Source organism: Adiantum capillus-veneris, chromosome 23 (genome assembly GCF_014529385.1).
Source record: "Adiantum capillus-veneris isolate H3 chromosome 23, ASM1452938v2, whole genome shotgun sequence".
Lineage (NCBI taxonomy): Eukaryota > Viridiplantae > Streptophyta > Polypodiopsida > Polypodiales > Pteridaceae > Adiantum > Adiantum capillus-veneris.
The window spans coordinates 141721122-141865300 of record NC_140953.1 but is presented as its reverse complement, the minus strand read 5'-3'; the positions used below and the strand labels follow the sequence as shown (position 1 = coordinate 141865300).

At 41.6% G+C, this 144179-nt stretch overlaps 2 protein-coding genes across 12 annotated transcripts; one reads left to right on the top strand and one right to left on the bottom strand.

Annotated features, from left to right (window-relative positions):
• The first annotated feature begins 53956 nt into the window (after positions 1-53956).
• LOC147428724 (protein CLAVATA3 INSENSITIVE RECEPTOR KINASE 3-like) lies at positions 53957-54340 on the top strand. The gene has a single exon (XM_086496888.1). It carries the CDS (start codon positions 53957-53959, stop codon positions 54338-54340), a length of 384 nt encoding a protein of 127 aa, XP_086353014.1.
• Positions 54341-72148: 17808 nt separating this feature from the next.
• Positions 72149-138048, bottom strand: LOC147428723 (uncharacterized). 11 transcript variants are annotated; one of them, XM_086496877.1, is made up of 15 exons: positions 137213-137409; positions 136934-137074; positions 90856-90930; positions 90643-90750; positions 90438-90470; positions 90273-90362; positions 89959-90084; positions 89741-89881; positions 89237-89668; positions 88739-88873; positions 88375-88596; positions 73807-74085; positions 73562-73711; positions 73164-73478; positions 72149-73070 (listed from the first exon to the last, which is right to left on the bottom strand). In XM_086496877.1, the coding sequence occupies exons 2-15, from the start codon at positions 137072-137074 to the stop codon at positions 72816-72818; spliced, it is 2502 nt and encodes an 833-aa protein (XP_086353003.1). In that variant the 5' UTR covers positions 137213-137409; the 3' UTR covers positions 72149-72815. The 11 variants fall into 11 exon arrangements, with proteins under 11 accessions (XP_086353003.1, XP_086352996.1, XP_086352997.1 ...); XM_086496870.1 differs by having other exon boundaries at positions 72149-73073; positions 89237-89881; positions 137170-138045; XM_086496871.1 differs by having other exon boundaries at positions 72149-73073; positions 89237-89881; positions 137180-138045.
• Between the last annotated feature and the right edge of the window lie 6131 nt (positions 138049-144179).

The following is a 144179-nucleotide window of genomic DNA, read 5'->3' as shown; positions in this document are numbered from 1 at the left end:
CAAAGGTCATAGGCCATTTCCATTACAGTCCAAGTCATCCTTAGTTGCATTTTGTGTCCTAGATTGTACTCAATCTTTATGAAATTAGGTATGGGTTGATCTTTGATCATCCAATAGAGAGCTAGTAAATTGCAAAATTCACTTCAATTAGCTCTCTCTCTCTCTCTCTCTCTCTCTCTCTCTCTCTCTCTCTCTCTCTCTCTCTCTCTCTCTCTCTCTCCCTCTCCACACACGCACACACATCTAGGTAACCGATGAGTTCTCTTGCTTTATGCCGATAAAATATACACATTGTTCACTTTCTCAGTTTGAATTTCTCCTCTATCTGTCATTATATTATGTATCTCTTTCCTCTCAATCATTTATTGCTTTGTCTCTGGAGACATTCCACGATTGAGTTAATGCTATATAAATCATGACTCTTTTAGGGCTTGGCATGCTTCAACCCTAACTACCAATAAGAGCTTGTGACTTTATCTCTAGTGCACTGCCTTTCTTTTAAAAAAAAATTTGAGAACATTTTGACCATTGTTTCTATCGAGCAGATGTAAAACTAAATTGTCATGAATAGCATGCAAGAATATATACAAAAGAGGAAATATTGATGTCAATTACAAGAGACCACAAAGATTATGTAAAGAGTAATTAATAATTTTTACGCTAAAAGCTAAGATGTTGAAATGCTTTTGCACCACAGAGATTATGTAAAGACTAGTTATCATTTTTTAACGCTAAAAAGCCTTATAAAATCTTATAATACCTTTGCTAATGAACAATCTTAAGAAGGGAGTTTGAATATTCTAGTTTGCTCATGTAGTCATGTTTTCGGCTCTTCGAAAATAACAACAAAACCAAAGATTGACAATTTTAGGAGGTATTAAATCAACATGGGCAAGAATACACTTTGAGCTGAAATAACAAATACATAGAGACATAGACAATGTGTAGCCCATTAGCCTATCCAAACATCAAGTAAGAGTGTATAATAAGGAAGTTAAGGTAATATAACAATTGAGACTTCCATGAGAACAAGAATATGTGACCAAAAACAACATTGGCTCTACCTACACATTCAAGACCAATCAAGGCAAAGATTGGGGCCAAATAAATTTCAAACATTAAAATTACTAAACATATGGTTTCAAAGAGTTCACTTAGTATTTAATCATGGGTCCAAGTAATTCTTAGTTGCATTTTCTATCCTAGATTCTACTCAATCTTTATGAAACTAGGTATGGGTTAATCTTTGATCGTCCACTTCAGTGAGCTCTCTCTCTCTCTCTCTCTCTCTCTCTCTCTCTCTCTCTCTCTCTCTCTCTCTCTATACACACACATCCAGGTAACCGATGAGTTTCTTGCTTTATGCCGATAAAATCTACACGTTGTTCACTTTCTCAGTTTGAATTTCTTCCTATCTCTCATCATATTATCTATATCTTTCCTCCAAACCATTGGTGAGTTAACGCTATATCAACCATGACTCTTTTAGGTCTTGGCGTGCTTCAATCCTAACTACCAATAAGAGCTCGTGACTTTATCTCTAGTGGCGTTCTCTTTTAAAAAAAATTCAGAACGTTTTGATCATTGTTTATATCGAGTACATTTAAAAGTTAATTGTCATGAATAGCATGCAATAATATATACAAAAGAGAAAATATTTATGTCAATTACAAGAGACCACAAAGATTATGTAAAGAGTAATTAATAGTTTTTACTCTAAAAGCTAAGATCTTGAAATGATTTTGCACCATAAAGATTGTGTAAAGATTAGTTACTATTTTTAACGCCAAAAGCCTTATAAGATCTTGTAATATTAGCCTTTGCTCATCTTCCTAAGAAGGGACTTTGAACATTCTAACTTTCGCATGTAGTCATTTCATCGACGTTTTCAAAATAAGAACAAAACCATGGCAATAGGCTATGGGTTACCCACTCCCTTCATGAGAAAGTCATATATGAATCCCATGGTCCTCCCTATGGAGGGCATAGAGGCATTCAACCTACTCTTAAAGAGAGTAAAGACGTACTTCTATTGGCCTACCATGAAAGTGAACATACAAGAGTATGTTTCAAAAAAAGTCATATATGAATCCCATGGTCCTCCCTATGGAGGGCATAGAGGCATTCAACCTACTCTTAAAGAGAGTAAAGATGTACTTCTATTGGCCTACCATGAAAGTGAACATACAAGAGTTTTTGAAACATACAAGAGTATGTTTCAAAAAAATGTCAAAAGGCTACGTATAATAGAGGGAAGCAACCAAGATTACTCCACCCATTGCCAATTCTGAATTTACCATGGGAGAATATATCCATGGATTTTATCTTTGGATTACCCAAGTCTATCCATGGGAATATGAGAATATGAACAATAGTCAACAAGTTTAGCAAGCAATCGCACTTCATTCTTGTAAAAAAAAACTATTAAGGCACACCAAATGGCAACTCTCTTCATATCTAAGATTTTCAAACATCATGGATTGCCAATATCCATCGTGTCAGATGGAGATCTTAGAATGACTAGTAATTTTTGGAAAGGTCTCTTTGAAAATCTAGATACAAGATTTAATTTCTCTTCGGCCTATCATCCACAAATGGATGGCCAAAGTGAGATAGCCAATCTTACCATTCTCGATCTACTAAAGACTTATGTTACAAAAGTAGATCAACACTCACAATGGAAAAAGTATCTACCCGTTGTAGAGTATGCGTACAATAATACTGTCCATACTTTTACAAAAAAATCACCTTTTGAAATCATTGAGAGAAGACATAAAAGTCCCTTACTACTTAAAGTACATGAGAAGATCTTCGCTTACGACGAGTATAGTCGTAACCTACAAGAATCTTTTCAAAAGATTAAGGAGTCTATATCCATCTCTCAACAAAGGCAAAAAGCTGTTGTCGACAAGCACTGAAAGGGCTTAACGTTTAAAGAAAATGATTGGGTATTACTTAAGTTTCCCAAGGCTCGATTGGGACAAACGATGGGCAAATGTCCAACATGCCATCAACAGTATTATGCTATACTAGCCGGGGGGGATGGTTTATGATTTCTACAAAGTCTACGTTATGCTCGTGATCCATAAAACTTTTTATCTTTATTGCATCACCTAGGTCACAAGGATACTACCAATAAGAGCTCGTGACTTTATCTCTAGTGCTTTGCCTTTCTTTTTAAAAAAAATTTGAGAACATTTTGTCATCGAGCAGATTTAAAACTAAATTGTCATGAATAGCATGCAAGAATATATACAAAAGAGGAAATATTGATGTCAATTACAAGAGACCACAAAGATTATGTAAAGAGTAATTAATAATTTTTACGCTAAACGCTAAGATGTTGAAATGCTTTTGCACCACAGAGATTATGTAAAGACTAGTTATCATTTTTTAACGCTAAAAGCCTTATAAAATCTTATAATACCTTTGCTAATCAACAATCTTAAGAAGGAACTTTGAATATTCTAGTTTGCTCATGTAGTCATGTTGTCGGCTCTTTGAAAATAATAACAAAAACAAATATTGACAATTTTAGGAGGTACTTAAATATACATGGGAAAGAATACACTTTGAGTTGAAATAACAAATACATATAGACATAGACAATGTGTAGCCCATTAGCCTATCCAAACATCATGTAAGAGTATATAATAAGGACGTTAAAGTAAAATAACAATTGAGACTTCCATGAGAACAAGAATATGTGACCAAAAACAACATTGGCTCTATCTCCATATTCAAGACCATTCAAGGCAAAGATTGGGGCCAAATAAATTTCAAACATTAAAATTACTAAACATATGGTTTCAAAGAGTTCACTTAGTATTTAATCATGGGTCCAAGTAATCCTTACTTGCATTTTTTGTCCTAGATTCTACTCAATCTTTATGAAACTAGGTATGGGTTAATCTTTGATCGTCCACTTCAGTGAGCTCTCTCTCTCTCTCTCTCTCTCTCTCCACACACACACACATCCAGCCAACCAATGAGTTTCATGCTTTATGCTGATAAAATTTACACATTTTTCACTTTCTCAGTTTGAATTTCTTCCTATCTCTTTAAAAAAAAAAAATCAGAATGTTGTGATCATTGTTTGTATCGAGCACATATAAAACGAAATTGTAATGAATAGCATGCAAGAATATATACAAAAGAGGAAATATTTATGTCAATTACAAGAGACCACAAAGATTATGTAAAGAGTTATTAACAATTTTTACGCTAAAGCTAAGATCTTGAAATGATTTTGCACCACCAGGATTATGTAATGAAAGCCTAATATCATCGATTGGGTTCATAGTATCTTTTTGCTAGTTTACCATAATATTGTTGATGGCACGTAGGACTTTTGTTTGTCTCAATCGAGTCCTGGGAAACTGAAGTAATACCCAATCATTTTCTTTGAACGTTAAGCCCCTTCAATGCTTGTTGGCAACAACTTTTTGCCTTTCTTGAGAGATAGTTATAGACTCCTTAATCTTTTGAAAAGATTCTTGTAGACTATAGTTGTCGTAAGCGAAGATCTTCCCATGTACTTTAAGTTGTAAGGGACTTTTACATCTTTTTTCAATGATTTCAAAAGGTGATTTCTTGGTAAAGTATGGACATTATTATTTTATGCATAATCTACAAGGGGTACATACTTTTTCCATTGTGAGCGTTGATCTACTTCTATAACATAGGTCTTTAGTAGATCGAGAATGGTAAGATTGGATATCTCACTTTGGCCATCCGTTTGTGGGTGATAGGCCGAAGAGAAATTCAATCTTGTATCTAGATTTTCAAAGAGACCTTTTAAAAAATTATTAGTCATTCTAAGATCTCTATCTGACACGATGGATGTTGGCAATCCATGATGTTTGAAAATCTTAGATATGAAGAGAGTTACCATTTGGTGTGCCTTAATATTTTTTTTTACAGGAATGAAGTGCGATTGCTTCCTAAACTTGTTGACTATTGTTCCTATTCTTGTATTCCCATGAATAGACTTGGGTAATCCAAAGATAAAATCCATGGATATATTTGAAGGAGTACGAGCGGAAGTGCGACGCGAGAGAGAGTGCGAGAAGAAGAGCATGACGATATGGTGAACTCGCTCTACTGTAATGTGTAGAGCATAGTGAGTTCTTATTAGGTTTTTACAAAAGAATATGTGTACATACCTGGCGGCCCGCCCACTTACCTGGGCGACCACATTGGGCTTTATACCCCAACAATATTCTCCCATGGTAATCCGGAATTGACAATGGGTGGAGTAATCTTGGTTGCTTCCCTCTATTATACTTAGTCTTTTGGCATTTTTTTGAAACATACTCTTGTATGTCCACTTTCATGGTAGGCCAATAGAAATACGTCTTTACTCTCTTTAAGAGAAGGTTGGATGCCTCTATGCCCTCCATAGGAAAGAGCATGGGATTCATATATGACTTTTTCATGAAGGGAGTGGATAACACATAGTCTATTGCCATGGCTTTGTTCTTATTTTGAAAACGTCGATGAAATGACTACATGCGGAAGTTAGAATATTCAAAGTACCTTTTTAGGAAGATTAGCAAAGGCTAATCAACTCAAGCTGCCCAACCATTGGCTAATACACAATGCTTTTCATGTGAGCTCACTTAAGCCCTGTAAAGGAGAGAGCCACCAAGTGAACCAATTATTGAAGACCCTTCAAAAATTGAAGACCAGGAAGAGGTGCTATTACCCGAAGCTATCATTCGGCATGAAGACAAGGTACTACGACATGGTAAGATTATCTGACGGTATCTTATTAAGTTCAAAAATTATCATTTTGAAGAAGCTAGATGTATACAAGGATAGTATGAACCTTGTAAATACTTACAATGCTACATCAGATTAAGCAAATGTACATTTTTTTTTAAAATGACCAATAGTTTTGTCTTATCAGACTAAATCTCTTTTTATTGTACACCAATTTAAGTAGTATGCATGCTTGTGATTACAACGTCTCTCAAACACCAAGTAGAATTTTTCACTCTACTTGGAAGAATTGAATGGACTAAAGAGCAGACATGCTTGCAACAGCTACGTCTCCCAAGCACCAAATGCATTTTTCATCCATCTAGAATGATGTGGTACGGTAAAAAGGGATACTCTATCCGCTAAGAAACATTGACTAATGACTAAGGCTTTAGCTCTTCTACCTCATAGTCAAGGACGAGTATGATATCAAGAGAGAGTTAATGTCATAAAAGCTAATATCTAGCCGGTCCAAATGATCTTTTTATATTAAACTAAACATTTAATGTGGGAGAATAAACGAGAACTAGGGTTAGAATATAGACATGTGCTTATGGACCTAATCTCAACACAAAGGGCCAAGGTTAAATGGGTCCAAATGAGAGATGATATGTCAAAGAGTAAGGCTAGCTAATGGAGCTTAAATACCTTAGGGTTAGCTTCACTAAAGACCTCCAATGGTTAGCGTTAAAAGTCTTTTGACCTTAGGTAAGCTAGGATTGTGCCTGATGTGGGAACCCGCTCCAAACTTGAGGTGCTTAATGACTAAGGTGATCCATCACTAAGGTGCTCCATCACTAAGGTGCTTGAGGGGTTAAGGTGCTCAAAAAGTCAAAGCACATCCCTACACAAGGGGGAGGGGCGAACCCTCATTGTAGGAGCTAGAGAGAACACACATACCCTCACACAAGGCACGTTTGGTCTAAAGAAAGCAACTAAGACACTTGTCAAGTTCCTCTTCATGTTGCCCTCATGGTGTACCTAAAGCCTATTGGTTGGCCTGTCAAGCGGTCCAATGATAATTTAGTTAATTAAATTTATTGTTTATACATTTATCAAGTCCACTCTCTCAAAGGCAAAATGGGGACACTTGTCCCAAGGCTAGCATGCTTGCTTGATATGCACTCTGCATGTGATTGGCAAGGCTTGAAGGGTCCAACGAGCTTCACCCATGAGCTAAGAGAGGGAGTCGACCAAAGGAAGGAGGGGACTAGCTTGGGGAGTATACTCTATCACATACACACACACACACTCATTGTGTTATGTGCAAATCCAACCAATAGTCGTGCTCCAATGCTTAAGTTGCCATCTTCTGCAACTTCTTTACTATGCTATTATGTATGCTAAGCAAGAAGGGTGATGATAAGTGAGGAACTAATTCTTTCTCTTATGAATGTTTCTTCTTCCTTTTCCCTACCCTCATTCTTTCCTAGCTCTCTCAACCTTTGAAGGTGTTTGAGGCCTTGGAACTGAGGCCGGGGGGGATGGTTAATGATTTCTACAAAGTCTATGTTATGCTCGTGATGCATAAAACTTTCCATCTTTGTTGCATCACGTAGGTAACAAGGAACACAAAAATTGTATTGTACCAAGCCTAGAGAGAGAACACACACACCCTCACACAACGCAAGTTTGGTCTAAAGAAAGCAACTAAGACACTTGTCAAGTTCCTCTTCATGTTGCCCTCATGGTGTACCTAAAGCCTATTGGTTGGCCTCTCAAGCGGTCCAATGATAATTTAGTTAATTAAATTTATTATTTATACATTTATCAAGTCCACTCTCTAAAAGGGAAAATGGAAACACTTGTCCCAAGGCTAGCATGCTTGCTTGATATGCACTCTGCATGTGATTGGCAAGGCTTGAAGGGTCCAATGAGCTTCACCCATGAGCTAAGAGAGGGAGTCGACCAAAGGAAGGAGGGGACTAGCATGGGGAGTATACTTTACGAGACACACACACACACACACACACACACACACACACTCATTGTGTTATGTGCAAATCCAACCAATAGCTGTGCTCCAATGCTTAAGCTTACCATCTTTTGCAACTTCTTTACTATGCTATTATGTATGCTAAGTAAGAAGGGTGATGATAAGTGAGGAACTAATTCTTTCTCTTATGAATGTTTCTTCTTCCTCTTCCCTACCCTCATTCTTCTCTAGCTCTCTCAACCTTTGAAGGTGTTTGAGGCTTTGGAACTGAGGCCAGGGGGATGGTTAATGATTTCTACAAAGTCTATGTTATGCTCGCAATGCATAAAACTTTCCATCTTTGTTGCATCACGTAGGTCACAAGGAACGCAAAAATTGTATTGTGAAGGAGTACGAGCGGAAGTGCGACGCGAGAGAGAGTGCGAGAAGAAGAGCACGACGATATGGTGAACTCGCTCTACTGTAATGTGTAGAGCATAGTGAGTTGTTATTAGGTTTTTACAAAAGAATATGTGTACATACCTGGCGGCCCGCCCACTTACCTGGGCGACCACATTGGGCTTTATACCCCAACAACCTCCCACTTAAAGTCCAATGTGGTACTTTAAGTGTGAGAGAAGCTACTATACAAGATAATATACAAGAGATGTAGAGAAGTGATGTACTACCCTACACCTAACTGCTTGAGAAAATGCGCAAAGCTCTCTGAGGGAAGTCCTTTTGTAAGTAGATCAGCAGGATTTTCTGTGGTGTGAACTTTGACAAGCTGAAGTTGCTTATCCTCGAGCATTTCCCTGATGAAATGATACTTCACATCCACATGCTTTGTCTTTGAGTGATAAACTGGATTGCGAGCCAATTGTATAAAACTTTAACTATCACAATATAACACATGCATCTCTTCTTTGATTCCCAAATCTGGTACTAGTCGATTAAGCCAAATTGATTCTTTGCATGCCTCTGATGCTGCAACATATTCAGCCTCTGTAGTAGACTGAGTAACACAATCTTGTAATCTAGAACGCCATGATACTGCTCCAGCAGCCAATGTAAAGACATACCCTGACGTAGACCTTCGGTTGTCTAAGTCACCTGCATAATCTGAGTCTGTAAAACCCTTTACACTTAGCTCCTGACTCCCATAGCATATACGCATACTCTTTGTAGCTTTCAGGTATCTCAATATTCCTTTCACTACCTCCCAATGTTTCTTGCCTGGGTTTGACATGTATCAACTAACTACTCCCACTGCAAATGTAATGTCTGGGCGAGTAGCAATCATTGCATACATCAAACTACCCACTGCAGACGCATATGGAATCTTATCCATTTCAGCCTGTTCTTCCTCAGACACAGGACAATCTTGTTTGCTAAGTTTCACATATGGTGGCAATGGAACACTCAATGCCTTTCCCTTCTCCATATTGAAACGTTGCAAAACCTTGTCAATATACTCTGTTTGAGATAACCAAATCAACTTCTTTGATCTGTCTCCCTCAATGCGCATACCAAGTATATGACTTCCCTCACCCATGTCTTTCATGTCAAACGATTTTGCCATCTTTGACATCAAAGCTGAAATTCCTTCCAAGTGCTTGCCAGCAATCAACATGTCATCCACATACAAAATAAGGATCAGCCAACTGCCATCCTTAGCCTTCTTTGTATATAGACAGTGATCGAACTCACTACGTTTGTAGACTTGAGAAAGCATAAACTTGTGGAATTTATGGTACCATGCCCTCGGTGATTGTTTTAAGCCATAAAGACTCTTTAACAACTGGCATACCCAATCTTCCTTGCCTTTCTCAACAAACCCTTCTGGCTGCTTCATGTAAATTTCCACATCTAAATCACCATGCAAGAACGCTGTCTTGACATCCATTTGGTGCAACACCAAATCTAATATGGCAACCAATGCAAGAAAGAATCTCAATGTAGTCATCTTGACCACCGGAGAGAAGACTTCCTCAAACTCAATGCCTTGTTCTTGCTTAAAGCCCTTGGCAACAAGCCTTGCTTTGTACTTTGGCTGACTATCATGAACGGTGATCTTATACATGTAAACCCATTTACAGGGTAGAGCCTTTTTGCCCCGTGGTAATTTAACTAGCTTCCATGTCTGGTTTTTATACAGAGCTGTCATCTCTGACTGCATGGCCAATTGCCATTCCCGGAGTCCTTCATTTGCACTGCTTCCTTGTAACATGAAGGCTCATTGCAATCAGTCAACATGACATAGTTCATAGATGGAACAAACCTATCAGGAGGTCGCGTGGCACGTCCAGATCTATGCACAATAGGTGGCTCAGGATCAGCCACAACCTGTGGTTCCACTCTATCCTGTCCTTGCTCCTCTTGAGCCCTGACATTTTGTCTTGCACGTGCAGGTCCATCTTCTTGGAAGACAAATCTTCTAATCTCCTCAACCCTCTCTGGTTTAGAATGATATTTGGATTCATTAAAGTGAACATCATTGCTGCGGACAACCTTTCTGGATTCGGGATCCCAATGTCTGTACCCCATCTCACTAGAATTACCATAGCCTAGAAAGATGCACTTTCTACTCTTTGGCTCAAGTTTGTTCCTAAATTCCTTTGGAACGTGAGTATATGCCTCACAGCCAAAGACTTTGAGATGCTTGTATGAGGGCATTTTGCCTGACCATACCATCTCTGGCACTGAATCCTTCTGCAAAACCTTGCTAGGAGATCTATTTACAAGATGAAAAGCTGTTGATACAGCTTCAGCCCAAAACCCATTTGGCAACTGTGCATTAGACAACATACTTCTGACCTTCTCTTTGTTAAGTATGGAGCCTGATTTACCCTTGTAATTCTCTGTGGTAAAAGCGCACATTTGTAAGGCCCCCATCATGAGGAGAAGCCATCGTGCGTAAAGGAAAATCACTCACCGGAAACCAAAATTTTCACGGACAAGAATCAGGGCCAACTTTAAAGGCCTCGGGGGCGGAGGCCCCTGAGACTTTTTTTTGCCGGAATATTCTTTTTCGCCGGAATATTATGGCCGGACGGCGGCCGGAAAGTGGTCAGAAAACAACCGGTCGGTTGGACGGTGGTCGGAAGTCAATGTCCTGTGGCCGGTGGCCGAATTCAAAAGCGGACTTGTCTTCTCAAGGGCGGCCACACATGGGCGGATTGGAGGGTCCGATTTGGACTTATTCGCACAAGGGCGGCTACACATGGCTATCTCTCATAAGAGAGGGCAGCCCTTTTGGCCTATAAAAGGAGGCCATTTCTACACACATTTCATAGTGTGAAGTTGATGCAACAAGGTGAGTGTGAGGTGGTGAGAGTGAAGCAAGGCGGAAGCTCCATTAAGGGTATAATCCCTTTGTAAACTACTTCTTGTTTTGAAGTACTAAAGCCATTGAGTGGCTGCTTTCCAGTGGACGTACCCCACATTGGGTGAACCACGTATATCGTGTGTACTCTCTCTCTCTCTCTACTCTATAATCTCGTGAATATAAATCTGTCTCTCTCCATTAAGTAATCTACTCAATTATCTATTTAGCTACGTCTTATTTCCTAACAACTGGTATTAGAGCAAGGTTTGCTCGTAGCTAAATTATCTCAAGGAAAGGATTCCTTGAATTGAGTGGGAGTTATGGCGGAGGAAGGGAAGCTCAAGATTGAGAAGTTCAACGGAAAAAACTACCAACATTGGAAGATGCAGATTGAAGACTATCTCTACCAGAAGGACCTCTATTTGCCACTAGGCGGTCTTGCAAAGAAGCCAGCAACAATGGCAGATGAAGCATGGATTGTCCTTGATCGAAAGGCACTGGGAACAATCCGGTTAAGCTTGGAGTCAACGGTGGCCTTCAATGTTTTGGAGATGAAGACCACGGAGGACTTGATGAAGTCACTTGACGACTTCTACGAGAAACCATCGGCATCCAATAAGGTATTTCTTATGAAGCGCTTGTTCAATCTAAAGATGGTAGAGAATGGTTCAGTTGCAGAACACCTAAATGACTTTAACACAAACATAAGTCAACTTCGATCAGTGAAAATCAATTTCGATGACGAAGTGCGAGCTCTCCTTATACTATCATCTCTACCGAATAGTTGGGACAGCCTTGTGATGGCTGTAAGTAATTCTATCTCTGGCACAAATACTCTTAAGTTTGATGATGTTGTGGGTGCTCTCCTAAGCGAGGAAATGCGAAGGAGAAGCACAGGAGAATCATCAAGTGCTGCACTATCAGTGGAAACAAGAGGAAGGCTTAAGGAGAGGTTCAAAAACCAAAAGGGTCGTGATCGCTCAAGGCGGAGCAAGTCACGCACAAAGTCAGTTCTTGAATGTTGGAACTGCGGCAAGAAGGGCCACGTCAAGAAGGATTGCTGGTCCAAGAAGAAGAAGGAGACAGAGTCTCAAGACAACAAGCCAACATCGGAGGCCAATGTGGCAGGTAAAGTAGAGCAAGATGCTCTAATTCTCTCATTAGACAATGTGTCTAATTCCTGGATAGTAGATTCCGGGGCTTCATTCCATGCGACACCACACAAGCAACATTTCCAAGACTACACCAAAGGTAATTTTGGGTATGTATACTTGGGAGATGATGAAGCTTGTGAGATTGTCGGCAAAGGTACAGTTTCTGTCAAAACTGCTAACGGAAATGAATGGAAGCTTAAAGATGTTAGGCATGTTCCTTCTCTTCGCAAAAATTTGATCTCTACAGGACAATTGGACGATGAAGGTCACAACATTGCATTTGGAAACAAACGGTGGAAGATCTCAAAGGGATCTTTGGTGGTTGCCAAGGGTGAAAAAGTCGGTACACTTTACTTGTGTACTGTTAGCACGCAACCTTCAGCTTGTGTAGCAACTACAGAAGTTGACAGTGTGGTGTGGCACTACCGACTTGGGCATATGAGTGCCAAAGGAATGCAAATCCTTCAAACAAAGAAGCTTCTACCAGGTTTGAAAGAAGTGGACTTAGAGTTCTGTGAAGATTGTGTTTATGGTAAACAAAAGAGGGTAAAATTTCAAAAATCAAGAAATGAAAGAAAAAATAAAAAACTTGAGTTGGTTCATTCTGATGTTTGGCGTCCTGCAAGTACACCATCACTTGGTGGCTCATTGTACTATGTAACATTCATAGACGATGCGACTAGAAAAACATGGGTTTATGTCATGAAGAATAAATCCGATGTATTTTCCATATTTCAAAGGTGGAAAGTCTTTGTGGAGAATGAAACAGGTACCAAGGTTAAATGCATCAGATCCGACAATGGAGGCGAATATTGCAGCCAAGCTTTTGAAAGCTTTTGTGCTAGCAATGGCATTCGGAGGCAAAGGACAACCCCAAGGACACCTCAACAAAATGGGATTTCGGAAGGGATGAACAGGACAATCATGGAACGAGCACGAAGCATGCGGCTACATGCAGGCCTATCGCTTGAGCTTTGGGCGGAAGCTGTAAGTACGTCTGTGTACTTAATCAATCGGTCACCCTCAACGACATTGGATGGGGGAGTTCCAGAAGAGGCATAGACAGGTAAACCGGTGAATTATGCATTTCTCAAAGTGTTTGGGTGTGAGGCTTTCATGCACATAGATAGAAGCCTAAGATCAAAGTTAGATGCAAAGTCCAAAAAGTGTTTCTTCATTGGCTATGGAGAAGGAGACTTTGGGTATCGCCTATGGAATCCTGAAGATGGTAAAATCTTAAGGAGTAGGGATGTAATTTTTAACGAACAAAATATGTACAAAGATTACTTGGAAAGAAAACAAACAAAAGAAACAGGTGATGAGTACATGGAGCTTGAGGACGGTGAAGACTCAAGGACTGCAAACGGTGACAATGTGCAACAACGTCAACCAAATGAGGAGCCTCAACCTATTCCCCGAAGATCTACAAGAGCAAGTAGACCTCCAGAAAGGTTTGTTCCTTCAACCATCTCTTGATCTCAGATTCTGGAGAGCTGGAATCATATGAAGAAGCTATGCAACATGAATCCAAAGAAGAATGGACGAAGAGCATACAAGTGGAGATGGACTCACTACATCGCAACCAAACATGGGAGTTGGTTGAGTTGCCTAAAGGTAAGCGGGCACTTCAAAACAAATGGGTGTACAAGCTAAAGGAAGAAGAAGGTGGGAAGAAAAGGTACAAGTCTAGGCTTGTGGTAAAAGGTTTTTCTCAAAAGAAAGGTATTGACTTCAATGAAATATTTTCTTCTGTTGTAAAAATGAACTCAATTAGGCTTGTCTTAAGCCTTGTGGCTGCTCATGATCTAAATCTCGAGCAAATGGATGTAAATACGGCATTCCCTCACGGTGACTTAGAGGAGGAAATCTACATGCTTCAACCAAAGGGGTATGAAGTAAAAGGTAAGGAGAAAATGGTTTGCAAATTAAAGAAGAGCTTGTATGGTTTAAAGCAAGCATCAAGACAATGGTACTTGAAGTTTGATCGATGGATGTTGGATCATGGATTCACAAGATGCAACTCGGATCACTGCGTCTACACGGAGAATTTGGGAGATGGGAAATTCATCATCCTAATGTTGTATGTTGATGACATGTTGATTGCAAGTGCTAACATGCAGGACATCAAAGACCTAAAAGAGGAGCTGTCCAAATCTTTTTCAATGAAAGATTTAGGTGCTGCAAAGAGGATACTTGGTATGAAAATATCAAAGGACAGGACGAAGAAGACAATAAAGCTATCTCAAGAAGATTACATCAAGAAGGTACTAGAAAGGTTTGCAATGCAAAATGCAAAACCAGTTTCTACACCTTTGGCTGGTTATTTTAAACTAACGAAGGATATGTGTCCAAAGACACAAGAGGAGATAGCCTATATGTCTAAAGTTCCATATGCTGCAGCGGTAGGTTCTCTAATGTATGCTATGGTCTGGACAAGGCCAGACATTGCACATGCAGTGGGAGTTGTGAGTAGGTTCATGGACAACCCAGGTAAAGAGCATTGGCAAGCTGTGAAGTGGATACTTAGGTATCTAAAAGGGACAACAACAAATGCTTTGTATTTTGGAGGAACTGATATTTTTCTAGAAGGGTATGCTGATGCAGATATGGCAGGTGACAAAGATACTCGGAGGAGCACTACTGGCTATGTGTTCACGGTTGGAGGCACAACAGTAAGCTGGGCTTCAAAGCTGCAGAAAGTGGTTTCACTTTCTACCACGGAAGCATAGTATGTAGCAATGACGGAGGCAAGCAAAGAAATTCTGTGGCTTCACAGATTCTCAGAAGAGCTTGGATTCAAACAAGACAATTGTGTCTTGTACAATGATAGCCAAAGCGCTATCCATCTTGCGAAGAACTCAGCTTTTCATTCAAGGACAAAGCACATTGAGGTGAGATATCACTTCATACGCACTCTTTTGGAAGAGGGACAGCTAAAGCTAGGAAAGGTGCATACAAGTGAAAATCCTGCAGACATGTTTACAAAGGTGGTCAACAATGAGAAGTTGAGCTTTTGCTCATCTTCAATCGGCAATCAAGGATAAGAAGCCAGAATGGAAAGCAGTCACAGGTTTGGTTTGGAGATCAGTCTCCAAGTGGGAGATTGTTAAGTATGGAGCCTGATTTACCCTTGTAATTTTCTGTGGTAAAAGCGCACATTTGTAAGGCCCCCATTATGAGGAGAAGCCATCGTGCGTAAAGGAAAATCACTCACCAGAAACCAAAATTTTCACGGACAAGAATCAGCGCCAACTTTAAAGGCCTCGGGGGCGGAGGCCCCCAAGACTTTTTTTTGCCGGAATATTCTTTTTCGCCGGAATATTATGGCCGGACGGCGGCCGGAAAGTGGTCAGAAAACAACCGGTCGGTTGGACGGTGGTCGGAAGTCAATGTCCAGTGGCCAAATTCAATGGCCAGTGGCCGAATTCAAAAGCGGACTTGTCTTCTCAAGGGCGGCCACACATGGGCGGATTGGAGGGTCTGATTTGGACTTATTCGCACAAGGGCGGCTACACATGGCTGTCTCTCATAAGAGAGGGCAGCCCTTTTGGCCTATAAAAGGAGGCCATTTCTACACACATTTCATAGTGTGAAGTTGATGCAACAAGGTGAGTGTGAGGTGGTGAGAGTGAAGCAAGGCGGGAGCTCCATTAAGGGTATAATCCCTTTGTAAACTACTTCTTGTTTTGAAGTACTAAAGCCATTGAGTGGCTGCTTTCCCGTGGACGTAGCCCACATTGGGTGAACCACGTATATCGTGTGTACTCTCTCTCTCTCTCTCTCTACTCTATAATCTCGTGTATATAAATCTGTCTCTCTCCATTAAGTAATCTACTCAATTATCTATTTAGCTACGTCTTATTTCCTAACACTCTTGTATGGTCCTATTCATCCTCTCAGCAACACCATTTTGAGGAGGATTGTAAGGAGCAGTAAGTTCACGTTTTATACCTTTTGACTCACAAAAGTCCTGAAAGGCCTTTGAAACATAGTCTCCACCATTGTCAGTGCGTAAGCATTTAAGCTTCTTGCCACTCTAATTCTCCACAAGTGTCACACACGTTTTGAAAACACTAAACGCTTCATCCTTGTGCTTGAGAAAGTAAACCCATACTTTCCTCGAGTAATCATCTATAAATGTCATAAAGTAAGAAGCTCCCCCTAGAGATAGGCTAGGCATAGGTCCACACAAATTACTATGAACAAGTGCCAATTGTGTATCTCTTCTACTGCTTCTATGCTTATGTGGCTGCTGTGTTTGCTTACCATACAGACAATGTTCACAGAATTCAAAATCATTAAATGAAAAGCCAGGCAAATAACCAGAACGAGACAAGATTTCCATTCCCTTCTTGGACATATGTCCTAACCGGCTATGCCACAAAGAAACGTTCGGCTGCTCGGTTACATTGATTACATTTTTAGAGACATTTGATACATAAATCATGTAAAGTCCTGCAGACTTTACTCCATGTGCTACTGTCATAGAACCCTTGGATATCTTCCACATGTTCTGTCCAAAAGTGGTGACGTAGCCAGCATCATCAAGTAAACCTGTGCTGATCAAGCTCTTTGTAATTGCGGGAACATGTCTCACATTCTTCAGCGTGAAAGAAGAGCCATTCTGAAACTTCAATTGAACATCTCCAACACCTAAGATCTCACATGTCTGCCCATTGCCTAGCCGAACATGATCTTTAGTGGTCACATAAGAGGTAAACCACTCCTTGTTTGGAGACACATGAAGTGATGCCCCTGAGTCTATAATCCAGTCACTCAGTGCATTTCCATCAGATGCTGTAAGAAGAGCTGAGTCCATTGTATTCTTCAAGAAGTAGATGTCTCCTGACATTAGACTGTCATCCTCTGCAACAGTGTTTGTCACATTTATTTCTTGAATCTTCACTGAGGACTTGTTCTTCTCACCCTGGTCTTCAGCTTTCTCTTTGCCTTTTTCTGGTTTCCATTCTCTGCAGTCTCTTTTCATGTGACCCTTCTTGCCACAATGGTAGCATTCTATGTCACTCTTGCCTTTAGCACTGCGGGACTTGCTACGAGACTGATTCCTCTTTCCACCTTTGCACTTTTCTTTGGTCCTTCCCCTGACAACTAAGGCTGTTCCTTTGCCTTTGTCCATTGTCTTTCTATTGGTTTCTTCAGTAAGCAGACTTCCTTCTACACCTGCTATGTTCAAACCATCTGGAGGTGCAGAATTACTCAAAGCTGTGCGAAAAGTGTCCCAACTTTCCGGCAATGTGATCAACAGGAACATAGCTCTAACAGGTTCATCAAACTTGACACCTTGAGCTGACAACTGACTATAGATTGTGTTGAATTCATTCAGATGATTGGACATAGGTGTCCCTTCTTTCATCTTCAAGTCAACAAGCTTCTTAAGCCAGTATACCTGTGAAGCTGCACTCTGCTTCTCATAAAGATCACTCAGCTTTAACCATGCTTGATAAGCCGACATCTCGTCTGCTACATTGAAGTAAAGCTTTCTGCCAAAGTCAGCATAATGGTAGAAAGTGCCAATTCATCCATTTCGCTCCATTCATCTTCGTCCATATCTTCTGGTTTTATCCCCTTGAGCTTTATAGGTTTTATCTGCTTCTTTTGTACCAACACGTGCCAAATCTACTGCTTCCACAATGGGAAATTGGTTCCATCCAGCTTCTTGATATTGTAAAGAGCAGTGTCCTGTGATCCAGCCATACGCTTCACAGTAGTTTACTTTTCTAGGAAAAATTCTGCAGAGTTTCCCCGGTAAACTGACCTCTGAACCAATATCAACCTGTCAAATGAACCAAGAAAGCTTCAGATTCTGCAGAAATTTTGGCAGAGTCTCCTTTGTAAAATGGCTCTGGTGTACTAAAAACAGACCAAAAAACAGCTCAAAAAACACTGTCACTCTAACAGTGTAAGCTGTGGGTAAATCTGTCCTGCACATGTACTGTCTCTGACTGTCTTGTCACTGTCCTATAAGCATAAACTGCGACAATGCCTCAACGGCAGTAAAGCAAAGATGCAATCCCAACTGTCTAATTCACAGTCAATACATCCTAGCTGCCTATCTAAGGGTGCTCGAGGGATCGCTCCAAGACCTGTATCACCGAAAGGATCTCAAAATTCGAGAATCCCCCAGCTCAATAAAACCTCACTCGACCCTCAACAAAGGCTGCAGTAAATCTGACAGTACATAGACTTCCCACAAAGTCATACATCCACAAATTTCCCACTGTATGCTGTAACTGCTGCGGCGGTTGTTTGCTGCGTGACTCACAGCCAGCAAACCCTCAACAGACATACATCATTTTTGACAATACATCCCATGTGGAAGTACCTGCAATGTCAGGATGAAATCTGGAATATCAAGCAGCAAACACAAGCTACCTGATGAACTAGTGGATGTCGCCTACAGTCTATGTGTAGATGCGGCCGTGTCGTATGTGACACGCCTCCAAGAACTGTGAGCCGTCCTTCGATGTGTAGACAGCCACAAATCAACACTCTGGGAGTGTCGATATCCTCAACACCTGCAGTCGTAGGCCGAAAACCCCAAATTTGCAGAGTCGGATCTGCACCCGCTGAGACCACGTAGTCGAAAATGGCATGCGCAGAACTTTGTCGAAGCCGAACGGTAACCGAGATGACCTCAGAATAAATGTCTTTGCCTGTCGAATTTCACTCCAATCTGAGCTAGTGACTCTAGCCTCCTGCAGTGCTGCCCCAAGCCTCGATCTGAGCTCTGATACTAGTTGAAGGAGTACGAGCGGAAGTGCGACGCGAGAGAGAGTGCGAGAAGAAGAGCACGACGATATGGTGAACTCGCTCTACCATAATGTGTAGAGCATAGTGAATTCTTATTAGGTTTTTACAAAAGAATATGTGTACATACCTGGCGGCCTGCCCACTTACCTGGGCGACCACATTGGGCTTTATACCCCAACATATTGTGCAAGTCTCTCTTGATGGGAGAATCTATAATACAAAAGCCTATTGGAGGGTGACTAGCTCCACATAAATCTGGTCCTCAATTTTTGTCGAGTTCTCTAAACTATCTCTCTTGAAAAAGTATTGTTCATGCCAAGTTATCTAAGTGCTATGTTTATGTTGCTACCGCTAATTAAGTTCACCCTCTATGTTCTCAAAGTAGTCTCACAAAATTATCACTTTGATTCTCTTAATTCCGCTATTCCAAAAGTTCATAGGCCATTTTCATTACACTCCAAGTAATCCTTAGTTGCATTTTGTGTCCTAGATTGTACTCAATATTTATGAATTAGGGATGGGTTAATGTTTGATCATCCAATAGAGAGCTAGTAAATTGCAAAATTCACTTCAATGAGCTCTCTCTCTCTCTCTCTCTCTCTCTCTCTCACACACACACACACACACACACACACACACACACACACACACACACATCCAGGTAACCGATGAGTTCTGTTGCTTTATTCCGATAAATATACACATTGTTCACTTTTTCAATTTGAATTTCTCCTCTATCTGTCATCATATTATCTATATCTTCCCTCTCAATCATTTATTGATTTGTTTCTGGAGACATTCCATTGTTGAGTTAATGCTATAGAAATCATGACTCTTTTAGGGCTTGGCATGCTTCAACCCTAAATAAATATACATTCCGATAAATATACACATAAATATTCTGTTGCTTTATTCCGATAAATATACACATTGTTCACTTTTTCAATTTGAATTTCTCCTCTATCTGTCATCATATTATCTATATCTTCCCTCTCAATCATTTATTGATTTGTTTCTGGAGACATTCCATTGTTGAGTTAATGCTATAGAAATCATGACTCTTTTAGGGCTTGGCATGCTAAATAAGTTGAGAATATTTTGACCATTGTTTCTATCGAGCAGATGTAAACTTAAATTGTCATGAATAGCTAGCATGCAAGAATATAAACAAAAGAGGAAACATTGATGTCAATTACAAGAGACCACAGAGGTTATGTAAAGAGTAGTTACCATTTTTTAATGCTAAAAGCCTTATAAGATCTGATAATACCTTTGCTAATCACCAGTCTGAAGAAGGAACTTTGAATATTCTAGTTTGCTCATGTAGTGATGTTGTCGGCTCTTCGAAAATAAGAACAAAACCAAAGATTGACAATTTTAGGGGGTAGTTAAACAAACATGGGAAAGAATACACTTTGAGATGAAATAACAAATACATAGAGACATTGGCTCTACCTCCACATTCAAAGTCTCTTTTTAGGAAGATTAGCAAAGGCTAATAGGCTTATCAACTCAAGCTGCCCAAACATTGGCTAATACATAGTGTTTCTCATGTAGTCATGTTGTCGGTTCTTCGAAAATAAGAACAAAACCAAAGATTGACAATTTTAGGAGGTAGTTAAATAAATGTGGATGAGAATACCGTTTGAGCTTAAATAACAAATACATAGAGACATAGACAATGTGTAGCCCATTAGCCCATTCAAACATCAAGTAAGAGTGTATAATAAGGAGGTTAAAGTAAAATAACAATTGAGACTTCCATGAGAACAAGAATATGTGACCAAAAACAATATTGGCTCTAACATTAAAATTACTAAACATATGGTTTCAAAGAGTTCACTTAGTATTTAATCATGGGTCCAAGTAATTCTTAGTTGCATTTTTTGTCCTAGATTCTACTCAATCTTTATGAAACTAGGTATGTGTTAATTTTTCATCGTCCACTTCAGTGAGCTCTCTCTCTCTCTCTCTCCATACACAGACACATCCAGGTAACCGATGAGTTTCTTGCTTTATGCCAATAAAATCTACACATTGTCCACTTTCTCAGTTTGAATTTCTTCCTATCTCTCATCATATTATCTATATCTTTCCTCCCAACCATTTGGTGAGTTAACGCTATATCAACCATGACTCTTTTAGGGCTTGGCGTCCTTCAACTCTAACTACCAATAAGAGCTCGTGACTTTATCTCTAGTGGCCTTCTCTTTAAAAAAAAATTTAGAACGTTTTGATTATTGTTTCTATCGAGCACATGTAAAACTAAATTGTCATGAATAGCATGCAAGAATATATACAAAAGAGGAAATATTTATGTCAATTACAAGAGACCACAAAGATTATGTAAAGAGTAGTTACCATTTTTTAACGCTAAAAGCCTTATAAAATCTTATAATACCTTTGCTAATCAACAATCTTTAAGAAGAGACTTTGAATATTCTAGTTTGCTCATGTAGTCATGTTGTCGGCTCTTCGAAAATAACAACAAAACCAACGATTGACAAATTTAGGAGGTAGTTAAATAAACATGGGTAAGAATACACTTTGAGCTGAAATAACAAATACATAGAGACATAGACAAGCCCATTAGCCTATCCAAACATCAAGTAAGAATATGTAATAAGGAAGTTAAAGTAATATAACAATTGAGACTTCCATGAGAACAAGAATATGTGACCAAAAACAACATTGGCTCTACCTACACATTCAAGACCAATCAAGGCAAATATTGGGGCCAAATAAATTTCAAACATTAAAATTACTGAACATATGGTTTTAAAGAGTTCACTTAGTATTTAATCATGGGTCCAAGTAATTCTTAGTTGCTTTTTTTGTCCTAGATTCTACTCAATCTTTATGAAACTAGGTATGGGTTAATCTTTGATCGTCCACTTCAGTGAGCTCTCTCTCTCTCTCTCTCTCTCTCTCTCTCTCTCTCTCTCTCCATAAACACACACAACCGGGTAACCGATGAGTTTCTTGCTTTATGCCGATAAAATCTACACGTTGTTCACTTTCTCAGTTTGAATTTCTTCCTATCTCTCATCATATTATCTATATCTTTCCTCTCAAACATTGGTGAGTTAATGCTATATCAAGCATGACTCTTTTAGGGCTTGGCGTGCTTCAACCCTAACTACCAATAAGAGCTCGTGACTTTATCTCTAGTGGCCTTCTCTTTAAAAAAAAAATTCAGAACGTTTTGATCATTGTTTCTATCGAGCACATGTAAAACTAAATTGTCATGAATAGCATGCAAGAATATATACAAAAGAGAAAATATTTATGTCAATTACGAGAGACCACAAAGATTATGTAAAGAGTAATTAATAAATTTTACGCTAAAAGCTAAGATCTTGAAATGATTTTGCACCACAAATATTATGTGAAGATTAGTTACCATTTTTAATGCCAAAAGCCTGATAGATCTTGTAATATTACCGTTGCTAATCTTCCTAAGAAGGGACTTTGAATCTTCTAACTTCCGCATGTAGTCATTTTATTGACGTTTTCAAAATAAGAACAAAACCATGGCAATAGGCTATGTGTTACCCAGTCCTTTCATGAGAAAGTCATGTATGAATCCTTTTCTCCTCCCTATGGAGGGCATAGGGGCCATCAACCTACTCTTAAAGAGAGTAAAGACGTACTTCTATTGGCCTACCATGAAAGTGGACATACAAGAGAATGTTGCAAAAAAATTCCAAAAGGATAAGTATAATAGAGGGAAGCAACCAAGATTACTCCACCCATTGCCAATTCCGAATTTACCATGGGAGAATATATCCATGGATTTTATCTTTGGATTACCCAAGTCTATCCATGGGAATACGAGAATACGAACAATAGTCAACAAGTTTAGGAAGCAATCGCCCTTCATTCTTGTAAAAAAAACTATTAAGGCACACTAAATGGAAACTCTCTCCATATTAAGATTTTCAAACATCATGGATTGCCAACATCCATCGTGTCAGATAGAGATCTTATGACTAGTAATTTTTGGAAAGATCTCTTTGAAAATCTAAATACAAGATTGAATTTCTCTTCGACCTATCACCCACAAACCGATAGCCAATCTTACCATTCTCGATCTACTAAAGACTTATGTTACAGAAGTAGATCAACAGTCACAATGGAAAAAGTATCTACCCCTTGTAGAGTATGCCTACAATAATATTGTCCATACTTCTAGGAAAAAATCACCTTTTGAAATCATTGAGAGAAGACCTAAAAGTCCCTTACTATTTAAAGTCCAGGAGAAGATCTTTGCTTACGACAAATATAGTCGTAACTTAGAAGAATATTTTCAAAAGATTAAGGAGTCTATATCCATCTCTCAACAAAGGCAAAAAGTTGTTGCCGACAAGCACTGAAGGGATTTAACGTTCAAAGACAATAATTGGGTATTACTTAAGTTTCCCAAGGCTCGATTGAGACAAACGATGGGCAAAATTCCTACATGCCATCAACAGTATTATGCTAAACTAGCAAAAAGATACTATGAAGCCAATCAATGAGATGGATTATCAACTCAAGTTGCCCAACTATTGGCTCATACGCAATGCTTTTCATGTGAGCTCACTTAAGCCCTACAAAGGAGAGCCACCAAGTGAACCAATTATTGAAAACCCTCCAAAAATCAAAGACCAAGAAGAGGTGCTACAACTCGAAGCTATCCTTCGGCATGAAGACAAGGTACTGCAAAATGGTATGTTATTAAGTTCAAAAATTATCATTTTGAAGAATCTAGACGGATACAAGGATAGTATGAACCTTGTAAATGCTTACAATGCTACATTAGATTAAGAAAATGTACCTATTTCTTTTAAATGACCAATGGTTTTGTCTCATAAGACTAATTCTCTTTTTATTGTACACAAATTTAAGTAGTTTGCATGCTTGTCTCTCAAACACCAAGTAGAATTTGTCACTCTACTTGGGAGAATGAAAAGGACTAAAGAGCAGACATGCTTGCAACAGCTACCTCTCCCAAGCACCAAATGGATTAGTCATCCATCTTGGAATGATGTCGTAGGGTAAAAACGATACTCTATCCCCGCTAAGAAATATTGACTAATGACTAAGGCTTTTAGCTCTTCTACCTCATAGTCAAGCACGAGTATGATTTCAAGAGAGAGTTAATGTCATAAAATCTAATAGTTTACCAATCCAAATGATCTTTTCATAATTAACTAATCATTTAATGTGGGAGAATAAATAGAGACTAGGGTTAGAATATAGACATGTGCTTATGGATCTAATCTCAACACACGGGGCCAAGGTTAAAGGGGTCCAAATGAGAGATGATATATCAAACGGTAAGGCTAGCTAATGGAGCTTAAATACCTTAGGGTTAGCTTTTCTAAATACCTTAGGGTTAGCTTTTCTAAATACCTTCAATGGTTAGTGTTAAAAGTCCTTTGACCTTAAGCAAGCTAGGGCTGTGCTTGATGTGGGAACCCGCTCCAAACTTGAGGTGCTTAATGACTAAGGTGCTAAGGTGCTCCATGATTAAGGTACTTGAGGGGTTAAGGTGTTCAAAAAGTCAAAGCACATCCCTACACAAGGGGAAGGGGCGAGCCCTCATTGTAGGATCTATAGAGAGAACACACACACACTCACACAAGGCAAGCTTGTCAAGTTCCTCTTCATGTTGCCCTCATGGAGTACCTAAAGCCTGTTGGTTGGCCTCTCAAGGGGTCGAATGATAATTTAGTTAATTCAATTAATTGTTTATGCATTGATCAAGTCCACTCTCTCAAAGGGAAAATGGGGACACTTGTCCCAAGGCTAGCATGCTTGCTTGATATGCACTCTGCATGTGATTGGCAAGTCTTGAAGGGTCCAACGAGCTTCAGCCATTAGCTAAGAGAGGGAGTCGACCAAAGGAAAGAGGGGACTAGCTTGTGGAGTATACTCTATCCCACACACACACACACACACACACACACACACACACACACACACACACACACACACACACACACACACACACACACACACACACACACACACACACACACACACACACACACACACACACACACACACACACACACACACACACTCATTGTGTTATGTGCAAACTGCAAGAGATTCATCTCTTGGCTATGAAAAGAAAATCCAACCAATAGTCGTGCTCCAATGCTTAAGCTTGCCATCTTCTGCAACTTATTTACTATGCTATTATGTATGTTAAGCAAGAAGGGTGATGATAAGTGATGAACTAATTCTTTCTCTTATGAATGTTTCTTCTTTCTCTTCCCTACCCTCATTCTTTGTTAGCTCTCTCAAACTTTGAAGGTGTTTGAGGCGTTGCAACTGAGGCCGAGGGGGATGGTTTATGATTTCTACAAAGTCTATGTTATGCTCGTGATGCCTAAAACTTTCCATCTTCGTTGCATCACCTAGGTCACAAGGATCACAAAAATTGTATTGTTCCAAGTCTCTCTTGACGGGAGAATCTATAATACAAAAGCCTATTGGAGGCTGACCGGCTCCACATAAATCCCCTAAACCCTAAACTAGTCCTCAAATGTTGTTGAGTTCTCTAAACTATCTCTCTTGAAAAAGTATTGTTCATGCCAAATTAATTAAGTCCTATGTTTATGTTGCTACCGCTAATTAAGTTCACCCTCTATGTTCTCAAAGAAGTCTCACAAAATGATCACTCTAATTCTCTTAATTCCGCTATTCTCAAAGTTCATTGGCTATTTCCATTACAGTCCAAGTAATCCTTAGTTGCATTTTGTGTCCTAGATTGTACTCAATCTTTATGAAATTAGGTATGAGTTAATCTTTGATCGTCGAATAGAGAGCTAGTAAAGTGCAAAATTCACTTCAATGAGCTCTCTCTCTCTCTCTCTCTCTCTCTCTTGCTTTATGCCGATAAAATATACACATTGTTCACTTTCTCAGTTTGAATTTCTTCTCTATCTGTCATCATATTATCTATATCTTACCTCTCAATCATTTATTGCTTTGTCTTTGGAGACATTCCACGGTTGAGTTAATGCAATATAAATCATGACTCTTTTAGGGCTTGGCATGCTTCAACCCTAACTACCAATAAGAGCTTGTGACTTTATCTCTAGTGCACTGCCTTTCTTTAAATAAAAAAAATTGAGAACATTTTGACCATTGTCTCTATCGAGCAGATGTAAAACTAAATTGTCATGAATAGCATCCAAGAATATATACAAAAGAAGAGATATTGATGTCAATTACAAGAGACCACAAAGATTATGTAAAGAGTAATTAATAATTTTTACGCTAAAAGCTAGGATGTTGAAATGATTTTGCACCACAGAGATTATGTAAAGACTAGTTATCATTTTTTAATGCTAAAAGCCTTATAAGATCTTATAATACCTTTGCTAATCAACAATCTTAAGAAGGGACTTTGAGTATTCTAGTTTGCTCATGTAGTCATGTTGTCGGCTCTTCGAACATAACAACAAAACCAAAGATTGACAATTTTAGGAGGTAGTTAAATAAACATGGGTAAAAATACACTTTGAGCTGAAATAACAAATACATAGAGACATAGACAATGTGTAGCCCATTAGCCTATCCAAACATCAAGTAAGAGTGTATAATAAGGAATTTAAAGTAATATAACAATTGAGACTTCCATGATAACAAGAATATGTGACCAAAAACAACATTGGCTCTACCTACACATTCAAGACCAATCAAGGCAAATATTGGGGCCAAATAAATTTCAAACATTAAAATTACTAAACATATGGTTTCAAAGAGTTCACTTAGTATTTGATCATGGGTCCAAGTATTTCTTAGTTGCATTTTTTGTCCTAGATTCTACTCAATCTTTATGAAACTAGGTATGGGTTAATCTGTGATCGTCCACTTCAGTGAGCTCTCTCTGTCTCTCTCTCTCTCTCTCCATACACACACACACTTGGGAGAATGAAAAGGACTAAAGGGTAGACATGCTTGCAACAGCTACCACTCCCAAGCACCAAATGGATTAGTCATCCATCTTGGAATGATGTCATAGGGTAAAAAAGGATACTCTATAAGCTAAGAAACATTGACTAATGACTAAGGCTTTAGCTCTTCTACCTCATAGTCAAGGATGAGTATGAGTTCAAGAGAGAATTAATGTCATAATGTGGAGCTGGTCCCCCTCCAATTGGCTTTTGTATTATAGATTATGCCATCAGGGGAGACTTGGTACAATACAATTTTTGTGTTCCTTGTGTCCTAGCTGGGAGACAGGTTTGCAGTAGTACCCTACTCTTTGTGTTGGGAGACATAGCTGTTGCAAGCCTGTCTACTCCTTAGTCCATTTCATTCTCCCAAGTAGAGTGACAAATTCTACTTGGTGTTTAATTCACAAACATAATTCTAAGCATGCATACTACTTACATTTGAGAATTAGTCTTATAAGACAAAAATATTGGTCATTTAAAAGAAATATGTACATTTGCTTACTCTAATGTAGCAGTGTAAGCATTCATAAGGTACATAAACTTAATACAATACCGTCGGATAATCTTACCATATCGTAGTACCTCTTCTTTGTCTTTGATTTTTTTAGGGTCTTCAATAATTGGTTCACTTGGTGGCTCTCCTTTGTAGGGCTTATGTGAGCTCACATGAAAAGCATTGTGCATGAGCCAATGGTTGGGCACCTTGAGTTAATAACCCATCTCATTGATTGGCTTCATATTATCTTTTTGCTAGTTTAGCATAATATTTTTGATGGCCCGTAGAATTTTTCCCATCATTTGTCTCAATCGAGCCTTGGAAAAATTAAGTAGCACCCAATCATTTTCTTTGAGCGTTAAGCCCCTTCAGCGCTTGTTGACAATAGCTTTTTGCCTTTGTTGAGAGATGGATATATACTACTTACTTTTTTTAAGAGATTCTTGTAGATCATGAGTAGCAAGGGACTTTTAGGTCTTCTCTCAATGATTTCAAAAGGTGATTTTTTGATAGAAGTATGGACAATATTATTGTACGCATACTCTACAAGGAGTAGATACTTTTTCTATTGTGAGTGTTGATCTACTTTTGTAACATAAGTCTTTAGTAGATCGAGAATGGTAAGAATGGCTAACTTACTTTGGTCATTCGTTTGTGGGTGATAGGCTGAAGAGAAATTCAATCTTGTACCTAGATTTTCAAAGAGAACTGTCCAAAAATTATTGGTCATTCTAAGATCTCTATCCGACACGATGGATGTTGGCAATCCATGATGTTTGAAAATCTAACATATGAATAGAGTTTCCATTTGGTGTGCTTTAATAGTATTTCTAACATGAATAAAGTGTGCTTGCTTGCTAAACTTGTTGACTATTGTTCACATTTTCTTATTATCATGGATAGACTTGGGTAATCCAAAGATAAAATCCATGGATATACTCTACCATGGTGAATTTGGAATTGGCAATGGGTGGAGTTATCTTGATCACTTTCCTCTATTATACTTAGCCTTTTGGCATTTTTTTGAAACATACTCTTGTATGTCCACTTTCATGGTAGGCCAATAGAAGTACGTCTCTACTCTCTTTAAGAGTAGGTTGAATGCCTCTAAGCCGTGCATAGGGAGGAGCATGGGATTTATACATTACTTTCTCACGAAGGGAGTGGGTAACACATAGCCTATTGCCATGGTGTTGTTCTTATTTTGGAAATGTCAACGAAATGACTACATGTGCAAGCTAGAATATTCGAGGTCCCTTCTTAAGATAATTAGCAAAGGCATTACAAGATCAGCATAAAGCAAGAGAACTCATCCGTTACTTGGATATGTGTGTGTGTGTGTGTGTGTGGGGGGGGGGGGGGGGGGGAGAGAGAGAGAGAGAGAGAGAGAGAGAGAGAGAGAGAGAGAGAGAGCTGAAGTGGATGAGCAAAGATTAACCCATACCTAGTTTCATAAAGATTGAGTAGAATCTAGGACAAAAAATGCAACTAAGGATTACTTGGACCCATGATTAAATACCAAATGAACTCTTTGAAACCATATTATTAGTAATTTTAATGTTTGAAATTGATTTGGCCCCAATCTTTACCTTAATTTGTTTTGAATGTGTAGGTCACATATTCTTCTTCTCATGGAAGTCTCAATTGTTATTTTAGTTTAATTTCCGTATTATATACTCTTACTTGATCTTTGGATAGGCCCATGGGCTACACATTGTCTATGTTTCTATGTATTTGTTATTTCAGCTCAAAGTGTTATTCTTGCCCATGTTTATTTAACTACCTCCTAAAATTGTCAATCTTTGGTTTTGTTCTTATTTTCCAAGAGCCAACACAATGACGACATGAGCAAATTAGAATATTTAAAGTCCCTTCTTAAGTTTGTTGATTAGCAAAGGCATTACAAGATCTTATAAGGCTTTTAGCGTAGAAAAATGGTAACTACTCTTTACATAATCTTTGTGGTGCAAAAGCATTTTTAAGGTGAAAATTGTTGATTACTTTTTACATAATCTTTGTGGTCTCTTGTAATTGAAATCAATATTTCCTCTTTTGTATATATTCTTGCATGCTATTCATGACAATTTAGTTTTACATCTGCTCGATAGAAACAATGGTCAAAATATTCTCAAATTTGTTTTTTTAAAGAAAGGCCACTAGAGATAAAGTCACAAGCTCTTATTGGTAGTTAGGGTTGAAGCATGCCAAGCCCTAAAAGAGTCATGGTTTATATAGTCTTAACTCAACCGTGGAAAGTCTCCAGAGACAAAGCAATAAATGATTGGGAGGGAAGATATAAATAATATGATGAGAGATAAAGGAGAAATTCAAATTGAGAAAGTGAACAATATGTATATTTTCTCGGATTAAAGCAAGAGAACTCAGCAGTTATGTAGATATATGTGTGTGTGTGTGTGTGTGAGAGAGAGAGAGAGAGAGAGAGAGAGAGAGAGAGAGAGAGAGAGAGAGAGAGAGAGAGAGAGAGAGAGAGAGAGAGCTCATTGAAGAGAATTTTGCAATTTACTATCTCTCTATTTGAGGATCAAAGATTGACCCATACCTAATTTCATAGAGATTGAGTACAATCTATGACACAAAATGTGACTAAGGATTATTTGGACTGTGATGGAAATGGCATATGAACTTTGAGAATAGCGGAATCAAGAGATTAGAGTGATCATCTTGTGAGACTACTTTGAGAACATAAGAGGGTGAACTTAATTAGCGGTAGCAACATAAACATAGTACTTAGTCAACTTGGCATGAACAATACTTTTTCAAGAGAGAGAGTTTAGAGAACTCGACAGCAGTTGAGGATCGGATTTATGTGGAGCCGATCCCCCTCCAATAGGCTTTTGTATTATAGATTCTCCTATCAGGAGAGACTTGGTACAATGCAATTTTTGTGTTCCTTGTGACCTAGGTGATCCAACGAAGATGGAAAGATTTATGCATCACAATGAGCATAACATAGACTTTGTAGAGATCATTAACCATCCCCGGTCTCAGTCCCAAGGCCTCAAACACGTTCAAAGGTGGGGAGAGCTAGTGGGGTATGAGGGTAGGGAAGATAAGGAAGAAACATTCATAAGATAAAGAAATATTTCCTCAATTATCATCACTCTTCTTGCGTAGCATAGTAATGAAGTTGCAGAAGATGGCAAACTTAAGCATTGGAGCATGACTCTTGGTTGGATTTGCATTCCATATCCAAGAGATGAATCTCTTGCACTTGGCACATAACACAATGAGTGTGTGTGTGTGTGTGTGTGTGTGTGTGGTAGAGTATACCCCCCAAGCTACTCCCCCCCCTTGCTTTGATCGACCCCCTCTCTTAGCTCATGGCTGAAGCTCATTGGACCTCTTCAAGCTTGGCCAATAACATGCATAGTGCATATCGAACAAGCATGCTAGCCTTGGGACAAGTTTCCCTCTTTCCCCTTTGAGAGAGTGGACTTGATAAATGCCTAAACAATTGATTTGATTAACTAAATTATCATTGGACCCCATTGAGAGGCCAACCAATAGGCTTTAGGTACACCATGAGGGCAACATGAAGAGGAACTTGACAAGTGTCCTAGCTGATTTCTGTAGACCAAGCTTTCCTTGTGTGAGGGCGTGTGTGTTCTCTCTCTAGCTACTATAATGAGGGCTCGCTCCCCCCCCCCCCCCCCCCCCCCCCCCCCCCCCCCCCCACCTTAGTCATGGAGCACCTTAGCACCTTAGTCATTAACAAGCACCTCAAGCTTGGACCGGGTTCTCACCTCAAGCACAGCCCTAGCTTGCCTAATCTCAAAGGACTTTTAGCACTAACCATTGGAGGTATTTAATAAAGCTAACCCTAAGGTCTTTAAGCTCCATTAGCTAGCCTTGCTCTTTGACATATCATCTCTCATTTGGACCCCTTTAACCTTGGCCATGTGTTGAGATAGGTCCATAAGCACATGTCTATATTCTAACTCTTGTTCTCGTTTATTCTCCAACATTAAATGATTATTTTAATATGAAAAAATCATTTGGATTGTTTAAATATTAGATTTTATGACATTAACTCTGTCTTGAAATCATAGACATCCTCGATGACATTAACTCTGTCTTGAAATCATAGACATCCTCGATTGTGAGGTAGAAGAGATAAAGCCTTAGTCGTCATTAGTCAATCATTCTTAGCGGGTAGAGGATCCCTTTTTACCATACGACATCATTCCAAGATGGATGACTGATCCGGTGCTTGGGAGACGTAGCTGCTGCAAGCATGTCTGCTCTTTAGTCCATTTCATTCTCCCAAGGAGAGTGACAAATACTTCTTTGTGTTTGAGAGACGTTGTAATCACAAACATGATTCTAAGCATGCATTCTACTTACATTTGTGCACAATAAAAAGAGAATTAGTCTTATAACACAAAAACATTGGTCATTTAAAAGAAATATGTACATTTGCTTACTCTAATGTAGCATTGTAAGCATTTACAAGGTTCATACTATCCTTGTATCCATCTGACATCTTCAAAAGGATAATTTTTAAACTTAATACGATACCATCGTATAATCTTACCATGTTGTAGTACCTTGTCTTCATGCCGAATGATAGCTTTGGGTTGTAGCACCTCTTCTTGGTCTTTGATTTTTTTAAGGATCTTTGATTTTTTTAGGGTCTTCAATAATTGGTTCACTTGGTGGCTCTCTTTTGTAGGGCTTAAGTGTGCTCACATGAAAAGCATTGTGCATCAGCCAATGGTTGGGCAGTTTGAGTTGATAAGACATCTCATTGATTGGCTTCATAGTATCTTTTTGCTAGTTTAGCATAATATTTTTGATGGCCCATAGAATTTTTGCCCATCGTTTGTCCTAATCAAGCTTTGGGAATCTTAAGTAGTACCCAATCATTTTCTTTGAACATTAAGCCCCTTCAGTGCTTGTTGGTAGCAGCTTTTTGCCTTTGCTAAGAGATGGATATATACTCCTTAATTTTTTGAAAAGATTCTTGTAAATCACAACTATACTCATCCTAAGCGAAGATCTTCCCATGTACTTTAAGTAGCAAGGGACTTTTAAGTCTCCTCTCAATGATTTCAAAAGGTGATTTTTTCATAGAAGTATGGACAGTATTATTGTATGCATACTCTACAAGGGGTAGGTACTTTTTTCATTGTGAACGTTGATCTACTTCTGTAACATAAGTCTTTAGTAGATCACGACTATACTCATCATAAGCGAAGATCTTCCCATGTACTTTAAGTATAGCAAGGGACTTCTAGGTCTTCTCTCAATGATTTCAAAAGGTGATTTTTCCATAGAGCTATGGATAGTATTATTGTACGCATACTCTACAAGGGGTAGGTGCTTTTTCTATTGTGAGTATTGATCTACTTCTGTAACATAAGTCTTTAGTAGATCAAGAATGGTAAGATTGGCTAACTTACTTTGGCCATTCCTTTGTGGGTGATAGGCTGAAGAGAAATTCAATCTTGTACCTAGATTTTCAAAGAGACCTTTGCAAAAATTACTGGTCATTCTAAGATCTCTATCCGACACGATGGATGTTGGCAATCCATGATGTTTGAAAATCTAAGATATGAATAGAGTTGCCATACGGTGTGCTTTACTAGTTTTTTTGACAGGAATAAAGTGTGCTTGCTTGCTAAACTTGTTGACTATTGTTCATATTTTTGTATTATCATGTCCACTTTCATGGTAGGCCAATAGAAGTACGTCTCTACTCTTTTTAAGAGTAGACTGAATGCTTCTATGCCGCGCATAGGGAGTAGCATGAGATTTATACATGAATTTCTCACGAAGGGAGTGGGTAACACATAGCCTATTGCCATGGTTTTGTTCTTATTTTGGAAACTTCAACGAAATGACTACATGTGAAAGGTAGAATATTCAACGTCCCTTCTTAAGATGATTACCAAAGGCATTACAAGATCTTATAAGGCTTTTGGCTTTAAAAATGGTAACTACTCTTTACATAATCTTTGTGGTGCAAAATCATTTCAAGATCTTAGCTTTTAGCATAAAAATTGTTAATTACTCCTTACATAATCTTTGTGGCCTCTTGTAATTGACATAGATATTTTCTCTTTTGTATATATTCCTACATGCTATTCATGACAATTTAGTTTTACATCTGCTCGATAGAAACAATGATCGAAATGTTCTGATTTTTTTGTTTAAAAGGGAAGGCCACTAGAGATAAAGTCACGAGCTATTATTGATAGTTAGTGTTGAAGCATGCCAAGCCCTAAAAGAGTCATGGTTGATATAGGGTTAACTCAACCTTGGAAAGTCTCCAGAGACAAAGCAATAAACGGTTGGGAGGGAAGATATAGCTAATATGATGAAAGATTGAGGAGAAATTCAAACTGAGAAAGTAAACAATGTGTATATTTTATCGTCATAAAGCAAGAGAACTCATCGGTTATTGGGATGTGTGTGTGTGTGTGTGTCAGAGGAGAGAGAGAGAGAGAGAGAGAGAGAGAGAGAGAGAGCTCACTAAAGTGGACAAGCAAAGATTAACCCATACCTAGTTTCATAAAGATTGAGTAGAATCTAGGACAAATAAATGCAACTAAGGATCAATTGGCCCCATGATTAAATACTAAGTGAACTCTTTAAAACCATAAATATCAATAATTTTAATGTTTGAAATTTATTTGGCCCCAATCTTTGCCTTAATTGGTCTTGAATGTGTAGGTAGAGTCAATGTTGTTTTTGGTTACATATTCTTGTTCTCATGGAGTCTCAGTTGTTATTTAAGTTTAGCTTCCTTATTATATACTCTTACTTGATGTTTGGATAGGGCCATGGGCTACACATTGTCCATTTCTCTATGTATTTGTCATTTCAGCTCAAAGAATATTCTTGCCCTTGTTTATTTAACTACCTCCTAAAATTGTCAATCTTTGGTTTTGTTCTTATTTTTGAAGAGCCGACAAAATGACTACATGAGCAAACTAGAATATTCAAAGTCCCTTCTTAAGATCGTTAATCAGCAAAGGAATTACAAGATCTTATAAGGCTTTTAGCATTAAAAAATGGTAACTACTCTTTACATAATCTTTGTGGTCTCTTGTAATTGACATCAATATTTCCTCTTTTATATATATTCTTGCATGCTATTCATGACAATGTACTTTTACATCTGCTCAATAGAAACAATGGTCAAAATGTTCTCAATTTTTTTTAAAAATAAAAGAAAGGCCATTAGAGATAAAGTCACAAGCTCTTATTGGTAGTTAGGGTTGAAGCATGCCAAGCCCTCAAAGATTCATGGTTAATATAGCGTTAACTCAACCGTGAAACGTCTCTAGAGATAAAACAATAAATGATTGGGAGGGAAGATATAGATGATATTATGACAGATAGAGAAGAAATTCAAACTGAGAAAGTGAACAATGTGTATATGTTCTTGGAATAAAGCAAGAGAACTCAGTGATTACGTAGATGTGTGTGTGTGTGGAGAGAGAGAGAGAGAGAGAGAGAGAGAGAGAGAGAGAGAGAGCTCATTGGAGAGAATTTTGCAATTAACTAGCTCTCTATTGGACGATCAAAGATTAACCCATACCTAATTTTATAAAGATTCAATATAATTTAGGACACAAAATGCAACTAAGGATTATTTGGACTGTAATTAAAATGGCCTATGAACTTTGAGAATAGCGGAATTAAGAGAATTAGAGTGATCATTTTGTGAGACTACTTTAATCATTTTGTGAGAACATAGAGGTTGAACTTAATTAGTAGTAGTACCATAAATATACTACTTAATCAACTTGGCATCAACAATACTTTTTCAAGAGAGAGAGATTCTAGAGAACATAACAACAATTGAGGACGAGATTTATGTGGAGCCGGTCCCCCTCCAATAGGCTTTTGTATTATAGATTCTCCCATCAGGGGAGACATGGTACAATACAATTTTTGTGTTCCTTGTGACCTAGGTGATGCAATGAAGATGGAAAGCTTTATGCATCATGCGCATAACATAGACTTTGTAGAAATCATTAACCATCCTCGGCCTCAGTTCCAAGGCCTCAAACGCCCTAAAAGGTTGAGAGAGCTAGCGGGGAATGAGGGTAGGAAAGAGGAAGAAGAAACATTCATAGGAGGAAGAATTAGTTCCTCACTTACCATCACTCTTCTTGCTTAGTATACATAATAGCATAGTAATGAAGTTGCAAAAGATGGCAAGCTTAAGCATTGGAGGATGACTCTTGGTTGGATTTTCATTCTATAGCCAAGAGATGAATCTCTTGCACTTTGCACATAACACAATGAGTGTTTCTGTGTGTGTGTGTGTGTGTTTGGGGCATAGTATACCCCCCAAGCTAGCCCCCTCCTTGCTTTGGTCGACCCCCTCTCTGAGCTCATGGTTGAAGCTCATTGGACCTCTTCAAGCCTGGCCAATAACATGCAGAGTGCATATTAAGAAAGTATGCTAGCCTTGGGACAAGTTTCCCCCTTTCCCCTTTGAGAGAGTGAACTTGATAAATGTAGAAACAATTAATTTAATTAACTAAATTATCATTGGACCCCATGGAGAGGCCAACCAATAGGCTTTAGGTACACCATGAGGGCAACATGAAGAGGAACTAGACAAGTGTCTGAGTTGCTTTCTTTAGAACAATTCTCTCTATAGCTCCTATAAATGACGGCTCATCCCCCCCCCCCCCCCCCCCCCCCCCCCCCCCCCCCCCCCCCCTTGTGTAGGGATATGCTTTGAATTTTGAAGCACCTTAACCCCTCAAGCATCTTAGTCATGGAGCACCTTAGTCTTTAGTAAACACCTCAAGCTTGGACCGGGTTCCCACCTCACTGAAGTGGACGAGCAAAGATTAATCCATACCTAGTTTCATAAAGATTGAGTAGAATCTAGGACAAAAAATGCAACTAAGGATTACTTGGACCCATGATTAAATACTAAGTGAACTCTTTGAAACCATAAATATCAATAATTTTAATGCTTGAAATTTATTTGGCCGCAATCTATGCCTTGATTAGTCTTGAATGTGTAGGTAGAGCCAATGTTGTTTTCGGTCACATATTGTTGTTCTCATGGAAGTCTCGATTGTTATTTTAGTTTAACTTCCTTATTAGATACTCTTACTTGATGTTTGGATAGGCCCATGGGCTACACATTGTCAATGTCTCTATGTATTTGTCATTTCAACTCAAAGTGCATTCTTGCCCATGTTTCTTTAACAAACTCCTAAAATTGTCAATCTTTGGTTTTGTTCTTATTTTTGAAGAGCCGACAAAATGACTACATGAGCAAACTAGAATCTTCAAAGTCCCTTGTTAAGGTTGTTGATTAGCAAAGGAATTACAAGATCTTATAAGGCTTTTAGCATAAAAGAATGGAAACTACTATTTACATAATCTTTGTGGTGCAAAATCATTTCAAGATCTTAGCTTTTAGCGTAAAAATTGTTAATTACTCTTTACATAATTTTTGTGGTCTCTTGTAATTGACATGAATATTTTCCTTTTGTATATATTCTTGAATGCTATTCATGACAATTTAGTTTTACATGTGATCGATAGAAACAATGGTAAAAATGTTTTCAATTTTTATGTTAAAAGAAAGGTCACTAAAGATAAAGTCACAAGCTCTTATTGGTAGTTAGGGTTGAAGCATGCCAAGCCCTAAAAGATTCATGGTTTATATAGCATTAACTCAACCGTGGAAACTCTCTAGAGACAAAGCAATAAATGATTGGGAGGGAAGATATAGATAATATGATAATAGATAGAGGAGAAATTCAAACTGAAAAAGTGAACAATGTGTATATTTTCTTAGAATAAAGCAAGAGAACTCAGTGGTTACATGGATGTGTGTGTGTGTGTGTGTGTGGAGAGAGAGAGAGAGAGAGAGAGAGAGAGAGAGAGAGAGAGAGAGAGAGAGAATTTTGCAATTTACTAGCTCTCTATTAGATGCTCAAAGATTAACCATACCTAATTTCTAGGACACAAAATGCAACTAAGGATTAGTTGGACTGTAATGGAAATGGCCTATGAACTTTGAGAATAGCAGAATTAAGAGAATTAGAGTGATCATTTTGTGAGACTACTTTGAGAACATAGAGGGTGAACTTACTTAGTGGTAGCAACATAAACATAGTACTTAGTCAACTTGGCATGAACAATACTTTTTCAAGAGAGAGAGTTTAGAGAACTCGACAACAGTTGAGGACCGGATTTATGTGGAGCCGGTCCCCCTCCAATAGTCTTTTGTATTATAGATTCTCCCATCAATAGAGACTTGGTACAATACAATTTTTGTGTTCCTTGTGACCTAGGTCATGCAATGATGATGGAAATCTTTATGCATCATGAGCATAACATAGACTTTGTAGAAATCATTCACCATCCTCGGCCTCAGTCCCAAGGCCTCAAACACCTTCAAAGGTGGAGAGAGCTAGCGACGAATGAGGTCAATAGAAGACGAAGAAGAAACATCCATAGGAGAAAAAATTAGTTCCTCACTTATCATCACTCTTCTCGCTTAGCATACATAATAACATAGTAATGAAGTTGCAGAAGATGGCAAGCTTAAGCATTGGAGCATGACTCTTGGTTGGATTTGCATTCCATAGCAAAGAGATTAATCTCTTGCACTTTGCACATAACACAATGAGTGTGTGTGTGTATGTGGCAAAGTATACCCCCCAAGCTAGCCCCCTCCTTGATTTGGTTGACCCCCTAGGCTAAGGTCATGGTGGCTGAAGCTCGTTGGACCTCTTCAAGCCTGGCCAATAAAATGCAGAGTGCATATCAAGCAAGCATGCTAGCCTTGGGACAAGTTTCCCCCTTTCCCCTTTGAGAGAGTGGAGTTGATAAATGCATAAACAATTAATTTAATCAACTAAATTATCATTAGACCCCTGGAGAGGCCAACCAATAGACTTAAGGTACACCATGAGGGCAAGATGAAGAGGAACTTGACAAGTGTCCTAGTTGCTTTATGTAAACCAAGCTTGCATTGTGTGAGGGCGTGTGTGTTCTCTCTCTAGCTCTTATAATGAGGGCTCATCCCCCCTTGTGTAGGGATGTGCTTTAACTTTCTGAACACCTTTACACCTCAAGCACCTTAGTCATGGAGCACCTTAGCACCTTAGTCATTAAAAAGCACCTCAAGCTTGGACCGAGTTCCCACCTCAAGCACAGTCTAGCTTGCCTAAGTTCAAAGGACTTTTAACACTAATTGGAGGTATTTAATAAAGCTAACCCTAAGGTCTTTAAGCTCCATTAGCTAGCCTTGCTCTTTGACATATCATCTCTCATTTGGAACCCCTTTAACCTTGGCCACGTGTTGAGATAGGTCCATAAGTACATGTCTATATTCTAACCCTTGTTCTCGTTTATTCTCCCACATTAAATGATTAATTTAATATGAAAAAATATCGATCAAGGATTACCCCGTCGAGTGCCTTCAGTCTCGCTGGCATTCCACTCATAGTGGGTGGGAGATACTGGGATCGTGCTCGTGAGCTTGTTTCGACATTGAGGCTTCCTTTTTCAACTTGATCTTGGAGGGCTAGGGATGTAGTATGGCACAATATCGTTGTAGAGATGCTAAGGTTGCATCTCTGCTTTGCTCTGCTCTGCCATGTAAGTTAGTTTAGTTAAGTATGGAATTATGCTGAGCTAAACCCGAACTCTTCCCGTGGTAAGCACCAATCTTAAGCCATACTTTGTGCATCGATCACCTAAAGATGCTTGAAAAAGGCTAAATGCAAGCTTTTATTTTTTCGCTTGCTTGGCAAGCATTAGTTGAGAGGGTGGGCATCAAAAAACTTGTTTCGGAATCCCTAAACTAATTCATACTGGTGCTAGGATCAAGCAATTTGCTTGCAAAAAAGTTATGGATATGAAGAAAATAGTGAGAGTAACTACATCAACACACTACCTGCGTAGCAAAAAGCAACCTTATATCATGAATAATGCACAAATCTGGGCCAGAATCAGAAAGGAATATCCTACGCTTCAAGATCTACATAATGACCAATTTGAGATGCTTGCGTATAAAGGAAAAACCCACTCTGCAACCATTTGAACAATATTGGTGCAAGGCAAGAGCTCATTGGAGCCAGTAGACCCGGCGAGAGAGAATGTATTCTTAACCTCTTTGGGTTTACCTGAAGGTTGGGGCGATTATTTGCTTTATTTAACCGCTCGTCTCGTTCAAGGACTACTGACTGTCAACTTGATCTCTCAGGTTATCTATGACCCGAGCCTGGTTTTGTTGTTTAAACAGCTAATTGCATATGGCACATTTTCCATAGAAGAAGAAGAGGGAGAGAATATTGTTGCAAATAATACCTACTTATGGTTTATCAGTTCGCAGATGCAAAACCTGTTTAACATTCTCAAACTGATGTCGTTGCTAAGGAACCGGGGGACCCCAGCTCTTTCCATGACTGCTTGCTTGCATTAACAATCCACGTCTTATTAAACGAAATGAATACCAGCCGAATAAGCTACAACTACTCTTTCGCTCCACTTGCTCTAGCTTTGCTTGATGCCTCTTTTTTAACCACTATATTATGGGATAGGTTTTGACTGAGTCCCTTTGGCTGATGAAGAAATCTTACAACATAGGTGTCTGTTGCAGTGTAGTGTATTTCATGAATTAAGTTATTGAATATATGTAGGGAGAGGGAACCTAGTCTTCCCCGGGGGTCCCATTTATGGCTTTATTTCATTTTGAAACGTGCAAAAAATGAATACAAGGATGGGGGCATAATGAATTTCATCCCACCTTTTCTGCCCATTCGGCCCCCTAGCTTCTGTCCTTTTCCCGCTCTTTGGACATATTCACCCCGTGTGGGCAGCCCTTTGGATTGGACACAACACTAATCGATTGTTTTTGGGCTTTCTTTCGTGGATTCATTTCAAATTTAAATTGTTGGGGTCCTGCGCAGGGCAGGCAACATCATTTCCCTTCTTTCCTTGCCACAATACAGACAGTACTGTGGGGTGATCCTTTATTACGTATTATAATAAACACTACAAAGGTAGTGATAAAGGTTAGAGGACATGAAGGCGGAGCAAGAACGGAAAGACGCGTGCGGAATAATTGTTACCTAGTCTCCCATGTAGGGGAACGAAAAAAGGTTAATCACCTGTCCAAAAGCTGTAAAAACAATAACGATCATTAATAAAGGAATAACCACTCTGAGACACCGAATGAATTCTCTGGGACTGGTATAGCTCTCGCAGAACTCCTCCAAAATTGGTTGTGTTAGACATAGAGAAAGCCTGAGTACAACATCCGATACCAATCTTGATTAGGGACCCTATGCTTTTATGGCAACGGTGATAGCGACGGCAATATATATTGTTTGCACACAAAAGAATTAAACCTCAAAAAGGAGGCAAGTATGCCCCATCCCCTCTGCTCTTCATCACATTATCTAAGCTGTTACTCTTATCTAAGCTGTTGCCTTCCACTACTCATACATTAGCAACCTCTCCCTTTCCTGGGAAGCCGTGCAATAGCCTAACAGAGGCACTAGGGGATGATGCTTGATCTTTTCAATGCAATGGTTTCCATCTATCTCTACCACTATTGCCCTAATCCCCAGCTAGGTTCTTGTAATAAATAGATAGCGCAGTTATGTAAGTTCTAATGCCTAGCTACTCTGGGATGATGCCGCTAAGCTTCATAAAATTATAGTTAATACATTCTAACCCTTGTTCTCATTTATTCTCCAACATTAAATGATTAGTTTAATATGAAAAAATCATTTGGATTGGTTTAATATTAGATTTTATGACATTAACTCTCTTTTCAAATCATAGGCGTCCTCGACTGTGAGGTAGAAGAGCTAAAGCCTTAGTCATTAGTCAATCATTCTAAGCGGGTAGAGGATCCCTTTTTACTCATGACATCATTCCAAGATGGATGAATAATCCGTTTGGTGCTTGGGAGACGTAGCTGCTGCAAGCATGGCTGCTCTTTAGTCCATTTCATTCTCCCAAGGAGAGTGACAACTACTTCTTGGTGTTTGAGAGACGTTGTAATCACAAACATGATTCTAAGCATGCATACTACTTACATTTGTGCACAATAAAAAGAGAATTAGTCTTATAAGACAAAAACATTGGTCATGTAAAAGAAATATGTACATTTGCTTACTCTAATGTAGCATTACAAGCATTTACAAGGTTCATACTATCCTTGTATCCATCTAGCATCTTCAAAAGGATAATTTTTAAACTTAATAAGATACCATCCGATAATCTTACCATGTCACAGTTCCTTGTCTTCATGCCAAAGGATAGCTTTGGGTTGTAGCACCTCTTCTTGGTCTTTGATTTTTGGAGGGTCTTCAATAATTGGTTCGCTTGGTGGCTCTCCTTTGTAGGGCTTAAGTGAGTTCACATAAAAAGCATTGTGCATGAGCCAATGGTTGGGCAACTTGAGTTGATAAGACATCTCATTGATTGGATTTATAGTATCTTTTTGCTAGTTTAGCATAATATTTTTGATGGCCCGTAGAATTTTTTTCCATCGTTTGTCTCAATCGAGCCTTTGGAAACTTAAGTAGTACCCAATCATTTTCTTTGAACGTTAAGCCCCTTCAATGTTTGACGGCAATAGCTTTTTTGTCTTTATTGAGAGATGGATATATACTCCTTAATTTTTTGAAAAGATTCTTGTAGATCACGACTATACTCATCGTAAGCGAAGATCTTCCCATGTACTTTAAGTATAGCAAGGGACTTTTAGGTCTTCTCTCAATGATTTCAAAAGGTGATTTTTCCGTAGAAGTATGGATAGTATTACTGTACGCATGCTCTACAAGGGGTAGGTACTTGTTGATCTAATCATGTAACATAAGTCTTTAGTAGATCGAGAATGGTAAGATTGGCTAACTTACTTTGGCCATTCGTTTTTGGGTGATAGGTTGAAGAGAAATTCAATCTTGTAAAAGAGACCTTTCCAAAAATTACTGGTCCTTCTAAGATCTCTATCCGACACGATGGATGTTGGCAATCCATGATGTTTGAAAATATGAGATATGAATAGAGTTCCCCTTTGGTGTGCTTGCTTGCTAAACTTGTTGACTATTGTTCAGATTTCCGTATTATCATGGATAGACTTGGGTAATTCAAAGATAAAATCCATGGATATAATCTTACATGGTGAATTTGGAATTGGCAATGGGTGGAGTAATCTAGGCCGCTTTCCTCTATTATACTTAGCCTTTTGGCATTTTTTTGAAACATACTCTTGTATGTCCACTTTCATGGTAGGCCAATAGAAGTACATCTCTACTCTCTTTAAGAGTAGGTTGAATGCTTGTATGCCGCGGATAGGGAGGAGCATGGGATTCATACATGACTTTCTCACGAAGGGAGTGGGTAACACATAGCCTATTGCCATGGTGTTGTTCTTATTTTGGAAACGTCAACGAAATGACTACATGCGCAAGCTAGAATATTCGAGGTCCCTTCTTAAGATAATTAGCAAAGGCATTACAAGATCAGCTTAAAGCAAGAGAACTCATCCGTTACTTGGATGTGTGTGTGTGTGGGGGGGGGGGGGGGGGGGAGAGAGAGAGAGAGAGAGAGAGAGAGAGAGAGAGAGAGCTCACTGAAGTGGACGAGCAAAGATTAACCCATACCTAGTTTCATAAAGATTGAGTAGAATCTAGGACAAAAAATGCAACTAAGGATTACTTGGACCCATGATTAAATACCAAGTGAACTCTTTGAAACCATATTATTAGTAATTTTAATGTTTGAAATTGATTTGGCCCCAATCTTTGCCTTAATTTGTTTTGAATGTGTAGGTCACATATTCTTGTTCTCATGGAAGTCTCAATTGTTATTTTAGTTTAACTTTCATATTATATACTCTTACTTGATGTTTAGATAGGCCCACACATTGTCTATGTCTCTATGTATTTGTTATTTCAGCTCAAAGTGTATTCTTGCCCATGTTTATGTAACTACCTCCTAAAATTGTCAATCTTTGGTTTTGTTCTTATTTTCGAAAAGGCCGATAAAATGACTACATGAGCAAACTAGAATATTCAAAGTCCCTTCTTAAGATTGTTGATTAGCAAAGGCATTACAAGATCTTATAAGGCTTTTAACGTAGAAAAATGATAACTACTCTTTACATAATCTTTGTGGTGAAAAAGCATTTCAAGATCTAAGCTTTTAAGGTAAAAATTGTTAATTACTCTTTACATAATCTTTGTGGTCTCTTGTAATTGACATCAATATTTCCTCTTTTGTATATATTCTTGCATGCTATTCATGACAATTTAGTTTTACATTTGCTCGATAGAAACAATGGTCAAAATGTTCTCAAATTTTTTTAAAAAAAGAAAGGCCACTAGAGATAAAGTCACAAGCTCTTATTGGTAGTTAGGGTTGAAGCATGCCAAGCCCTAAAAGAGTCATGGTTTATATAGCGTTAACTCAACCGTGAAAAGTCTCCAGAGACAAAGCAATAAATGATTTGGAGGGAAGATATAGATAATATGATGACAGAAAGAGGATAAATTCAAACTGAGAAAGTGAACAATATGTATATTTTCTCGGAATAAAGCAACAGAACTCAGTGGTTACGTGGATGTGTGTGTGTGTGTGTGTGGATGGGGGGAGAGAGAGAGAGAGAGAGAGAGAGAGAGAGAGAGAGAGAGAGAGAGAGAGAATTTTGCAATTTATTATCTCTCTATTGTACGATCAAAGATTAACCCATACATAATTTCATAAAGATTGAGTACAATCTAGGACACAAAATGCAACTAAGGATTACTTGGACTGTGATGGAAAGGGCCTATGAACTTTGAGAATAGCGGAATTAAGAGAATTAGATTGATAATTTTGTCAGACTACTTTGAGAACATAGAGAGTGAACTTAATTAGCAGTAGCAACATAAACATAGTACTTAGTCAACTTGGCAGGAACAATACTTTTTCAAGAGAGAGAGTTTAGAGAACTCGACAATAGTTGAGGTTTGGATTTATGTGGAGCCGCCCCCCCTCCAATAGGCTTTTGTATTATAGATTCTCCCATCAAGAGAGACTTGGTACAATACAATTTTTGTGTTCCTTGTGACCTAGGTGATTCAATGAAGATGGAAAGCTTTATGCATCACCACGAGCATAACATAGACTTTGTAGAAATCATTAACCATCCCCTGTCTCAGTCCCAAGGCCTCAAACACCTTCCAAGATGGAGAGAGCTAGCGGGGAATGAGGGTAGGGAATAGGAAGAAGAAACATTCCTAGGACAAAGAAATAGTTCCTCAGTCTTACAATCACTCTTCTTGCTTAGCATACATAATAGTATAGTAATGAAGTTGCAGAAGAGGGCAAGCTTAAGCATTGGAGCATGACTCTTGGTTGGATTTGCATTCCATATCCAAGAGATGAATCTCTTGCACTTTGCACATAACACAATGAGTGTGTGTGTGTGTGTGATAGAGTATACCCCCCAAGCTAGCCCCCTCCTTGTTTTGGTCGACCCCCTCTCTTAGCTCATGGCTGAAGCTCATTGGACCTCTTCAAGCCTGGCCAATAACAAGTAGAGTGCATATCAAGAAACCATGCTAGCCTTGGGACAAGTTTCCCCCTTTCCCCTTTGAGAGAGTGGACTTGATAAATGCATAAACAATTTATTTAATTAACTAAATTATCATTGGACCCCTTGAGAGGCCAATCAACAGGCTTTAGGTACACCATGAGGGCAACATGAAGAGGAACTAGACAAGTGTCCTAGTTGCTTTCTTTAGACCAAGCTTGCCTTGTGTGAGGGCGTATGTGTTCTCTCTCTAGCTCCTATAATGAGGGCTTCCCTCCCCCCCCCCTTCCTCCCCCCTTTTGTGTAAGGATGTGCTTTGACTTTTTGAACACCTCAAGCACCTTAGTCATGGAGTACCTTAGCACCTTAGTCAATAATAAGCACCTCAAGCTTGGACCGGGTTCCCACCTCAAGCACATCCCTAGCTTTCCTAAGGTCAAAGGACTTTTAGCACTAAACATTGGAGGTATTTAATAAAGCTAACCCTAAGGTCTTTCAGCTCCAATAGCTAGCCTTGCTCTTTGACATATCATCTCTCATTTGGACCCCTTTAACCTTGGCCACGTGTTGAGATAGGTCCATAAGCACATGTCTATATTCTAACCCTTGTTCTCATTTATTCTTCAACATTAAATGATTAGTTTAATATGAAAAAAATCATTTGGATTGGTCAAATATTGGATTTTATGACATTAACTCTCTTGAAATCATAGTCATCCTCGACTGTGAGGTAGAAGAGCTAAAGCCTTAGTGATTAGTCAATCATTCTTAGCGGGTAGAGGATTCCTTTTTAGTCCATTTCATTCTCCCAAGTAGAGAGAGAGAGAGAGAGAGAGAGAGAGAGAGAGAGAGAGAGAGAGAGAGAGAGAGAGCTCATTGGAGAGAATTCTGCAATTTACTAGTTCTCTATTGGACGATCAAAGATTAACCCATACCTAATTTCATAATGATTGAGTATAATTTAGGACACAAAATGAAACTAAGGATTATTTGTCAACTTGGCACGAACAATACTTTTTCAAGAGAGAGAGTTTAGAGAACTCGGCAACAGTTGAGGACAGGATTTATGTGGAGCCGGTCCCCCTCCAATAGGCTTTTGTATTATAGATTCTCCCATCCAAAGAGACTTAGTACAATACAATATTTGTGTTCCATGTGACCCAGGTGATGCAAGGAGATGGAAAGCTTTATGCATCATGAGCATAACATAGACTTTGTAGAAATCATTAACCATCCTCGGCCTCAATTCCAAGGCCTCAAACACCCTAAAAGGTTGAGAGAGCTAGTGGGGAATGAGGGTAGGGAAGAGGAAGAAGAAACATTCATAGGAGAAAGAATTAGTTCCTCACGTATCATCACTCTTCTTGCTTAGCATACATAATAACATAGTAATGAAGTTGCAGAAGATGGCAAGCTTAAGCATTGGAGCATGACTCTTGGTTGGATTTGCATTCTATAGCCAAGAGATGAATATCTTGCACTTTGCACATAACACAATGAGAGTTTGTGTGTGTGTGTGTGTGTGTGTGTGTGTGTGTGTGTGTGTGTGTGTGTGTGTGTGTGGTAGAGTATACGCCCCAAGTTAGCCCTCTCCTTGCTTTGGTCGACCCCCTCTCTGAGCTCATGGCTGAAGCTCATTGGACCTCTTCAAGCGTGGCCAGTAACATGCAGAGTGCATATTACGCAAGTATGCTATCCTTGGGACAAGTTTCCCCCTTTCCCCTTTGAGAGAGTGGACTTGATAAATGCATAAACAATTAATTTAATTAACTAAATTATCATTGGACCCCTTGAGAGGCCAACCGATAGGCTTTAGGTACACCATGAGGGCAACATGAAGAGGAACTAGACAAGTGTCCTAACCCACCTCACTGAAGTGGACGAGCAAAGATTAACCCATACCTGGTTTCATAAAGATTGAGTAGAATCTAGGACAAAAAATTCAACTAAGGATTACTTGGACCCATGATTAAATACTAAGTAAACTCTTTGAAACCATATTATCAGTAATTTTAAAGTTTGAAATTTATTTGACCCCAATGTTTGCCTTAATTGGTCTTGAATGTGCAGGTAGAGCCAATGTTGTTTTTGGTCACATATTGTTGTTCTCATGGAAGTCTCAATTGTTATTTTAGTTTAACTTCCTTATTAGATACTTTTACTTGATGTTTGGATAGGCCCATGGGCTACACATTGTCAATGTCTCTATGTATTTGTCATTTCAACTCAAAGTGTATTCTTGCCTATGTTTTTTAACTAACTCCTAAAATTGTCAATCTATGGTTTTGTTCTTATTTTTGAAGAGCCCACAAAATGGCTACATGAGCAAACTAGAATATTCAAAGTCCCTTGTTAAGATTGTTGATTAGAAAAAAAATGGCAACTACTCTTAGATTATGTGGTGCTAAATTATTTCAAGATCTTAGCTTTTAGCATAAAAATTATTAATTACTCTTTACATAATCTTTGTGGTCTCTTGTAATTGACATGAGTATTTCCCTTTTGTATATATTCTTGCATGCTATTCATGACAATTTAGTTTTACATCTGCTCGATAGAAACAATGGTCAAAATGTTTTCAATTTTTCTGTTAAAAGAAAGGTCACTAAAGCTAAAGTCACAAGCTCTTATTGGTAGTTAGGGTTGAAGCATTCCAAGCCCTAAAAGATTCATGGTTTATATAGCATTAACTCAACCGTGGAAACTCTCTAGAGACAAAGCAATAAATGATTGGGAGGAAAGATATAGATAATATGATGATAGATAGAGGAGGAATTCAAAACGCAAAAGTGAACAATGTGTATATTTTCTCATAATAAAACAAGAGAACTCAGTGGTTACGTAGATGTGTATGTGTGTGTGTGTGGGGGGGGGGGAGAGAGAGAGAGAGAGCTCATTGAATAGAATTTTGCAATTTACTAGCTCTCTATTAGACGCTCAAAGATTAACCATACCTAATTTCTAGGACACAAAATGCAACTAAGGATTAGTTGGACTGTAATGGAAATGGCCTATGAACTTTGAGAATAGCAAAATTAAGAGAATTAGAGTGATCATTTTGTGAGACTACTTTGAGAACATAGAGGGTGAAATTAATTAGTGGTAGCAGCATAAACATAGTACTGAATCAACTTGGCATGAACAATACTTTTTCAAGAGAGAGAGTTTAGAGAAATCGACAACAATTGAGGACCGGATTTATGTGGAGCCGGTCCCCCTCCAATAAGCTTTTGTATTATAGATTCTCCCATCAAGAGAGACTTGGTACAATACAATAACATAGTAATGAAGTTGCAGAAGATGGCAAGCTTAAGCATTGGAGCATGACTCTTGGTTGGATTTGCATTCCATAGCCAAGAGATGAATCTCTTGCACTTTGCACATAACACAACGAGTGTTTGTGTGTGTGTGTGTGTGTGGAAAAGTATACCCCCCAAGCTAGCCCCCTCCTTGATTTGGTCGACCCCCTCTCTTAGCTCATGGTGGCTGAAGCTCGTTGGACCTCTTCAAGCCTGGCCAATAAAATGCAGAGTGCATATCAAGCAAGCATGCTAGCCTTGGGACAAGTTTCCCCCTTTCCCCTTTGAGATAGTGGACTTGATAAATACATAAACAATTAATTTAATTAACTAAATTATCATTAGACCCCTTGAGAGGATAACCAATAGGCTTTAGGTATACCATGAGGAAAAAATGAAGAGGAACTTGACAAGTGTCCTAGTTGCCTTCTTTAGACCAAGCTTGCCTTGTGTGAGGGCTTGTGTGTTCTCTCTCTAGCTCTTACAATGAGGGCTCCCCCCCCCCCCCCCCCCCCCCCCCCTTGTGTAGGGATGTGCTTTCACTTTTTGAACACCTTAACACCTCAAGCACCTTAGTCATGGAGCACCTTAGCACCTTAGTCATTAATAAGCACCTCAAGCTTGGACCGGATTCCCACCTCAAGCACAGCCTAGCTTGCCTAAGGGCAAAGGACTTTTAACACTAATTGGAGGTATTTAATAAAGCTAACCCTAAGGTCTTTAAGCTCCATTAGCTAGCCTTGCTCTTTGACATATCATCTCTCATTTGGAACCCCTTTAACCTTAGCCACGTGTTGAGATAGGTCCATAAGTACATGTCTATATTCTAACCCTTGTTCTCATTTATTCTCCCACATTAAATGATTAATTTAATATGAAAAAATATCGATCACGGATTACCCCGTCGAGTGCCTTCAGTCTCGCTGGCATTCCACTCATAGTGGGTGGGAGATACTGGGATCGTGCTCCTGAGCTTGTTTCGACATTGAGGCTTCCGTTTTCAACTTGATCTTGGAGGGCTAGGGATGTAGTATGGCACAATATCGTTGTAGAGATGCTAAGGTTGCATCTCTGCTTTGCTCTTCTCTGCCATGTAAGTTAGTTTAGTTAAGTATGGAATTATGCTGAGCTAAACCCGAACTCTTCCCGTGGTAAGCACCAATCTTAAGCCATACTTTGTGCATCGATCACCTAAAGATGGTTGAAAAAGGCTAAATGCAAGCTTTTATTACCTTTTTCGCTTGCTTGGCAAGCATTATGTGGGCCCTTTATTGCTGCTGTAGTTTGCGAGGGTGAGCGGCAAAAAAACTTTTTTTGGAATCCCTAAACTAATTCGTGACTGGTGCCGGGATCAGGCAATTTGCTTGCAAAAAAGTTATGGATACGAAGAAACTAGTCAGAGTAACTACATCAACACACTACCTGCGTAGCAAAAAGCAACCTTATATCATGAATAATGCACAAATTTGGGCCAGAATCAGAAAGGAATATCCTGCGCTTCAAGATCTACATAACGACCAATTTGAGATGCTTGCGTATAAAGGAAAAACCCACTCTGCAACCATTTGAACAATATTGGTGTAAGGAAAGAGCTCGTTGGAGCCAGTTGACCCGGCCAGAGCGAATGTATTCTTAACCTCTTTGGAATTACCTGAAGGTTGGGGCGATTATTTGCGTTATTTAACCGCTCGTCTCATTCAAGGAATACCGACTGTCGACTTGATCTCTTAGGTTATCTATAACCCGAGCCTGGTTTTGTTGATAAAACTGCTAATTTTCCATAGAAGAAGAAGAGGGAGAGAATATTGTTGCAAATAATACCTACTTATGGTTTATCAGTTCGCAGATGCAAAACCTGTTTAACATTTTCCATAGAAGAAGAAGAGGGAGAGAATATTGTTGCAAATAATACCTACTTATGGTTTATCCGTTCGCAGATGCAAAACCTGTTTACATTCTCAAACTGATGTCATCGCTAAGGAACCCGGGGACCCCAGCTCTTTCCGTGACAGCTTGCTTGCATTAACAATCCACCTCTTATTAAACGAAATGAATACCAGTCGAATAAGCTACAACTACTCTTCACTCCACCTGCTCTAGCTTTGCTTGATGCCTCTTTTCTAACCACTATATTATGGGATAGGTTTTGACCGAGTCCCTTTGACTGATGATAGCATAGGTGTCTGCTGCAGTGCAGTGTATTTCACAAAGTAGGTTATTGAATTTTAGGTAGGGAGAGGGAACCTACTCTTCCCCGGGGGTCTAGTCTTCCTTGACCCCCCCCCCCCCCCCCCCTCTTCCCCACCGCACCGATAGCTTAATCGGGTAGAGTGCTTGGCTTTGAACCAGGTGGCTAGGGGTTCGAGTCATTTTTAGTGCTAATGCCTCCTGTCATAATAATCAATATCTAATTCTCCTAAATGATTTTCTCATATTAAACTGATCATTTAATGTGGGGAAGGCCAGGGGAGAAAAAGCTAGAATATTGGTTAAGCTAGCAGACCGGCCACAGTAGGGATCCAAAGGAGGGAAAATAGGGATCCAAAGGGGGGGCCATCTGCAAAAGAGCCATGTGCAACAATGGGCTAAAAAGACCCTAAGGTTCAGCCCATTAAGACTTCCAAAATGCTAAGGTTCCAAAATTCAAAGGTTGTGTCCAAAGGTCAACCCTAGGGAAAATTGGATGCTTTGTGTGTGCCCTAAAAGTCTTTGCACATCCCTACATGGGAGGGGGCGAGCCCTAAAGGTAGGGGATGAGAGAGAAAGCCACACACACACACACACACACACACAGGCTCCCTTTACACAAAGGGAATGAGGGACACATGTCAGCTCCCTAGGCCAGATGCCCACAAGGTGTGCCCAATTTCTATTGGATGACCCTTGAAGTGGACCAATGAGAATTAAGCTAGAGTAAATCTAGTTTAATTAATTTAAAAACATTTAATAAAAGAAACCAATGAGAATTAAGTCTCCTAGAAGACTATTGGGCAGTCTCCCAAGGGGTCCAATGAGCATTCAGGAGCCCCATGGCTTGCCTGATTCCTATTGGCCAGGAGGCAAAGGGGTCCAATGAGAGTTTAGTTTAATTATTTAATTACCTAAAGCTCTCACAAAAGGGGAAAGGGGGACACATGTCAGAAGGCTATCACTTATGCTGCTTAATTGTAATTGGCTGGACTTGGGGAGGGCCAATGAGGCTTCAGCAAGAGCAATTAGCAAGAGGGCTCTCCCAAGAGAGAGAGGGGGCTGATTTTTGCAAGGCATTATCATGCACACACTCACACAAGCTCATGTGTGAAGAAAGAGAAAACTATCTCTTCCCAAGCTTTAATGGAGAACTCATCACCTACTCCAAGCTTGTGAGATAGAAGCCTACATCAACACTCTCTTGGCATGTGGATGCAAATCCAACCAAGAGCCAAGCTTCAATGCATGCTCATCTCCTCTACCAAGCTAATTACTAAGCTAAGCTATGCTACATATGAGTGATTATGTGAGGAGATTTACATCTTTCTCGTAAGATACTCCTTCTTCCTCTCAATCTACTCTCATACCCTGCTAGCTCTCACCATCTTCGAAGGTGTGTGAGTTCTTGGGTCTGAGAACGGGGATAATTCAAGTTGTGTTTGTTAAGTGTTTTGCTTAGTGCATGAAGTTTCCATCTTCATTGCACTAGCTAGTCTTGAAGGAACACAAAGAATTGTATTGTACAATGTCTCTCTTGATGGGAGAAACCATAATACAAAGCCTTTTGGAGGGGGGACCGGCTCCATGAAAATCCGGTCCTCAACTGTTGTCAATAGCTTAATTTCTCTCTCTTTTGAAAGTATTGTCAATGCTATCTAACTAGATGTTATGCTTTTTGTTGCTCTCTCCACCCAAGCACTCTTGTAATTCTCATTAGGAATCTATTCTAATGAAATGCCCACTATGTTCATGCTAATTTCCGCTACACATAAGTTATTAGGCCATTAAATGTTACACCTCCACCCATTTATGGCTTTATTTCATTTCGAAACAAGCAAAAAATGAATACAAGGATGGGGGCATAATGAATTTCATCCCACCTTTTCTTGCCATTCCCTCCCCTAGCTTCTGTCCTTTTCCCGCTCTTTGGACATATTCACCTCGTGTGGGCAGCCCTTTGGATCGGACAAAGCACTAATCAATGGTTTTTGGGCTTTCTTTCGCGGATTTATTTCGGATTTAAATCGCTAGGGTCCTGCGCAGGGCAAGCAACATCATTTCCCTTCTTTCCCTTCCACAGTACAGACGGTATTGTGGGGTGATCCTTTATTACGTATTATAATAAACACTACAAAGGTAGTGATAAAGGTTAGAGGACGTGAAGGCAGAGTGGGAACGAAAAGACGCGCGCAGAATAATTGCTACCTCCCCTCCTATGCAGGAGAACGAAAAAGCTGTCCAAAAGCTGTAAAAATGGTAACGATCATTAATAAAGGAATAACCACTCTGAGACACCGAATGAATTCTTTGGGACCGGTATAGCTCCAGGGGAACTCCTCCAAAATTGGTTATATATGTTAGACATAGAGAAACCCCTGAGTACAGCATCCGATACCAATCTTGATTAGGGACCCTATGCTTTTATGGCAACGGTGATAGCGACGGCAATATATATTGTTTGCACAAATACTTAAACCTCAAAAAGGAGGCAAGTATGCCCCATCCCCTCTGTTCTTCATCACATTGATGAAATAAATTAAAAATTAGTAAAGTCTGGATACTATTAGGATCCTGAAAATGGGCTCGAGCAAGATAACACCAAAGTGTCACTCTTATCTAAGCTGTTGCCTTCCACCACTCATACATTAGCGACCTCTCCCTTTCCTAGGAAGCCGTGCAATAGCCTAACAGAGGCACCATGGTATGATGCTTGATCTTTTCAATGCAATGGTTTCCATCTATCTCTACCACTATTGCCCTAATCCCCAGCGAGGTTCTTGTAATAAATAGATAGCGCAGTTATGTAAGTTCTAATGCCTTGCTACTCTGGGATGGCGCCGCTAAGCTTCATAAAATTATAGTCAATACAATGTGCTGAGGTTAAGTTAAACTATTTAACCGAGGGAAATAAATAACTAGAAGCAACACAATTCTTTGAATAAAGACCACAAAAGGAAGGCGAGATAGCTGTAACACAAATTACGGGCAAGCACGAGTGAGAGATAGAAATTCACCTATTTCCTCTCTATCTTCACCGCAGGACAGTCTTTTAATAGTATTATTAGTCTAGTTTAGATGTGTTTCCGCATTCAGGCTCTCACTATCAATGTGGTAGTAATATATACAAAAAGAAAAATCAACAGGTGAGCCACTCAACATCAACCTCGCAACGTACAAGATCACGCCACTCTACAACCTATAGAGAGCTTGAGGAGGCCGCCAAGGGCTGGATTTTGCATAGAGGCCATCATAGGCTCTGGAGGCTTCACAAAGTGCCACCTTGACTGATAAAACTTCGCGGTCAAGAAGTTCTACCATCATATCAATGATAGGGGTGAGCTTAGAGATTTCAGGGCAAAGCTGGAAACATTAGGAAAGATCAAGCATCCCAAACTTGTCTCGTTGTTGGGTTATTGCAAGACCAAAAATGATAGGTTGCTCATCTATGAATATATGGAAAATGGAAGCTTAAGCAGGTGGCTTCATGGCAACAATAGGAAGCAAGATCATGCCAATAAGTAGGCCGCTGCCGCAATGGGGCTTAGTCGAGAGAGTCAGAAAAGGATCACTCTGGGTAGAGCCAAAGGTTTATTATTCAACCATAATGATTCTCGTCCAAACATCCTACATCGAGACCTCAAGACAGCGAATGCGCTTCTTGACGAGGCGCTAGAGGCTCACGTCGCCGACTTCAAGGTGGCGCGGTTAGTGAATGCATGTGACACATATCTTATTGTGTTGTGCTCTGAGCGCAGAGGACACCTGGATCTCCCAAATGCACAGACAAAGGCAACGTGCACAGCTTCAGGGTGGTTGGTGTTTTCAGAGCTAATGACAAAAAGGCAGCTAACATGGTCATCGAGAGCAACCGACAAACTATTGAATGATAGCTCTCGTAACCCCTCATATACTATATGACCTCCGGCTCACCTAACCCCAATAAGCTCAACTCAAATAAGCCTGACTCAGATAAGCACGATAAGCTTCACTCAGATAAGCCAGACGACCAGACGGTGGCTTGCCCCTGACCAACACCACCTAACAAGAAAAGAATGCACGTTAAGGTTTAAGGTTGCGTTTTGCTCGCAAGACTTGTGGTTGCCGTGAAAGGGATAGCAGGTGACGGGATTTAGAAGGGCAGAAAGCAAATAAAATGAATCCTTCATCTACTCAAGCTACTTCAAATTTACTTAAAGTACCCGCATCTTCATCTACTAAAGGTACTTTACCTGAAGTAGGTACATGCATCTTCACCCATGACTTCATCTACTAAAGGTACTTTGCTCGAAGTAACAACACCTTTCATCCACTAAAGCTAGTTCACTCGAAGTACTTGTTCTAGACGAGTTAGGTCTTCGAGCAAGCTCAATGGAGCGAGCTTTTTTTTTTTGGCCGCCCTCCCTAGCTCTCCTTCCTCCTCTTGCCGCCCATGTGCCTCCTCCCCTCCACTTGCTTCTCCTCCTCAGCCTCCTCCTCCAACATCCTCCCTCCCCTCCACCTTCTTCCTCCATCTCCTCCTCTAGCCGCCATCCTCCTCCTCCTTACTCATCCCTCTCCTCTACCTCATTCCTCCCTCTCTCTTCTCTCTCTCTCTCTCTCTCTCCCCCCCCTCTTGTCCCCCCATGTCTCTCTTTCTCTCTCCCCCACTACCCTCCCCCTCCCCTTCCCCCTCTCTCTATCTCTCTCTCCCTCTCCTCCACCTCATTCCTCCCTCTCTCTTCTCTCTCTCTCTCTCTCTCTCTCTCTCACACACACACACACACACACACACACAATCTGCCTCATGTGTCCTCTCTCTTTCCCTCTCTCCCACTAAACCGTGCTCTCTCTCTCTCTCTCTCTCTCTCTCTCTCTCTCTCTCTCTCCTTCCTGCTCCTATTACCCTCTCTCTTACCCACTCCTCCACTAATCCCTTACCCCCCCCTCCCTCTGTGTGTGTGTGTGTGTGTGTGTGTGTGTGTGTGTGTGTGTGTGTGTGTGTGTGTGTGTGTGTGTGTGTGTGCGTGTGTGTGCGTGCTACCTTTATAATTTGTGTATTTGGTCCCATAGGTCATATTTGACCTCCGAGGACGATAATCAATCTGTGTGTGTGTGTGTGTGTGCGCGCGCGCACCTCCTCAGACCCTCTCTCTTCTCCTTTACCACACTAATCCCCATACCTCCCCCCACATTGCAATATGGTTTTCTAACCCCTACACCCCCCCCCCCCCCCTCTCTCTCTCTCTCCATCTCTCCAACTGCTCCTCCTACCCTCTCTCTTCTCCTCTACCCCACTAATCCCTATCCCTCCCCCCACATTGCGATGTGGTTTTCTATCAAATTGAACCAAAAGAAAACAATTACTCTGAGTTGGGTGTATGTTCACGCTATCGCATGCTAAAATCATTTAAGCTACAATGTTCTCTCTCTCTCTCTCTCTCTCTCTCTCTCTCTCTCTCATGTACATATCTAAAACCAAATAGATTAAAACAAAGATAGAGAGTGGAGACTAATAAATGACCCAAATAAATTTATTTATTTGATGACGTTGAGTTACAATATAACAGCTAAACATTGTTGTGTACACAATTATCTTGGTCCCTCATCACATGTCCTCCCATGTCTCTCTCTCTCAATCTGCCTCATGTGTCCTCTCTCTTTCCCTCTCTCCTCACTATCACACACTACCACCTCCCCACATCTCTCTCTCCCATCAGGCGATCTTCTCTTGGCACCTTCACTTTCTACAAAGAGGCTTCACTTAACACTAGATTGAGTCAGTCTTCTTACCGGATTGAAAGAGAGGCTTCATATGCCAACCATTGCTTTTTGACGGCCATGACACGGTACGGTGTCTGTAGTAAGTACATTCATTTTGGGGTGGATGTTGCCAACGGTATCTTCCAGTTCAAAAAGAAGTTAGTCTACAAGTTGGGATTCAACTTCTCTGTAGAGATGGAAATGGAACCTTTTCAGAGGGTTGGAGAATGTAAATGGAACACGCAATATTTTTGCTTATTTTGAATAGGTAAGGACTTGGCGAAGCTGAGCACCAGGCAAGCACCGGGCGAAGGTGATAGCCGACGGAGCACTGATCGAAGGAAAATCTCGCACGCACCCATGAGCCAGCTCGTCAACAATGGCCTTCTCCTCACCATTGCCCAAACCAGCGCGCAGCCCCGTGTTAATGCGAGATGGAGGATGACGAAGAAGAGGAGTACTCTCTCTCAGATGGGGAAATTTCATTCTCTCGCTGGCGATCCAACAGCACATTGCAGCCCCGTGTGAGACCCCAAGTTCGTCATCTTCCTGACTGCAGCCTCGCTGAACCCTGGCTCCTTCTACACGCTGCTCAACCTCGACCCCAATGCCTACAATCCTTAACCCCTATGGTCAAAGATGATGGTGGAGCACCCATCGAAAAAGACGGCTCACCAGCCTGTGAAGGTGATGGCCGACTGTGGCGTGCGAGAAGGGCTCACAAAGTACAAAAATAAAAAAAGGACAATAGCGTATCGCTATTGCTTCCTTTATTTTGGTCTTAAAAAAAGGTAGCAATAGAGATATCGCTATTGCTCCTTTTTTTTTGCTGCCCACGTTAAGCCAGGCACTCTATTCTATTATCAAATTCATCACTGGATTGTTACATTATCAAGTGTTTGTAAAGGTGTATAGTTTAGCAAATAAAAGAGGTGTTGATTCTTATGCAAAGGTTTTCAAAGCATTCTCAGGCTTGAGTTGCTTCCCCATTATTCTAATAAAGAACCCTACTTTTAATTCCATGCATGCACCATCCAAATTGACAATGGCACATTGCTCTATAGTTGGAAGTTACTAATGCAATTGGTCTTTACTGAATGCGGCTGGTTCTAAATATTCAACAAAAAAGAGGTGCAATGAGAGAGTCAAGTATCCAAGGTCTAATGTGATGCTTTCTTTGAGAGAGAGAGAGAGAGAGAGAGAGAGCGCGTAGCCCAGTATTAATTACTTTCAAGAATGTGAGATTTTAAAAAAACGATACAAAAAAACAGTGACACGTGGATAGCTGAGAGGCAAGACAAAGCAGAATTTCTCGTAAAGCAAAATTTCTCAAGAGGGAGAGTTTCTCACTCACATTTTATAGATCGATATATGTGGCGAACAAACAACAGAGAGGCTCAAAACCCAACTATCCATAGCATTAGGAAGAACCCATAACATATGCAAGTCATGTACCCAAAAAAAGGATGTCTTCCCTCCCTATGCTCGCCCCACCACTGGCAACTCTCCCTCCCTATGCTCTCCCTCGTCAAACTAGCGTGCGCATAGCAAAACTCTCCCCAACAAAACTGGCATGCATTGCACTTCGAAAACTAGAGAGAGAGAGACAGCTAGCAGGTGAAGGTCACAAGCCTAAAATTTCTTTGTACGATGCAATAGTTTTGGATATTGGGAACACTCTTCTTCAACAATCCAAAAGAATGGCATATACAGAGGGTAAGTATATAGGAAGTGGACCAAGCATAAGCAAGATGAGAGACAAGGTAGCTTCACGACAATTTCACACACCTACTCCATCACAGACTAGCCGTGTTGTGAACGATGAAATTGGAGGAACCGATCTTCCAAAGGTGCCTGAGTTTTTTGGAGAGAGGGTTACAATGACAAGGCGACGCAAGTAATTCGGAAATGTTATAAGCAAAGAGGCAAATAGTTCACACAGGCCAGAGTATGTCACTCAAAATGTTGCTCAACAAAGAAAGGCTCGAAAGTTGTCATTTAGAGATGCATCACAAGTAACCATGTGGGCAATCCACAGGTGCAAACAGGGGTCTAAGTTCACTTGCCAAGGAAGCGGCGGCACCAATTTTTTGGGGGAAACGTGACTGGGAGGGGCGTAACAATCAGACATGGGTATGGTTTTGTAGTGACAATGTCAAACATGTGTGGGATGTATGTCCATATATTGTGATGCGGCCTCCAAGACCTCCACTTGAGTGGCCAGTAACAAAGGGCACGAACTTAATAGCACTAGAAGTAAAGTATTTGCAGCTAGCGGGGTTTCATATCGCAACAGAAACTATGGAAGTGCAAGGGCAAAGACGTGCGGGCAGGTATAGGACAGGTGTTTTTGAAGAGGCATCAAAAAGGATCGACAGTGCCCTAGGACTAGAAATGGTCATCGAACAAGTGGAAATGGTAAAGATCGGTAAGCATGAAGTCTTCATTGGAGAAACACCAAACTCAAAGTTACGTGGTGAGAAATATTGAGTCACAATAGCTAGGAATCCTAGTTGTACTTGCAGAGACTTCCAAAGGAGGTTAGGGGAAGGAATGACATATGTGGCTTGCAAACACTTGTATTATATCTACTTGAGAGTGTTTGGAATGGACATAAACCACAACATGTTCATCGGTCTAGTCTGGCTGATAACGAGCTTAAAACTTTACTAAGTGCAAAAAGACTGTTGTAATAATCTAGCATTTGTTGGGCTATCACATTTACCTTGCGTTGTGCAAATGATGATATTGTTTTGAGTTTTCAACAAAGTGAATTCTATCATTGTTGTCTTTTGATATGCAATTAGGGAATGTGTGATGAGAGAGAGAGAGAGAAGAGAGAGAGAGAGAGAGAGAGAGAGAGAGAGAGAGAGAGAGAGCAAGAAAGAGAGAGAGAGAGAGAGAGAGAGACAAGGAGAGAAAGAGCAAGTGTGTGTGGGGGGAGGGGGGAGAGAGAGAGAGAGAGAGAGAGAGAGAGAGAGAGAGAGAGAGAGAGAGAGAGAGAGAGAGAGAGAGAGAGAGAGAGAGAGCAAGCAAGGGAGAGAGAGAAAGAAAGAGAGAGAGAGAGAGAGAGAGAGAGAGAGAGAGAGAGAGAGACAAGGAGAGAAAGAGAGTTTGTGTGTGGGAGGAGGGGGTAGGGATAGACAAGTGAGAGAGAAAGAGAGACAAAATCAGCAAAATAAAGAGAGAGAGACGGGATGAGAGAGAGAGAGAGAGAGAGAGAGAGAGAGTAGGATTTAATGGGACCCTTAATGGGGGAGAGGAAAAGAGATAGAAGAGGAGGAACTAAGCGAGAGAGGGAGGGAGGGAGACTGAGACAGTAGAGAGAGAGAGAGAGAGAGAGAGAGAGAGAGAGAGAGAGAGAGAGAGAGAGAGAGAGAGGTCCTTGAGTAGCCCACTGGAAGGAAGAGTGGGAGGAGAACTGGCGGCAATGGGCAGTGGTGGTAAAAGGAGGAGTGGCAGATGGTGGTAGTGAACTAACACCACCAACCACCGGTGGTGGGCTAGGGTGTTGGTGGTTATGGGTGGTAAGGGGGTGGCAATGGGAGGTAGAGGTGGTGGGAAAAAAAAAGCTCGCTCCATTGAGCTCGCTCCATAACCACCCCCGTTCTAGGCGCAAAGAATGTACCGTTGAAATCACGTGCAGGCTTCTTTTCTTTGGTTATATAAAAAAAAACTGCAGAGAAAAGACACTTACTTGAAGAATTAGTCGTAGCTAGTGGGAGAGAGCACCTAATAATGGAGGAATTTCGTGGGATTTCTTGCGCGCGCTAAAAGTCGAGTCGACTAAAGACCAGTTCATCCCCTCCCGCAAACCACCTAACCTATAGGTTAGATCTATCTCGAAAGATGGAGAAACCCAGTAAAGTAGTTCCAGTCCTGCCCTGAGCATTCCACTTTCATGATAATTGGTATGGTAGCTTCGCAAAGTGGGTTCAATGATTCATCATCAAGTTGTTGACAGAAATCGACGATCAACGTTAAAAAGTACCCCACCCGAGTTTGATTCATCCAGCCGCTATTTTCTTTTGATGGCAGAGACAGAACATGCGTAGTAAGACAGAGAGTGGATTTGTAATCTTGGGTAAGGGAAGGGTTTCTTTGCGTGCTTGACAAGGCTTTTGTACAACAACTTCTCTGGCGCTCTCTCCTCCATTGCGGCGCCCTTTCTTTCATGGCTTAATGTTTCAAACAACACCCTTTTAGGCAGCCTCCTGATGGGTATCGGCCAATGCAGGACACTTAAACATCTTAACATTTTCTTTAATCAAGGAACTGGCAAAAATACCTCTTAAAGCCTTCTTACTATCTACCTTGAACCTCACAACTGTCATAGCTGGTAGTTGCTCAGACCTAACTCTATTAGATCTCTCTAAATTTTTTATAATAGGCCCAATTTCCACATCCCTTAGCTCCTGCCAAAGCTGTGTCATGTCAACATCTCCTTGAACTCCTTCATTGGAAATATTCCCACCATCTTCAACCAGCTAGTAAGCCTAGAGGTGCTTTCCGTCTCCAAAACAATCTCACAGGCGTAATACTACCCAATTTTGGGGATTCTTTACACCAGCTTAAGAAGCTGGATCTTTGGCAACAAGAAGAAACAAGATAATACCAATTGCCAGCTCTGCATAAGCTTGTATTGAGCTTCAACAAGTTCACGGGGACTCTTCTTGCATCCCTCCCCAACTCCAGTAGGTTAAGGGTACTTGACCTTAGTGCAAATTCCATCATAGGAAGTACTCCTGGCAAGATCTGTGGTCCTTCGCTCCGCAGATTGCTATTAGCAGACAATGATTTGTCTGGGGTGGATTGGTTAAATATTAGATTTTATGACATTAACTCTCTCTTGAAATCATAATCATCCTCGATTGTGAGGAGGTAGAAGAGCTAAAGCCTTAGTCATTAGTCAATGATTCTTAGCGGGTAGAGGATCCTTTTTTACCCTACAACATCATTCCAAGATGGATGACTAATTTGTTTGGTGCTTGGGAGACGTAGCTGTTGCAAGCATGTCTGCTCTTTATTCCATTTCATTCTCCCAAGTAGAGTGACAAATTTTACTTGGTATTTGAGAGACGTTGTAATCACAAACATGATTCTAAGCATGCATACTACTTAAATTTGTGCATAATAAAAAGATAATTAGTCTTATAAGACAAAAACATTGGTCATTTAAAAGAAAGCATTGTAAGCATTTACAAGGTTCATACTATCCTTGTATCCATCTAGCATCTTCAAAAGGATAATTTTTAAACTTAATAAGATATCGTTGGATAATCTTACCATGTCGTAGTACCTTGTCTTCATGCCGAAGGATAGCTTCGAGTTGTAGCACCTCTTCTTGGTCTTCAATTTTTGGAGGGTCTTCAATAATTGGTTCACTTGGTGGCTCTCCTTTGTAGGGCTTAAGCTAGCTCACATGAAAACCATTGTGTATGAGCCAATGGTTGGGCAGCTTGACTTGATAAGCCATCTCATTGATTGTCTTCATAGTATCTTTTTGCTAGTTTAGCATAATATATTGATGGCCTGTAGGATTTTTGCCCATCGTTTGCCTCAATCGAGTCTTCCAAAACTTAAGTAATACCCAATCATTCTCTTTGAACGTTAAGCCCCTTCAGTGCTTGTCGGCAACAGCTTTTTGCCTTTGTTGAAAAATGGATATAGACTCCTTAATCTTTTGAAAAGATTCTTGTAGATCACAACTATACTCATCGTAAGCGAATATCTTCCCATGTACTTTAAGTATAGCAAGGGACTTTTAAGTCTTCTCTCAAAGATTTCAAAAGGTGATTTTTTTGTAGAAGTATAGACAGTAATATTGTACGCATACTCTACAAGGGCTACGTAGGTACTTTTTTCATTGTGAACGTTGATCTACTTCTGTAACATAAGTCTTTAGTAGATCAAGAATGGTAAGATTGGCTACTCGCTTTGGCCATTCGTTTGTGGGTGATGGGCTGAAAAGAAATTCAATCTTGTACCTAGATTTTCAAAGAGACCTTTCCAAAAATTACTGGTCATTCTAAGATCTCTATCTGACATGATGGATGTTGGCAATCCATGATGTTTGAAAATCTGAGATAAGGAGAGAGTTGCCATTTGGTGTGCCTTAATAGTTTTTTGACAAGAATAAAGTGTGCTTGCTTGCTAAACTTGTTGACTCTTGTTCGTATTTCCGTATTATCATGGATAGACTTGGGTAATCCAAAGATAAAATCCATGGATATACTCTCCCATGGTGAATTCAGAATTGGCAATGGGTGGAGTAATCTTGGCTGCTTCCCTCTATTATACTTAGCCTTTTGGCATTTTTTTGAAACATACTCTTGTATGTCTACTTTCATGGTAGGCCAATTGAAGTACGTCCCTACTCTCTTTAAGAGTAGTTTGAATGTCTCTATGCCCCGCACTTAGGGAGAAGCATGGGATTCATATCTGAATTTCTCACGAAGGGAGTGGGTAACACATAGCTATTGCCATGGTTTTGTTCTTATTTTGAAAATGTCAACGAAATGACTACATGCGCAAGCTAGAATATTCAAAATCCCTTCTTAAGATGATTAGCAAAGGCATTACAAGATCTTACAAGGCTTTTGGCGTTAGAATGGTAACTACTCTTTACATAATCTTTGTGGTACAAAATCATTTCAAGATCTTAGCTTTTAGAGTAAAAATTGTTAATTACTCTTTACATAATCGTTGTGGTCTCTTGTAATTGACATAAATATTTCCTCTTTTGTATACATCCTTGCATGCTATTCCTGAAAATTTAGTTTTACATCTGCTCAATAGAAACAATGATCAAAATGTTCTGATTTTTTTTATAAAAGGGAAGGCCACTAGAGATAAAGTCACCAGCTATTATTGGTAGTTAGGGTTGAAACATGCCAAGCCCTAAAATAATCATGGTTGATATAGCGCTAACTCAACCTTGAAAAGTCTCCAGAGACAAAGTAAGAAATGGTTGGGAGGGAAAACATAGATAATAGGATGAGAGATAGAGCAGAAATTCAAACTGAGAAAGTGAACAATGTGTATATTTTGTCAGCATAAAGCAAGAGAACTCGTAGGGTACCTGGATGTGTGTGTGTGTGTGTGTGTGTGTGTGGGGAGAGAGAGAGAGAGAGAGAGAGAGAGAGAGAGAAAGAGAGAGAGAGCTCACTGAAGTGGACGAGCAAAGATTAACCGATACCTAGTTTCATAAAGATTGAGTAGAATCTAGGACATAAAATGCAACTAAGGATTACTTGGACCCATGATTGAATACTAAGTGAACTCTTTGAAACCATTTTATCAATAATTTTATTGTTTGAAATTTATTTGGCCCCAATCTTTGACTGGATTGGTCTTGTATGTGTAGGTAGAGCCAATGTTGTTTTTGGTCATGTATTCTTGTTCTCATGGAAGTCTCAATTGTTATATTAGTTTAACGTCCTTATTATATACTCTTATTTGATGTTTGGATAGGCCCATGGGCTACATATTGTCTATGTCTCTATGTATTTGTCATTTCAGCTCAAAGTGTATTCTTGCCCATGTTTATTTAACTACCTCCTAAAATTGTCCATATTTGGTTTTGATCTTCTTTTTGAAGAGCCGACGCAATGACTACATGAGCAAACTAGAATCTTCAAAGTCCCTTGTTAAGATTGTTGATTAGCGAAGGACAAGATCTTATAAGGCTTTTAGCGTAAAAAAATGGTAGCTACTCTTTACATAATCTTTGTGGTGCAAAAGCATTTCAAGATCTTAGCTTTTAGCGTAAAAATTGTTAGTTACTCTTTACATAATCTTTGTTGTCTCGTAATTGACATCAATATTTCCCTTTTGTATATATTCTTGCATGCTATTCATGGCATTTAGTTTTACATCTACTCGATAGAAACAAAGTCCAAAATGTTCTCAATTATTTTTTTTAAAGGAAGGCCACTAGAGATAAAGTCACAAGCTCTTACTGGTAGTTAGGGTTGAAGCATGCCAAGCCCTAAAAGAGTTATGGTTTATATAGCAGTAACACAACCGTGGAAAGTCTCTAGAGACAAAGCAATAAATGATTGGGAGGGAAGATATAGATAATATGATGACAGATAGAGGAGATATTCAAATTGAGAAAAGTGAACAATGTTTATTTTTTCTCGAAATAAAGGAAGAGAACTCAGCGGTTACGTGGATGTGTGTGTGTGTGTGTGGAGAGAGAGAGAGAGAGAGAGAGAGAGAGAGAGAGAGAGAGAGAGAGAGCTCATTGAGAGAGTGGACTTGATAAATGTATAAACAATTAATTTAATTAACTAAATTATCATTGGATCCCTTGAGAGGCCAGCCAATAGGCTTTAGGTACACCATGAGGACAACGTGAAGAGGAACTTGACGAGTGTCCTAGTTGCTATCTTTAGACCAAGGTTGCCTTGTGTGAGGGTGTCTGTGCTCTCTCTAGCTCCTACAATGAGGGCGCGTTGTTCCCCCTTGAATAGGGATATGCTTAGACTTTTTGAACACCTTAATCCCTCAAGCACCTTAGTCATGGAGCACCTTAGCACCTTAGTCATTAAGCACCTCAAGCTTGGACCGCGTTCCCACCTCAAGCACAGCCCTAGCTTGCCTAAGGCAAAGGACTTTGAACACTAACCATTGGAGGTCTTTAATGAAGCTAACCCTAAGGTCTTTAATCTGCATTAGCTAGCGTTAATCTTTCACAGATCATCTCTCATTTGGACCCCTTTAACCTTGGCACCCTGTTGAGATAGGTCAATAAGCACATGTCTATATTCTAGTCCTTGTTCCCGTTTATTCTCCCACATGAAATGATTAGTTTAAATCATTTGGATTGGTTAGATATTAGATTTTATGACATTAACTCACTATTGAAATCATAGTCATCCTCGACTATGAGGTAGAAGAGATTAAGCCTTAGTCCTTAGTAGTCAATGTTTCTTAGCAGGTAGAGGATCACTTTTTACCCTACGACATCATTCCAATATGGATGAGTAATCCATTTGGTAGTTGGGAGACGTAGCTGCTGCTGCAAGCATGTCTGCTCTTTAGTCCATTTCATTTTCCCAAGTAGAGTGACAAATTCTACTTGGTGTTTAAGAGACGTTGTAATCACAAACATGATTGTAAGCATACATACTACTTAAATTTGTGCATAATAAAAAGAGAGTTAATCTTATAAGACAAAAACATTGGTCATTTAAAAAAATATGTGCATTTGCTTACTCTAATGTAGCATTATAAGCATTTACAAGGTTCATACTATCCTTGTATCCATCTAGCATCTTCAAAAGGATAATTTTTAAACTTAATAAGATACCATCCGATAATCTTACCATGTCACAGTTCCTTGTCTTCATGCCGAAGGATAGCTTTGGGTTGTAGCTCCTCTTCTTGGTCTTTGATTTTTGGAGGGTCTTCAATAATTGGTTCACTTGGTGGCTCTCCTTTGTAGGGCTTAAGCGAGCTCACATGAAAACCATTGTGTATGAGCCAATGGTTGGGCAACTTGACTTGATAAGCCATCTCATTGATTGGCTTCATAGTATCCTTTTGCTAGTTTAGCATAATATATTGATGGCCCGTAGGATTTTTGCCCATCATTTGCCTCAATCGAGCCTTCCAAAACTTAAGTAATACCCAATCATTCTCTTTGAACGTTAAGCCCCTTCAGTGCTTGTCGGCAACAGCTTTTTTCCTTTCTTGAGAGATGGATATAGACTCCTTAATCTTTTGAAAAGATTCTTGTAGATCACGACTATACTCATCGTAAGCAAATATCTTCCCATGTACTTTAAGTAGAAAGGGACTTTTAGGTCTTCTCTCAATAATTTCAAAAGGTGATTTTTCCGTACAAGTATGGACAGTATTATTGTACGCATACTCTACGAGGGGTAGGTACTTTTTTCCATTGTGAGCGTTGATCTACTTCTGTAACATAAGTTTTGAGTAGATCGAAAATATGGTTATGAGGACATCATTTATTTTGGAGAGAGTCAGTGTAGTCATCACAGCCTAGTGTACAATTACCATCGTGCACCTAGATTTTGTTTTGGGAGGGTGTATAACTTCTTTTCCTATCTAGCTTGCAAGGAAGGGTTTCTTCGTGTGATACTATCTTAGTCTTTTGATTCAGATCTTTTATTGATATTTTGGTTGGTCATCTATTTCCGAGTTGGTCAAGTTTTTGGACGATTCTAGTTTTGTAATAAAAGCATGTAAAAGGACACTAGTATTGCAAGCATTCCAAAGTGATGTTAAAAAGGTTGTATTGTTAGCATATCATGGTATTGATCATTCCAAAGTGATATGTTCTTCTTGATTGAATTCTTTTTTAGGCAGAACCCTAAAATCGTCTTCTTATTATTTCCAAACTTTTAAACAAAAATTATCACATACTACCCTTGATTTGTCCATAAGTTAGGCTCTAAGTCAATAGTGTTCAAGCACTATAGAAAAGAACTTTGCTTATATTCCTTCATAGTAATTTAATTCCCAAAAGCGAGGTCTGATATGGTGCCAGGTATTAGGGTAGCCCACCAAAAAAGACCTAAGATTTGGCCAAAAATTGTCATTTGACCCTATTGTCATTAGCCTAAACTCAAAATGAAAGCCCCTATACCACAAGGTATCAGACTAGACTCATAGGCCTAAAAAAAACAAACTAAATTTTTTAACAAAAGAGCCACAACCAAACTATGGAACAAAGATTTATAGAAATGGCACTATTTAGATTTTGGATGTGTAATCAAATGCAATTCTGAATTGGAGACAGACTTTTAGCTAAAAAGTGAGGCTTTATTCTTTTTCTTTTAAGTTTTGAGCATCCATGAAATGATCATTGCAATTGTAAACGTGCACTTCATCATCATTTGGAGCTACTTGCAAAATGTCTTTCATTTGAACACATCGATCAACTTGTACGTCATAAATTCATGCTCCATATATACTAGTAACACAAATGGGAGGAGGTCTCTAGCATTGGGGCTTGAATGATGGCAGTCCCAATAGGAACTTCTTGGATTGAATAGCCTTGGACATGGTCAATCCTCTATCACAAGTGATTCTTGCATCACCTTACTTTAACAAGCCAATGAGCTATCACTTTCAACTATTGATTCAAGGCAGCGAATGCAAAATACATGACTCAAGTATCTTAAATCCTTAGAGAGATCAATCAATCTCATTGCAATAGTTTCTAGGATTAGAAATATGTAAGCTCTTTTGCACCTCTTGGCAACTCAATTTTGTGTCAATTTTGCCAAATAATTAGCTATGGAATATTATATGTGAATTTATATTAATAAGAATTTTTGGCTCTTAAATTATTATTTTCTTCTTCTCAAATAGAATTTTGGAGTGTGCTTTGGGCTTGCAATTACATGTTGGTTACTAGTCTGAACATGAATACTATAGAATATGGATCGACTATTTCACAAGTCAATGATTCATAACTTAAAAATTCAATATATTGATAAATTAGACACCCCCCCCCCCAACAAGCTGTCCTTCCATTATCTTACAACGACATTCTAACATTTTTAAGAATATTTTAAGGTTCTTAGCTGTTAGAATTCAAATTGGGAGGTTATTTATAGCGGCATATCCATTCATCAACAATTCCAATTTATCTTTTGTTTGGCATAATCCATGAAATCTTATTATTTTAGACAACTATGTAAATTATTCTCTTGCAACCGCTTGACCATAGATGAATAATTTACACGAGAGCAATTTGTTGATCTGTTTAAACACTACAAGATATTTTGATCAAGCGCTCATATCTCCACATGTCAAGTGCTCATGTAGACATGGATATATACTTATTAAATACATGAGCAATGAAAATGAAAACCTACTTATATGTTTTTACACAAGACTTGTACAAGAACATGCACCTAGACATTGATAACCTTAATCTTATCTTTGTTTAAAAACTATGCTAATCACATTTACACTATGCCTAAGTGGAAATGATCATAAGAGAGAATATATTGATTGATGTTATGATTAAGAAATTTGACAATGTGTGTGTGGAAGGCATTTACTTCTTCCCAATGCTACTTATCCATTGAAGCCTTTTTTCCACCGAATGCTCTCATCATCACACATGACTATGCCAATGTACGATACATCTACGAGGCATAGTGAGGAGAAAAAGCTCAAGCCTCCTAATCCAAAGGCTCCATTCCCCACCAATAGCACCCAAAAATGGGCGGTTGTCCTAAAAGTTACATATCACTCATGGGTATCATCAAAATCTTTAGGTTTTTCAATTTTAGGATAGCAACCCAAGGACTAGCTATGACAAGTCTATAGCAATTCCTTTCCTCTACTCAACCAACATTGGACGCTCCCCTACTTCCATGCACCAATTCTATCATACCAACCTTGAGTCTCTCGTCTATCTACCGTACCCACCTATGGAAAGTTCACTATTAGAGTATCTAAAGATGTACAAATACATACACAATAAGTGGATAAAATCAAAAGTGGGATGAATAGGTGAAGATGTATTAGGGAATGTTGATATTCTTGAAGCCATCTTGTCTTTAAGGGATATTAGATATGTTGTTATCTAAAACTAGGAATACTTCCCTGCCAAGAAATGACCGATAAAACCCATGTGATCTAGAAATCGAAAGATAACAGATACTGTAGTGATACGAATCTTACTTACTGACCTCTAGTCTTGATCATGATCAATTTCCAAGTCATAAAAATTAAGTCTGCTTAAGGCTAGTTCTCAGCTAGAAATAATTGACTTGAATTTGTATTCCTCTATTTCTGGAAAAGTTAGAGAATGACTCGATTTTGGGAGTTTTATTGGGCTTGGTTTTGATGAGTCTCACTGCTTTTTCCATTAATTCCGTGGCAACACCATTTTGCAACTTACTTCTAGATATTAAGTGATATTAGCTAGTGCTAATAGTTTAAATTCAAAATTTAAATGGTTTTCCAATATCTTTTTAGGAATTTGGAATAGGGAGGAAGAAAATACTAGATTTTGAAACATCTTGATCTGCTTAACATAACTAGATAAAACTAGATCATTTATATTGAACTCAATTGTGGATATAGAGTGAAAATACCTTTGCATGCTCAAATCAAGGTATCTTTAAATGTTACTTCATCTATAGTGGTAATTGAAGAAGTGAAAATACCCAAGGCCAATTTTGTGGAATGTGTAATCAGAATTTATTACTTGTAAAAAATAATGACTTCTTGGTTTAGAAGGATAATTGTGGATCCTATATAAAGAGTAGATTTTGATACTTGAGCTAGTCTTTTGAGAACCCTTATGTTGTACCTTTTTTTGTGATACCACATATGAACACGTTGCAGATTATTAAAGGTTTTAAAACAGTATCTTTCTTTCCAAATATGGAGGAGCAGTCTTATCCTCCTTGGTTTTTATATGGCTATGTGATGGCGAAAGATACAAGGAGTTTTAACTTGAGTCAGTGTATGATTTATAAAAATAAAATATTTAACATCTTAAACTAGGTTGTGAAGATATCCAGCAAGGATACTTCTACTAAAACAAATTTATTGTTTGATTACTATATTCTTCATATTTTTGTACTACAATAAATCTTGTTGGTAACTCGAGAACATTGATATGGGCTAGTAGGGTTTTTAGATACTTGTAAAATGCATTTAAACAAAATGTTTTGCTTGTTTATATGGGTGTAGGTGAGAAACCCAATAGAAACTTTCTTTCTTATTGCTTGGATCTCAATACTATCTCAATACATTACAATGCAAAAAGGGATATATATAACCTTCTCTTCATCTATTTGTTAGAATGAAGTTCCATACTTCAATGCAACTTGCACAAAATTTATAAAAAATAAACTTTGTACATATATTTCCTTGTCTTTGGTCAAAAGTCACTAATATTGTTAAGTTCTTTTGTGGTATGTTTATCATGTTTTACACACACACACACACACACACACACACACACACATTGAGTTTCTCTTTTCCCTTCTCGCTCATGGTAATAAAAGATGTTGTTTCTAGAAAGGAAAAACCCTATGGGTAGTCATGCCATGGGCTAGTGACATTGGGGGTTCGTGACAACTTACTACTGGATGAGAGAGGAGAAGAATGAAGCATTCTTCATCATCCTTGCTTTTGATCATCCTCTACTGAACAATGCCTTGGTGAAACTCTTGTTCTCAAGAGTCTCTCCCTTGACCTCATGTTCACACTACACATGCTTCCCACTTTCGGCTACCGTTGCAGTTATCCATGAATTTTTCTCTTTTAGTCAATGCATTTTTCTCTCTCCTTCTTAATTAGGCAAGCAAACCTTTGAGGCTTTTAATATTCTCCTATGCATCTATTGATTCAAGGTAGTCTTTAACATGCATCTACAATGTCTTCTTAATAGTGATCAGTGAAAGAGCTAAGGTATGATTCTCTATTGCAATTGGCTAACCCACCATCAATCCTTTGGCTACCAACTAAGCAAATTGTCGTATCTTCCACCTTGAATTGTCTCTCTCATGCATCATCAAGTGCCAATCTAGTGTTGTAGAAATCTCTGTCACTGGCCACACTTAGATTTTCAAGGGCACATAGAGCTCATTTTTGTCCCAAAAAATGATTCTCTCAAAAAAAGGGTGAATGAGGAGTTTCTACTTGTGATTTTTTTAAACTAAAAAAAGATGCTTTGATTGTGTAAATTATAATTTTAAAGGTGAGGCTCATGAAAAACCAAAAAAACGAACATTTTTCCCTCCCCAAGATCCACTCTCCCAAATTGAATCAAAATTGAAAGCTTTGTAGGTTCTGATTAAAAAACATGAAATTTTGTCATGATTTTTTCAAGGAAGGCATTGAATCAAGTTGAGACTTCATAGTTTCGACAAGGCTCTAGCTAGTGGGGGACATCCGACTAATTTAGAGTGATCGCATGGAATATATCAATCGTGATTTTCTAGTGTATGCAACGTAATTGTTCTTGGCAAGATTAGACAAGATGGCCGCATTGGCAATTGAAGAGAGAGGTCATCTTGCACAAAACGATCATATTTGAGGGGTAAATTTTGACACATTGCTTTGAAATTATTCGGGCATATCACACTCAACCGTCATTGAGGCTTTCTCAAAGTAATAAAGTAACCAAAAAAATGAGACTCCAGAATGAAAACAAACACCAAAACCCAGTCAAAGCGCCCTAGCTACAGAATTAAGACCAAATCTAAGAAGAGCAAGCCACGAGTCGAGCAATTCTCCACAAATGATTAAAAATCTAGATACCAAGACCCCACACCTCATTTTATCAAAGTTTGAAGTCATCCTTAGGTTCATTAATTGTTCAAAAACGTGTCCATCCACATGAACCTAGGTGCTAGCCAACCTTTGATTGCTTATTGACAAGAGAGCTAGAGAATGCAATGAATAATTCATAGTAAGTACTCTCTATTGTGCTGTATTTCTTATTTGCTACTTAAGAGCACAACATTCATGAGCTTAAATAAAAAATACTTGTTTGTCATAGGGGTTTTTTCCTTCGATCGTCTAGGTATTGAGACATTAGACCAAGAATCAATAAAGTTTTTTGCTTTTGTTTAAATACATTGGTTTCATCGCATGTACTTTGGGACTAATGTCAGCAGGTAGTTATCAAACCCCAAGGGTCCAAACTCCCTAAATCCCTATGGAAAGCATGGGACCTCTACAAGCAGTCTCTCATCAATTTGTCCCCCTCTCTTCATGCCATATGTAATTTTAAATTTGGATATGAAACAATGGAACTTCAACTTAGCACAGTCTGGAATCTTGTCATTCCTCTTGAAATATCAATCCTTATGCAGAAAGGTATCTGGACAACAGCTGGAACCCTTAGAATTTGTAAAAGAGATGGAACCCTTAGAATTTGTAAAAGAGATGGAATTTGCCCTTGATGCAAGTATGTTGCAGAGAATGTCATTCACCTGTTTCTAACATGTCCTGTACATGTAAAACTGATACAGCCACTTAATAATACACTGCAGATTACTTTAATTGGAAAGTCTTCCTTTCGAAGCACAATCGTGATTTCTACTCAGAGTTTTGGCATTGGATACATGAAGAATCTCTATGAATGCTTTGAAAACACCATACTGCAATCCTGTCTAATATATGTTTTCAGAGGGCAAGAAATTTATTTTTCAATCTCTAACTGCAAGTCAGAGCTGAATCCGTGGATCAAGTCCAAATTGTCAGTAAAAGATTATGTGCAGCTGCAACAAGCAGGCCAAACACATTAGTCCCTGAACGGGCTATTTGGTGAATGTGCCCTCAAGCCTGGTGCAAGTGACCAACCAAGGCCCAAGAGATCATAGACTTTCTTACATTGCTCAGGTATGAAGTCGAAAGCCTCCTTGCAGGTTCAAAGGAGGACTCTAATGAAGATGATGAAGAGGATAACGATGATTTTCTAGATGGAGATGAATGAACTTTTCAATTGGTGGCTTGTGTAGCTTTTGACTCAGTAATTGCAAGGGCTACATCCCAAGACATTTGAAGGATGTCACAAGACTTTTGCCCAGTCTTATGTAGCTTTTGCCTCTAATACAATTTCTCCAGCGTTCATGCTTGACCATTTGCCCATCTAGAGAGAGACTGATGGCAAACCGATGAAATAAAGCTGTAATTTTCCACCTCATTTATGGCTTTGCCTGGGTTTCGATAATTCTTTCGTAGAACATGGCATAATCTGCCGGCCATCTTCATTAACCTGCAAAGCTTGTCCAAGGTCTTCAATTTTTGCCAGCAGCAAATCTCTCTCTCTTAGCAGTCGTGACAAGCAAATGGACTTCTCAGCTTCCACAAATTCAATCTCCTCTAGCTTCTTCCCTACTGAATCTGTGTTTCCTGTGCTTGTCAAGACCATTGCCTGCTTCAGTAAAGCCTGTACCTGCTACACCCAATGTCACAAAGGGAACAACCCTCAGGTGGACATCAAAGATGTTTGCCCTGTAAGGCGGAAAAAGGCGATGAGACAGACTACCTGGTGGGACTTTTTTAAAACCTTGGGAATGGTATCCGACGTCTTAATACTACTAGAGATAGTGACACTCCTGCAAAGCTTGGCTGGCCTCCTTATTACCTGTACATGAATTTCACCTGTCCTTACGCCTTGCAATGGTATCCATCTGTCCTCAACTTCGTAGTTTGGAAGCTGTTCATACTCCACTACACAACGCCCAATATTCACGTCTGGCAACACTGCATTGTAGTCCTTCACACTCAGCTTCAAAGGCTTTCCACTATCACTCATCTCAAAGCTTTCCTTCCACTGCGGATGCAGTGTCTTGTATAAAACCTACCAGAACCAGCCCCACGTTTAATCAACTTGTTGTAGGTGAAAACTGATCGGGCCAAAAGTAAAAACACTATCCTAAGAACCTTTGTTGTGCTTTTAGTGTCACCATAATGGAGGACAACAAAAGGATCACTTGTTCCTCGCAAATCAGCTGCAATCAGATCACGTGCCTCCAATATGACAACCTCCAAAAGACCTCTCTGAAAATCCATGGAGGGCTCTTGCGTTTCACCCTGTTTTCAGAAAATACCGACATTGAGAGAGAGAGAGAGAGAGAGAGAGAGAGAGAGAGAGAGAGAGAGAGAGAGAATCAAACGCTTTAAATGACCTGGGATGTTTCTGCCTGTGACTCAGAAGTATAAGCTTCTATGAGGAGACGTATTTCTCCAGTATTTATTTTTTCAAGAGGTATCCAAACGTCTCTAACAACTCCATCCTCCAGACCTTCCAAATTAATCCGTGCACTTCCTAAATTCTCATCATTTAAGTAATCAGCATCGAAACACTTCAACTGGAGATGCTCACCATTCCCCAATTCAGGAAATTCATAACTCTGCCTCCATAAAGGATTGAGGTCCTGCTTCACTATCTTTGTTTTTCGCTCCACCTGGAGACCAAAGCAAGTCAATTAGATCCCCATTCCTTTTTGACTTAATTCTCCTCCTATTCCTGTCACAAAGAGAGAGATGTTAAACCTTGCTTCTTGCTCACACCCAGCTCACCTAGATTATGCAAACCCAGCAATACCACCGCCCGGGGTGTAGGATCTGGTACATGTCTAGGCTCAGTTCAAAAAGATAATGTAGGTCGCCCCCTCGCACTTAGCAAGTTGGTGGATACTAGGAAGCGAACTCAATAAAGGCACAAAGCCAAGGTGGGGTCACCAAACGAAAGTGCCCGACAATTGGGCCACATTGCATTTTTTGTGGGAGTCCAACAGAAGCATCCCCTAAATTTAGGGAACTGCTATTTTGGGCCACGAAATCTGTTCGCGTCATTACCTTCGGAATGACAAAGGGAACATTTTAGAACTCTACTGCAAAGTCAACTAGGCAACCAGTCGGGAGATTTTAAAGCGGCAACCCCGAAACGGGAAATTGCCTGTAAATGTGCCAAGTGGCACATTGTGGTACACTTTCCTCTTGCAGAAGAAGTAGTGCTCGATTTCTAGCTGGGAGGGCTCATTTGCAAGTTCTTGTCACACAGGTTAAGAGCTATTGACTGCAAGCTTTCCCTCTCATGTACAGTGTGGTGCAAGAAGTCATGTCCTGCACACCTCATACTGCTCTCTCTCTCTCTTCCCTACGTGCAGTAATGTGATGCCCCACAAGAGGGCTCTTCATTTGACTCGTGTATAGCTGTGAGGTCTTATGCGTTTTTGTTGAGGCAACAGCCTCTCTGAGCAGGAACAAGAGTAGCTAACTGCTGCTCCAAAAGCAGGCACCGGTGAGGGTGATAACCTCACTGTACAGGTGCGTTTTCAGCGCTGGTTATGTGCTGAATTTTGACTGTTTTCCAACCATACGGATGCCAGAACCATTGGGAACAGTGCCCCACTGTTAGAGGACAGTTCAGAGACTGCTTAGGGCTGAAAATAGGGCAAAAACCAGTAAATATAGCGTGCTGAATTTACTGTTTTTGGGTAGGAATCAGGGGGTTTATGTCGGTGGAAGTGAGTTCCACCAGGGGAATTGGTTTCGGGCAAGTTTTGGGGTTGTTATGCTGCCGAAATTTTGCCAAAACAGGTGGTATCTAGCTGGATACAAGCAAAGAATTCCCAGGACTCTTCTTTGTAATCTACCCTCTTAAAATATAAAGAAATACCGAAAGGGGCGCCAATTTTGGGGCCTACAGTTTGTCGGTGTCTGCTCGAAGCATTCTAGCTTCCGAGCCGTGTGTGTGCTTTAAGTGTTAATTCCCATCGCAGGTTACCCTTGCTGAGTACTCTCTCTCTCTCTCTCTCTCTCTCTCTCTCTCTCTCTCTCTCTCTCTCTCTCTCTCAAGTAAACTAAAAAATTTCGGGTGAAAGCCAAAGCCTACCGCGCCACGGGCCGGTTTCAAGGTTCCGTTTCCGGGACATAAATCACTTTTTCCTCAAGAAGTGAGCCTCGATTGTTTTGGGTAAAGACACAGAGTACAGAAACGCGGGATTACATTATGACCGACAAAGGGAAGGGCATTATGGAAGAGGGTTCCTCTTCGAAGGACAGACAAGAAATTCCTATGGTGTTGGAGATTGGCGAGAGTTCACAGCTACGACTGTCTGTACCTCCTGTTGATGTGAATGTCCCTCCAGTACAGGGCTTTATGAATGTATCTTCGCAACTGGTGCAGAATGTCACAAACAGGTGACGTGGCATAGACTTTTGGGGCAGGAGAAAAACACACACACTGTGGCTACTGGCTGAAATGCTGACATGGCTGTGACGTGGCTGATCTTTCCGGAATTCATGCTATATGCTGACGAGGCACTACCCTGCAGACCCTCCGCGTTTTGCGGCGCATTTCACGGCATTGTGGGGCTGCTTTTTCTACGCAAATTCAGGCTGGAAATGCTAAGCAATTTGTTGCTTTAATTTCCATGCAAGCTTGAGAGAGAGAAAGAGCTTTATTTTTAAAAGTTTCTTTATTTGTGAATGCTTTTATTGGGAAGCTTTTGGGGCTCTGCTTTTGGCATCCCTTGTAAACCTTTAAAAGTGTGGCTTGGGCTCCTACTTCTCAGAGCATCTGGACGCAAAGTCTGAGAGTGAGACCCTCCCACTCCCTTGTACTTTGAGCACAGATTTAATACAAAAAGAAATACCAAAAGGGGCGCCAAACTTTGGGGCCAATATCTCTAGACACGAAACTCCGCCAGGCCGTGTCGAATCAATTGTGAACTGTGAACTGTTTTGAAGTGAATCTCTACTGTGTCGCGGTATAATCTTGACTTGGAGTGTCCAACTTTGTTACAGTGGTATCAGAGCGCGGCCGATTTCTCTTCTACCGGGAAATCCGATCCTTTTCTCGCGACACTTATGGATTCAAACAGAGATCACTTGAAACCAACCCGTAGGGCGGTAGGCGTTGGTTTTCACCCGAAATTCTTTACTTTAGACACCCACATAGAGCACTTTGCAAAGAGAACCTGCGATGGGAATTAACACTTGAATACACACACGGCTCGGAAGCTAGAATGCCCTGAGCAGACCCGACAACCTGTAGGCCCCAAAATTGGCGCCCCTTTCGCGATTTCTTTATTCTTTGAGAGGGTAAATTACAAAGTAAGGTCCTCAGAATCCTTTACCTGTATCACACTAGATACTACCTGATTTGGCCAAATTTCGGCAGCATAACAGCCCCAAAACTTGAGCGAAATCAATTCCCTTGCTGGATCTCACTTGCACCGGCGTAAACCCCCTGATTCCTGCCCAAAAACAGTAAATTCAGCTCGCTGTATTTACTGGTTTTTACCCTGTTTTCAGCCCCAAACAGTCCCCTAGCTGTCCTCTGCCAGTGGGGCACGATTCCCAAGTGTTCTGGCATCCATATGGCTGAAAAACAGTCAATTTTCTGCGCATACACAGCGCTGAATTTGAACCTGTACGGTGAGGTTATGACCCTCACCGGTGCCTGCTTTGGAGTAGCAACTAGCTACCCCTGTTCTTGCTCAAGGAGGCTCTTGCCTCAGCACAAAAGCATGAACCCACACAGCTGTACATCAGTCAAATGAAGAGCCCTCTTGTGGGGCATCACATAACTCCACGTAGGGGAGAGAGAGCAGTGTAGCGTGGAGGGCATCACTCCTAGCACCGTACTGTACATGAGAGGGAAAGAAAGCACTCCATAGCTCTTAACCTGTGAGACAGACAGCAAATGAGGCCTCTTCCCAGCTTAAATTTCAGCGCCACTTTTCCTAAATGAGGCAAGTGCATAAAAAAGTGACACTTGGCGCATTTACAAGCTTTTGCTCGTTCCGGGGTTGTCACCTAAAAATCTCCCAACTGGTCGCCCAGTTGACTTCGCGGCAGAGTTGTAAAGTGTTCCCCTAGTCATACCGGAGGTAATGACGTGAACACATTTCACGGCCCAAAATAGCAGTTCCCTAAATTTTAGGAAATGATTCCGTTGGGCTCCCTGTGGTCATCTGACCATCTATACTCATTGGGACCGCATCCAAAAGTGCAATATGGCCCACTGTCGGATATTTTCTACTGGTAGTCTCACCTTGACTTTATGCCTTTATTGAGTTCACGTCCTAGTATCCACCAACTTGCTAAGTGCGACGGGGGGCCCTTTATGATCTTGCTCTGAGCCTAGACATCCTCTTACTATACAAATTCCAGTGCCGACCACTTCCCATCTGCGGGTGAAACTACCGTTCACATTGGCCATACAATGTCCGACCGTTTGCTACTTCAAAAAGAGGGTCTCAAAAATAAAACAAAACCCATTGGAAAGAAACCAACAACAAAAGTTAGCAGTTGCCACGTCCTCGTGACATAGTTAACAGGTGCCACGTCCCCGTGACATACCTCCCTCTTGAAATTGTAAACGTCCTCAATTGCATACCATAAATACACGCCACTGATGATCTTGTGCTATTAACACTCTTTTATCATCGCATGTATTCGCAAGAAAGGTCGTAACACATAGATACAAATCACTTAATGAGACCTTCATACTTTTGTCATTTCCTTCTATTACACTGAATTCATATGTACATTCGATGTACTAGCTCTATCATGACCCCTCCTTTGCACACGTTGGGTTTGGGCATAGGTAGGTTGTAACCCAAAGGCTTCAAGGTAAAGCTGCAATACATTTGGTGACTCTGATAGTTCATGCTCTTCCATCCACTTTGCATCCATAGGCGGATTGTCACGTGACACATCCAACCCTATGTGTCCGTGGACAGGCTACAGCATGACCAGGGTTCAGTCAGTCAAGTCAGTCTAGAATAGGAAGTGATTTGACACTTTTGTGAGTCTGTTCGCAGACCGTGCATGTCCAATCACTTAAATTAGATGCATATCCTCTGGTTGCACACAGCATGACCATCAGATTCCAGTCAGATCCCATCACTAGCATTTTTACAGTGCATAGACCTATTTTCCCTATTTTTCACATTTTTCACTTATTATTTTTAAGTGACTTTTGTTGAAAAGTAGGTAGGGCAATTCTGCTAAGTTTGTATATAAGCAAACCAAAGCTAGCACTTTCTGGCAGAAGAGGCAGCAGGAGCACCTCGCTCAACAGGCAACTTCTCAGCAAGACCAACCCCTGCGACAACTCTGGCGTTTTCTCTCAACAGAAGGCCTAGCCTTTTTGCACCAGATCAACCAGCGTTTTTGCACTTGCAGATTCCCGGAGATAGTAGACAGCAGATCAGCCCTAGCGTTAGCAGATTCCCATAGCAACACAACATATTTCCTAGCGTTAGTAGATTTCCCCGCAAGGTAAGATTTCAGCCCCTAGCGTTTTTGGTTTGCAAATCAACCTCACCGTTTTTGCAGACCTTCGCGATAGAATCAGCCCATAGACCAGCGTTTTCAGTTTTCAGTAGTCAGACATCGCAGAACAAGCCCCGAACCTCACAGATCTCACCTTTCTGCAGCGGTTCCTCGCTGCACGGTGGGATCCATCGAAGTTTGCAGACTCAGCCTGAAAAATGCAGATTTTAGCATCTGCGTTTTCAGCGCGTCGTCGTCGCATCGTCGCCATCAACATCGTCATCAACATAGAGTCAAAATTCAGCAAATACAAGATTTGCAGATTTCAGCCCTTAGAGTTTTCAGATTTCAGTCCGTCTCGTCGTCATCCTCATCGTCGTCGACATCGTCGGCAAGTCCAAGCATTGTAGAGATTTGTGCAATCATAAGTAGACCGCTCTCGCCATAGAGAGTGGGGCCTTTGGAGGAGGGTTTTACAACATCTCTGGTGTCGTATTCTCTTCTCTATCTCTCAGTCTCATGCACTTCCATTCACAGTGTCCATTCACTTTGTTTGTGTCCATTACACTCTCTCACTAAAGGAACGGAAGGCTCTCCCTTCCGTAGTAAGTAAAAGGAACCTTGAGCACAGTTCGAAGCACTCATCTTGAGCAAAGTTCAAACATTCATTCCGCTGCACCTTACATTGGTATCAGAACTTTGGCAGTGTTCTGTATCACTCAAGGAAAGAACCACAAGAACCACAGAATGTTTTTTTGCTTGTTGAGGTCGCACGAACCCAAGTTCGCTTGGGCGTGTCGATTCCTGATCGTGTTTTTGAAGAGCGACAGGAATCCCAGGAAAGAAGGGCTTGTCGAACCTCCCCTTGTGCCTCTTTTCACTCATTGAGAGCGGACCATGCACTTAGCGGCCAGCCAATCGGCGTGAGGTGGAAAAAAGCAACCTTCGTGTGAGCGCAAGGCTGCCAAGGGGTGCGCCCGCGGAAAAGAGCAGAACTTGGGTGAAGAGAAGATCCTTCTCAAACACAGATTGCAAGCGAAAGAAGAACCTCAAGAACCCAAGAACCTCAAGACTCTCAAGAACCTCAAGAACCTCAAGAACTCAAGACTCAAGAACCCAAGTTCCTCGTGAACTTAAGAACCCAAGACCACAAGAACCCACGACTTCAGTGGATGGTCGTCACTCAAAGCGGAATGGATACTTCGCTTGGAGGTGATGAGCATGAGAGAGGCGAAGAAGAATTTTCCCCACCAGGAGGTTTTCCAACCCTCCCCCTTCCCCATGTACGCCAAGGATTGCACTAACTCCTATGGAGGAGTTGGAGCAATTGCTTATGGAAAGGAAGTTAGAACACGAAGCAAGGAAGTTAGAACGAGAAGAAAGAATGGCAGCCATAACACGTGAACGCGAAGAAAGAAGGGCAGCCATAGAGCGTGAGCGCGAGCAAGCACACTTGGAGGCCAAAGCAAGAAGAGCCAAAATGGAGCGTGAGCACAACGAAAGGAAAGCCGCATTGGTCCTATTTTTTTCTAATGTGCAGACGCAGCTTAAAGAGATTCCGAAAAAGGAGACTCTCTCAGTCTCTTCTTCTCCAAAGCATGACACACATGATTTACATGATGATGATTTGGATGACAATGACAAGCATGATGATTTGCATGAAGATGATGTGATTGTTCACAAGGATGATGTGTTAGTTGATACTTTCTCCATTGAAGCTAACCTCATTGCAGATTCGATCAATCACGAAGAACCGATCTTGGCTCTCGAGTCGAGGTCCATAGAACCCCCACAAGAAGATTCAACCAATGAGGAAGAACCGATCTTAGCTTTTGAGCCTAGGTCCAAAGAACCCTCACAGGAAGTACTATGTGTTCGCATGATTAGTCAGCACACATTGTTCGAGTGTTTCATTCGTGATCGTTTCCTATATTTTAGTCAGCGTCTTTATGTGATCCCTTTTCCTAGGCATGACATTGTACGTTGAGCACGTTTCCCTCATGAATGAGCACAGATGTATGCGGATTTCTCATGAAAAGCTGAAAAGTATGCATTCAAGGAAGTCACATTCCAGGTCTCTTCCTTGGCACGACGCAGTTGTAGAAAGAGCACAAGAAGGATTGAGCATCAAGCATAGGCATTTCCGTTGTGAATTGCCACAGTTGATTGCTTTAGATCAGAAAGACAAGATTTGATCTCATTGTTTGCGTGTGTGTGGTGAACAGTTTGGCACTCCGTCTATTTGTTCATCTACATTGCATGCACAGTCTTTTAGAAAGACAAGATTTTTTCCATTCACTTTACATGGAGTATGTATGTTCATGTTTTCGTGTTGGAAGTGGTTTCAGGAATTTTCAGCCATGGAGATTCTTGAAGAAGAAAGAAGCATGACTCTAGACGAAGTTGAATCATCGAAGCAGCCACAGAAGACTTTGTGTCGCTTCTGGCGCGGCCCAAAGAAGCAAGCGTTGCAGACCTTTATGAAGTTCAGTATCGCCCGACACACACATCAGAGTGGGCCGACGAAGAGTCCTTTCCAGGATTCCGGATGTTATTGGCGATCTCCCTCGACGCCACACAATTCGGTACCAGTACCTCACTTTGAAAAGGAGGGGATGTCATGTGACACATCCAACTATGTGTCCGTGGACAAGCTACAGCATGACCAGGGTTCAATCAGTCAAAACAGTCTAGAATAGGAAGTGATCTGGCACTTTTGTGAGTCTGTTCGCAGACCGTGCATGTCCAATCACTTAGATTAGATGCATATCCTCTGGTTGCACACAGCATGACCATCAGATTCCAGTCAAATCCCATCACTACAGTGCATAGATCTATTTTTGACATTTTTCACTTATTATTTTTAAGTGACTTTTGTTGGAAAGTAGTTAGGGCAATTTTGCTCAGTTTGTATATAAGCAAACCAAAGCTAGCACTTTCTGGCAAAAGAGGCAGCAGGAGCACCTTGCTCAACAGGCAACTTCTCAGCAAGACCAACCCCCGCAACAACTCTGGCGTTTTCTCTCAACAGAAGGCCTAGCGTTTTTGCACCAGATCAACCAGCGTTTTTGCACTTGTAGATTCTCGACGACAGTAGACAACAGATCAGCCCTAGCGTTAGCCGATTCCCACATCAACACAACAGATTTCCTAGCGTTAGCAGAATTTCCTCGCAAGGTCAGATTTCAGCCCCTAGCGTTTTTGGTTTGCAAATCAACCTCACCGTTTTTGCAAATCTTCGCGACAGAATCAGCCCATAAACCAGCGTTTTCAGTTTTCAGCAGTCAGACATCGCAGAACGAGTCCCGAACCTCGCAGATCTCACCCTCCCGCAGTAGTTCCTCGCCGCACGGTGGGATCCATCGAAGTTTGCAGACTCAGCCCGGAAAACGCAGATTTCAGCATCTGTGTTTTCAGCGCGTCGTCGTCGCGTCGTCGCATCGTCGCCATCGACATCATCATCGACATAGAGTCAGAATTCAGCAAATACAAGATTTGCAGATTTCAGCCCTTAGAGTTTTCAGTTTCAGCCCGTCTCGTCGTCGTCCTCATCGTCGTCGACCACGTCGGCAAGTCCAAGCATTGTAGAGATTTGTGCAATCATAAGTAGACCGCTCTCGCATAGAGAGTGGGGCCTTCGGAGGAGGGTTTTACAACATCTCTGGTGTCGTATTCTCTTCTCTATCTCTCAGTCTCGTGCACTTCCATTCACAGTGTCCACTCACTTTGTTTGTGTCCATTACACTCTCTCACTAAAGGAACGGAAGGCTCTCCCTTCCGTAAGTAAAAGGAACCTTGAGCACAGTTCGGAGCACTCATCTTGAGCAAAGTTCAAACATTCATTCCGCTGCACCTTACACGGATAGTTCTTGAACTTCACCAAATAACGTCTTGCAACCTGTCCTTTAACTTTTCTGTCCTTATGTGCCAAAACTTGCTCAGGCACTAGGATCACATCAAGTTCCTCAACTTCTGGTTTATCCTCATCTAGCATATCTTCTGGCACATCACCCACGAAGGGTCTTAGAAGACTTATGTGAAACGCATTATGAATCTTGCACGCATCAGGCAATTTCAGCCTGTAAGCCACATCGCTGATCTTGTCAAGCACTTGAAAAGGCCCATAGTAACGCATGCTGAGCTTAGGAAACAGTCGTTTCTTGCCCTTCATCTTCTTTAACCTTGCCTTTTCGAACCTTAATAGAACCGAATCACCAGGTGATAATAGCAATTCACGACGGTGACGATCAACAGCCTTTTTTTGTTTTGCCTGAGTCTTCTCCAAGGCAACTTTATTTTCTTATACATTTCATCCATGTTCTCAACATATCGATCTGCCTCAAAGATCTTGTCCTTTGTATGCAAAATGAGAGGAACTTTTTTCCGCCTTCAACAATCTCGAAAGGTGCTTTGCCAGTTGACGAATGCACCGTATTATTGTACGCATACTCAAGCATAGGCAAATACTGTTCCCACTTGCCCTTATTATCTGACACATAGCATTTCAACAGATCTAAGATAGTAGAATTAGCCTCTTCGGACTGTCCATTAGTTTGTGGATGAAACGAAGACGAGAACTTGAGCGTAGTGCCCATGTTCTCAAACAATCCTCTCCAGAACAAACTGGTCATGCGAGGATCACGATCACTAATAAGCAATTGTGGCATACCATGGTACTTAAAACACATTGTACATGAACAAGCGTGCCATCTGATCAGATTTTATCTTCTTCCTAACAGGGATAAAATGGGCCTGCTTACTGAACCTCCAGATAATGGTCCATATACCATCATTTCCTGTTGGCGTTCTTGGAAGATCAAAGATAAAGTCCATAGCAATGCTTTCCCATGGCTTATCCGGAATCGGAAGTGGTTGTAACAACCCTGGTGCCTTTTGCCTATCAAACTTGACCTTTTGGCAAACTGTGCATGCTCGCACAAAGGCATCCACATCTCTCCTCAAGGTAGGCCAATAGAAGAATGTCTCTACCGCTTTCACTGTCGCATCAATGCCACGATGCCCTGCATATGGTGGGACATGACTCTCTTCCATGACCTTATGTCGCAGTGGCCTAGTGACACAAAGTCTGCCATGCATCATCATAAAACCATCTCTGAGGAGGTAGTGCTCATGATGTTGCCCCTCTTGTAACTGTTCACAGATCCTTGCAAAATCTTCATCAGCAGTATATTGTTCCTTCATGTCATCTAACTCATGATGATAAGGAATTGACACAGCTGAAATTTATGGCTTTCTTGATAACGCATCAGCCACAACATTCTTTTTGCCTTCCACATGCATAATCTGGAAGTGGAACATGGAAAGAATGTTTGCCCATCGCATATGTTTTTCGGATAACTTTGATTGTGTCAAGAAGTATCGCAAGGTCGGATGATCTGTTTGGACAACAAAATCGACACCTAAGAGGTAGTGCTTCCAGCTAGAAGCGCATGATTCACGGCCAAGAGCTCTTTCTCATAGACTTGCATAGTCCTCTCTGGCCCTTGCAAAATTCAGCTTTCATAAGCTACTACCCCCGTCCATCTTTCATTAGCAATGCTCCGATGCTACTGCCACATGCGTCACACTGGACCACAAATGACTTCCTGAGATCTGGCAAAACAATTACTGGATCTGAAGTCAACTTTTCCTTTAAGAGACTAAAAGCTGAAATCTCTTTTTGGGTCCATCTGAAAGTGACCTCTTTCATTTGCAAAGAGTGAAGAGGCGATTCTATCTCTGCAAAATTTTTGACAAACCTTCTATAGTAGGAACACAATCCCAAGAAGCTTCTGACATCGTGCAAAGTCTTCAAATCTGGCCATGTCTTAATAGCTTCGACCTTTGCGGGATCCATTCTGACACCATCCTTTGAGACTATGTGGCCAAGAAAGTGGATCTCTTCGAGGAAGAATTCACTTTTCTTAGGATGACAAGTAACCTGTGACTGCGCAGCTCTTCGAACACAATGGTCAAGTGACGCCTATGCTCCTCTTGATTCTTCGAATAGACTATCATGTCATCGAAGAACGTCCCAACAAACTGTTGATGCGAGCGGAAAATCCGATCCATCATTCTATTGAACGTGGCAGGAGCATTAGTTAGCCCAAACGGCATCACTGGAAACTTATAAAGACCAAATGTCATTCTAAACGCAGTCTTGTGCACATCCTCTGGCCTTGTACGAATCTGATGGTACCCACTCTTAAAGTCTATCCTGCTGAAAATTGCAGCACCCTCTAAACGATCGAGAGTATCATCAATTCTAGGAATAGGAAACCTATATTGATGGTATTCTTATTCAACACACGGTAATCAATACACATGCGCCATGAGCCATCCTTCTTCTGCACTAGGAGCACTGGGGAGCAAAAGGGTGAAGAACTAGTCTGAATTAGCCCCTTCTCTAATAACTCCTCAACCTGGCCCATAATCTCTTTCTATTGCGTCGCACTAACTCTGTAGGGAGGTCTATTTGGTGGGCTGCACCCTGGCACCAAAGCTATCCGATGGTCCTCAGGTCTCTCTGGCGGCAATTGCGACGGTCCTGAATCAGAAAAACAATCACTAAACTTTTGCAAAAATGCTGACCTTTCTTTATCTAACACAGATAAATTTGATTGATCACTATCTGAGACATCACGTGCAAAAATCAAGTACACAGAAAGATGATTCTTTATTACAGAAGTGATAGCAGAAGCAAATACAATAGGGACTGACTCTCCTTTAAGTTTTACATCCAAGATATGAGTTTTTCCCCTATGCTGTACAGTGATCTTTTTGTTGTAGGCATCTAAACTCCATGCACTCGGAACATCCACGGGATCCCCAACTCTTCTCTGTCCACATATGACTGGATATGCAGACAGCTTTCCAATAATGGGAGTAACACACCCTAAGTGGCCAGGACATGCCAACCTGCCTGTGCTGTGTAACCCATCTCTTCAGCTCTGATGCCAAGCTTCATAGCTAACTGTGGTGAGATAAAGTTGGCTTTGGCACCTGATCAAAGAAGATGAGTGCCGTCTGATCCCTAACTTTATCCCATGCCCTGCATAACTCACTGGCATCTGTACTCGGCTTGTCACCCACCATGTCTGGCACCAAACCTGTCGTGGGTTTCGGCTTCTTGCCTTTCTGGTCTTCTTAATCATCTGAGTCAGCTGGTCTTTTGCTTTGTGGACAATTGGTAGCAAAGTGACCAGGCTACTCGCATATAAAGCATTTATTTTCAACCATTAGGACCTTCTTTTCCTCGAGCGACTTGCGCACAAAAGGCTTCCTTTTCTGTTTCTTTGCCTGCGTTCCAGAAGTCCCGGCTGAATCCTTGTCCTTGGTGGCCTTTTCTGACCCCTGTGACGCATCAAGAGCTGTTTTCACAAAGGGCTTCTTCGCTGAATTTTTCTTTTCTGCCCTCCTTTCTCGTTGCTCGGAAACTCACTGTCCTCTCCTTTCAACAAGGCAAGACCAGTGTTCGCAACTTCCATAAGCTGAGTGAGGGTAGCTACTCTGTTCTTGGTACAGTAATCACGAAGCCTCTGAGTAGCCTCACTACCCATCATGCGGAGAAGTTCTTCGACTTCCCCTGCCACATCATCTCGGTCTTTTAGACCGGTTACTCTTGCATGCAAGGCTCTAGTTTTCCTTCGTTTCTCTTCTTCTAGAGTCATGTTGATGATTGTAGGAGTGGGAACGGATGTGGTTTCTTTCCCTTTCCCTTTCTTAGCGACTTCTATCCATTTCTCGGCCTCATCCGCCTTCTTCTGCGTCTTCGTGATCACATCCATCCACGAAGACGTCTTTACCACCTTCTGCTTCTTCTTCTCTGTGATCATCCGTACCTGCTCCTTAATGACCTTGATCTCCTCTATCACCGAGGGCTGGAATTCCCCTTCTTCCAGTCCACTGCTTACTCTATCCGCAAGCTCTCGCTTGAGGGCTGTGACCTCTTCTCTAAGTGCTTGTGAATCCGCCTTAAGTGCTTGTAGCTCTACGTGCAAGTCCTCTTTCTCCTTCTTCCATTGCGCGCCTTCGTTGAGGAACATTTGAAGAAGGTTGGCCTTCTCTTTCCACCATCCCTCCATCTCTGCTTTCAATTCTTTCATCTCCCTTTCCATTTGTGTTATCCGCTTGTTTGTAAGCACAAAGGTTGCCTTCGTATGGGGCTTACATACTAGCGAAACGATCATGGCCTCCATTGGCAAAGCGCTCACGGCCTCCATTAGCGATGCGGGTATAGTTCGACGCCTTGGCTCGGCTGAGTCCAGGCGGAGAAGTAATAACCACAACCCGAATGCGGGTATATGCACTACCACAGCCCACTGCGGGACACTCAGTCTGCTCTGCCAAATATCCAGAGGCTCAGCCCCATTTTGGTTTATTCAAGATACTTGCACCATGTGAATATATTTGTTGTCGTCAATTATGCATACATAATATAGCTGAAAATCTGTCTGCTGAGAGAGAAGCAATTCTGGAAATTCTATGCCTGCTGAAAATCTGATAGGTCTGAAGATCTGTAACCTGATCCTGCTGTTTGGTTTTGGCTGACAGTCTGTACATACCTGCTGCTTTTTTTTTTTTTTTTTGGTGCTGTTTCTGTTAATAAAGTGCAATGTGCAGCACTATGTAGTAATGATGCAATGCAGGTGTGTGTGTGTGATGACATACTGTATGAATATTGTGCAGTGAAGTGTTTTGTGCTGCTGCTGTGTGTAAAGACTATGATTGGGTGTGATGGGGGTGAAATGTGCAGGTGACGGGAGCAATGGGCAGCAGCAAGAATGGTGAGAGAGAGAGAGAGTCGTGCTCTGTGGTTCCTGTTTGTACACTGTTGTAGAAGCCGTACGAGACCTTGGCCGTTTGCTGCCCTGCACGTCAAACGTTAACCTTAGGCTGACGTGGCTTTGTTTTAGCGCAAATAAACCTGCAGTACCCGCGTGCGTAGCCCTCCACTTGCCTGCGGACGTGTTTTGCTGACCTTCTGTGGAGAGCGCTGCCTGGATTACAGATGGCGAGCAGCAGCAGTAGAGCGCTGCCTGGATTACAGAGAGAGAGAGAGAGAGAGAGAGAGAGAGAGAGAGAGGATTGTTTCCTTGTAACAGTTTAGGGCTACAGCAGCAGAAACGGTCATCTTTTCTTTTTCAAGGGGGGGGGGGGGGGGGGGGATTTTCACGGAAGACTAGGATTCGCAGCTAAAGGAATGTGTGATGGGAAGCAGCTTGCCCTCCCTCTCTCCCACATACATAATGAAGAAAGAAAGATCAAATAAGTTCTGCAATATATATATATATATATATATATATATATATATATATCGTCTGACCAACGCCTGCTGCCTGCACTTCATCTATACCCAACAAACTAACAATCTCTGTTGCCTATTGATGAAATTCATTTTTCTTACCAAGAACCTGAAGTCTATTTTTCCAAATAGCAGTTGAATTTTTCATCATAAATCTTACCTTCCCATAGCGCAGTCGAACATAAGGATCACTTTTGCCAGTTCGATCTTTAGCAGCAAGGTTTTTGCCTTCCATAACCGTGACTCTCAAAGTCCTCCCTGTGTGCGCTTCAAAGCTTGGCAAAGAATGCAATGTGTTCAAAATATTTACACTCATAGCATCATCGGCAGTCCTTGATCCATCTGTGAACTGCCACTCTTTTATCAAAAGACGTATAGATAGCTGCACCAAAAACTGAGTCCGCTTCATCTTTTTGTAAGAAACTAAAGCTTCTCAGCAACAACAAAGTTTTCATCTTTATAGAAACAAAACAAGCATAACTAACAGACGTGCTGTATATGATACAATATGGACACACGCCTACCAGTGCACCCCCCTTCCCAAGGATGGGTACCTCCATCAGCACTTCCTTGCCACAGTTTTCAGCACGATGTGCAAGCACCTGGTCTCCTAGGCCAGAAGCCCAAAAAATTGTTGATCCATCTTCAACGTATCTAACCTAAGCACCATTGCAACAACACAGTACATAAAAGCTCTTCCAAAACAGCCAGTGATTAGAGTGCAAAATTTCACACACTTAACTATGGCAAGCGTAAGTAATAAAACATACTGAACAGCCATTCCATGCTAAGAAATCACACAACAGCAACTTACAAGAATGCATTTATGAGCTGGATTCCTGAAATAACGAGGCACTACAGATTCTACAGCTAAAAGTACAAGACTTTTACTCCAATTTAATATAATGGTGCATATTTTTTTAATATATGAATATATCAATACAAGCTGTCAAATGATCCTCATATATTGTCCACTTTACAGTTGATACAATAACAGTTGAAAATGGGAAAGATACACTTACCTTGACTTCGCAACTGCCATAGAAGTCGCACTTAACATTGCTTGAACCTTGCTCGTAGACATTGAAATGAACTGTGCCTGCACCCTCATGTAAAATCATATTAAAAGTATCATTCCATCTTGGACAACCACCATGTTGAGAGACGTGGGTGCTCCTGGTTAGTCCTTCCACAGTTACCTCAACAAAACTGGCCAGTGGGCTATATGAACACCCTTCCAGACCAAACCCACTAACAGAACCACTGGAAGATGTTCTCTCAATTGATTGTTGACCTTCAAAACTTCCACTGTGGTTCAAGTTCTTTGCCGAGATAACTGTTATACAAATCACACCACCACTGGCACGTTTCCTCAAGCTTACAGCTGACAGAGGGAAGCATCTCCTTTGAGGTTCAACCATAGTCCGCATCAGAGTCTCTACAAACAGTTTTTCCTGTTGACAGTAATTGCAGTAAACCAGACCATTTTCTGTAAGAGGATAATGCATATGAATTAAGTATCTGACCAGCCAAGATGCAATGGCAGGAGGCAATTCTGTTGCTGGGATGGACTGTCCACTTCCAAAAGCCATACCAATTCGTACTTCAGGGCAAGTCGTAAAAGAAAATACAAAAGCTTGACCATCAAGTAAAGGTACAATTCGAAGCTGCTAATACAAGAGAGAGCAATAAGTGGTAAAATTTGGCAGAAGTCAAAAATATGATATTGAAAGAAAAAACTCACATCACCCTTGATATGAAGACTATGAATAACAAAACAAGCCGTGCCTTTGAATGGGCCTGCCAGCTTTGCTGCCAAAAGCACCTTCATTTCATTGGTCTCCCATTCAAATCCCATATGGAACGCTTGCTTCAAAGACACAGCAGAATAGAGAAAGGTATCAGGTATCCAAGTATACTTTGCACCAAAAAATTTCTTCATGATCACTCAAGTATGCACCTGTGATGAAACCAAGCTTCCAAACAATGTGTTTAAATCTTATGGTGCGCTAAGCGCAATGGCTTATTAGCAACCCCATATTTGCAACTTACACTAACCTCATCCAGCTCGCTTGACCTGTCTGTTCTTTGCATTCCAATGCTAGGAGCGGTTACACCCAAATAAAATTCCTGTAGCTCAATACTTCGCTGCAACAAAAATAGAACATGCTTTAGTCCGCGTAAAAAGGTACACAACATAATTCAAAGCACCACATTACGTACAAAAGGGTGAGGTCTCTTCTCCTTCAATATTTTCTGCATGTTGATCCCATATTTGCACATGATCAGAAAATTGATGAAATAAGACAAATATATCACGTAATCACCATACAAAAAGGCACATAAGGTCAAAATATAGCAGTTATTAACTTGTTACAATCTTCATGTGATAAATATATGCTAAGTGAGCACATCGGAAAGTTCCCACCATCATAGTTACAGAGAGCATCTGTGAAAGTCTCTGCTCCATGTAACCAGGCCACAAGCTTCTTAATAACTTGTTCACCCATTCACAAGGCTCCAAGGGGGTTTTGGGCTGCACAGGTATGGTAAAACAAATTCAAAGCGTGTAACAGAGACTAACTACTATTTTGTCAAGCAATCACAGAAAGAGAATGAGGGAAGCTAAAGGGAGACATACAGAAGTGTAAAGTATATGTCGCTTCCACCTATAGTTCAGGTCTTCAATGACTGTGTTGCGTTTGTTCCTTCCATACTGTGGACACAGAAGCTTATGGCTTAGACATAACAGCATAATATAAACAATTTGCTTGGGAAGGGAAAAGAAATAGGAGAAAAGGGGGTTGGGGGGAGGGGGGGGGGGATTTGTTTGCAAGCTGCGATAAGAGATAAGATACAATCACTCATCAAAGATGGTGTGTGAGCCACTGGCTGCATGAAGCCTACACAAATCTGCCAAAAGGTTCTGTCCACCAGCAGCCAACACAAAGGAGTACCCACATTCATACCAAAGGCACCCTAATTGACAGAGCAATTGAGCTTAGGAAATCGAGACGACCACGACCAAGATGTAGAAGCACACTTCACCGGAGGAGAATACAACAAAGGATTAGAAGCATTCTAGCTAGACACCCAGAATGATCCTAAGAAGTTTATTTAATACTTTGTATTTAGTTTCACATTTAAATTTCACACTTAGTACTTCAGTACTAAGGTACCTAGACATTGTAACAGATTCACCACTTTTGTATCAGTTTGGTCTCATAGGTCATTCTGGCCTTTTGAAGACGTTAATATAACATTTCATTTCATTTCATTTCTCTCTCTCTCTCTCTCTCTCTCTCTCTCTCTCTCTCTCTCTCTCTCTCTCTCTCTCTCTCTCTCTCTGTGTGTGTGTGTGTGTGTGTGTGTGTGTGTGTGTGTGTGTGTGTGTGCGCGCGCTTTTCTTTGCATTGAAAGTGCGGCTTTGACCCTTTGCATTACATAAAATTGACCATCCGTCCATATACAAGAAATATGGGAAAAACCCAGATGAATGTACAATGAGAACATGGGGAACAAACTACAAGAAACATCTGGGAATAAAGATACTTTAACCAGGTGGTGGAGTGTAGCTATCTGGGTAGTGATCAAGTCCACACAAATCTGCCCAAAGCTCAGTCCACCTCAAGCGATGTAGCAAAAACCACTGAGTCCAGTGTTGTTTATCTGACCGATATAAAGCATCCGTTGTATAAACCTCCTATAGCAGCTCACAAAAGCCATGGGACTATGAAACCCCTAGGCCGTCCGCATCCATTCTAACATTTCCTGATGATGTACTCCAAAGAAGGATGCGGATCTACTGTACAACCATACTGTAAGAGAGGCAGGGGAGACCCACTCGCTGTACATCTCAAAGGCCAAGGGAAGGTACCAAAATGTACATCTCTCTGACCAAACCAACTTCCCTGAGGCCTCTCTAAACTGACTCTCAAACAAATCTGCAAATTGTCTAATATAGGGTCCGTACACCTACCACGTCAGTGCGTTTTCCGCGAGAGTCTCTTTAATTTTCTAGTGTCCCTAGGGCCCCATCGGCGGACGGGAACCTATAGGTTGGGACAACTTATAACTTTAGGGTTTCATCGATTGGACATGCCACGTCATCATTTTGTGACATACCCCCCTCTTGAAAGAATTGTAATCGCCCTCCATTACACCTGCAAAAACAAACAAGAGCCATAAACCAGTTCAATAGACACTGACTCTAAGTACCGACGCACTAGATGACACAAATCTAGCACTTGCACTTAAGACGACAGTCAGTGCACATTCAATCACATTCAAATCAAATCAGAGAAAATCCATCCAGATCAAAGACCATAATTTTTGGCAACATATTTCGTAATCACGTCTAGATCCACGCCGGACCTCACTGATGTCGGATTAACTAATTTTTATTGCGATCAAGTCTATAGAATCTGAAGGCCGGAATGTTGTAGTCATTTCGTCTTTCAATCCTGCACTGAAACAAAATCACATAAGAGAGTACGCATAAATCAGATTCATTTTTGGGAATTCCCATTTCCAAATTCTTTATTCATAAAGTCATACAGCGAATACTATCAGCACATCAGTATCCCTGAAATCCAAAGGAAAATCAGTGACTTCAGTGACTTTATTCCATCTAGGTAATCTGCGACAAGAAGCGGAGTAAATCCCCTCTTGTGCAGTCCCGTCTGCACCAGATTCAACCCTGTTGATCCGCAGGATCTCTCGGAATAGACGCAGCTAGACCGAAGGCCTCAAGGTAAAGTTCCAATATCTTAGGAGTATCCGCTAGGTCCTCCTTCATCCACTTTGCATCCAATGGCGGATAGTTCTCAAATTTCACTAAGAACCGCCGTATCACTTTACCTTTCCCTTTCCTTTCTTTGTGAGCCAGTATTTGTTCTGGAACGAGTATCTCCTCGCTCTCTTCCCCTTCAAGTTGCTCATCAGGCTCCCTGTCAACTAGCACCTCACCCTAAAAAGATTTCAAGAGACTCACATGAAAAGCATTGTGAATCTTCCAAGTGTCCGGAAACTTGAGTCTAAAGGATACATCATTTATCTTCTCTTGCATCCGGAAAGGGCAATAATACCTCATGCTGAGCTTTGGGAAAAACTGCTCCTTTCCCTTTCGTTTCCGTAGGGGTGCCTTCTCAAAGCGTAAGAGCACCCAATCACCTTCCTTCAACTGCATGTCGCATTTATGCTTATCTGATGCCTTCTTATGCCGTGCTTGAGACTTCTAGAGCCTCACGAACTTTGGCAAAAGCAGTGTCCAAAATCCCTTGTGTACTCGTCCGCTTCAAAATCTTGTCTTTGGTGCTTAGAAAAGGAGGAACCTTTTTAGCACCTTCAATTACTTCGAATGGTGCCTTCCCCGCCCAAGAGTTAACTGTGTTGTTGTAGGCAAATTCCACTAAGGGCAAGTACTTTTCCCATTGAGTCTTTTGATCCGAAATGTAAGACTTCAATAACTCCAAAACCACTAAATTGGCTATTTCAGATTGCCCATCTATCTGCGAATGGTGTTACAGATTTGTACACCCCAAGTCGAAAATCGGGCACGACACACAAGAGAATCACTTAATCACAATTTTATCACACTTTTAAATTAGAGAGTCGACACGGGCCGACGTAGTTCCGTGCCCAGAGATATTGCCCCAAAATCTGGCGCCCCTTTCTATATATCTTTTTATATTAATGCTTGAGAAAAAGCTACAACTCCCGCGGGCCCTCTCTGCTCAGTTGCTCGTCAACACACTGAATAAAAGAGTGGCCTTGGGTTCTAATTTAAAGGCCATCGGCCTCAAAATCAAAAGCACTTACATGAAAAGCTGCTAACTCAAAAGCACTGGCCCAAAAGTAGCCAGCGGAAATTACGAAAATTCGTGCAGCCTGCCACATGGCATGTCAGTGCAAAACGCAAAGATCCGTACTGCTACCACGTCAGCATGCCAACGCAATTTCCGATTGTGCGTACAGCTCTACCACGTCATCAGCTTGCCACGTCATCAATTTGTGACATACCCCCCTCTTGGAAGAATTGTAATCGCCCTCGATGCCTACAAAATTAGACATAAGCCACAAACCAGTTCAATACACATTGACTCTAAGTACCGACGCACTAGACAACACAAATCTAGCACTTGCACAAAGACGACATTCACTGCACATTCAAATCATATCACATAGAATCCATCCAGATCTAGGACCATGATTCCTGATGACGTATTTAGCAATCGTATCTAGATCCACACCGGACCTCATTGATGTCAGGTTAACTAGTTCTTATTGCAATCATGTCCACAGATTTCTCAAGACTGAAATACTGTAGTCACTTTGTCAATCATTCCATCTTTCAATCTTGCACTCAAAACACAATCACATGTGTGAGTAATCATTTCGGAGAATTCCAGTTCATCAATCAGACACTGAGTTCATACTAAACAGAGTGTTTCAATCATTCAATCTAGTCATCTCATCGCTATGTAGCCATCTCATCCCTCAGGAACTCTTAATGCGCCTACCACAGTTTCATTCAATCATTCATCATTCAAAATTCATGATTCTTATCTCGAATCGTGATCGCGTTCATTCTGGAGCTATCATTGCTCCCAATTCGTTATCATCTGATTCTTGATTTCACCTGTTATCTGTACACAAATAGCAGGATCTACCAGAAAACATTAATTTCATACATAAATCAAAGTCATCTTTGAGAATTTCCCATTTCAAAATTATTCATTCATAAAGTCATAAAGCAAAATATTGTCAACACAAATCAATAGCAACACACGAACAGAAACATCATAATCACTGAACTTTAATATATATATAGAGAGAGAGAGAGAGAGTCTCAACACGGCATGGCGGAGTTCCGTGCTCAGAGGTATTGGCCCCAAAGTCTGGCACCCCTATCGGTATTTATTTTTCATTAATCATTGCAAAGTACAACTCCCGAGGGACCTCTGCTCTCAGACTCTGCGAGACCAGATGCCCTGAAGAGTGAGGCCCTTAGGGCTCTTTTATTCTTACAAAGGTATGCCAAAAGCAGAGCCCCAAAAGCAAGTAAAAAGCAACGTGATCCTTAAAGCAATAATCCCAAAAGCATCTTAATTCCAAAAGCAACTGGCTCCAAAAACTGCCAAAAAGAAGCCAACGCAAATCACGGAATTCTGTACAGTTCAACCACGTCAGCATGCTGCCAACGCAATTTGCAGCGCGATTTGCGAGCGTTCGTACTGCCACGTCAATAGACTGTCAGTGTGATCTGCAGGCATCCGTACAGTTGCCATGTCATCAACCACGTCATTTGTCTGTACTGTCTATCTGTCCGGGTGATACTGCCACGTCATCATTTTGTGACATATCCCCCTCTTGAAAGAATTGTAATCGCCCTCGATTACGCCTGCAAAACAAACAAACGCCATAAACCAATTCAACAGACACTGACTCTAAGTACCAACGCACTAGACACGACACATCTAGCACTTCTACAAAGACGACAGTCATATCACTGCACACGACATCACATGACAAATCAATCATAGAAAAATTAATTCCAAATCTCAGACCATGATTGCTAGCAACGTAATTAGTAATCGCATTTAGATCCATCCCAGACCTCACTGATGTCGGATTAACTAATCCCATATTGCGATCATGTCTATAGAGATTTTCGACTCAATGTAACAAACTTGGACACTCCAAGTCAAGAATCTACCACAACAGCACCAAATAACTACTTCAAAACAGTTCACAGTTCACAATTTATTCGACACTGGCCCGGCGGAGTTCCGTGCCTAGAGATATTGGCCCCAAAGACTGGCGCCCCTTTCGGTATTTCTTTTTGTATTAATCTAAGTTCGAAGTAGAAGAGTGCAAGCAGGCGCTCACACTCAAACTCTGCGTCCAGATGGTCTGAGTTGTGAGAGGGCCACTCCACTTATTTAAAGGTTACGTGGGATGCCAAAAGCAGAGCCCCAAAAGCTGAAAATCAAAAGCCCTTTTAAATAAAGCAGGAACTTTCCCTTTTCTCTCTCAAGCCATGCTTGGCAAAAAATAAAGCAACTATTCAAAGCTCTCTCTCTCAACAATTTGCGTAGGCTTTTTCTCTTGCTTTTTGCTGCTGGTTTCGCGTAGAGCAAACTGTCCGTACAACTGTCGTAAATTCCGCCATGAAAAGCGCTTGCGTCCGTACAGCCCTGCCACGTCATCCTCCGTGATTTTTGGCGTGATTCCCACCGTGATTTCCGGCCCTGTCGTACAGGCAGCCACGTCATCATGCCAGTCTGTAGCAATCCAGCCCGCCAAATGTGTGAGCCAGGGGGGTGTGTGTGTGCATTGGGCAGCCACGTCACCAGTTTGTGACACTCAAGCACTGTCGTGTACGAGTAATCATTCGCCTCAAGCACTGCCGTGTGCGAGAAATCATTTTCAGGGATCCCATTTCAAAGTACTTCATCCAACAAAATAGTGTCAACCCATCAGTATCCCTGAAATCCAAAGGAAAATCAATGACTTTATTCTTTCTAGGTAACCTGTGACAAAGGAGCGGAGTAACTCCTCTTTTGTGCAGTCCCACTTGCACCAGATTCAACCTGCTGATCTCCGGGAATTCTTGGAATAGCCAAAGCTAGACCAAAAGCGTCAAGGTAAAGTTCCAAATCTGCGGGGTATCTGCTAGGTCCTCCTCCTCCATCATTTCGCATTCAATGCCGGATAGTTCTTGACTAAGAACTGCCGTTCACTTTACCTTTCTCTTTCCTTTCCTCGTGAGCCAATATCTGTTCCAGAACGAGTATCTCCTCACTCTCTTTCCCTTTAGATTGCTCCTCAGTCCTCCTCTCGACTGGCACCTCACCCTTGAAATTTTTCAACACTCACATGAAAAGCATTGTGAATCTTCTAAGTCTCTAGCAACTTTAGTCTAAAGGATACATCATTTATCTTCTCTTTAATCAAGCAAGGGCCATAGTATTGCATTCTTAGCTATGGAAAAGCTGCTCCTTTTCCTTTTGTTTCGTGCCTTCTCAAACTGTAAGAGCACCCAATTCCTCCTCCTTCAGCTGCTAATCGCGACAAATCTTGTCGGCTGCCTTCTTATGCTGTGCTTGAGACTTCTCAAGAGCCTCGTGCACCTTGGCAAAAGCAATATCCAGGTCTAGATCATACTGATCTTCTTTCAAAAACAAATATTATCCTGAGTCTAGGGAAATCTGTAACAAACTTGGACACTCCAAGTCAAGAATCAATCGCGACAGCACCAAATAACCACTTCAAACAATTCACCGATCACAATAGATTTGCACTGGCCCGGCGGAGTTCGTGCCTAGAGATATTGGCCCCAAAGACTGGCGCCCCTTTCGGTATTTCTTTTTGTATTAATCAGTTCAAAGTACAAGCGAGTGGGTCGGGATTCACTCTCAGACTCTGCATCCAGATGCTCTGAGAAGTGAATGCCCAAACCACTTATTTAAAGTTACAAGGGATGCCCGAAAGCAGAGCCCCAAAAGCTTCTAAATCAAAAGCTAAAAACTTCTCTCTCAAACCCTCTATAGGGCTTTTTTAAAAAATAAAGCAATGGAACTCTCTCTATCTCTCAAGCTCAAATTGCGTAGGAGAAAAAGCATTCATGGCTGCTGTATTTCACGCCGCAAAAAGCGGAAATGACCGTACAATGCCACGTCATCATGTGCCCGCAATCTCCCGAAATCTGTACATGCTGCCACGTGGCATTTCCACTAGAAATTTAGGGTTTCCAGACAGTTAGGGTTTTCAGCCAGCAGTTAGGGTTAGGGTTTCTAGAAATTAGGGTTTCTGGCAGAAATTAGGGTTTCTGCTGTCGATAGCCACGTCATTACTTTGTGACATACCCCCCTCTTGAAAGCATTCTAATCGACTGCGATTACGTCTGCAAAACCGACAGAAGCCATAAACCATCTTAGCAGACACTGACTGTTAGTACCTACGTACTAGGAACACACATCTAGCACATGTACCAAATCGACAGTCACATCACACGACATCACATGACATCACATGACATTCAACATTCATTCGGATCTTAGAGCATGATTTATCGGCAATGTAGCTGGCAATCACATCTAGGTCCAATCGGGACCTCATCGATGTCCGATTGACTAACCCCTATTGCAACCATGTCTATTCGAGATCAATCAGACCAAAATGCTGCAGTCATTTCGTCTATCAATTCCTGCTCTTAAGAGAAGTCAAGAAAAAATTGGTATCATAATCAAGAATTCCATTTCATTAAAGTCATACAGCAGAATACAGTCAGCTTTCAGTATCCCTGAAGCTCAAAGAGAATCAGTGACTCTAGTATCTAAATCAAGGCATCTGTTGACAAAGGAGCGGAGCGACTCCCCTCTTGTGCATCTCACTACACCATATCTGCGGCCAAGCTGAATTCTGGGTTCCGTTTGGAATAGACTATGCTAAACCAAAAGCATCAAGGTAAAGTTTCACAATCCGAGGAGTATCTGCTAGGTCCTCCTCCTCCATCCACTTCGCATCCAATGCAGGATAGTTCTTGAACTTAACCAAGAACCGCCTTCGTACTTTACCTTTAGTGTTCGTATCCTTATGTGCCAAAATCTGTTCATGAACAAGGATCTCCTCGTTTTCTTCCACTTCGGGTTGCTCATCAGGCTCCCCATCATCAGGCACATCACCTTTAAAAGGTTTCAAGAGACTCACATGAAATGCATTGTGAATCCTCCAAGTATCTGGCAGTTTCAATCGGAAGGAGACATCATTTATCTTTTCAGTGATCTGGAAAGGTCCGTAGTATCGCATACTAAGCTTTGGAAAAGGCCTCTCCTTTCCCTTTTTCTTTCGTAGGCGTGCCTTCTCAAAACGTAAGAGCACCCAATCATCCTCCTTCAATTTCATGTCGCGACGATGGCGATCCGCTGCCTTTTTCTATCGTTCTTGAGACTTTTGCAAAGTCTCGCGAACCTTGGCAAAAGCCGTATCCAAAATCTCGCGTATATTCATCCACTTCAAAGATCTTATCTTTCGTGCTTAGGAAGGGTGGAACCTTCGCAGCACCTTCAACAATCTCAAATGGCGCCTTCCCCGTTGAAGAGTGTAGCGTGTTATTGTAGGCAAATTCCACCAAAGGTAAGTACTTTTCCCATTGAGTCTTCTGATCGGAGATATAAGACTTCAATAAATCTAGAACCACTGAATTTGCAATCTCAGATTGTCCATCAGTCTGCGGGTGGAACGATGACGAGAACTGCAACCGCGTGCCAATGTTCTCTCAAATTGCCTTCCAAAACAAACTCGTAAATCTGGGGTCTCTGTCAGAGACAATCGTCTCAGGCATGCCATGTAATCTGAAGATCTGGGCCACAAACAGTCTCGCTAAGTGATTCGGCTTTGACTGTTTTCTTCACTAGAATGAAATGAGCCTGTTTGCTAAACCTGTCAATAACAGTCCAGATACCATCGTGACCACTCTGTGTTCTCGGGAGATCAAAAATGAAATCCATCGCAATACTTTCCCAGGGGCGGGTGGGTATGGATAAACGCTGTAACAATCCCTGTGCCTTATGCCTGTCAAACTTGACCTTCTGGCATACTAAGCAATTGCGCACAAACTCTTCCACATCCTTTTTGAGTCTCGGCCAAAAGAAGTATCTCTCTGCCCCCTTCATGGTGGTAGCAATGCCGCGGTGACCCGTAAAAGGTGGACAGTGGCATTCAGTCATAACCTTTTCCCTCAACGGCTGTGTAACGCACAACATAGTCTTTTTCATCAAGTAGCCTTCCCGAAGGGAGTATCCAGCTACTGTCTCCCCATCCCGTATCCGTGTGAAAATATCTGCAAAATCTGTATCTGTGGCAATTGATCGACCATATCCTCAAAGCTCCTATGATGTATCACGGAAATAGCCAGAACCAACGGCTTCCGAGATAAAGCATCTGCCACCACATTCTTCTATCCCTGAACACGGACAATCTGGAAGTGAAACTGTGACAAGATGTTCGCCCACCGCATCTGCTTTTCCGAAAGCTGCTTCTGTGACAAGAAGTAGCGCAAACTCTGATGGTCTGTAAAGACAGTAAAATCCGCTCCGAGTAGGTAATGCCGCCACTGAGTAAGAGCATGACTAACTGCCAAAAGCTCTTTCTCATATATATCTGCTGTCATCTCCGGCCTAGAGAACAATCGGCTCTTGTAAGCAATGACATGGCCTTCTTGCATCAAGACCGCATCCAGACTACGACCACAAGCATCACAATATACTTCAAATGACTTTTGCAAGTCCAACAAAGTCAAAACTGGCCACATAGTCAATTTCTCTTTCAAGGTCCGAAAGGCAGTCACCTTTGGGGATCCCCACGAGAAAGGGACTCCTTTCTGTGTAAAGATATGCAAAGGGGAAGCAACCTCTACAAACTTTTGTATGAACAGCCTGTAGTACGAACACAGTCCCAAGAAGCTTCTAACTTCATTGGACATTCTTCAAATCGGGCCAATCACGGATAGTCTCTATCTTGGCCAGGTCCATTTGCACTCCAGCTGCTGAGACAATGTATCCCAAAAAGTCTATCTCTGGTAGGAAAAATTCACTTTTCTTTGCATTAATCACTAACTTGTGATCTCGTAATGCCTGAAAGACCTGAAGCAGATGATCTCTATGTTTTGCTTCATTCTTGGAGAAACAATGATGTCGTCAAAGAAAGTGCCAACAAATAGTCTGTACTCTCAAAAAATCTTGTCCATCATCCGGTTAAATGTCGTAGGAGCATTGGTTAAGCCAAAAGGCATCACCAAAAACTCAAATAACCCAAAAGTAGTCCGAAAGGCTGTCTTGTAAACGTCTCCCTGCGCGATTCGGATCAGATGATATCCACTCTTCAGATCAATCCTGCTAAAGCACGAGGATCCCTGTAACCTGTCAAGTATATCATCGATCCTAGGAATCGGAAATCTGTTCTTGATGGTGATTTTGTTGAGAGCTCTATAATCGATGCACATCCTCCAAGATCCGTCTTTCTTCAAAACCAACAACACTGGAGAGCAATACGGTGAAGTACTAGGCTGGACAAGACCCTTTTCCAAGAGGTCTTTCACTTGGTTCATAATCTCTTCATTCTGTGCTCGGCTCACACAGTAAGGTGGCCGGTTCGGTGGTGTGCTTCCAGGTATCAAATCAATGGTATGATCTTCAGGACGAGCAGGGGGTAACTCTCCTGGTAGGCCCTCTGAGAAGCAATCTGCGTGAGAGTGGAGAAAATCTTGGAGTTCTTTATCAAGTTTAGACATATTTGTCCTATCCTTATCTCTCAATTCTTTCATAAAGATCGAGTAAACAAACAGACTGGATTTCATTAATTTTGAAATGGCCGAAGCCAATACAATAGGGACAAACTTGCCCTTCGGTTTTATATCAAGTACAATTGTTCCGCCCTTTTCTGTAGTCAAAGTCACTTTTCTCGCCCGATAATCGACCACGGCTTTGTTCTTGTGGTACCAGGGAATCCCTAAGAGAACATCACAACTCTCCAAAGGCATTATGAAGAAGTCCTCATGCCCCAAATACCCCTGACAATGCAACCGAAGTTTGTGAATGACAGGTGTAATGGCTACGTACCTGCCGGGTGCTGCTAGAACTGCCTCTGCAAGTGGTCCCATCCGATCGCGAGTAATCTCGAGCCGTGCTGCCAATTTCGGTGAAATGAAGTTGGCCTTGGCTCCTCCATCAAAGAAAATCAAGGCCTCTTGATCTTTCACTTTGCCCCAAGCTCGGCAAAGTTCTGTACTCTCATTCATGGTGTCGGGATCGGTACCCACACAATCTGGAACCAGTCGTGTTTTCATCTTGCCTTTTCGTCCACGTTCCTCAGCTGCTCTCGAACTCTCAGGCCTGTCGTCGTCCTTATCATTATGTTCTTTCTGTGCCTTTTTAGGGCACCTCACGGAGATGTGTCCCTGTTCCCCGCATCCAAAGCACTTCCCCTCTTTGATGAATCGAGCTCGCTCCTAAGGAGTAAGCTTGGTTCGTGCATCCTTTTCCTCTGGGTTGCTCTTTTTCTTTCTACTTTCATTCCCAGAAGTCTGTTCGGCTCGTTGTGTCATGTTCTCATCTGTGGGGTAAGTCAGACTGCCAGAGTGAATGGCAAAGCCCCGCTTCGCATGACTCATCAACTCCTGAATAGAAGCTTACTTCTGATCCAAGCAGTGATCTCGGATCTCTGTACGTAGACCCAAGGTGAACCGCTCAATCTGTCCTCTGAACGTGATCTTCTTGAATGAAGAGGCGGGTAGAAAAGAGCTCCAGAATCTTTCACAATAAGCATTGATTGTATCTTTCTTGGTCATCCGAAGATGGTTCCAAGCAGCTCGTATATCTGGTTCATATTCTTGTGTCAACCAAGAAGAAATAAAAAGCTTTTTGAATTTCAGTCATTTAACTGGCGCAATCTTGTTTAAAAGAAGCGTGGACCACCAAGTACGAGCATTCCCCTTAAGGTAAGAGGTAGCTCTCCGAATCTTGGAGTGCTCTGCATAGCGTCCTCCCGCGAAAGCAATGTCAAACTGCTGTATAAAGACAAAGCCTTCGAAGCATCTGAGTATCCTGAAAAAGTATCAAACTTGATCGAGGGGCCACCTTCCTTAAACTCTCAGACTTTCTTGCTTTTATCTTCGAGAAAGTCATACTGGTTGGCTTTGTAAAAATTCTTCTTGTTCGCATAAAAGTTCCCATCATCAGAATCTGAGCTGTCTGTAGATGAGTCCTCAGTAGAACTGTCAGTCTCTAGGCAAGATTTAGACTTCTTTGCCTTTTTCTTGCCCTTTCCGAAGCTTTGTTTCTTGCTTCGCTTTTTACCTTTTCTGTCTTCTTCGCTCGAATCTGAAGAGCTAGAAGAACTGTTAGAAGAAGAAGAAGAAGAAGAAGAACTGGGTACTCCTTCAAATCGAACACGCTTCTTCTGTTTCTTTGCCTTGTCAAAAGTTGACTGACGACCCAAATATCCCGAGAAGTCGGTGCTTTTCTTCTGCTTTTTGCCGTGCTTTTTGGCTTTCTTTTGCGCGTCAAAAAGTTGAGCAATCCGTGCATCGACCACCTCTTGTAATTCCTTCTCTGAATACTGTTTGTGATCAGAAGGTTTCTTGAGAGCAGGTTTCAATGGTGGTGTAGTGGTTTTCTGCCACTGTGCATGCACTTCCTGAAAAGAAGTCTCGCTCATATATTTTGCCAATTTCGGATCCTTCGCAAAACTGAGCATCATCTTTGTTGCATCGCCGATCAATTGACGACGCTTCATCTCTCTTTGCTCCGCCTGTGTAGGCCGAGGCGGGTCATACTCTCTGTTAGAATCTTCGTTGTGATCCCTGCCCGCATCTCCAGATGCAGAGGGAGTCGACTGATCCTTGCGTGAAGCCATAGGTGCCGCGGAAAAGAAATTGGGGATCTGATTTCCCGTAAAAGAGAAATCGGCCGTGCTCTGATACCACTGTAACAAACTTGGACACTCCAAGTCAAGAATCAATCGCGACATCACCAAATAACCACTTCAAACAATTCACAGATCACAATAGATTTGCATTGGCCCGGCGGAGTTCCGAGCCCCAAAGACTAGCGCCCCTTTCGGTATTTCTTTTTGTATTAATCAGTTCAAAGTACAAGAGAGTGGGTCGCGATCCACTCTCAGACTCTGCGTCCAGATGCTCTGAGAAGTGAATGCCCAAACTACTTATTTAAAGTTACAAGGGATGCCCGAAAGCAGAGCCCCAAAAGCTTCTAAATCAAAAGCTAAAAACTTCTCTCTCTCAAACCCTCTATAGGGCTTTTTCTTAAAATAAAGCAATGGAACTCTCTCTATCTCTCTAGCTCAAATTGCGCAGGAGAAAAAGCATTCATGGCTGCCGTCTTTCACGCCGCAAAAAGCGGAAATGATCGTACAATGCCACATCATCATGTGCCCGCAATCCCTAGAAATCTGTACCTGCTGCCACGTGGCATTCCCCGCTAGAAATTTAGGGTTTCCAACCAGTTAGCGTTTTCAGCCAGCAGTTAGGGTTAGGGTTTCCAAAAATTAGGGTTTACAAGATTTTTAGGGTTTCTGGCAGAAATTAGGGTTTTTGCTGTCGGTAGCCACATCATCACTTTGTGACAAAATCTCTAATGTACCAGTTGATTTCCTATTTTCTTTCCTTGTGCCTCGGGACCTGTGGGTACCTTCTTTAGCTTCCCCTGACCATTGGCACGTCAATCTCAATCATCGGAACCCTAAGACGCATTGTCATCTGATCCCCTTTCTGTGGAGTCCTTTGATGGACTTGCATCTGGTTCCCTTAGTTCATTTGATTCTCCAGAATCCTATGATGAGTTGTCATCCGGTTCCCTTGATTCGTTCTTTTCAATATGGCGGACTCTTGTTTTGTTGAGGTGGATACTATCTTGTCCATAAGATAAGTCAATGAGCCGGCATGCGTTCCAAATTGTTCCTTAGCATGTTGCGTAAGTCTCTGAATAGAGTCAGACTTCTGGTTCAGACATTATACTCGATTCTCTTTTGGCAAACCACAACAAAACCGCTCATCTGGTCTTTCAAAGTAACCTTCCGAAACGAAGGCACTGGAAAATAAGTATCCCAAAACCTCTGGCAGTAGACATCCAATGTATTGTTGTCAGTCATTTTCAAGTGATGCCAAGCCGTGATGACATTTGTTGCCTATTCATCTGATATCCAATTTGACATGAAAATTGTCTTTAATTTTAATCACATCACAGGTGCTTCTCTGCGTAACAACAGAGTAGACCACCATGTCGATACAGTTCCTTTCAAGTAAGATGCCGCCTTTCACACCTTGGATTGTTCTGAGGACCGTCCTCCAGAGAAGGCCACGTCAAACTGTTGTACGAACTCAAGGGCCTGATGGGTGTCCTGGTAGTGTAAAAATGTATCAAACGTGACGGCCTGACTCCCTTCCTTGAACTCCTTGGTTTCTTGTTAATCTGGTCACTATCAATAGAGGAAAGCTCTCCTCCTTTGAACTGCTTGATGGCCTTCCATGCCTTCTAGACTTTTTCAAAAATCTGCTTCAAACAAATCTTGTGTTTGGTGCTTAGAAATTTAGGAACCTTCTTAGCACCTTCAAATATTTCAAATGGCGCCTTCCCCGTGTGTTGTTGTAGGCAAACTCCATCAAAGGCAAATACTTTTCCTGTTCAGTCTGCTGATTCGAAATATAAGACTTCAACCAATCCAGTCTGCGGGTGGAACGAGGACGAGAACCCCAATTGAGTGTCAATGTTCTCCCAAATTGCCCTCCAAAACAACCTAGTAAACCAAGGATCTCTGTCCAAAGCAATGGACTCAGGCATGCCATATATTCAAAAAATATGTGAGAGAAACAATTTCGCCAAAATATCGGGCTTAATTGTCCTCTTTACTAGAATGAAGTGGGCCTATTTACCGAATCTGTCAATGACTGTCCAAATGCCATCATGCCCACTTTGAGTCTTGGGGAGATCAAAGATGAAATCCATCGCAATGCTTTCCGAGGGGCGGGTGGGAATGGGTAAAGACTGTAAGAATCCGTGTGCCTTATGCATGTCAAAACTTGACATATTAGCAGACTAAACAACTACAAACAAAGTCATCCTAATCCTTTTTAAGTCTCAGCCAATAGAAGTAACACTCCACACCCTTCTGTCAAAGGTGGCAACGGAAGATGCAATAAGGACAAGACCTGGCTCGTGATCTGGTGGGTACCTCGACTCCGATCTAGAACACCTGCAATGCAAAACACATGAACAAGGCACACTGTGGAGAAGAGAGATCACATAGGTAGAATGAGGCAGGACATCTGAGAATGAGAGAGAGAGAGAGAGAGAGAGAGAGAGAGAGATTTTGGAAAGGCCCTCCATGCTGATAACAATCTGCTCATACAAATGAAAAAGGGTGGTCCGGCATAGAACTGACATGCCAATGGATAGACCCGAGGACACACACAACTGCGACTGCTACTGACACTGCCAATTGCTCCTGCACATGAGACCACTGTCACGGTCTCCACATGGGTTGCACCGAGCTGCATCTCCTCCCAGCAACACGATGGATCTAGAGAGAGAGAGAGAGAGAGAGGAATCAAGGGTCAAGGCTGTCGTCGTATGGCTGCCCTCTAGAGGGAGAAGGAATCCTCTGCTCTCCTAGGCTAGCATCAGAGATGCACTGCCTCTGCATGAGATCGTCCACCATAGGGATGCCCTGAGGAGAAAACGCTAGGAAGGGTGCCTACTGCCCACTGCATTTGCTACCCAAGGAAAAGGCTAGGTCTGAACTATTGTGCAAGAAAACGCTGGGCTGATCCATGCCAAAACGCTGGCTGATCTGCAGCAAACGCTTGGCTGATCTGCACCAAAACGCTAGGCTGATATGGAGGAGAAACGCCAAGCTGATCTGCATCAAATCCCTCTGGGGCACCCAAGGGAGGGTGCCCCCCTCTGGGCACGGCATGAATGAGAAAAGAAGTGACCCCCTGGTGCTTATATATAGGCACCAGCCAAATCTGCCCGACCAAGCCCTATGGCTCACAACCTTGAAAAGGGAGGGGAAAATGGGGGAAGAGTACCAGATACATGGGGAAAAATAGGGGGAGTCTGGAATAAAATATCCCAAGCCTCCAGGACCCTATGTGACCATGGAACAAAGCCAAAACCCGAGCTAAGCATGGCTAGACACGACCGACACGGCCACAAAACAGCCCCCACTCCCTAATCTGCTCATGGGAGATACCGGAGCTACCACCGGAGAGGAATATGAACACCCCTCTCAGATCCTGGACGAGAAACGGGTCCAAGGAGCTGGAGTGAGCAATCTGCAATTGTAAAGAGAGGGTTTCGTGGATGAGGATATCTGCTACGAAACTCTGGGGTCGAATCAATACATGGCCATTGTATCATCCAACCACTACCCCGAAAGACGTCCGGGAAGTATAATGTTGTCCGCTGAAAGTAAATCCAGCTCTATCAAGAATCTCCTCAAGCCAACCGACTGACAAGTCGCACAACCAACATCTGCAGAAGGTATTGCTGCTGACCGCTCCAAGAGTATGTATCGAACTGAGGGTAAAAAGCATAAAAGACTGGTATCCGGATCATTTCCCAACTCTAAAGTACTCCACCCTCGAGGAAAGAGTCGGAAATCTGCACCTCCGGTCATATACCACATGCCAAAAAAAACTACAAGCTACGACAGAAGTCCAAGGAAGGGAACAATCCGAGGCTATTATGGAACTATATATCCGATGATGAGGAACCAAAGAACTGCACCAACCACCATATAGAATGATATCTACTAATTGTATCTAAAAGAACTTCATCGGAGCTGAGAGTGAAACTGTAACTGATCTGTCTGGAACACCACCCAAGAGAATATTACCCCACTCTCGGAGTGAATCGGGAACAAAACATCTAGCAAAATGGAAACACACATCAATATTGAGGCTGCAGCTAACACGGCAAGATCAAGAGAAGATCCTACTCCCAAGCTCTGCAAGAGAAAAACATGGTGTTGTAGAAAGCAACCAAATAGAATGTCAATCCTGTCTGCTGCACATGGAACCACAAGAACTAAAAGGAAGTAGTCCGCGGAAACCGACTCCCAAGCTGGCTCCATTTCCCCCTCTGAAGGGAGAACACCCAAAGCATGGATAATTGTCATAACTCTCCAACAGTCTCTGTCTATGTAACTCGATCACCAAGGATAGGTGTATCCGAAAGGATAATCAAAATGATAATAATGATATACCTGTGGAACCTAGAACCAAATCTGGGAGAAACAAGAAGATTGTCTCCCCTCTTTGAAGAATGCCATGGCTAACTGTAACTAGTTCCTAGTCCGAAAAGGACCACTATCCACTTATACGAAAGATAACATGCCAGTCTTAGGATAAGGGAAGTAGGTGTGTCCTGTATGGTACGGTCTCCAAGGATCAATCTGGAAGACGAGGCATAGGAACTACTACTCGAGTGCACTGTGAAGAGCAACCGTCACACCACAAATCCAAAAGACAAGGCAACCACCGAAATGGCTAAGGGAAAGCATCCGCCAAGATAATAACTGCACTGTGGGCTTAAGCACACCATCCAAAAACGCAAGAAATTGGCAAGGGAAACCTAGGACTGAAAGACACCATGCATGGTACTCCGTTAAATGGAGCACCGGTAGTCGACTGAAGATAATAACTTGGAAGCCCTCTCTGAAAGAGAAGTATCCTCAAAAGTACGCTTTGAGGTAACAACTGCCTCAACCCATGTCGGAACGGAGCAAACAGTAACATTGAAAGCTCAAGAGCTAAAGCTGAGAACTCCCCATGATAGGATGTCCCCCTCCCGCTCAATCCTCGGAAAAGAGAATGAATACCACTAGAAAGAAATATGAGACAACCTGGAGAAAAAACTGCTTCCTCTGTAACTGCATAGCAAGACCTGAATCTCATGAAACTCGAGACTCAAAGAGAATCACACCACCGGTAAACTCGGACTGCGAAGAATAGGAAGACCTGAAAGGTCGTCACCTGAGGATCATGTTTGCCAAAGAAGCCGTCGGGGTCCAAAAAGACCTAGCTACTCAAGCAAACTCATTGAGATCAAACCAAATGTTCGCCATATCTCTGCATCTGCCAAGATCAAACCGATCGGTACAATCCAATACAATATGCCAAACTGCATACAGACTCAGAATAGCACATATACTGCCATTGTTGTAACTTGCTTCCTTAAAATCTTCATCAGAAAACTGTCCTTTGTACTTGTGCTGAGGAGAACATACCCACAACGGAACTGTGCAATCAATATCCAATACATAACATAAGTCCAATACCCAAACGGAGAGTGAAGGAACCGCCTCTGGGAACTAGCCCGCGAAGGACGCTAGGGCTGATTTGTAACATGCCAGAAAATTGGGCACAAAAATGCAAGGGAAGACCCTGCTATACTAGCCAGCCATGGCCAAATCTGTACACCTGAAGAAGGGCTGCCCCCAAGGTTGGAGCTCTCCAAAGGGATGTAGGAAGAAGCATCCAAATGTTGTTGACTATGGGAGTAGGAACTAGATGTCCCCACTAACTGCCAACACTACATGCAAACCTGTCATCCAAAGGATCTCAACAAATTTGTTGTCGATCATCAAGAAAAACTACCCATAAAGGGTTGTAAACCTGTCCCAAAACTAGTGTAGACTAGCTGACAAGGATCGTAAATTGTCCCACAATTGATACTAACAACCAAATCTGTAGGGCCACACTATCACTGGGGAAAGGAGAAAACATAGAGAAAGGAAGGGTCCATACTCCAACATAACCTCCTCGTACTGTTGTCATTGTTGGCTAAGGGTCTGGCACCACATGCTCCACCTCTAAACCTCATCCAAGGAAGTCAAATGATCAAACAAGAAGTGGTTCTAGAGGTAGAAGTATCCCCCTCTGCCTGTCAAAGCCAACTTTGACACATGCACTGTAACATGCACCGGAACTGCTGCATACCGGATAACATAGAGTCACTTGAAGCCGGAATTGGAACTTCCATCCTTAGGAAAATGAAAAATCATGGAGCATCCCCTACTTCAATAAGGTAAGAGATTATCCTCTATCTGCAATCTGGAACAAGAGTGCAACTGAATCATCAACCTGCTACTTAAAAGATAGGAAGCTATGTCGACAATTCCAAGAAAGACGTGCATTTGCAAAAGGCAAAGCAAATCTGCCAATCCATCTCCTCAAAGAAAACACGGCCATAGAAAGCTCCTCCAAAAGGGATGAAGAAGATGCTACTGCCGTCGAAACACTTCTCTCTGAAGAAGAAGCCGGAAATGAGTAGCTCCCCCTCTGGATCCAACAACCGCATGCTTGCTCTCCTTGCGAGAAAGCACGGTAACATGACTCTATCAGGGATAATTAAGGCAATCCAGCACTACTACTCATCCTAGGACCTGGAGTCTCCATCGGGTTCCCCTCGGTGAAGAGAGGTCGGGATAATCAAGGGCAAAGGCGGGGGGAAGTCGTAGACGAAGATCCAAGGCCTCCACATACCCAAAGCTGCCCCAAACTTGGAGAAAACCAGAAAAAACAGCGAGCTTCTTCTCTCTCAATCATGTCCATGACCGCACCGGATCAGCCATATCCGAGCACTCAGGTGGTCGTAACACCATAGAGCTCTAATACCATGTCAAAGGTGGCAGCGGAAGATGCAATGAGGACAAGACCTGGCTCGTGATCGCGTGGGTACCTCGACTATAACAAACTTGGACACCCCAAACCAAGATTCTACCGCGTCACAGCAAAGATTCACTTCAAAACAGTTCACAGTTCACAATGCACACTTGAGTCGACATGGCCTGGCGTAGTTCCGTGCCTAGAGGTATTGGCCCCAAAGACTAACGCCCCTTTCGGTATTTCTTTTTGTATTAATCTGTGTTCAAAGTACAAGAGAGTGGGTAGGTGCTCACTCTCAGACTCTGCGTCCATATGCTCTGAGAAGTGGAGCCCTACCCACTTATTTAAAGGTACAAGGGATGCCCAAAAGCAAAGCCCCAAAATCTTTTAAAATCAAAAGCTTCTCAACTTTTAAAAGCTTCTCAACTCAAAAGCTAATATCCCAAAAGCTGCCAGCAAATTCAGCCCGCGTAAATTACAGAATTCCGTACAGTTTTGCCACGTCATCATGTCAACGCAAAAAGCGGAATTCCGTATTGCTGCCACGTCAGCCTATCAACACGATCTGCGGAATTCCGTGTACTTTGTCCGTACATCCTGCCGGCGCATAATACGGAAGACAGCCAGCAAGTGTGTGTGTCCAGGGGCCAGCCACGTCACCAGTTTGTGACATACCCCCCTCTTGAAAGAATTGTAATCGCCCTCGATTACGCCAACAAAACAGACAGAGACCCATAAACTGTCTTAGCAGCAGACACTGACTGTTAGTACCGACACACTAGGCACAACACATCTAGCACATGTACCAATCGACAGTCACATCACCAAACATCACAGGCCATCACACGACATCGCATGACAAATCGATTACATTCAAATTCATTCCAAATCTCAAACCATGATTAATCGACAACATATTTAGTAATCGCATCTAGATCCAGTCGAGACCTCACACATGCCCGATTAACTAATCCATATTGCAATCATGTCTATAGAGATTTATGAGACCGAAATGCTGCAGTCATTTCGTCTATCAGTTCCTGCACTCAAGCAAGTCAAGTACAAATCAATCAGTATCATTTTCATTATCAGGAATTCCAATTCATAAAGTCATTCAGCAGAATACTGTCAGCCAAGCAGTATCCTTGAAACCCAAAGGGACATGAGTGACTCTATATCAAAAATCGGGGTACTCTATTGACAAAGGAGCGGAGTGACTCTCCTCTTGTGCATGCCCACTGCACTAGGCTCACCCATGCTAAAATCGGGGCTCTATCTGAGTAGACTATGCTAAACCGGCTTCAAGGTAAAGTTCCACAATCTGAGGAGTATTTGCTAGGTCCTCCTCCTCCATCCACTTCGCATCATCCAATGCAGGATAGTTCTTGAATTTAACCAAGAACCGCCTAATCACTTTACCTTTAATCTTTCTATCTTTATGTGCCAGTATTTGTTCTGGAACGAGTATCTCCTCGTTTTCCTCCACAACGGGTTGCTCATCTGGCTCCCCATCATCGGGCACATCGTCTTTAAAAGGCTTCAAGAGACTCACATGAAAAGCATTGTGAATTCTCCAAGTATCGGGCAGCTTCAGTCTAAAGGAGACATCATTTATCTTTTCTTTTATCTGGAAAGGTCCATAGTATCTCATGCTAACCTTTGAAAAGATGGAAAGAATATATCTAAAAAAATCTGGATCTGTGGCGTACTGATCGACCATGTCCTCAAAGCTTCTATGATGAATCATGGAAATAGCCAAGACTAATAGCTTCCGGGACAAAGCATCTACCACCAAGTTCTTTTGTCCCTGTACATGGACAATCTGGAAGTAAAACTGTGACAAGATGTTAGCCCACCGCATCTACTTTTCCGAAAGCTGCTTCTGTGACAAGAAGTAGAGTAAACTTTGATGATCAGTGAAGACCGTAATATCGGCTCCGAGTAGGTAATGTCACCACTCAGTAAGAGCATGGATAACCGCCAAAAGCTCTTTCTCATAAATCTGTGCTGTCAATTCTGGCCTTGAAAACAATCGGCTCTCATAGGCAATGACATGGCCTTCGTGCATTAAGACCGCACCGAGACTAAGACCACAAGCATCACAATATACTTCGAATGACTTTTGCAAATCCGGCAAAGTCAAAAGTAGTCTCGTAGTCGATTTCTCTTTCAAAGTCTGAAAGGCAGTCACCACTGCGGGTCTCCACAAGAAAGGGACTCCTTTCTGTGTCAAGATATGCAAAGGAAAGCAACCTCTACAAATTTTCTAATGAACCGCCGGTAGTAAGAACATAAGCCCAAAAAGCTTCTTACTTCATGAATATTCTTCAAATCAGACCAATTACGTATAGTATCAATCTTGGACGGGTCCATCTGTACTCCTACTGTTGAGACGATGTGTCCCAAAAAATGTATCTCCGATAAGAAAAATTCACTCTTCTTGGCATTAATCACCAACTTGTGATCTCGCAATGCCTGAAAGACCTGTAGCAGATGTTGTCTATGTTCTACCTCATCCTTGGGAGAAGACTATAATGTCATCAAAGAAAGTGCCAACAAAAGATCTATACTCTCTGAAAATCCTATCCATTATTCAATTAAAAATCGTTGGAGCATTGGTAAGGCCAAAAGGCATCACCAAAAATTCATATAAACCAAAGCTCATCCAAAAAGCTGTCTTGTAGACATCTCTCGACGCTCTGATGATATCCGCTCTTCAAATCGATCCTGCTAAAACAAGAGGATCCCTGTAGTCTGTCAAGAATATCATCGATCCTCGAAACCAAAAATCTGTTCTTGATGTTGATTTTATTGAAAGCTCTATAATCAATGCACATTCTCCAAGATCCATCTTCTTTTAAAACCAACAACACCGGAGAGCAGTAAGGTGAAGTACTTGGCTGGATAAGACCCTTTTCCAAGAGGTCTTTCACTTGGTTCATAATCTCTTCATTTTGGGCTCGGCGCACACGGTAAGGTGGCCGGTTCGGTGGTGTGCTTCCAAGTATCAGACCAATAGTATGATCCTCAGGACGAGATGGTGACAGCTCGCCTAGCAGGCCCTCAGAAAAGCAATCGGCATGAGTGGGAAGAAAATCTTGGCGTTCTTTATCAAGGTCAAAACATATTCGAGCTTCAATCATCATTCGGTTCTCTCCAGAAAATTGAGTAAAGAAATTGAATTTCATCAAGTACAATCTCTTTGCCCTTCATTTGTCAAAGTCGCTTTCTCAGTCCCATAGTCAACCACGTCGTTGTTCTTGTGGCACCAAGGGATTTACGTAGAGGTCCTCGTGCCCTAAATACCCCTGACATTGCAAACGAAGTTCGCCAATGACCGGTGTAATGGCAACATCCTGTCTGGGTGCCGCTAGAACTACCTCCGCTTGTGGCCTCAGCTTGTCGAGCGTAATTCCAAGTCGAGCCGCCAATTCAAGCGAAAAGAATGGCCTTGGCTCCTCCATCAAAAAAAATGAGGGCTTCCTGTCTTTCACTTTGCCCTAAGTGCGGCAAAGTTTTGTACTTTTGTTCATCTGATTCGGTTCGGGCCCCACGCAATGTGGTACCAGTTCTACTTTCATATGCCTTTTCTGCACGTTCCTCTGCTACTTTAGAACTCTCTCGCCTGTCTTCAATCTGTTCTTACTGTGCCTTTTTGGGGCGCTTTGCGGAGATGTGTCCAAATTCCCCGCAACCAAAACACTTCCCCTCTTTGAGATAGATAGCCCTTTTCTAGAGTCTGCGGGGACATGTATCTTTTTTTTTCTTTGTCCTGGAAACTCTTTCTCTTTCTACTTTCATTGTGAGAGATCTGTTGATTCTCTGAGTCAAGATCTCATTAGTGGGGTAAGTCAAATTTCCTGAATGTATTGCAAAACCCCGTTTCGCATGACCCATCAATTCTTTGAATAAAATTCGACTTTTGTTCCAGGCAGTCGTCTCCGATCTTTGTAGAGAATCTATAGCAAAACCGCTCAATCTCTTCCTTAAAAGAGACCTTCATAATAAAGAGGTTGGTAGAAAAGAGTTCCAAAATCTCTCGCAATAAGCATCCAAAGAATCTCCCTTGGTCATCCAAAGATGATTCCAAGCGGTTTGTATATCTCATTCGTACTCTTGAGTTAGCGAGAAGAAAATAAAGAGCCTTTTGAATTTCAACCATTTAACTGGAGCTTCCTTCCTTAGAAGAAGAGTGGACCACCATGTTTGAGCATCTCGGAACCCAGAAAAGGATTCAAATTCACTGTCCACCTTCTTTAAATTCTTTTGTTTTCTTGCTCGTCTTCGAGGAAGTCATATTGGTTGGCTCTGTAGAAGTGCTTCTTTTCAAGAGTGCTTGTCCATGTCTTTCTGCGAGTACAGGTTCTGCTTTTCTGCACTCGTCTGTCTTTTCGGCTTTCCTCCCTACCTAAGAGGAGAAGCAATGATGCCATCTCGAGTAAATCTTATCAATCGGGTAAATCTTCAGGTGTTTCGTCAATCTCGGGTCACTAGAGTGCTTAATCAATCTGTTCACACATATGCCAACCTGCAATTGACATTTGTACTCCTTTCTAGAAAACTTGTCCAAAAGAAAAATTTGCCCAAATCTTCATTCTTTTCTTCAGTTCCCACGCCGGATTTTCAACTTTTCTTTGCCTTCCCACTCTGAGGTGTCATCTCTGTCAAATTCTTCACGAGAGCCCATGTGTAATCTCGGATTCTTTATGGCTTTATGCCCTGTAAGACAACGCGATGAAGACGGGAGCGCCCCCGATGCGCGATGTATGAAGGGTGGGAGTGACTAATAAGTCCGGGGTCGGGACACGAAGATTCTTTCCCAAAAGCTATGTGCGCTGCAAAAAGGATCGGATCCTCCGTAGAAGAAGAATCTTTTTGTGCTCTGATACCACTGTAAGAAACTTGGGACACCCCAAGTCAAGATTCTACCGCGACACAACAGAGATTCACTTCAAACAGTTCACAATTCACACTTGAGTCGACGCAGCCCGGCGTAGTTCCGTGCCTAGAGGTATTGGCCCCAAGACAACCGCCCCTTTCGGTATTTCTATTTGTATTAATCTGTGTTCAAAGTACGAGAGAGTGGGTAGGTGCTCACTCTCAGACTCTGCGTCCAGATGCTCTGAGAAGTGGAGCTCTATCCACTTATTTGAAGGTACAAGAGTTGCCCAAAAGCAGAGCCCCAAAATCTTTTACGATCAAAAGCTTCTCAACTTAAAAGCTAATATCCCAAAAGCTGCCAACAAATTCAGCCAGTGTCACGAGGACGTGGCAACTGCTAACCTTAGTTGTTGGTTTCTTTCCAATGATTTTTGTTTAATGTTTGAGACCCTCTTTTTTAAGTTGAAAATGGTCAGACATTGTATGGCCAATGTGAACCGTAGTTTCACCCGTAGACGGAAGTTGGTCGGCACTAGAATTCGTATAGTAAGAGGGTGTCTAGGCTCAGTCAAGATCATGTAGATCCCCCCCGTCGCCTTAGCAAGTTGGTGGATATTAGGAAGTGAACTCAATAAAGGCATAAAGTCAAGGTGGGATCACCAACAGAAAGTATCCGACAGTTGGGCCACATTGCACTTTTGGATGCAGTCCCAATGAGGATAGATGGTCAGAAGACCAAAGGGAGCCCAACGAAAGCATCTCCTAAAATTTAGGGTACTGCTATTTTGGGCCACGAAATCTATTCGCGTCATTAGCTTCAGAATCACAAGGGGAACATTTTATTATTCTTCTGCAAAGTCAACTGATGCACCGGTTGAGAGATTTTTAAGCAGGAAGCCCAATGCGGAGAAATTGTATGTATGAGTGCCAAGTGGCACTTTTTGGCCAATTTACCAAGTTTGGGAGAACAAAACTCGTAACTCACTTTTTTAAGCAGTTTTGGAAGCTGATAAATGTGATTTTCAGCCATTTCTCTCCATTTTTGAGCTTCCCATTACTTTACCTAGGACTAAGGAGCTCATTTTCAACATTGGAAGGCATCATATGCGTGTTTACAGGACTGTTTTGCTGCGTTTTCAGCTATACACAGGTTTTGGCAGCCATGGAAATCTTCCCCTTTTTGCATCTATTTGTTCACAGATGCATTACAGGTCAAGTGCAGAAGAGGGGGCGCTCGATTCATGCTGGGGGGATGCTTCATTGAGAACCTGTCACAGGTTAAGAGCTATGGAGTGCTTTCTTTCCACTCTATGTACAGTGTGGTGCTAGGAGTGATGCCCTGCACGCTACACACTGCTCTCTCCCTCCCCTACGTGCAGTTATGTGATGCCCCACAAGAGGGCTCTTCATTTGACTCATGTACAGCTGTGTGGGTTCATGCTTTTTTGTTGAGACAAGAGCCTCCTTGAGCAGGAACAGGGGTAGCTAACTCCTACTCCAAAGCAGGCATCGGTGAGGGTCATAACCTCACCGTACAGGTGCATTTTCAGTGTTGTGTATGCGCTATAAATTGATTGTTTTTCAACCATAAGGACGCCAGAACCATTGGGAATAGTGCCCCACTGGCAAAGGACACCTAGGGGACTGTTTGGGGCTGAAAACGGGGCAAAAACCAGTAAATACAGCGTGCTGAATTTACTGTTTTTGGGTAGGAATCAAAGGGTTTATGCCAGTGGAAGTGAGTTCTAGCAGGGGAATTGGTTTTGCGCAAGTTTTGGGGCTGTTATGCTACCGAAATTGGCCAAAATAGGTGGTATCTAGCAGGATAGAGGTAAAGGATTCCCAGGACTTTACTTTGTAATTTACCCTGTCAAAGTATAAAGAAATACCAAAAGGGGCGCCAATTTTGGGGCGTACAGGTTGTCGGCGTCTACTCGGAGCATTCTAGCTTCCGAGCCGTGTGAGTGCTTAGGTGTTAATTCCCGTCGCAGGTTCCCTTTGTAAAGTGCTCTGTGTGTGTGTGTGTCTAAAGTAAAGAATTTCGGGTGAAAGCCAAAGCCTACCGCTCTACGGGCCGGTTTCAGCCAGCCGAATTTACGGAATTCCGTACAGTTTTGCCACATCATCATGTCAGCACAAAAAGCGGAATTCCATACTGCTGCAACGTGAGCCTGTCAGCACGAGAAACGCCAGGCTGGTCTGCATCAAATCCCTCTAGAGCACCCAAGGGAGGGTGCCCCCCTCTGGGCACCGCATGCATGAGAAAAGAAGTGACCCCCCGGTGCCTATATATAGGCACCAGCCAAATCTGCCTGACCCAGCCCTAAAGGAGGGGAAAATGGGGGAAGGGTACCAGGTACATGGGGAAAAATAGGGGGAGTCTGGGATAAAATATCCCAAGCCTCAAGGAGCCTATGTGACCATGGAACAAAGCCAAAACCCGAGCTAAACATGGCTAGACACGACCGACATGAGTGAACAACCTCACACTGGCCGAGCACAGCCACAAAACAGCCCACTCCCTAATCTGCTCCTGGGAGATACCGGAGCTACCGCCGGACAAGAATATGAACTCTTAACACCCTAAAGGTGGTATCTATGCTGCGGCGTCTTGTAAAAGGTGGACAATGGCACTCCGTCAAAACCTTTTCCCTCAAGGGCTGTGTAACACACATCATCGTTTTCCAAATCAAAGAGTTATCTCCCATAGGGAATAGCCTGAAATTGTCTCCCCATCCTGTATCCTAGTAAAAATATCAACAAATTCCGGATCCGTGGTGTATTGATGAACCATATCCTCAAAGCTTCTATGGTGAATCGCTGAAATAAGCAGAATCAAGGGCTTCCGAGACAATGCAGCTGCCACTTAATTTTTTTGTCCTTGAACATAGACAATCTGGAAGTGAAACTGTGACAGAAGGGTAGGCCATCGCATCTGCTTTTTTGAAAGCTTCTTCTGTGACAAGTAGCGTAAGATCTGATGATCGTAAGGACTCTATAGTCAGCTCCGATTAACTAGTGTCACCACTGTGTAAGAGCATGAATCACTGCCAATAGCTCTTTTTCATCAATTTGTGCTACCAATTCTGGTCGTGAAAACATTTTGCTTTCATAAGCAATGACATGGGCTCCAAGACTACAACCCCAAGTATCATAGTAAATTTCGAATGGCTTTTGCAAGTCTGGTAAGGCCAACACGAGTCGAGTAGTCAACTTTATCTTTGAGAGTCTCAAAGGCTGCAATCTCTGTCGGTCTCAAATAAATGGAACTCCTTTCTGAGTCAACATATGCAAAGGAGAAACTATTTCTGCAAATTTCCGAATGAACCATCGATGATATAAGCCCAGATAAGCTTCGAACCTCATGAACATTCTTCAAATCAAGCCAATAACAAATAGTCTCAATTTTGGCAAGGTCCATCTTTATTCCTACTGCTGAGACGACATGTTCCCAAAAGTGTATCTCAGAGGAAAAAAAAAATCGCTCTTTTTCACATTTATAACCAATTTATGCTTCCACAGTGCCTATAAAACTCTTTGAAAGTCCCAAAAATCGTCCTGAAAACTGTCTTGTAGACGTCTCCGGGAGCAATTCAAATCTGATGATAACCACTCTTCATATCCATTTGGCAAGTAGAATTCTGAAGTCTGTCGAGTATATCATCGATCCTCGTAATGTGGAAATCTACTCTAGTTCATCGTTTCTTTATTTTGGCCTCGGCTAACTCTGTAAGGTGGCCGGTTCGGTGGTGTACTACCAAGAATCAATCATGTGATCTTCAGGACATGAAGGAGGCAACTTGCGCCTTCAGAGAAACAATCAGCCTCTATTGCAAAAAATCTTGTTGTTCCTTTTCGAGGTCAACATATTCGACCTTCAATCGTCATTCAGTTCTTTCAAGAAAATCCAGTAAAGAAAACTGGATTTCATCAAGTAAAAGTCGCTTTCTTAGCCCAACAGTCAACCACGGCGTTGTTCTTGTGGTACCAAAGGATTCCGAGGAGGACATTACACCCTTCCAAAGGCATGATATAAAAGTCCTCGTGCCCTAAATACCCCCGACAATGCACACGAAGTTTGCCAATGACAGGTGCAATGGCAACATCCCGTCCGGGTGCCCCTAGAACTGCCTCCACCTGCGGCCTTAGCCTATCGAGCGTAATTCCAAGTCAAGCCGTCAATGAAGTTGGCTGTGGCTCCTTCATCAAAGAAAATGAGGGCTTCTTGATCTTTCACTTTGCCCCATGTACGGCAAAGTTTTGTGCTTTCATTCATCTAATTCGGGTCGGTCCCCACACAATGTGGTACCAGTTCTGTTTTCATCTTTACTTTTCTTCCGCACTCGGCTACTGCTCTGTAACTCTTGAGTTTATCTCTTGGTGGTCCTTTGGTTCATCTTCTTTTCAAGAGTTCTTGTCTATCTCTTTCTGCGAGTACAGGTTCCACTTTTCTGCACTCGTCTGTCCTTTCAGCTTTCCTCCCAACCTAAGAGGAGAAGCAATGGCCAGATGCCATCTCGAGTAAATCTTATCAATCGGTTAATTCTTCAGGTGTTTCGCAAGTCTCGAGCCTATGGAGTACTTGATGAATATTTTCACAGATGATCAATCTTTTCATAGATGTATCAACCTACAATTGACGTTTGTACTCCGCTCTGGCAAAATTTTCCACCAAGAATCTGTTCAAATCTTCATTCTTTTCTTCAGTTCCCGTGTCGGATTTCAACTTTTCTTTTGCCTACCCACCTAAAGGTGTTATCTGTGTCAGATTCTCCGAGAGAACCCATATGTAATCTGGGATTCTTTATGGCTCTATGCCCTGTAAGACAGAGCGATGAAGACGGGAGAGCGCCCGATGCACTATGTACGCAGGGTGGGAGTGGCTAATAAGTCAGGGGTCGGGACACAAAGATTCTTTCAAAAAACGTGTGCTGCAAAAAGGATCGGATCCTCCGTAGAAGAAGAATCTTTTTGTGCTCTCATACCACTGTAACCGGCTTGGCCACTCCAAGCGAGAAATCAATAGCAACATACGAGCAGAAATTTCATAATCACTGAACTTTAAGATATAGAGAGAGAGAGAGAGAGAGAGAGAGAGAGAGAGAGAGAGAGAGAGTCGACACGGCCCGGCAAAGTTCCGTGCCCAGAGGTATTGACCCCAAAGTCTGGCACCCCTTTCGGTATTTATTTTTCATTAATCATTGCAAAGTACAACTCTCGAGGGATCTCTGCTCTCACACTCTACGTCCAGATGCCCTGAAGAGTGAGGCCCTTAGGGCTCTTTTATTCTTACAAAGGGATGCCAAAAGCAGAGCCCCAAAAGCAAATAAACTCAAAAGCACTTGATCCTTAAAGAAATAATCCCAAAAGCATCTTAATTCCAAAAGCAACTGGCTCCAAAAACTATCAAAAAGAAGCCGGCGCGAATCACGGAATTCCATACAGTTCAACCACGTCAGCATGATGTCAGCGCAATTTGCGGACGTCCGTACTACCACATCAACAAGCTATCAGCATGATCTGCGGGCGTCCGTACAATTGCCACGTCATTTGTATGTATTGTCTGTCTGTTCGGTAGTACTGCCACGTAATCATTTTGTGACATCCCCGTTTTGAGGTATTTGTCTTCCTGTTCCTCTATTAGTAAGGGACGTGTATCTTTGTTTCCTCTCTTCTGTCATCGCTTATCGAAGGTTTATCTATTGGATAAGTCAAGTTACCTGAACGCATAGCAAACCCTTGCTCATCAACTGCTGAGGCGGGTAGAAAAACATCCCAAAATCTCTCACAACAAGTATCCAGAGTATCTGCCTTAGCCATCCGAAGATGATTTCAAGCGGTAATCACGTCACGTTCATACTCTTGAGTGAGCCACAAGGAAATAAAAAGTCTTTTGAACTTAGCCACTTTGTCGGTGCTTCTTTTCGTAACAAAAGAGTGGACCACCATGTCCATGCATTTCCTTTCAAATAGGAGGCTGCCCTTCTAATCTTGGAGTGCTCTGAATAGCACCCTCCAGAAAAAGCTATGTCAACCTGTTGAATAAAAACGAGGGCCTTGTGTGCATCTCAAAAACTTGAAAAGGTGTCAAAGTTTATCGCTTGCCCGCCCTCCTTGAATCCTTTGGTCTTCTTGCTCTTATCTTCGAGAAAGTCGTATTGATTGGCTCTATAAAAGTGCTTCCTGTTAGGTGCAACGGAATGAATGTTGTATTTTCTCAAGATTAGTGATCTTTATTGCTCAAGGTTCCTTTTAGTTCTTAGGAAAAGAGAGAGCTTTCCGTCTTATGGAGAGTGCTATGATCACGAACAAAGTGAGTGGATGTTGTGCGTGCAAATGAATGAGACTGAGAGAAGGAGAGAGAAGAGAAACGACACCAGAGACGTTGTGAAACCCTCCTCCGAAGGCCCCACTCTCGTCGGCGAGAGTGGTCTATTCTTTGATTACACAAAGGTGTACAATGCGTATGCAATGGACTATGCAACTTGGTCTATGCCGATGACGACGATGACGATGACGACAACGACGACGGCTGAAATCTGAGATCTTCTAATCGCTGAATTTCGGGACTGTTGAGGTGGCTGAAAATGACTGTTTTGACTGCGTTTTCTTGGCTGAAAAAAGAGGTTTCTTAGGGCTGAAAACTGATGGTCTTTACGGGCTGAATCTGCTACACTTTAGGTGAATGATGCCGGTCTTAATTTGCTGCTGAAATCCAAAAACGCCAGGGGCTGAAATTGGTCCTTCTGTCGCCGGGGTTCTGCGAATGCAAAAACGCTAGGCTGATCTGCTGTGTCGTGATGACACCGGGGCTGATCTGCTGTGCACAAATCGCCAAGGCTGATCTGATGCAAAAACGCTAGGTCTTTTGTGGAGAAAATGCCAAAGTAGTCATGGGGGTTGGTCTTGCTTAGAAGTTGCCTGTTGAGCAAGGTGCTCCTGCTGCCTCTTCTGCCAGAAACTTGGGTTTGCTTATATATTAACTTAGCAAAATTGCCCTACCTACTTTTGTTGGAAAGTCACTTAAAAATAATAAGTGAAAATAACCAATAAATAGGAAAATAGGCTAAATGCACTGGAAAATTCTCCTAACTGATGCTAATGGATTCTGATGGGAATTCCGATGATCATGCTATGTGCAACCGGAGGATATGCATCTATGCTAAGTGACTGGGCATGCACGGTCTACGAATAGACTCACAAAAGTGCCAGATCACTGCTAATCTAACTTGATCGGACTGACTGAACCTTGCTGTGGTGTAGCTTGTCCACGGACACATAGGGTTGGGATGTGTCACGTGACACTTCCTCTTAGAATAAAACATTTAGTCATCAGAGTTTGAACTCTCAGAAGAGGATGAATCCTTCTTAGAACTGTCAGAAAGTTTCTGAGATCTGTGGTGGGATCTACTTTTCTTGGCCTTCTTGTTCTTTGGTTCTTCTGTCTTTTCTTGACTTTTCTGCCCTCATCACTGAAATCAGAAGAGGAAGAGCTGTCAGAACTGTCTAAAGAGGATGAGGACGAGTTGGACACACCTCGAAGCGTACACGCTTCTTGGCTTTTCGTGAATTTGCAAACGAAGACTGTTGACCCAAATAACCACGGTAGTTTGTGAAGGAGTACGAGCGGAAGTGCGACGCGCAAGAGAGTGCGAGAAGAAGAGCACGACAATATGGTGAGCTCGCTCTACTGTAATGTGTAGAGCATAGTGAGTTCTTATTAGGTTTTAACAAAAGAATATGTGTTAATACCTGGCGGCCCGCCCACTTACCTGGGCGACCACATTGGGCTTTATACCCCAACAACCTCCCACTTAAAGTCCAATGTGGTACTTTAAGTGTGAGAGAAGCTACTATACAAGCTAATACACAAGAGATGTAGAGAAGTGATGTACTACCCTACACCTAATTGCTTGCGAAAATGCGCAAAGCTCTCTGAGGGAAGTCCCTTTGTAAGTAGACCAGCAGGATTTTCTGTAGTGTGAACTTTGACAAGCTGAAGTTGCTTATCCTCGAGCATTTCCCTGATGAAATGATACTTCACATCCACATGCTTTGTCTTTGAGTGATAAACTGGATTGCGAGCCAATTGTATAGCACTTTGACTATCACAATATAACACAGGCATCTCTTCTTTGATTCCCAAATCTGTTACTAGTCGATTAAGCCAAATTGATTCTTTGCATGCCTCTGATGCTGCAACATATTCAGCCTCTGTAGTAGACTGAGTAACACAATCTTGTAATCTAGAACGCCATGATACTGCTCCACCAGCCAATGTAAAGACATACCCTGACGTAGACCTTCGGTTGTCTAAGTCACCTGCATAATCTGAGTCTGTAAAACCCTTTACACTTAGCTCCTGACTCCCATAGCATATACGCATACTCTTTGTAGCTTTCAGGTATCTCAATATTCCTTTCACTGCCTCCCAATGTTTCTTGCCTGGGTTTGACATGTATCGACTTACTACTCCCACTGCAAATGCAATGTCTGGGCGAGTAGCAATCATTGCATACATCAAACTACCCATTGCAGACGCATATGGAATCTTATCCATTTCAGTATGTTCTTCCTCAGCAGACACAGGACAATCTTGTTTGCTAAGTTTCACATATGGTGGCAATGGAACACTCAATGCCTTTCCCTTCTCCATATTGAAATGTTGCAAAACCTTGTCAATATACTATGTTTGAGATAACAAAATCAACTTCTTTGATCTGTCTCTCTCAATGCGCATACCAAGTATATGACTTGCCTCACCCATGTCTTTCATGTCAAACGATTTTGCAATCTTTGACTTCAAAGCTGAAATTTCTTCCAAGTGCTTGCCAGCAATCAACATGTCATCCACATACAAAATAAGGATCAGCCAACTGCCATCCTTAGCCTTCTTTGTATATAGACAGTGATCGAACTCACTACGTTTGTAGCCTTGAGAAAGCATAAACTTGTGGAACTTATGGTACCATGCCCTCGGTGATTGTTTTAAGCCATAAAGACTCTTTAACAACTGGCATACCAAATCTTCCTTGCCTTTCTCAACAAACCCTTCTGGCTGCTGCATATAAATTTCCACATCTAAATCACCATGCAAGAACGCTGTCTTGACATCCATTTGGTGCAACACCAAATCTAATATGGCAACCAATGCAAGAAAGCATCTCAATGTAGTCATCTTGACCACTGGAGAGAAGACTTCATCAAAGTCAATGCCTTGTTCTTGCTTAAAGCCCTTGGCAACAAGTCTTGCTTTGTACTTTGGGTGACTATCATGAGCGGTGATCTTATACCTCTAAACCCATTTACAAGGTAGAGCTTTTTTGCCCTGTGGTAATTTAACTAGCTTCCATGTCTAGTTTTTATGCAGAGCTATCATCTCTGACTGCATGGCCAATTGCCAATTCCCGGAGTCCTTCATTTGCACTGCTTCCTTGTAACATGAAGACTCATTGCAATCAGTCAACATGACAGTTCATAGATGGAACAAACCGATAAGGAGGTCGTGAGATCCGTCCCAATTTACGCAAAATAGGTGGCTGAGGCTCAGCCACAACCTGTGGTTCCACTCTATCCTGTCCTTGCTCCTCTTGAGCCCTGACATTGTCTTGCACGTGCAAGTCCATCTTCTTGGAAGACAACTCTTCTAATCTCCTCAACCCTCTCTGGTTTAGAATGATATTTGGCTTCATTAAAGTGAACATCATTGTTGCGGATAACCTTTCTGGATTCGGGATCCCAAAGTCTGTACCCCATCTCACCAGAATTACCATAGCCTAAAAAGATGCACTTTCTACTCTTTGGCTCAAGTTTGTTCCTAAATTCCTTTGGAACATGAGTATATGCCTCATAGCCAAAGACTCTGAGATGCTTGTATGAGGGCATTTTGCCTGACCATACCATCTCTGCCACTGAATCCTTCTGCAAAACCTTGCTAGGAGATCTATTTATAAGATGAACAGCTAGCTGTTCATACAGCTTCAGCCCAAAACCCATTTGGCAGTTGTGCATTAGACAACATACTTCTGACCTTCTCTTGTATGGTCCTATTCATCCTCTCAGCAACACCATTTTGAGGAAGATTGTAAGGAGCAGTAAGTTCACGTTTTATACCTTTTGACTCACAAAAGTCCTGAAAGGCCTTTGAAACATACTCTCCACCATTGTCAGTGCGTAAGCATTTAAGCTTCTTGCCACTCTGATTCTCCACAAGTGTCACAAACGTTCTGAAAACACTAAACGCTTCATCCTTGTGCTTGAGAAAGTAAACCCATACTTTCCTCAAGTAATCATTTATAAATGTCATAAAGTAAGAAGCTCCCCCTAGAGATAGGTTAGGCATAGGTCCACACAAATCACTATGAACAAGTGCCAACTGTGTATCTCTTCTACTGCTTCTATGCTTATGTGGCTGCTGTGTTTGCTTACCATACAGACAATGTTCACAGAATTCAAAATCATTAAATGAAAAGCCAGGCAAATAACCAGAACGAGACAAGATTTCCATTCCCTTCTTGGACATATGTCCTAACCGGCTATGCCACAAAGAAACGTTCGGCTGCTCGGTTACATTGATTACATTTTTAGAGACATTTGATACATAAATCATGTAACGTCCTCCAGACTTTACTCCATGTGCTACTATCATAGAACCCTTGGATATCTTCCACATCTTCTGTCCAAAAGTGGTGACGTAGCCAACATCATCAAGTAAACCTGTGCTGATCAAGCTCTTTGTAATTGCGGGAACATGTCTCACATTTTTCAGCGTGAAAGAAGAGCCATTCTGAAACTTCAATTGAACATCTCCAACACCTAAGATCTCACATGTCTGCCCATTGCCTAGCCGAACATGATCTTTAGTGGTCACATAAGAGGTAAACCACTCCTTGTTTGGAGACACATGAAGTGATGCCCCTGAGTCCATAATCCAATCACTCAGTGCATTTCCATCAGATGCTGTAAGAAGAGTTGAGTCCATTGTATTCTTCAAGAAGTAGATGTCTCCTGTCACTAAACTGTCATCCTCTGCAACAGTGTTTGTCACATTTATTTTTTGAATCTTCACTGAGGACTTGTTCTTCTCACCATGGTCTTCAGCTTTCTCTTTGCCTTTTTCTGCTTTCCATTCTCTGCAGTCTCGTTTCATGTGACCCTTCTTGCCACAATGGTAGCATTCTATGTCACTCTTGCCTTTAGCACTGTGGGACTTGCTACGAGACTAATTCCTCTTTCCACCTTTGTACTTTTCTTTGGTCCTTCCCTTGACAACTAAGGCTGTTCCTTTGTGTTTGTCCATTGTCTTTCTGTTGGTTTCTTCAGTAAGCAGACTGCCTTCTACACTTGCTATGGTCAAACCATCTGGAGGTGCAGAATTACTCAAAGCTGTGCGAAAAGTGTCCCAACTTTCCGGCAATGTGATCAACAGGAACATAGCTCTAACAGGTTCATCAAACTTGACACCTTGAGCTGACAACTGACTGTAGATGGTGTTGAATTCATTCAGATGATTGGACATAGGTGTCCCTTCTTTCATCTTCAAGTCAACAAGCTTCTTAAGCCAGTATACCTGTGAAGCTGCACTCTGCTTCTCATAAAGATCACTCAGCTTTAATCATGCTTGATAAGCCGACATCGCGTCTGCTACATTGAAGTAAACGCTTTCTGCCAAAGTCAGCATAATGGTAGAAAGTGTCAATTCATCCATTTCGCTCCATTCATCTTCGTCCATATCTTCTAGTTTTATCCCCTTGAGCTTTATAGGTTTTATCTGCTTCTTTTGTACCAACACGTGTCAAATCTGCTTCTTCCACAATGGGAAATTGGTTCCATCCAGCTTCTTAATATTGTAAAGAGCAGTGTCCTGGGATCCAGCCATAGCTACGCTTCACAGTAGTTTACTTTCCCGGGAAAAATTCGGTAGAGTTTCCCCTGTAAACTGACCTCTGAACCAATATCAACCTGTCAAATGAACCAAGAAAGCTTCAGATTCTGCAAAAATTTTGGCAGTCTCCTTTGTAAAATGGCTCTGGCGTACTCAAAAAACAGACCAAAAACAGCTCAAAAAACCATTGTCTCTCTAACACTGTAAGCTGTGGGTAAACCTGTCCTGCACCTGTATTGTCTCTCACTGTCCTGTAAGCATAGACTGCGACAATGCCTCAACGGCAGTAAAGCAAAGATGCAATCCCAACTGTCTAGCTCACAGTCAATACATCCTAGCTGCTTATCTAAGGGTGCTCGAGGGATCGCTCCAAGACCTGTATCACCGAAAGGATCTCAACATTCGAGAATCCCCCAGCTCAATAAAACCTCACTCGACCCTCAACAAAGGCTGCAGTAAATCTGACAATACATAGACTTCCCACAAAGTCATACATCCACAAATTTCCCACTATATGTTGTAACCGCTGCGGCGGTTGTTTGCTGCGTGACTCACAGCCAGCAAACCCTCAACAGACATACATCATCTCTGACAATACATCCCATGTGGAAGTACCTGCAATGTCACGAGGAAATCTGGAATATCAAGCAGCAAACACAAGCTACCTGATGAACTAGTGGATGTCGCCTACAATCTGTGTGTAGATGCGCCCGTGTCGTATGTGACACGCCTCCAAGAACTGTGAGCAGTCCTTTGATGTGTAGATAGCCACAATTCAGCACTCTGGGAGTGCCGATATCCTCAGCACCTGCAGTCGTAGGCCGAAACTCCAAATTTGCAAAGTCGGATCTGCAGCCGCCAAGACCACGTAGTCGAAAATGGCATGCGCAGAGCTTTGTCGAAGCCGAACGGTGGCTGAGATGACCTCAGAATGAAATTCTGAGAACACCGAGCCCTTCGAGTCTGCCCACAGGATTTGGGGCCGTGTCTTCGCCTGTCAAATCTCACTCCAATCTGAGCAGGTGACTCTAGCTTCCTACAATGCTGCCCCGAGCCTCGATCTGAGCTCTGATATCAGTTGAAGGAGTACGAGCGGAAGTGCGACGCGAGAGAGAGTGCGAGAAGAAGAGCACGACGATATGGTGAACTCGCTCTACTGTAATGTGTAGAGCATAGTGAGTTCTTATTAGGTTTTAACAAAAGAATATGTGTACATACCTGGTGGCCCGCCCACTTACCTGGGCGACCACATTGGGCTTTATACCCCAACAGTTTGTTCCCTTGCTGCATCTCTTTGGAAGCTTAATGGTCTTCAATATTTGGTTGACTCGTTGTTCGATCACATCATCAAGTTCATCTTCAATGTACATCCGCAGGGCAGGAGGTTTCTTCAGTGCGGACTTTAATGGTGAATCGATGGTTGTACACTATCGGGAATGCACCTCATCAATCGGGTGTCGGGTCAAAAAATTCACGTACTAGGATCCTTCGAATACTGTAGCATTTGCTTGGCACACACATAAACCTGTTGTTGACGTTGCATCTCCATTCGTTCATACTCCGTAGGCCGTGGAGACACGTACTCTTGTTCCGATTGCATATTTGAATTTCGTGTACTTTCACCCGCCGATCCAGAATTGTTGGGTGGATTCGTCTAATTCTTGCGGGATTCATCATTTGAATCCATGTGTAATTTGGGGTTCTTTATGGCTTATGCCCTGTAAGACAGAGCGACGAAGACGGGAGCACGCCCGATGCGCGATGAAGTAAGGGTGGGCAATGAAGTAAGGGTGGGAGTGGCTAATAAGTTCGGGGTCGGGGCACGAAGATTCTTTAATAAACTTCCCAGTAAACTTTGGAGGACCGGTATGGTTTGAGAAAAGCACACGCCTCAAGCTCTGATACCACTGTTACAGACTTGGAACACCCCAAGTCGTAAATTTGGCACGACACACGAGAGAATCACTTTAAATACTTCGCAATTTTATCACACTTTTAAATTAGAGGGTCAACACGGCCCGGCGTAGTTCCAGACCAAAGATATTGGCCCCAAAATCTGGCACCCCTTTTGGTATTTCTTTTTATATTCATTCTGTCGGGCGTAATTCCAAATCTAGCCTCCAATTCGGGTGAAATGAAGTTGACCTTGGCTCCTCCGTCAAAGAAGATGAGGGCTTCTTGATCTCGTACTTTGTCCCATGCTCGACAAAGTTCTATGTTTTCATCCAACTAATTTGGGTCGGTCCCCACACAATCTGGTACCTGTCCTGCTTTCATATTTCCTTTTCTTCCACCTGCTTCGGCTGCTCTAGAACTCTCTGGCCTATCTTCTGAAGGTCTTTGTGTTCCTTTTGGGGCACCTGTTGCGATGTGCCCTTATTCTCCACAGCCAAAAAACTTTCCTTCTTTGAGATACTCTGATTCTGTTCCTCCATCAATCAGGAAGGAGTATCTTTCTTTTACTGAAATTTCTTTTTTCTTATGTTGTCGTTGGTCAAATTTTGTCCGGTCCTTGGTGTCAATTGTTGATCCGTTGGATAAGTCAGGTTACCCAAATGCTCTGATTTTGTTCCTCTGAGATACTCTGATTCTGTTCCTCCGTCAATCAGGAGGGAGTATCTTTCTTTTTCTAAAATTTATTTTTTCTTATGTTGTCGTTGGTCAAATTTTGTCCGGTCCTTGGTGTCAATTGTTGATCCGTTGGATAAGTCAGGTTACCTGAATGCATAGCAAACCCTTGCTTAGCATGTCCCATCAGTTGTTGGATGGACTCGGACTTCAGTAGTCAACAATAATCTCGAATCTCTTTGGGAAATCCACAGCAAAATCGCTTGATTTGCTGCTTAAAATTGACCTTTTTGAAGAAAGAGGCGGGTAAAAACCTTTCGCAGAAAGCATCCAAAGTGTCTCCCTTGGTCATCCGAAGATGATTCCAAGATGTAATCACATCGCGCTCGTACTCCTAAGTGAGTCAAGAGGAAATGAAAAGTCGCTTGAATTTAAGCCACTTGATCAATGCTTCTTTTCGTAAGAGAAGAGTGGACCACCATGTCCATGCATTTTCCTTTTAGATAAGATGCCGCCCTTCTAATCTTTGAGTGCTTTGAGTAGCGCCCTCTAGAAAAAGCTATGTCAAATTGCTGAATAAAAGCAAGGGCTCTGTCAAATTTGATTGCTTGTCCACCCTCCTTGAATTCTTTGGCCTTCTTGTCCTTATCTTCGAGAAAATTGTATTGATTTTCTCTATAAAAATGCTTCCTCTTTGAAAAAAACATATGGTCCTCAGAGTCCAAACTCTCAAAAGAGGATGAATCCTCGTCAAAATTGTCAGAAAATTGCCAAGCTCTACGGTGGGATCTGTTTCTTTGCCTTCTTCTTGTTCTTTCCATACCTTTAGTTCTTTCGTCGCTTCTTGCCCTTTCTGTCCTCATCACTCAAATCAGAAGAGGAAGAGCTGTCGGAATTGTCAAAAGAAGATAAGGACGAATTCGACAAACCCTTGAAGCGTACATGCTTCTTTGGTTTTTGTGCATTTACCCGGGTAGTCTTTCTCCCTTTCTGCCTCTCCTCGGGTGCTTCTTGGCTCCCAGAATTTGATTGACTCGTCTTTCGACAACATCGTCGGGTTCATCTTCAGTGAATATCCGTGGAACACAGGTTTCTTTAGAGTCGACTTCAAGGGTGAATCGATGGCCGTCTGCCATCCGGAATGCACTTCATTGATCAGATGCCAGGTCAAAAATTTCGCATACTGGGGATCCTTCGAGAATTGGAGCATCTGCTTCACGCAGGCATCAACTTATTGTTGACGCTACATCTCCATTCGTTCGTACTCCGTAGGCCGAGGTGGCCCGTATTCTACACCTGTTGTTTCATTCAAATTTCTCGTGTTTTCGCCCGATCCAGAATTGGGTGGGGTCGTCTGATTCTTGCGGGAGTCATCACACGAATCCATGTGTGCCGCAAAAAAAGGGATCGGATTTTCCGGTGGAGGGAAAATCAATTGAGCTCTGATACCATTGTAACAGACTTGGACACCCCAAGCCACGTCAACGTTCAGCGCAAAACGCGGAAATCCATACAATTTGCCATGTCAGCAGTCCAGCGCGAATTCCAGGTTTTCTGTACAGTTGCCATGTCATCAACTACCTTGTCATCAATTCTTGGTGTGTGTGTGTGGGTCCTGCTTTATTTTAATTCCTTTATGTCACTATGGCCCCATCGGATGGGGTCCCCATAAGTTGGTAGGACTTCTTCTTCTGTTGTTGCTTGTTCTTCTTAGGGTTTAGGCTCCTCGGCCGTGATCTGCAAGTTGGCTCCATTCTTTACAGCTTAACACGTCAACAATTTGTGACATCCCCCCTTCTTGGAAGAAAGCAATCGTCCGCGATTACAGCATATCTGCAAAACAACTCAAGTTAGCTCAAAAAATTCCGAGGTTCATTCCAAGGGACAATCAGTTTGCTCTTTTTGTTAAGGAGTTAGCTTCTCCTGTGGGCTCTTTTGATCAAGGAGTTTGCTTCTCCCTCCGGCTCTTTTGATCAAGGAATTGGCTTCTCCTTTCGTCCAGATTGGAACTCTTGATATTCCGGCATAGTAAAATTAGCCATCACAGCCAGACCGCACTGATCTTCCACGGGTGTCTTGATGCACTAAAATTACATACCCAAGCAATCTCATCCAATAAGGAATATTCAGTGGTTGGCACATCACAATGCAACACAAATGCTACATATGCATGTTACAAGACATAGAAACATAAAGCCGCCGATGAACACTCCTCCCGCATAACCTAACAAGGTCCCGGCCGGGAGATATTCAACGACTCCCTCATCACTCCTCCCGAATAACCTAAAAAGGTCCGGGCCGGGAGATATAAAGGCCTTTTACAACCAAACGCCCCCCAGACCGCAGCCTGCGTCGTTTGGAGATGCTGAGAGTAACCACTGCTCAGACTTCTTAATACTCCTCCCGCATGACCATCCAGGTCCAGGCCGGGAGTAACAACAACAATATTTTTCAAGCATACAACCAAACGCTCCCCAGACATCCCATCTGCGTCGTTCAGAGGTTCAAACAATAGCAAACAACATTTCTCACTACTCCACCCGGGAGTAAAGTCACCAATCATTGAAACCAGTATTAAAACCAGAGTCAAACATTTCAAATCGGCACCAAGACAAGTTCAAAACAGATACCATCCATTTCAAACAATACTTTCTAGCTATGAAGAAAAACAAGTAGAGAGTTCATTCGAGGTTTTGTTTGGACAACCGAACTTTGAGGACGACTAGCTTGTCCTTTTGCATCACGGTGATGGTTCGATTACGAACCTGGAGAGTCGCATCATTCTTGTCGTGCCAAGGCAGGCCCAAGAGAACGTCGCAATTGCCCAACTTCATGATGTGGAAATCAGCTTTTCCATGATAATCTTGAATAGTCACTGGAAGAGCACCAATGAGCGGTACCACTTTCTGAGTTTGCCCCATGGCTAGCTCAGCTTCAATTTCTCCACCCTCTGCATCATTATCAAAGTGCATCTGCTTTAAGAATTCTAGATGGATGAAGTTCTCTGTAGCTCCGCAGTCAAAGAATATAAGGGCTTTGAAGCCATTGACTTTGCCATATGCTCGACACAATTCATTTGTACTCTCAAGGCGTATGCCATAAACATCAGAAACTAGTCCAATAGCGGGTCTAGCTCTCTTAGCAGGAGGTGGCGCTGGGGTTTTCTCAGCAGGAGGTGGCGTTGGGGTTTTGTCGACCATTGGTGCGGGCGTCGGCTCCTCTAATCGGTTTGGGACAACTAGAATGAGTATGCCCTATTTGAAAGCATCCAAAGCATCGGCCTTCTTGTAGTAAGGTGTCTCGTTGTTGAGGTGTCAAACAAGTCCTTTGCGGTTGATTTTGTAACAGACTTGGACAGCCGAGATTCTACCGCGACACCACAAGAATTCACTTCAAAACAGTTCACAGTTCACAATTGATTCGACATTGGCCCAGCGGAGTTCCGTGCCTAGAGATATTGGCCCCAAAGACTGGAGCCCCTTTCGGTATTTCTTTTTGTATTGATCTGTTGTAAAAGTACAAGTGAGTGAGAGGCTCTCACTCTCAGACTCTACATCCAGATGCTCTGCAGAGTGGGAGGCCTGCCCACTTATTTACAGGCTACAAGGGATGCCAAAAGCAGAGCCCCAAAAGCTGGTAAATCAAAAGCCTGTCTCTCTCTCACAAGCTCTCTCTTCAAAGAGATAAAGCAAAAGCTCTCTCTTTCTCTCTCTCAAACTGCGTAGCCAAAATAAAGCAAAGCCACGCAAAAATTGCCCAAAACTAGCGCCGTAAAAACTGCGACGTCAGCAGTACGGAATTTCGTGAAATGCGCCGCAAAACGCGGGCGTCCGTACAGCCTGCCACATATCAGCAGCTCTGCATTTTCCGGTGCCTGTCCATGCGGGGAGGGTGTGTGTGTACAGGGCAGCCACATCACCAATTGGGCAGCCACGTTCACCAGTTTGTGACAGATTTTCACGAGACTCTCGAGAATTTGTTTGTTGTTGTCGACATTTGTGGTTAGTGGCCGCAGATTCTTTTGTGGTAAACTCTAGCTTTCCCTTCATCATTTTGTAGCCGACCGCGGCATGGTCCATAAGTTCTTGCATGGTGGAGACTTGCTTGGATAGACAATATTCATGCAATGGTGATGGTAGTCCAATGGTGTATCGCTCGCATTGGGCCTCCAAGGAAGTGCTAAAAGTCTGTTCAGTTTGTTCTCTTCTATTGGCACGTGGTGCCATCCCGGTTACACCCAATGGGCCACTCTTTTGGGGTATTCTGAAGGTAAAAGCTTCGAAGAGCTGAACCATCGGGAGTTGTACCTTTGCGAATTAATAATAAAGAAATATCGAAAGGGACGTCACTCTTTGGGGCCAATGCGACTTGGCTCACAACTCCGCTTCGCTGTGTCGTCTACTCTCTTTTATTTAAGTGTTTTGAAGTGCTTAAAAGTATTTTCAAGGGTGAAGTTTGCAATTATCTTTGAGTTTTTGTTCGGTCGGTACCACAAGGGATTACAGTGGTATTAGAGCAAAGCTTGCTCTCTTGCACTCTACAAACCAGAGCATGATCCTATCGACATGGACGGAGCATCGGGAGATCACGTTGTCGAAGGAGGAAATCCACCACGTCCATCCACTCAAAGGCTCCTTGACGAGACACATGCTTTGTATATGGTACGACAATTGTTATATTTAGCAGAACAACAAAGAGAGATACCAACGGATGACAAGATTGACTTGGAAGCTTTGCATAGCTATCTAAGCACCTTACGCTAGCTAACCTTGTTATGACACCCCAACCTTCCCAGATTTACTCCACTTCCACCCGACCCTTCTCGAAATCATTCGACTACTTCTTCACAATAGAACTTTGGAGATGTCTCTCAGTTTCTGGGAGGCATTTTCAAGAATCTAGCTTCTGGAGAACGACTGCGTATGGCTTCTAAAGTACTACTACCGTTACACACTGCACCTCCGCCCTATGTCCCATTGTACCCACCTATGCATGGGATGGGCACCATCACCATTATTATTACTTAGCACCTCCGCTGGTCAATTCAAGTCCAAAACCCTTTAAGGATGGTGGTGCTACGGTTAAATTTTTCACCTTCTCAGCGTCCAAGATTCCCATAACGCTCTCTGTCACAAACTGCTGGCGTGTCGAGCCACTGAAGACCTGAGCCGACTTGCAGATCCCGACCAGGGGCCTAAGAGAAGAAGAAGCAGAGGAAGCAGAAGGAGCAGAAGAAGTTTTACCAACTTACAAGTCTTGTCGAGTGGCCTAATTTTAAAATACTAGTTCCCACCAACTTATGGGACCCCATTCGATGGGACCTAGTGACACAAGGCATTTAAATAAATCGCACACACAATAATCATGTGTAGCAGATTTTTGTGTTTTCAGCTGCTACCTGCTTTTGGGGAGTCCATAGGCTGTTAGAGCATGATGTTTTTCATGTTACCGCTTTTCCAAGGCCAAGGCCCTTTAAATACGTGCCTAGGGCCCACTCTCTGGCAGTTTTCCAACATGGGAAGTGCAGAGCACAGGGGTTCCGGTGTTGTACCGAGTTCAAGCAATATAGAGAAAGAAATACAGTAAGGGGCGCCAGGGTTTGGGGCCAGTGCTCTCTTAAGATGAAATTCCGCCACACTCTCTCTCTCTCTCTCTCTCTCTCTCTCTCTCTCTCTCTCTCTCTCTCTCTCTCTCTCTCTCTCTCTCTCTCTCTCTCTCAGTTCAGTTGATTTGAAGTGTTTGAAGTTGTCTCATCTATTCCCCGTCTCATGTGTCGTGCTCTCTCTCTCTCTCTCTCTCTCTCTCTCTCTCTCTCTCTCTCTCTCTCTCTCTCTCTCTCTCTCTCTCTCTCTCTCTCTCTCTCTCTCTCAGTTCAGTTGATTTGAAGTGTTTGAAGTTGTCTCATCTATTCTTTTCCGTTGGCACGTCGTGCCTTTCCATTACACTCTCAAGTTCTTACAACACTTTGACGTCCTGTTCGACGTCCTGTCCAGTACCGGAAATTTCACAGAAGAATCCAAGTTGTTACAATTCATCTCTTTTCTCAAAGATGGTGCTTTACCATGGTGGGTTACCCTAACCAAGAAACCGGACAACCGAAGACCTGTCATGACTTCAAGCTCGCTTTCTACCCAAGCTTCCTTAATGAGACATTCGAAGTAGATATAATTGCAGCATGGTCGAGCCTCAAGATGTACCCCTCGGGGACACTTCCAATCTACAACCAAATATTTTGGGACACCTATCCACCAATTTCCACCTTTAGAGATATTACTTTTGTGGAACAGAATGAGAAGTACATTGTGGGCCTACCTTTTCCCTTGCGAGATTACTTCATAGGAGAAGTGGTATCATATACACGACAACTTATGTCACATGCAGAGTGGGCTATCACATTATCAAGAAAGAACTAGTATTCACTAACGTTACTGCCCCTTCCAAAAAAAGAAACCCAAATCGAGAGTACACTACGTACCTTTCCACCTTGTGCCAACTACAACCTTTCTACTTGCACAAACCAAGAGGTTCTTCTAATCCCTTTTTATCACATCCTGAAGTTTTCTGCAAAAACCCTAATTCACTGCTAAAAATCCTAATTTTTCAGCATTATTAAAGTCAAAAAATCCGTTTACATCAATGTGTAGGCCTCATCGGGAGGATCGACTTTGACTTCTAACACATATCCAACTTCTCATCCATTGAAGAAATTTTTAGAGGTCTCTGAAACACAAAAAAGTGTCAAAAACATGTTTTTTTGGTGTTTAGGCCAAAAACACACTCTTGCTTCTTTTTTCTGTCATGGTTTCTTCTTCCAAAGAGCACCTTCAAAATGTTTCTTTTGTTACCATTGTCAGTCAAAACTTGGCCATTCCTTGTGAGACCATCAATGCACCACGAGCGGAACATACACCTCTAGCAAGTTTGTGTGACTCCCATCCTCTTTTATGGTTGCTTTAATCTTGTATACGAGGCTTTGGTTGATCAAAAGCGATAAAAAAATACTAGATATACCCATGTCACAATTCAAATTACAGTTTATAAAGAGATGTCTTGTTTGGGCTGCTCTTATAGTCATGATGCTCCACCCTTAATTGCACAATTAAAACATGTGTTAGCATTTGTTAAACATATGCCATTATTGGCATAACAAGAATGGTCAACGGCAGCAGCAAGCTGAGACAACAGGATTTGTACCTGGAGGGCTGTGAAGGAGGCGAGAAGAAGTGGCAGCCAGGTGAACAGGAGTGGAAGAAGAAACCGAATCAGCCAAGCGAGTAAAAAGAAGGGCAGGAGAAGCGGTAGCAGCGGCTTGTTTGCCAACTCCTCCCCCCACATCTTTGACATAAGTGAAAATGGAACACATGAGTCCTAATTCAGAAAATTAGAACATGCACACAAATCAAATGATACATGGCTCCTGCAGGCCTTACTACTGCACACCAAAATGACTATCCTCGCATTCACAGTGCACACCAGGAATGAGAGGAGCGCGGGTGCCCAACTACGAATTGCTCCACTAGTTTCAGTTAACTGTTTGCAGCCAGAGATGAAGTCGTTGCTTTGCCGTGAAAGAATCCAAACAATTGGTGTGCCTAATATTAATATTACTCGTCCCTGCAGAGCAGAAGAATCTCTCCCTCTCTCGCGCGCTCTCTCAGCAAACACACTCGACGCGTCCAGCTAACTTTCCCTTCTTTTTGACCATGTGGAGACTCCAAAGTGGATCATGACTTTTAGATGTAAATTGGAAAATAATGATTGATTGTTCTAAAAAAATTTCTACACATGTATGTCTAGTCTATTTGGGAAAAAGCCAAGTTTGTCACAATCTCAATGAGATTCTTCAATTTTTCTGTCCCTGAGTCAAAGGGGGAGAAAATTTTGCGGGTCTTGGTTGTACGTTACGCATGGGTTGCATGCCGGCTGTTTCTCTCTCCCCCCCTCGTGTATTGATTCTAGCGAGGTCTCAACCGACATCTCCCTCTCTCTGTCTCTCAACAATGCCCGCATTCCAGTAGGAGAGTCATCTATGCTTCTTCTCCCCCCCCCCCGCCAGACAGCCACCAAATGTTGGAGAGTGTTTCTCTCTCATGCTTACGATGCGCAGCAGTAAGGCGAGCTCACGACAGGGATGAGGAGGTAGCGGTGACGTGGGCGAGGTGAGGGAGGTAAGAGGGGGGAGCTGCTGAAGGGGGAGCTTAAAGAGGGTTTACTGCAGGGCTGAGGCAGCTGGTGCACGCAAGGCAGAGGGCAGAAGCGGTGGGAGCAAGGGGAAGGCGCACGCAGTGGAGCAGGGCGAAGAAGGCAAGCTCGTGGTGAGCGAGGAGACAGCTAGTGGTGGGGAAGAATATATCCAGGGAATCGTGTGCGAGCCAACTCATGCACGGAGGGTCGCTATTGCGATGAGCTGCAGACAGTTGAGGCGCAGGATGGAGGTGAGGGGGGTGGGGGTGAGAGCATCTCGGGAGGGAATAAAAAAACTTTTGGGTTTTCTTTATTAGTATGTCAATAGTAGTAGTATGAATGACTCGCTCGATTAAAAAATCCTATTAATTAACCCCATCCCCCCCCCCCCCTTCCCCAAAGCTTTTTGCACAGCTTTCCCTTGCTTCACTCAACACAGCACCTCACTCGGAGAGAGAGAGAGAGAGAGAGAGAGAGTGCATACACAATGGAAGCGACAGAGAAAGAGCGAACTCCCCTCTCAACCTTGTGTGCCAAAGCAATAGAGAAAGTCACACAAACACACACACACACACACACACACACACAAGGAGAGAAGGCCGCAAGTGGGACCATGTCATCCAGAAGGAAGGTTTGCCGGGGAGAGAGAGAGAGAGAGAGAGAGAGAGAGAGAGAGAGAGAGACTCATGTCGACAAGATGCCTCCCCAGCTCCCCAAATAGGAAAAAGGACAAAGCCCCCTCCTTGTCTCCAATCAAGAGAAAGAAAAGAGCAAATAGAGAGAAAATCTCTATTTTCTCGTTATTTACTATGGTGCACACATAATTTTTTGAGATGTCTTCATGTTTATTCATTTCGCTTGCAGATTCTCCAAAAGATTCTTCTTTTCACCTACTTGTGAAGCAGTCCAACACTCATAATAAAAGGCATCGAGTGCACCGTTTTGAACTTTTACCCTGTTAATGAAAGTCATCGCTAACACAGGCTCGTATGATGCACATGGTCTTGCTTTCAATCTTTTTTTTAAAAAGTTGTAGGACAACTTTGCCATCACTTGTGCACTCCACCTCTCCTCAGCGTCTGATGGACCTACACCCCTCATCACCTTCCCCAACACCTAGCGACCCTTGTCCCAATAACGAGCGTCCTTGCAAGGCAAGTTCACAGGCTCCTATCACAATGCCGCATCTTCAAAGATTCTGCATGTTTTACGAATAAACACCAGATGGTACCTCTTATTGAGATTTTTTAAAGTGCAAGTATTCATCATTTTTTTTTATAAAAAAAAATCCTCTTTCATTCTATTTGAAGGACTATGTGATAGGCAAGATTTTGATATGAATTGTTATCTCAACTCAAATAAATCACTTTTGTCTCACTATCTATAGGCTACCTTGGGCACTTAAGTATATCTACATACACATGCAACTCCACCTACTGTACTCAAGTAAAAACACCATTGTAGATACCGCACACCCACCATACCTCGCCTATATCTCACAAGGGCATGGGAGAGATGGGATCAATAATGGTCATAGTCTTACTCTTAATGACCAAAATGAGTTGGTTATTTGTGTGTGTGTGGTAGAGAAATAAAGATATTTGAGTTTTGTTGTTACAAGTTGTATTTTATATTTTAACTTTATCTTGCAAGAAAGAAGGCTATTTTTAATTTCAAATAAACTTATTTTCATTATGTATCATTAGTACAACGACGCCGCCTTCGGCGGCGACACAACCTCCGGCAATGCTATGTGGATTTTCTTAACTATGTGTATAAAGGCACTGTCGACAATCAACAAAGTAGCGCATCCTCTTATCGGGTTTACTTCCTACCCAGTGCCACCCCAAAGCACCTTGATGGCTCATGAGACCCACCTACGGTGGGTCTCGCTTGCTCTTACCAACGGTACAATGGTAAAGCCTTCGACACTGGCACCACCTTTGATGGTGCTTACAAACATATCTACATAAGCCCTACATTGTGTGTGCATTGGAGTATTAAACTATATACTTTGTTCACAATTTGAACAGAATATTTAAAAAGAGACATGACAAAGATTAATAAAAGTGATACTATATATATTTTTTTAAAACAAACCAAAAAGGATATGTACATTTGAAATGAAACTTTGATGTTTTACTACATCTAAGAAATTAGATTGAAGTGGCAGTAGTAGAAGAAGTATCCTTGCCAAGAATTGTTTGAACAGTATTTAAATTCAAGGAGAAAAGAAGCTGGAATCCTTACCTGCAACCATCATGCAAACAAAAAAAATCATTAGCATTTTTGTTTAAGCATGGAATGCAGGTATAAATCCAGCAGTCGTTATCCATGTCCCTCTTATACATGCATTCATAAATAGTTCGAAGATGACAAATAATTTTTTGTCAAAGATTATTTATAAAAACAGGGGTGGCAAGAGTTTGCTACTCTAATTGTGTGTAAGCAAGCCAATGCTTATGGATGACTGCCTATTCCGATAAAGGGACAAAATCTCTAATTATTTATTTAATGAAGGAGCTCATAGTGTGAGGCATCGTTTTTAGTAAATTGAAAGCTATAAGTTCTTTGTGATTAAAGTAACAATGGTAGATGTAACCCAGAGTGTCATATTTAGAGTTGCCAAATTCTATAAGAATTAGTTCTAACCCTTTGATTAAATTTTTGTGTGGTTTTAATCCAGCCTTGCTGGCTTAAAAAACCCAAAAATAGTTATAATTACAATTGTCCATCATCTATTCGAAAGTTGACTTCAATCCTATTTGTTAGGTAAGAGCTATAGTTCTAAATTGCAACTGTAAAAATTACATGCAAAGAATTCCAAAAAAAACTAAATTAATGCATGTTAGAGATAAACTAAGTAAAGGCATGGTTTATTATGTTGGAAAGAGGTATATATCAAAAACTATTTTTGAAAATATGAGAGGTCATGTGTTTTTGGAGAAGAAAATAGAACAAATAAACCTTTCACCTGAGCGGAGGATGATGAGCCGAAAGTTTCATTCATGGTTTGTTTTTCCGCCATGAGTACAGTTGTACTGTAATTCTTGTAAATACCCCGCATTGAGAACTTGTGTTTTTACGAAAGAATTGGCTTTTGTTATTGATGTGTCGTCTTTTAGACTTGTTGTAGTCTAACTGAGGTAGTTTTAAACCAGTGTATTAGGTGGAGGGTTGTGACCTTGTAGGCTACTAGGTGTATGGAAAGCCGGCGGACCTTAAGTGAGCTTATTGAGTAAGAGATAATTTGAATGTAATGTACTGCTAGTCCGGGCTAAATAGTGGAAGACTGACGCTCGATCTCATATGACGCATGAAAATTGCAGTGCAGGTTTTGATAAGGCGAGTGTTGTGCAGGAATGAGGCACGCAGGGCAAGTTTAAATAGCCAACGCCCTTGTTGAAGTGTTGAGAGAGAAAGAGAAAGAGAAAGAGAGAGAGAGAGAGAGAGAGAGAGAGAGAAAGATAACTGGTGAATACAATGTATATCACGTGAAAACTCCCAGACGAGTGTTGTCGTGTGTGGAATAGTATCCAAATTCTGTTGTTTTTTTGGTGGCTCAGTTTTTGTCAGAGCGCATGTGTGTGGGTGTGGGTATCCATGTCCAAAGTTCGGTGTACGCTGCATGACTAGCTGTACATGAGTCCAACCAAAAAAAACTTATATATATAAAAAAAAGCCCATGGTAAAAAAAACCGTTTTGCTTTTGAAGTGTTTTATGGTGCAATCGTTGCCATATACTTCCCTCTTTGTGCTTGCAGAAATTGTGTACCAGCTTGGTATCATGCTATTAATTTCCAAAGGATGCCGGTTGAGGGCAATGGAAAGGAAAAGAGTCTGCCCCAGCAAAGGGAGAATAAAAAAAACTAATTTTCTCAAAATTTCCATCACTCATCTAGTGGCATCCAAGCTATGTCATTTTTGTAAGTGCTCAAGACCTCCATGTAGTGCTTTTAAAAAAAACCAAGGTTTAGTGTAATCCCACCTACAAATTTTGAGATTTACCTCTACATTTTAAATTTGAAGGTGAGAAAACCTACAAATTGTAGAGAAAATTAGTGTAATTCACTGTAAAAAACCTTCAAATTTAGTTAATTTACATCTAGTATTCCTCAAGTGTAGTATTGTCAAGTTTTTGGGAAAAAGTTATTTTTGAGCAATACCTCCATGGCAATGTCAGGTAAGTTTTTATAGTCAATAGTTTCTAATAAGAAGAAAAAAGTAGATATATTTAGATAAATTTCCAAGGTCTTTATAATATTTTCCAAAGATCATGTGTGCGTGTGCTCTCCTAGTTTTAGCGTTTTAAAACTTACAGTAATAGTAGGAGTTATCACATTGTGTGTGTGTGTGTGTGTGTGTGTGTGTGTGTGTGTGTGTGTTCCCACCAAAACCTAGGCACACTCACTCTATGAGGCAGTAGGCCCATAGAGTGGGGCCCATTGCCTCACCAAATTGATGATAGTATTTGTATTGGCCTTGGTTCCTGGCCATTCATTTTTATTAAGAGATTGAGCAATGGTATTCAGTATTTTATGTTTTAGAAATCCATTGTGCATAAATTTGTTTACAAGTTTTGATCTTTCTTCAAATGCTGTGAAGGAATCACTAGAAGAGTGCATAATAAGGTATAGAATTTCTATGCAAGTATTAATCGCGTTTTTATATGGGCAATTACTTTTCTCTTTTATAAATTCAATAGTAGTAAATTGGAATTTATCTCTTTTCCAACTATATCTTGTTGTAAAGTCCCCTGTAAATGGTTCAACTAACTTGATTTTTAATGTAAGATAGGTTGTACTAGTTGTGAAAGGTTTTCCATCTATTATAATAATGGTGTCATAAGTATCTTCTATTTTAAGCACATCTAGCGAATAGATGTTACTAAGCTGATCTTTAAAACAGTTATTGTTTAAACTGAGAATATCCTCTATATATCTTACAGTATGTATAAATTGTGTAAGATTTTTTTGTGTCTCAGATTTATGCAATTGTTTGATATACCATTTGTATTCAAAGTAAACTAAATAAAGGTTACATAGTACTGATGAACAAGAGAAACCCATAGGAATCCCTTTTTGTTGTTTAAAACAATTTGATCCCAGTTGGCTAAAACTATTGTTGAGAAGCCAATGAAGGTGAATAATCAGACTAATTTGATTAAAATGAAGAGGGGTATGTGCGAACATTTTTTAACCCAAGTTGGTTCTTTGAAAAGAGAGAGAGAAAAATAATGGTTTTTTGCTCTATTTCTAAATGCGAGATCAATTAGTTCTTCTAAGATTGAGAGCAAGCCACAAGGTCCAAAAATAGGGATGTTCTCGTAGCATTGAGTGATGTTTGTCATATAGATATGTGTAATATGTTCTGGGAGGTTTAGAAATAGTTTGGTACTATTCATAATAATCCAGAATGGATTGTAATTGATCCCTAGAAAATCGCGAGTGGTTTTTTGTTTAGTTGCAGAATGGAGTTCTAGTTCAATTAGAATCAAATTGAGACATTTGGTCATGCAGTCCGTAATTTCCGTATCGATTCCAGTGGATGCATCTGAGATCCGTCTAAATTTATGTTTACGTGCTTTGAAAGTGGGAAAAATTACAGGTAGTTTTTTTGTTATCTGGATTGTAACCAAATTCTTGAAGTTGAGATGTTAATAGGTTCCCAATATCTATTGGGTTAAGGGAAGAGAATTCATCCCCATTCAATCTTTCTAGGACAGCTAAATGTACCAGTTGTTTACAAATAATTGAACTTGTGTTGCCAGCTTTGTCTAGTCCCACAATAATGAATTTAGATGCTAGATCTCTGATTTTTTTCATTATATCAAAAGTAAACCAAGTAGTGTCCGTACTAAGCCATTGTGGGTTCAAGTGACCTACTTTGTCTGAAAAGTTTTGAAAAAGTAGTTGAGAAAGGGTGTAGAACTCTACTGACTCCTGTTGGAGTTTGTTAACCAAGTCGGTTAAGCAGTTAAGAAGAGCAACAAAAGCCAAGTGAGGGTTGAGTGGTGGTAAAGAAATGTGATTCAATCCTTTATTTAGTAGTGCTCAAATCTCTTGATCCTCGCAAATGTCTAAGTTTGAAGTACAAATGTGTGATCCAAATTTTTCAAATTGTGATGTATAGTCTGTATAGTCAGCACAATTACAGGTAGGGTTGTCATGTAATCTTAAAAAGTTAGTATTATAAAACCAATTTTTCAGTGGATATGTGTATTTCCATCCAAACAAAACAGAATCGAGTAGAGAAG

Excerpts from the sequence above, each read along its gene's own strand:
- LOC147428724 (XM_086496888.1), top strand. The coding sequence starts at position 53,957 with ATGGGGCTTAGTCGAGAGAGTCAGAAAAGGATCACTCTGGGTAGAGCC.
- LOC147428723 (XM_086496866.1), bottom strand. The coding sequence starts at position 137,083 with ATGTCAAAGATGTGGGGGGAGGAGTTGGCAAACAAGCCGCTGCTACCG. Across the intron at positions 74,086-88,374 it reads TTCGACTGCGCTATGGGAAG|GTGGAGCGAAAAACAAAGAT; the intron begins GTAAGATTTATG and ends TTTGGTCTCCAG. Across the intron at positions 73,479-73,561 it reads ACACTAAAAGCACAACAAAG|GTTTTATACAAGACACTGCA; the intron begins GTTCTTAGGATA and ends TGGTTCTGGTAG.